Source organism: Dendrobates tinctorius, unplaced genomic scaffold (genome assembly GCF_039654945.1).
Source record: "Dendrobates tinctorius isolate UK_male_01 unplaced genomic scaffold, ASM3965494v1 ptg000205l, whole genome shotgun sequence".
Lineage (NCBI taxonomy): Eukaryota > Metazoa > Chordata > Amphibia > Anura > Dendrobatidae > Dendrobates > Dendrobates tinctorius.
The window spans coordinates 861,309-1,005,487 of NW_027361872.1; the positions used below are offsets into that span (position 1 = coordinate 861,309).

The window sequence follows — 144,179 nt, forward strand, 5'->3', positions numbered from 1 at the left end:
AAAATACAAACATGATGGGGCAGAATGCAGACATGATGGGGGCAGAATGCAGACATGATGGGGGCAGAATGCAGACATGATGGGGCAGAATGCAAGACATGGGGCATAATGCAAGACATGATGGAGGAAGAATGCAGGACATGATGGGGGGGCAGAATGCAAGAATGGGGGCAGAATTCAGACATGATGGGGGCACAATGCAGACATGATGGGGGCAGAATGCAAGACATGATGGGGGCAGAATGCAAGACATGATGGGGCAGAATGCAGACATGATGGGGCAGAATGCGAGACATCGGGGCAGAATGCAGACATGATGGGGCAAAATGCAAGACATGATGGGGGCAGAATGCAAGACATGATGGGGGCAGAATGCAGACATGATGGGGGCAGCATGCAGACATGATGGGGGCAGAATGCAGACATGATGGGGCAGAATGCGAGACATCGGGGCAGAATGCAGACATGATGGGGGCAGAATGCAGACATGATGGGGGCAGAATCCAGACATGATGGGGCAGAATGCAGACGTGATGGGGCAGAATGCAGACGTGATGGGGCAGAATGCAGACGTGATGAGGCAGAATGCAAGACATGGGGCATAATGCAAGACATGATGGGGCAGAATGCAAGACATGATGGGGCAGAATGCAGACATGATGGGGCAGAATGCAGACATGGGGCATAATGCAAGACATGATAGGGGCAGAATGCAGACATGATGGGGGCAGAATGCAGACATGGGGGCAGAATGCAGACATGATGGGGTTAGAATGCAGACATGGGGGCAAAATGCAGACAAGGGGGAAGAATGTGCCAGTAAGAAAGGATGGGGCAGAATGCGACAGTGAGACACAGGAGGGGGCAGAATGTGACAGTAATTACACAGGAGGGGGCAGAATGTGAGACATGGGGGCAGAATGGATGTGGGGCAGAATGTGACAGTAAGACACAGGAGAGGGCAGAATGTGACAGTGAGACACAGGAGGGGGCAGAATGTGACAGCAAGTCACAGGAGGGGCAGAATGTGACAGTGAGACACAGGAGGGGCAGAATGTAAGGCACGGGGGCAGAATGTGACAGTAAGACACAGGAGGAGCAGAATGTGAAAATAGGACACAGGATGGGGCAGAATATGAAAGTGAGACACAGGAGGGGCAGAATGTGAGGCACGGGGGCAGAATGTGACAGTAAGACACAGGAGGGGGCAGAATGTGAAAGTGAGACACAGGACGGGGAAGAATGTGAGACACAGGGGACAGGATGGGAGACACATGGTGCAGGATCATGGGGCATGATGGATACGATGTAGACGAGGCAGGATCGGGAGATTATATAGGGGCAGAATGGATACTCATAAGGGCAGGATGAGAGAAAATATGGCTGAAGCCAGGAATGAGACACACGGGGGCCAGGATGGGGGATATTATTACCATAGGGGCTAATTAAGGGATATTATTACTGCAGTGATGTATTTATTTTATTTTTTTGAGGACACTGTTTTAAATAGGGGGGGCGGTCCTGTTACTGTGCAGAGCGAAACTATGTCGCCTTTTTTTCTCCATCTGATGTAGTGTAGAAGTTGGGAAAAAAATAAGTACTCTGTTCTGCAAGTGGAGCTCTAGATAACTGTGTTATTTCCTGCAGACGAGCCCTGGCTGGAAGACGTGATGGCGATCTGTGCTGGATGAAAGATTAAAAACAAAGATGAAGGACTTCACCTAGAGACGTCACTGGTGAGTCAGTGTGTTACCTGTACACTGACACTATACACTATATACAGAGTGCCTTTGTACAGTGTCACCAGTGATCACTTTATTACCTGTACACTGACACTATATACAGAGCTCCTGTGTATAATGTCACCAGTGATCACTTTATTACCTGTACACTGACACTATATACAGAGCTCCTGTGTATAATGTCACCAGTGATCACTTTATTACCTGTACACTGACACTATATACAGAGCTCCTGTGTATAATGTCACCAGTGATCACTTTATTACCTGTACACTGACACTATATACAGAGCTCCTGTGTATAATGTCACCAGTGGTCACTGTATTACCTGTACACTATATACAGAGTGCCTTTGTACAATGTCACCAGTGATCACTGTATTACCTGTACACTGTATACTATATACAGAGGTCCTGTGCATAATGTCACCGGTGATCACTGTATTATCTGTACACAGACACTACATGCTAAGTACAGATCTCTTGTGTATAATAACACTTATGGTGCTAGTATTATGTATTTTTATTAATGATCAGTATTGTAGTATTCAGTCACCATGTGGTGGTAATATGTGGTCTGGGCATGGTGCCGTGGTATTTGTTCCTTGTATGTGCTATTATTCTGTCACTGGTGGCAATATGTGGTCTGGTCACGGTGTGGCTGTATTTGTTACTTGTATGTGGTATTATTGGTCACCATGTGGTGGTAATATGTGGTTGGGACACGGTGTGGTGGTATTTGTCCCTTGTATGTGCTATTATTCTGTCTCTGTGGTGGTAATATGTGGTCTGGTCATGGTGTGGCTGTATTTGTTCCATGTATGTGGTATTATAGGTCACTATGTGGTGGTAATATGTGGTCTGGACATGGTGTGGTGGTATTTGTCCCTTTGGATGTGATATTATTGGTCATATTAAAAATTGAAAAATAAATAAAAAATATCCCTAAATTGTATTGGATATTTTAGCAAATGTTTAATAGGTAAGAATAGAGTAGGGCCCGGCCAAAAAAAATATAAAATAAGCTGCAGAATCATGGTTTTTCTGGTCATTTTGCCCTCCCTCCAAAAAAGGAATAAAAGAAATCAAAGCCCCAAAATTATAAAGATAAAAACTTCAGAATGTATTGCAAAAAATAAATAAATCTGTTTTTCATAAAAGTGCTGTAGGGGGTTGTGCTGTAGTGAGGGGTCGCGGTCCCTGCTGCTGATGCCCCGCTGTGCGCGGACAGGCGCTGGCCCCCGGACATGAGGCCGCCTCAGTGTCTTCGGCCCGGGGTGCGGGCGGCTCTTTGCAGACGCTCCCTTGCTCAGCACATTAGCAGGCTGCACCCCCCACAGCCAAGCTAGGCTGAGACTGCAGCGCCGGAAAGTGCGGAGCCCTCACGAGTTGGGGGAGGGGGGACAAGTGCACACTTTGGAAGCAATAATCTTATTTTACGGGGGAAGGAAGAGGAGGACGGCTCGGTGCGCGGCCGGGAGATGCGCGCCACAAACTTCCCGGCAGCTCCATTGTGTCAGCCGTGCCGCCACCACAGCCGGGGACTGGCGCACACCTTTGGGAGCGCGCTGGCGGGCATGGCATGCGGGGCATTCTCCCTAAAATGAGGAAGACCCATGGCGAGCGGGAGTGGCAGTAGTATGCTGAAATGTGTGGTGGTGGGCGACGGGGCGGTGGGCAAAACTTGTCTGCTCATGAGCTACGCCAACGACGCCTTCCCGGAGGAGTACGTGCCCACCGTGTTTGACCACTATGCAGGTGAGTCTGGCCGGTGACACCGGACACTTTTTTTTAAATTTTCCGCTATGTATAGTTGCACTTTCCATCCGTGTGGCGCGGCGGTCGTCGTAACGTTTTGCCCATTATTTGCACTTTTTAGTCAATAAGAAGTCATGTGACCACACAATATCGGCCGCCCCTCCCCCGAGGAGCACCCACCTGGGTTTACAGCGCTCTGGTCGGGCAGACGCTGACCGCTGATGACGTGGCCTCCGGACCGGGGTACGGCTAAGCTTTTTGCTCAACTCCAAGAATTAAGAAACTGATATTCGGCCTTTATTCCAAAAGCAGATCGCTGCGGTCTGACTCCAAGACGGATGAGCGCCGTCCTCGGCGGAGCAGCAGCATTTACAATGGGGGGAGAGAAGGAAGCCGCTGCCAAAACCAAAGGAGTGGGGCACCATCCTTGTCCAGTGTCAGTCGGGAGGGCGCCATACATTTCACGCAGTCCCGCTAGTATCGCCGTGGCCGGATGACTGTATGGAGAAGGAGGGGGGCGTTAAAGGAATTTCCCGGGTTTGGGAAGCCAGTGTCCGTTATTGTCTGCAGCGCCGACATCACATCGACAGCACCGCAGCCAATCAATGTGCGTTCAGCCAATCTGGACAAGTTGATGTCAGGAGCCGCAGAGCTCAGTGTTTGGCTGCAGCGCTGTCGATGTGTCAGCGCTTCGGACAATAACCAACATCGGGAGCGTCAATGCTGGACCTGGAAAGGGAGAGTGAAGCCAACTTTTTTTTTTTTTCTTATACTGCTGCTGAGGAACAAGGGTTTTCCAAAACCAGACATCCCCTCCAGGCAAAAAGTTGGGTCAAAATAGCCTATATTTGGCCAACACTTGTTTAACAACACGTTCAGTGGCCCACTAAAGTTGCCTGTGATCTGTAAGTTTAGTTTTTTTTTTTTCCCCCACCATTGCCAGCTGAAACCACACACGTATGACCCGGTCAGACGTTTAGGGTCAGTCACTTGGTGTTTTGCACAAGTGTATTGTCCGCCATGCTGATGGTTGAACCCTTAGGCCATGTGCACACGGTGCGGATTCTGCTGCGGATCCGCAGCGTTTCTGGCCCTGCGGGTCCGCAGCAGTTTCTGCTGCATTGTTACAGTACCATTGTTTCCAATGGTAAAACCAAAAACGCTGTGCACATGCTGCGGATTTTTCCGCGGGTTACAATCTGCAGCATGTCAATTGTTTGTGCGGAATCCGCTGCGGTTTCACATCTCCTCCATTGTAGAGGTGTGAAATCGCAGGTCTTTTTGACCTGCAGTTTTTCCAAAATCCGCGCGGAAAACTACGTGTGCACATAGCCTTAGTATAAATGGTCCGGTGTATCGTTGATCAGATTATCCTAACATTGAAGGGGTTATCCGGCCTTGGGCTACAAGTCTCCAGTTTCTCTATGTGACTGAAGACTTGTGAATCCTCACAGCTAGCACAGTGCGCGCTGTCATGATGTGGCGGCACCGGACAGTCATGTGATTTGCATACTCTTAGACAATTCACTTGTATTGAGTGAAGCCACACATGTCTACTCAGCATTTGGCTGCATGTATGCAAACGCCGAGCCTGGGCTGCCCCTTTATTGTTTGGGCTACACAGTGACGTGTCATGCGATGAGATCACGGTGTCGCCCTGTGTAACTGCATCCAATGGTTGTGTATCATGATTGACCATTGCACTGTCTCAAATGTTTCCAAAAGTCTGGGACTACAAGGGTGATGCTTTTTTTTTTTTTTTTTTTTTTTTTCCTGATTGGAGAATAACAAAAAAAAAGCCAAATCACAGACAACTTGTCACACAGCAGAGTATCGATCATGTTTGTAAACATTTGCAAATCGGTGTTGCCGTCGGGTAGGGCACAGGTCGTGTTGCCACCCACGAATCATTGGATGCCAACCTAGATTTTCTGTTGCTGGTCACAAGCCTCACACAACTCGCTTGCCATAAACTTCAATGTGTGTTGCAAGCCACCTGTCTGTAACTTGGATATTTGAATTTTTTTTGGAACAGAATTGCAGCTTTAAAATAGTTGTAAACAAATTGCACCAAGTTGTGTGTGTGTGTTTGTAAGTTCCGGGCAGGAGACCCCCCGGATGGTAAGGCGTCCCGGTCCGTAAATGGACCACGTTTTTCTTTGCTAATCTGGTGTAACCTGCTTGATTTCAGAGCTATATTTCTCAATTATGTGCGTTTTCTTTGGCACCACCAGTATTAATAAATGTGCCTCCTTACAGGATAATACTAGTCTTAGTATCATACATATATCGGACATGGAGCCTGTTGATTGTCCGCCTCACTAGAAAGCTTCTGCAGCAGCCAAGACCTCTGGTTGCTCAGTTTATGATGCCATAGTGCAATGATTACAGCTCCTGAGCTGTCTGAGGCTGTCTCCTAGTTTCTCTGACATCCCATTCACACGCACAATAGTCCTGTTGTCTGCTCTCCGTCCCCACCCAGTGTTTTCCTGGAAAGCAGTGTAATAATCCATAAAGATTACTATGATGCCAGTTGTGCCATCCCTGGTCCATACTGGGGGCAGTAACAGTCTACGCTGCTGATATGTGGTGGAGTCGTCATATGTGAATGTTGTGGGATATTTGTCATCGCATCTGCCCAACTTCACTTGAGATTACATTTTAACATCTATATTAAGGCCACAAGATACGGACCCCGTGGATCTTCTGAACTGAACCTAGATCCCTATAGTTATGGTATTCATGTGAGATGCTATGGTCGTCTGCACGTTCGGTCTCCCTTTGGCTTGTTCAAAATTTGATGAGGATTTCATTGTGGATTGAACGCCGAAATCCTCTTGAAATCTTTCAGTCTAGACATCGGCCAACAGTCTGTGTATGGAGGCCTTTTGACTCTTTCCAGGCATCATCTGACATATCTGATTTTTGGGCAGATGATCTTTTCATTCTCGGCGAAATACGCCACCTCCTGAAAAGCCTGGCAGCTGCTTTCTCGTAGAGAACTCGGCTGAGCGAGCGTTCCTGTGTATGGCAGAGTCGAGAGAGAGCTGTTGGCTATTGGTAGAATGATCATTCGACTATTCATACAACTTTCCAAAAAAAATCTGATGTCAGTTTTGACTGTGCCACTGATAAAAATCTGCAAAAAGAAATGGCATTACATGTGGAAAAGATATCTGATTCCTCTTGTCTATTCATGGCACATCAAACTTTGCAGAAATCCAAGTGTCGGCCTCCGATTTTTGCTATGGATCCTCCCCTAAATGCGGAGGCTAATCCGACACTTGTGGACATAGCCTTAGGCAGAACTCAGGCATCCATGTATTACCATCTGAGTACGGACCATGATGCATGGACGGTTTGTGGGTCTTCTGACCGAACTTAACAGCATATGACAAACAAAAACCTACGGACAGTAGACATATTATAGAAAGTGGCCCTGACCCAGAAGGACTACCTCTTCACATGCACTAGCCATGGAATTACTCTCAGAATACCATATACACAAAAGAAAATTAGAGTAAGAAAGATCCACGAAAGAAATAATAAAAATAGAATACTTTTATTAATCTCATAAATGAGTCACCAATGCATATTCTTAAAAAGGTCACAATGATACAAAGTTCCGTTAGAGGAGGGATACAGCTGCAGAAAAAACACATGCAGTAGCACAATACAACCTGGCAAGGATACAATAAAGTGACAGTGCTTCAATTTATATCAAAGTAGATAAAAACGCCTAGTGTGTGGCCATATCAGAGAAAGTACTTAATCCTAGTAGGACACATGTGACTAGAAAAAACGACCACAACACGGGTCATGATAATTATATAATCTTACCCATGGTTGTCGTGTGCACCACACGTGTAGCCCCTACGCGCGTTTCACGTAGGCTTCGTCAGGGGGGCTATGATCATAGGCGTTTTTATCTACTTTGATATAAATTGAAGCACTGTCACTTTATTGTATCCTTGCCTGGTTGTATTGTGCTACTGCATGTGTGTTTTCTGCACCTTTATCCCTCCTCTAACTGAACTTTGTATCATTGTGACCTTGTTTTTAATAATATGCATTGGTGACTCATTTATGAGATTAATAAAAGTATTCTATTTTTATTATTTCTTTCGTGGATCTTTTTTGCTCTAATTTTCTTTTGTGTATATATTAACAGCATATGACGTGGTCAAGCTCATGTTAAGGGACCCGCAGCTAGTCCGTACATCGTACATACATACAGTGGGGAAAAAAAGTATTTAGTCAGTCAGCAATAGTGCAAGTTCCACCACTTAAAAAGATGAGAGGCGTCTGTAATTTACATCATAGGTAGACCTCAACTATGGGAGACAAACTGAGAAAAAAAAATCCAGAAAATCACATTGTCTGTTTTTTTTTTTCATTTTATTTGCATATTATGGTGGAAAATAAGTATTTGGTCAGAAACAAAATTTCATCTCAATACTTTGTGATATATCCTTTGTTGGCAATGACAGAGGTCAAACGTTTTCTGTAAGTCTTCACAAGGTTGCCACACACTGTTGTTGGTATGTTGGCCCATTCCTCCATGCAGATCTCCTCTAGAGCAGTGATGTTTTTGGCTTTTCGCTTGGCAACACGGACTTTCAACTCCCTCCAAAGGTTTTCTATAGGGTTGAGATCTGGAGACTGGCTAGGCCACTCCAGGACCTTGAAATGCTTCTTACGAAGCCACTCCTTCGTTGCCCTGGCGGTGTGCTTTGGATCATTGTCATGTTGAAAGACCCAGCCACATTTCATCTTCAATGCCCTTGCTGATGGAAGGAGGTTTGCACTCAAAATCTCACGATACATGGCCCCATTCATTCTTTCATGTACCCGGATCAGTCGTCCTGGCCCCTTTGCAGAGAAACAGCCCCAAAGCATGATGTTTCCACCACCATGCTTTACAGTAGGTATGGTGTTTGATGGATGCAACTCAGTATTCTTTTTCCTCCAAACACGACAAGTTGTGTTTCTACCAAACAGTTCCAGTTTGGTTTCATCAGACCATAGGACATTCTCCCAAAACTCCTCTGGATCATCCAAATGCTCTCTAGCAAACTTCAGATGGGCCCGGACATGTACAGGCTTAAGCAGTGGGACACGTCTGGCACTGCAGGATCTGAGTCCATGGTGGCGTAGTGTGTTACTTATGGTAGGCCTTGTTACATTGGTCCCAGCTCTCTGCAGTTCATTCACTAGGTCCCCCCCGCGTGGTTCTGGGATTTTTGCTCACCGTTCTTTGTGATCATTCTGACCCCACGGGGTGGGATTTTGCGTGGAGCACCAGATCGAGGGAGATTATTAGTGGTCTTGCATGTCTTCCATTTTCTAATTATTGCTCCCACAGTTGATTTCTTCACTCCAAGCTGGTTGGCTATTGCAGATTCAGTCTTCCCAGCCTGGTGCAGGGCTACAATTTTGTTTCTGGTGTCCTTTGACAGCTCTTTGGTCTTCACCATAGTGGAGTTTGGAGTCAGACTGTTTGAGGGTGTGCACAGGTGTCTTTTTATACTGATAACAAGTTTAAACAGGTGCCATTACTACAGGTAATGAGTGGAGGAAAGAGGAGACTCTTAAAGAAGAAGTTACAGGTCTGTGAGAGCCAGAAATCTTGATTGCTTGTTTCTGACCAAATACTTATTTTCCACCATAATATGCAAATAAAATGAAAAAAAAACAGATAATGTGATTTTCTGGATTTTTTTTTCTCAGTTTGTCTCCCATAGTTGAGGTCTACCTATGATGTAAATTACAGACGCCTCTCATCTTTTTAAGTGGTGGAACTTGCACTATTGCTGACTGACTAAATACTTTTTTTCCCCACTGTACATACAGTAGGGAAAATAAGTATTTGATACACTGCTGACTTTGCAAGTTTTCCCACCTGCAAAGAATGGAGAGGTCTGTAATTATCGTAGGTACACTTCAATTATCAGAGACAGAATCTAAAAATAGCCAGAAAATCACATTGTATGATTTTTATATATGGTAATTAACTTGCAGTTTATTACATAAAATAAGTATTTGATACAATAGAAAAACAACTTGCATTTTTTTTCGGACTAAAAGACGCATCGGACGATAAGACGCAATTAGGTTTTAGAGGAGTAAATTAGAAAAAAAAAAATTGAAGCAAAAAATGTGGTCAACTATGCCCATCCTGGTTTATATGGTCCCCCCATCCCTAGCCTGGTAGGCATGGTCCCCCCCTCCCCCATCCCTAGCCTGGTAGGCATGGCTCCATCATAAAAACATAAAAAACCCATAAGCCATTATACTTGCCTTCCTGCTCTCCCTCGCAGCGTCTTGTTCGGATGCAAGCAGCTGCTTTATACTTGTAAGCAGCGCATTGCAGTGACGTCATGCGCTGCTTACAAGCCGAAAGACAGCTGCTGGAATACTCACTGTTCTCCATGCCGGTACTATGTGCATGGAGAGCAGTGAATATTCATTTCTCTTTATTAACGCGCATAGTGTGAGCTGCAGCCACCGGCTTCCTGCTACTGCCAGGCGTTCATGGGTGCCGCTACTAAAGGGAATGAATATTCCCTGCATTCCACGTCCGTGGGAGTGCAGACCAATGAATATTCATTCCCTTAAGTAGCGGACACATGTGAATGTCTGGAAGCTGCAGGAAGCTGGCTGCTGAGGCTAACGGAATGGCTGCTATTATAGAGAAATGACTATTCACTGCTTTCCACTCCCATAGGTATGGAATGCAGGGAGTATTAATTTCTCTTTAGCAGCTGGAACAAGAGTTTAACCGCAGCATCCGGTTCCTGCCTCCTGTGACCTGCTGGTCCGCCGCTGCCGCATCCCCCCAATTTTACGCCACATTTTTAGAGGAAAAAGGTGCGTTTTACAGTCCAAAAAATACTATAATATTTGGTACAGAAACCCTTGCTTGAAGTTAGAGGTCGGATGTTTCCTGTAGTTATTGACCAAGTTTGCACACACTGCAGCAGGGATTTTTGGGCCCCATTCATCCATACAAACCTTCTCCAAATCTTTCAGGTTTTGGATCTGTCACTGGGTAACATTGATTTTCAGCTCCCTCCAAAGATTTTCTATTGGTTTCAGGTCTGGAGACTGGCTAGGCCACTCCAGGACCTTGAAATACTTCTTACGGAGCCACTTTTTAGTTGCCCTGGCTGTGTGTTTCTGGTCATTATTATGCTGGAAGACCCAGCAAAGACCCATCTTCAATGCCATTACTGAGGGAAGAAGGTTGTAGGCCAAAATCTTGCAATACATGACCCCATCCATCCTCTTTTTCATATGATGGAGTTGGCCTGTCCCCTTTGCAGAAAAGCATCCTGAAAATATGATGTTTCCTCCATCATGCTTCACGGTTGGGACGATCTTTTGGAGTTGTACTCACCTTGTTTAGAAGAAGGATGAGTGGAGTTGATGACAAAAAGTTCTATTTTGGTCTCATCTGACCACACAACCTTCTCCTATGCCTCCTCTGGATCATCGAGATGGTCATTGGCGAACTTCTAACAGGCCTGGACATGTGCTGGTGTGAGCAGGGGAACCTTGCATGCCCTGCAGGATTTTAATCCATGACAGTGTAGTATGTTACTAATGGTAATGTTTGAGACTGTGGTCCAATCTCTTTTCAAGTCATTGACCAGGTCCTTATGTTTAGTTCTGGGCTATTTCCTGACCTCTTTCAGAATCTTCCTTACCCCACGAGGTAAGATCCTGCATAGAGCTCCAGACAGAGGAAGATTGGCAGTCATCTTGTGTCTTTTCATTTTCTAATAATTGTGCCAGCAGTTGTTACCTTCTCACTAAGCTGCTTGGATATTGTCCTTTAGTCCATCCCAGCCTTGTGCAGGTCTACAATTTTGTTCCTGGTGTCTTCAGCAGCTCTCTGGTCTTGGCCATGTGGAGAGGTTGGAGTGTGATTGAATGTGTGGACAGGTATATTTTATAGGTAACAAGTTCAAGCAGGAGAAAGTGATACAGGTAATGAGTGCAGAGCAGGAGGGCTTCTTAGGCTGTGTGCCCACGATGCGATTTTTAAGCGTTTTTGCCGCGATTTTCGGCGCAAAAACGTTTAAAAATCGTGTACAGAACGCCCCCCATGCATTCCTATGGCATTCCGCACATGCTGTGCTAATGCTGCGCTTTTTTCCGCAGCGGAATCGCAGCGGGAAAAAATCGCAGCATGCTCATTCTTTTGTGCGGAATCGCAAAGAATTGCCGCGATTCCGCACCCATAGGAATGCATGAGAATCGCTTACTTCCCGCATGTGGCTATGCCCACCATGCGGGAAGTTAAGCGTCTCATGTGCGGTTGGTACCCACGGTGTGGAGGAGAGGAGACTGTCCTCCAGGCCCTGGGCACCATACCCCTGTAAGAAAAAGAATAAAAAATAAAAAATCGGGGTATATTTACCTTCCGACGTCCCGCGCTGCATTCCCGGCCTAAGCGTTCCCAGTAATGCCTTGCGGCAAGGTCCTGTGATGACATAGTCTCGCGTGACTCTAGCGGTCTCGCGAGATCGCTATAGTAACGCGAGACCAACGTCATCACAGGTCTCGCAAGGCATCGCGGGGAACGATGAGGCCCGGGATGGCAGCGCGGGACGTCGGAAGGTAAATATACCCCGATATTTTTTTTTTTATTTTTTTTTTTTATAAACATTTTATCTTTTACTATTGATGCCTCAATTAGTAAAAAGCTGCTCACACTTGTCAAACACTATGTTTGACGAGTGTGACCAACCTGTCAATCACTTTCCAAGCGATGCTTCAAATCGCTTGGAAAGTGCTTGAGAAAATCGCGAACAGAATCGCGGTGAAATCGCGTGGAAAAAAACGCGCGATTTCTGGGAAGGAGTCTGGTTTTTAGTGTGCATTTTAACACGCAACGTGGGCACATAGCCTTAGGGTATATGCACACGTAGATTTGTCTGCAGATCCTCAGCAGTTTTCCAAGGGATGTACAGTACCACGTTATCCTATGGAAAACAAAAACCGCTGTGCACATGCTACGGAAAAATCCGTGCGGAAACGCAGCTGTTTATTTTCCACAGCATGTCAATTCTTTGTGCCGATTCCGCAGCGTTTTTACACCTATTCCATTCTAGGAATCTTCAGGTGTAAAAACGCAGGCGAAATCCGCACTCGATTCCGCAACGTGTGCACATACCCTTAAAGTGAAACTGTCGGCAGGATTTTTCTCAGTAAACTACAGACATTGTCAGGTTGGTTCTGTTATACTGATTAAAACAATACCTATAACGGCACCAACTTGACGCTGTAGGTTAGTGTGCACAATCCTGCTGACAGGTTCCTTTTAAAGAAAAACTTAACAGGTCTGTGAGAGCCAGAATTCTTGCTGGTTGGTTGGTGATCAAATACTTATTTCATGCAATAAAATGCAATTTAATGATGTAAAAAATCATACAATGTGATTTTCTGGTTTATAGTTTTAGATTCTGTCTCTCACAGTTGAAGTGTACCTACGATAAAAATTACAGACCTCCAAATTATTTGTAGGTGGGAAAATTTGCAAAATCGGCAGTGTATCAAATACTTATTTATCCCTCTGTAGACGTTTGGATGTTGACATCTGGTTTGGTGACCCTACCACCTAGACCCTCCCGGATCTGCAAATAAGCCACAGTTCTTGCTAGCGTGCCACAGCTTTGATGCGTCTCATACGTGACTGTTGCTGGTCCTGTCGCTCTTCCTGCACTCTGCTCATTTGCTGCAGTACCAGGTGGAAGTCACCCAGTGACTTTATCTCACAATTTGAGGGAAAGCTGTGGCCATTGTTGGCAGTGTCTCTTGGGGGCGTTTTTTGTATAGAGTAATAGGACATATAAAAAAAAAAAAGTTGCTATGACAAAACCAGTTTACTTAACACTAAGGAAATGTGACCATCAAAAGTCTAGAAAAAAGTTGTAGTTGAAGAATTTCTTATCTATCGAGAAAAAGTTTGGAGACAACATTCTTAGATAATTCTCAGTTCCGTATCTTTGTCTGGAGTTGGATCTTGCTACTTGGCTTTTCTGAAACTTCCTCTTTCTAGGCTCTATTAGTATGTGATCATCTGCACTGTCTGACCCGGCCATCATGGCAAAGCTGAACAAGTGTATGACATCGAGCCAGTGTTCTCACATACTCCGCATAAGCCTCTGATGTGCCAGGAAAGCTGTCAGCTGGCGTATGGTCTTTTCTTGGAGTATATCGCAGCGTATGTTTTGGATCATGTAATAAAAAGAAAAAAACTGTTGGAACTAGATATATCTATAAAGTGGATCTCTGCTATTGGGGCAATAATGTACATTACGGTGCAGAGGTTTCTTGCTCACGTAAAGACCAAATCCAGAGGGGTATCAAGAAAGATCAAAAAGAGTTGCAGAACTGTGGGCTGCAGGTCACACTGGAAGTCCATGGCCCCTAGATCAGGGCCCTGCGAACGTCTTCCTACCTGCTAGCATTTCTGAGCATGCCAATACCACATATCTGGGGAAAAAGCACTGTTTGGGCACATGGCAGAGCTCAGAAGGGAAGGAGCCAGAGATTGCACCAAAAAGTGGGCCCAACAATTTGTTGTTTTTTTTTTGTTTTTTTTATGAGTGCGGTGATACCCCATATGTAGTCAGAGTTCTGTTTGGACAAACAGCAGTGCTCTGACAGGATGGGGCACAATGTGAATTTTGGAACACAAATTTGGCTTTATTTGAAATTCATATTTGCAGAGCCTGTGTGGTTCAAGAGCAACAGAAATCTCCCATAAAATGTGTTTTTTTTTTTTTTTTTTTTTTTTTTGTTCATTATACCCTCTAATGTATTTATCTAGGGAGGTAGTAAGTAGTTTGATACCACTATTTTTTTTTTTTTTTTTATGCAGTTGATGCAAAACAAGTTTGAACATTTACAATTTTCATTTTTTTTTCCCACTGTCTTTTATGATTCTTTTTTTTTTTTTTTTGTGTATGTTCTGAGGAACACGCCTCAAATTTGAGTGCGCTAGATTTTCAGTGTTCAAAAGTACATCCAATACGGCAGCAATGTGAGTTCTGGACACACCATTTGGTTTTTAGGGTAAAATTGAAGAAATTCCAGGACCCATTAAGAGCTGACATAGACATTGAGCAAAACAAGAAAATCCTTCTAGGATGTATTAAGGCCCTTTTACATTTAGCGATGCACCAGCGATCCCACCCGGTCAGGATCGCTGGTGCATCGCTAAATGATCGCTAGTGAGCTTTCATACAGAAAGATCTCACAGCGATGCAGCAGCGACGCAGCGCACGATACTCACCATTCACACACAGCGATCCTGACATCCTCCCGCCCGCGTCCAGCGTCGCTCGTCGTCACAGCAGGAAGTCTCAGCAGGAAGCGCCCGACGAGAAATGGAGCCGGACATTCTCGCGCGATCAGCGATGGACAGCGGGGGAGCCGGTCGCTGGTAAGTATCACACATAGCGATATCGCTAGCAATATCGCTATAACGTCACAAAACCAGTGACGTTTTAGCGATATTGCTAGCGATATCGCTTAGTGTAAAACCCCCTTTACTCACAGACAGGGCTGTGGAGTCGGTAAGCCAAACCTGCGACTCCGACTCCTCAATTTCCCTTACACCGACTCCAACACATATTGCTTATATTTAACTGAAAAATTTATTGTAGTACAATGTGAACCTCAGACATTTAATCATTTTTATGGTACAATAATCAAGATATTTAGATAGAACATAATATATATTTATTGGAATACAACTCTAGAACACAAAAAACTGTAATAAATCGTAAATATGTAACACTATATAATATTGATTACGTGTGTGTATATGTGTGTGTGTATGTGTGTGTGTGTATGTATGTGTATATATATATATATATATATATATATATATATCGTATTTTTCGCTTTAGAAGACGCTCCGGATTATAAGACGCACCCCAAATTTTGAGGAGAAAAATAGGGAAAAAACTTTTTTTAATAAAATGGTGGTGCATCTTATAATCCATGCGTATTATTGCTTACTGGGGGTGGTGCTGGAGGAGGCCGGAGTGGAACATTGCTGCTGGGATGAGGGGGTGTTTTGATGTGTAGCGTGACGCTGCCGGTGTCTGATACTGCCACTGCCCTCTGTCCCCTGATGCTTGCTGCCCCGGCGCTGTCCCTCGGTGCTTGCCACCACCGCCGTGCTCTGTCCCCCAGTGCTTGCCGCCGCGGGGCACTGTCCCTGGTGCTTGTCACCACTGCCGCGCTCTGTCCCCCGCTTCTTACCCCCACCACCGCGCTCTGTCCCGTTCAGCGTGGAGGTGTCCAGTACTTGTCGTGGTGCTGTCCCCCAGTGCTGCCGTGGCGCTGTCCCCCGGTTCTTACCGCCACCGCCGCGCTCTGTCCCCCGGTGGTTGCCGGCACCGCCGTGCTCTGTCCCGTTCAGCGTGGGGCGGTCTCTGCCGCTTCATGCCTGCTTTCCTATGGATTTCTTCCTGGAAAATGGCCGCCGCGCATGCGCAGATGGAGATCTCGGCACTGAAATCTCGGGAGTTTGTGCGGCGTTTTTCTAATCTGCTTTTGCTATTGAAAACATTATCTTTGAGCTCAAACCTTTCAGGTGATGCGGTTTTTTAAAAAGCTGATCTGCTTTTGCAGCTGAAAAACATATCCTCAAAAAGCGCAGGAAAAACGCTGTGTGTGAATGTAGCCTTAGATCAGGAATAGAACAGCCATTTATAGGACATTTCATAACTTTCCCAAATTCCTATGAAAAAATATTCAGCACATTCTGCAGTGAACTACTGTACCCAATTTATTATATATTTTAGGAGTCTGAGTCGGTCCATTTTATACCGACTCCACCAAAATGAGCACAGACTCCACGACTCCGACTCCACAGCCCTGCGCACAGAGGGAGGCATGCTCCTAAAAACACACTGACTGATTATAAAACTTTGGTCTTGTAACAAAACCCTTGTCCTCGCATTTGAGTATATTGTAGAAAGGAGAATAAACTACTGGAATGAAGGGCAAAATGTGGAGGAAAACGCTGCCAACTATGTGGCAAAGCTGAGATCCTCAAATAAAATGATCATGCCCGTATCACCAACTTAAATATATAAACAATATAAGTGGAAACAGTAAAAGTTAGATAAATGGTCGTAGGAAGGAAATTAGGGGTCTCGATTTGTTTTAGCCGATCATAGTTGGGGTCAGTTTTTGGTGGCTTGGGAATTATCAGTAAAGTGTAGGAATTTGGGCTTCTGAATGGGCTCGGGACATGACTGCAAAACACGGGTGCTGTGGGCAGATTTTGTTTCCCAGTAGGAGCGGAGTGTTTTTTTCTTTTTAAACAAACAATCCAGTGTTCAGGGTAAGTTCCAAAATTTTTTTTCACTTGTGGGACATGTGTGGGGGATCCAGGAACGGGAATGCAAGGCAGTGTGTTTTTGGGAGATCCATTGTCGGGCTTATAAATTTGTTTGATGGGCAATCAATTGTAGGACTTCGGGGCTAATGAAAATTTTGAAAAAAAAAAAGGGGGGGGGGGAATTTGAGGGGAAGATGAAGTGTCATGATGCCACAGCGGTGGGGGGACTTCGGTACTTGGTCCTGCCTCTGAAGCTTCAGCAGTGACGACCGACTCTGCTACCATCGGGCAGTGGGATCCCGTGGAAGAAGAGTCGTCGTCACTGGCTGAAAATTGCTCTACTTCAAAGGCAGATTCAGCATCGCTGCCCGGAGCAAAGCAGGGTGTATTTTCACAACTGGAGTCAGACTTTTATCTCTTATTACTTTACTCCTTTAGATTCCAGGATATTAAGCTTCTGATTGTGTTAATGTTTGTGAAAATCTGATGACACAGAGTTGAGTCAGTCTGTGACTCAGAGAAATGGTCACATAAGCAGTGTCATCTCCCGTAAAATTAGGTACAAAAATAACTCTATTCGATGCTGGAATTTCTGATGTAGTGGATAAGCGATTTTGTGGATATTAGGATTCTGACCTGATCAAATTTATATTCCAGTTTATAGATCATTATATAGTTACAAATCCTTACAGGATGTGAACAACTTCTCTGGATTTTTTTTTTTTTTTTAAATGTAGATATTTTGGGGGGTAGTTTTGTTTTACAGTTGGGTTTCATTAAAAATTTTAATTTCTTACCTTCTGCAGCCTCTGTGTACTTGGCAGAATGCAGATTGAGTTAACCAGTGAAACCCTCAGTGAGCAGAGGTTTTTTTTTTTAATAACTTTTTCTGAGTTGTAAATTCAGTTTGGTCATAAGTCAGCTTAGAGAAGTTAACAAGGTTGATAAGTCACATGCTGAACTTGATGGAGCTTTCTCCTCTGATTATGCATTTTCTATCGCTAGATTATTTATAAAGGCATCCAGCCCTTTTTTTTTTTTTTTTTTTTAAAGCTATAGTGTCTGCCATCACTTCCAGCATTCCACAGTCTGACTGCTTTAACTGTAAAGAACCCTTTCTTTTTTATCCAGAAGTGCAAGTATTTATGTAAAATAAGACTCTGGAAATGTCTAATTTTTTAACAGGTATTTTTTAAGGTTCTATAATGGTGGCCTGCACAAGCACTGAGCGTTTCTATATTTATGGTATGTGTACGTATACCGTAATTTAGCAGTGCGGGCCGTATTCTAGTGACAGTGCAGCAAAATTGTGTTCCCGCCTAAGTACAGTACAGACCAAAAGTTTGGACACACCTTCTCATTCAAATAGTTTTCTTTATTTTCATGACTATAAAAATTGTAGATTCACTCTGAAGGCATCAAAGCTGTGAATTAACACACGTGGCATTATATATTTAACAAAAAAGTGTGAAACAACTGAAAATATGTCTTGTGTTCTAGGTTCTTCAAAGTAGCCACCTTTTGCTTTGATTACTGCTTTGCACACTCTTGGCATTCTCTTGATGAGCTTCAAGAGGTAGTCACCGGAAATTGTCTTCCAATAGTCTTGAAGCAGTTCCCAGAGATGCTTAGCACTTGTTGGCCCTTTTGCCTTCACTCTGCGGTCCAGCTCACCCCAAACCATCTTGCTTGGGTTCAGGTCTGGTGACTGTGGAGGCCAGGTCATCTGGCGTAGCAACCCATCACTCTCCTTCTTGGTCAAATAACCCTTACACAGCCTGGAGATGTGTTTGGGGTCATTGTCCGTTTGAAAAATAAATGATGGTCCAACTAAACCCAAACCAAATGGAATAGCATGCCGCTGCAAGATGCTGTGGTAGCCATGCTGGTTCAGTATGCCTTCAATTTTGAATAAATCCCCAACAGTGTCACCAGCAAAGCACCCCCACACCATCACACCTCCTCCTCCATGCTTCACGGTAGGAACCAGGCATGTAGAGTCCATCCGTTCACCTTTTCTGCGTCGCACAAAGACAGTCGTTGGAACCAAAGATCTCAAATGTGGACTCATCAGACCAAAGCACAGATTTCCACTGGTCTAATGTCCATTCCTTGTGTTCTTTAGCCCAAACAAGTCTCTTCTGCTTGTTGCCTGTCCTTAGCAGTGGTTTCCTAGCAGCTATTTTACCATGAAGGCCTGCTGCACAAAGTCTCCTCTTAACAGTTGTTGTAGAGATGTGTCTGCTGCTAGAACTCTGTGTGGCATTGACCTGGTCTCTAATCTGAGCTGCTGTTAACCTGTGATTTCTGAGGCTGGTGACTCGGATGAACTTATCCTCCGCAGCAGAGGTGACTCTTGGTCTTCCTTTCCTGGGGCAGTCCTCATGTGAGCTAGTTTCTTTGCAGTGCTTGATGGTTTTTGCTACTGCACTTGGGGACGCGTTCAAAGTTTTCCCAATTTTTCGGACTGACTGACCTTCATTTCTTAAAGTAATGATGGCCACTCGTTTTTCTTTACTTAGCGGCTTTTTTCTTGCCATAATACAAATTATAACAGTCTATTCAGTAGGACTTCTGCACAACACAACTGATGGTCCCAACCCCATTTATAAGGCAAGAAATCCCACTTATTAAACCTGACAGGGCACACCTGTGAAGTGAAAACCATTTCCGGTGACTACCTCTTGAAGCTCATCAAGAGAATGCCAAGAGTGTGCAAAGCAGAAATCAGAGCAAAAGGTGGCTACTTTGAAGAACCTAGAATATAAGACATGTTTTCAGTTGTTTCACACTTTTTTGTTAATTATATAATTACACATGTGCTAATTCACAGTTTTGATGCCTTCAGAGTGAATCTACAATATTCATAGTCATGAAAATTAAACTCTTTGAATGAGAAGGTGTGTCCAAACTTTTGGTCTGTACTGTATATACTATCTTTAATCTGATGTTGTTTTTTTCCTTTCAGTCAGCGTTACAGTCGGTGGCAGACAATACCTTCTTGGACTATATGACACCGCAGGACAAGTGAGTACATGGTGCACAGTTCTGTGTTAGTTTTGGATGAATTTCTCTTGCTGCAAAAAATTTATTTGGACATAAATATACCAAATAAATATACAAAGAGGCACTTAATAAATGCAATTATATGAACCTAGTCTGAGAAACGTAACTCTCAGATCACGGGAAACGAATGTGCCAATCATAAGATTAAAAATAAATGTTTTATTATAACAGTTAAAAGTACAGAAAAAGGTGCCGTATAGACTGGGGACACGACAAAACGCTGGAAAGGAATGTGGTAATTGCATTCCCAAGGGACTGCTATATTTGTATTTTGATAGTTGAACATATTGGGAACAGTAAGGATCTATACATATCCTAAACTAAGTCAGTGGTAGTCTCCGAAGGAACTAGCAGTTGGTGATTCTGAATAACTGTAAACGCGCGTCTGGGTGGAAGGATGCAACACCGTATATGCTTGCAGCTCTGGAGGCAGATTCTCAGGAAGATCTATGCCCGGCCCATAGATCTTAACATCTCATTTACATATAGGAAAAATGTGGATTTTTCAGAAAGATATCGGATAATAGATATGAAAGTATCATTTTATTCAGCTTCCTATGATCTGCATGCCCAAATAGAGAGTTTAAGAGGGTTGTTCCCAATGACAGGTTTCCTTTTAAAACTGCTTGCTTTTGGTGAATTTCAGTTGGTTTTTCCTCTTTACCAGCATTCTGCGAGCACTATAGGTGTAAGAACTTTGTTTCCTTCACTTCCCGGTCACGGGCCCGCCGCCTCTTCCTGTAGAGGGTCACGGGCCCGCCGCCTCTTCCTGTAGAGGGTCACGGGCCCGCCGCCTCTTCCTGTAGAGGGTCACGGGCCCGCCGCCTCTTCCTGTAGAGGGTCACGGGATACTGATTTGGCTGCTGGATAAGGGTCCTGCCATTTCACTCCTCTCTATTTCCAAGCTGTAGATATTTTCGTTCTTTTACCCTGCATTACAAGATACGTAAAGTATTTCAATTTCTGATAAATCCCTTTTAATATCGGATGAATGTTTCACATACCTGTTTCGTACAGGCAGCCACATGGCTGCATAGCTGAATGTGTCATCTGTCGTTATAGTTGGAGTATAAATGAATGGGAGGAAAGCTTTGTTACCCGCTGCAGCAGAGAAAGGAATTTCAACAAATGCATACGAGCGTCTGATTTTCATAGGCGATTATACTCTCCACTAAGCAGTTGTGCCATCGGAGAGCAGATTGTTCCTGGCAGATGCGCAGGCTGTCGTCTGTATTGCTGGACTTTACATATTGTAATGTATCTGTTACTGGAGTTTTCAGGGTGGCAGCCGATTCCGTAGTAAGTGGATTTCTCCGATGATATTCCTCGAAGCACTGGCATTCATACAAGCCTGGAATATAAATTGTAGTTGCATAATGCAAGCCTGCTGGTTGTAGGAAATAAGTTTCCTCACCTTGTAAGTCTCTGCTATGACATACTTGCCAGCTGGCCCCGGAAATCCAGACTTGCAATAAAAATGGAAGACCTCAGGACTCTCAAAAGGATTCCGCCTGGAAACCACCAGAAAAGGCGATTTAAAAGAAGAAACACCAAAAAGAATGAACAGTTGTCGGAAGGAGTTGCTGCGCACATGTTCCGTCTTTGCAAGCCGTGAAGCAGCTAAAAGAAGTGACCTCTCCATTTTTTTGGCAGTTTCCGCTTGGAAAGCCTACACTATCTTTATATGTGAAAGTCAAAAAACATACGCCGGTGGCAAAGCCAATGCAAATGGCATCAGAAAATGCACAAAAAAAAGTTTTCATGAAGTATCTTCTGCTTCACAATGTGGGTACGTCCGCATCTAACAGACGTCGTGTGCACAAACCGTAATATATATTGTGCTATGAAAAAAACAAACTTTTTTTTTTTTTTTTTTTTTTTTACATGCAGTAATTTAAATTAATACTCTGTTCACAAACTGGTGCGTCTCCTCCATACTCATCTCTGCGTTCTCTGCCAATCAAAATCCAGCAGCGATGCCACATGAACGCTGCACCCAATTAATGACCTGTGATCGTCTGCAGCATTCACATGTCATCCAAGAGGAAGAAACGGGACGAGTGTAAGAAACGGTATGTAATAATGCTGCAGACAATTAGCGGCCACTGATTAGCTGCAGCGCTCACATGATGCCACTGCCGGATTCTGATGGCGAACAGGGTGGTGTTTTTTTTTTTTTTTCTTCTCCTCCCTATGCTTATTAATAAGGGATTGTCCACTAGTGAATGTTTATTATAAGGTCGGCCAAGCATGCTAAATTCAGTGTGTCTGGTCAACCATCTAATGTGTGTGGATGCCTATTAGCAACTCTTGAGGGGAAAGGGAAGCCTTGGGCGTCCTACTCCCCAACCTGACCTTGTGATCTGATTACTGTGCTGGATTTTCCCCGCTGATGATCTTGTAGTTTTTATTGTTTTTTCTTGTGTTCAGTTTGCTGAGCATTATCATTCAGTACTCTCCTGCTGTTCCTTGTCATTTTACGGGCATTATATGGGGATAGCCTAGACTTGACTAGTTTAGGGTAGTCTTCGTGGGCTGCATCCCTACACCCTAATCTGCACTAATCGCTGTCCTTTCATGGTTAAACATTGGAGTCTTGCCCAGCATTTATTTTCGGCTATACCGGTTTGTGTCGCCCGGAGAGGCAGACTAGAATTTCTCCTTAAGTCACAGATGTAGCAGATGGTTTCTGATTTAAAGATTGGAAAGTAAGTGCTGGCAGTCTGTAATGTAACTTGGATGTGACTACTTACAACTATTCTCGAGTTTTCTTCATGTACGTTCTATTCGGAACATCTCGCATTCAAAGAAGTAGAATAATAGATGGAAAATCGCTGTCTAATTCCACTTTGGCTATAAAACCTGAGGCGGTGACGGTAGTGAACCCCATGATCTTGCACCATCTACCCCCCCATCATATCCGATGTCACACTTGGGTATAGGAAACGAGATCTGGAGAATGTGGAGCTGTCAGTGACCAGCCGTATGGTTTTGATGACCCATTCTTAGGCTATGTCCTCAATATCTGGCCGATGGTGATCCAGCACCCCTCCGAACCTGAGCTGCAGTTCTCAACAACGGCTGCTGCACATTTCCAGCTCTTAGTGTCAGAATCCCACCAAACAGCCTTCCAAAACGCCACTTCCCTGAATGTGTAGATTAGGCTCAGGTGCACTTACTCCTGCCAGAATATAACGCGCTATATCCGCAGACAGTGAATAGAGGGGTCGTGCATTAGTGCTAACGGCTCTGGTGGGGTTCCAGTGGTCCGACTCAGTCGCATCAATGTGTGATACACAACTCCAAGTGGTTTGTCACAACTTGGAACATTTATTTTCTATCTATAGGATACCATATGGATGTAGATCCAACCTCCGAGATTCCCAGCAGTCAGGACTATGCAGGGACCCGCTTACACTGGGACGCGCGCAGTACATACCCTTTCAGATACCATACACAAGGGGCAGTCACCTGGAGCCCCTTAAGAGTACCTCTAGTGTTACTGCTATTCTCCTCTTCCACTGGAAATTTTTCCAAAGCAGATTTAGTGGAAAACCAGCAATTTGCATGCTTGATTGAAATTTTGTGACACATATAATCCCTTAATAATAATCTTTATATAGCGCCAACATATTCCGCAGCGCTTTACAGATGAACAGTTTGAAACACAACAGTCATAAGTAATAACGTTAACAATACAATAATTAAAGCGAAATAAGACGACCCTGCTTGTGGGAGCTTACAATCTACAATGAGGTGGGGGCGATACAAAGCACAGGTTTGTATTTACAATGATGGTCCAGCCATCTTCAGGGGGTGGGGGATAGATGGAGATAGTGAATGGGCTACATGCAAGCATAAAATGACTTTGATTACTGAATGTGATAGGCCGCTCTGAACAAATGTGTTTCGAGCAAGCGCCTAAAACTATGCAAATTGTGGATGGTCCTAATATCTTGGGGTAGAGCATTCCAGAGGATTGGCGCAGCACGGGAGAAGTCTTGGAGTCGGGAGTGGGAGGTACGGATTAGGGCAGAGGTTAGTCGAAAGTCATTTGCAGAGCGCAGTGGTCGGTTAGGCCGATAGACAGAAATGAGGGAGGAGATGTAAGGGGGTGCCGCACTGTGGATAGCTTTGTGGGTGAGAACGAGTACTTTGAATTGTATCCTGTAATGAATGGGCAGCCAGTGTAACGACTGTCGAAGAGTGGACGCGTCCGAGAAACTATTAGCCAGATGGACAACCCTGGCTGCTGCATTAAGGATGGACTGGAGAGGGGAGAGTCGAGTGAGGGGGAGGCCAATTAATAGAGCGTTACAGTAGTCCAGGCGGGAGTGGATCAGGGTGACAGTGAAGGTTTTTGTTGTTTTCATGGTGAGAAAAGGGCGGATTCTAGAGATGTTCTTTAGGTGTAAGCGCCGACGGCACGAGCGGGCAAGAGATTGTATATGGGAGGTGAAGGAGAGATCGGAGTCAAACATAACGCCCAGACAGCGCGCCTGCTGTCGGGGTGTTATTATGGTGCCACCCACGGAGAGGGAAATGTCAGATTTAGGGAGGTTAGTAGATGGCGGGAGCAGAAGTTGTTGAGCTTTGGAGAGGTTGAGTTTCAGATAGAGAGCAGACATGATGTTGGAGACTGCAGACAGTCAGTGGCGTTCTGTAGTACAGCGGGGGTAAGGTCCGGGGATGATGTGTGTAGTTGTGTGTCATCAGCATAAAGATGGTACTGAAAGCCAAATCTGCTTATGGTCGGTCCAATTGGGGCTGTGGAGAGAGAGAAGAGAAGGGGCCAAGGACTGAGCCCTGAGGTACCCCGACAGTGAGAGGAAGAGGAGATGAAGTGGAGCCAGAGAACAGAACACTGAAGGAGCGGTCAGAAAGATAGGAGAACCAGGAGAGAGCAGTGTCCTTAATGCCTAGTGACTGGAGCCTAGAGCGTAGGAGAGGGTGGTCAACAGTGTCGAAAGCTGCAGAAAGGTCGAGAAGAATGAGCAGAGAGTGGTCACCGTTACGTTTTGCTGTCAGAAGGTCATTGGTCACTTTGAGTGCAGTTTCTGTTGAAGGTAGGGGGCGGAAACCGGATCCCTTAAAATGTTTTGTGTAAATCATGTTTATTGAATTAACAATATTAAAATAAAACATTGCTTTCAACAATATCATGTCTGGTTCTTGAATGAAAAACAAATTGCATATTAATTCCATTGTTGCGTATTTAACACCAATATTATCTTCTAATTGGAATAACAACTATTAATACCATTCAGTCCAGAAAATTGTCATACACAAAACAACCTCTGTGGTGTTGTGTATTCTCATGAAAATTAAAATAGAAGTTTGATGAACAACATGAAAATAACAGGAAAAAAAATTAAGAAGTCAGAGGGAAGAAAAGAAAAAGGAAAGAGAGGAAGGAAGAGAGAGGGAGAGAAAAAAAAAAGGGGGAAGTAGAGGTAAGGAGAAAGTTATAAGTAGAGGGTCAAGTAATCCAGACCCCCCCTCGAGCACTTTTGTGTCCTCCGTCCCATATGGAGGAGATAATAAGTTGGTCAAGACCATTTTAAGCCAAAGACAAACAGGTCAAACCAAGTGAACAAGATATAAAGTGTACAGAATATTTCTGATGCTATCCTATATATGAATCAAGGTCCCGATAGCCAGATATCTAATTCTGGGGTTTCCCTGAATGCTAGCCAGGAGGCCCAAGTGTTATATAGTCTGTCAGGGTTCCCTGTGGTTTGAATCAGCAAATACTCCATTCTATAAATATCATTGAGTTCTGCAACAAATTCAGAGCGTGAAGGGTATTTCTCTTGCTTCCAAAACCGGGGGATCAGATTCCGAGTAGCCGTGAGAAAGTGCCTGAGGAGATTCTTCTTAAACCTGGAAATCGACATATCACATAAAGTTAAAAGTGCAAGTTCCACTTTAGGTTGAATTTGACATATTGATAGCCTGTTGTAGAGATCAAAAATCGACAACCACAACTTCTTTATAAGCGGGCAGTCCCACCATATGTGAACATATGTTCCTTTATCCTGTAAGCAGCTCCAACATGTGTCCGGAATCACCGGAAACATAGAATGCACCATAGAGGGACATCGGTACCACCTTGTTAAAATCTTATCGCTCCTCTCCTGTGATACCGAGTGTAACGACATTCTAAATGTAAATAGAAGCACCCTGCCCCTCTCCTCTTGAGATAGGGATCTCCCCAAGTCATGCTCCCACTGTGAGAAAAATAATGGGAAGTCATGTGTCGGAGTCTGATTTTTTTTTTTTTATAAAAGATCCTACAGAAAGGAAACCGTGTGGGCCGGAGGGTCCCCCGTGACACAGAGCTCCTCGAAAGGAGTTAAAGGTCTCCTGATATCATTTTGTAATCCCTTAAAATGTTTAATTGTTTAATTTTTTTTTTTTAAAAAGCCACCCTCTGTGTAACACCAAAATAATGTAGCGATAATAGCAATACATAAAAAATAGTTCTATAGTTACACAACCAACCGGGTGTGACCCGTAGAAGCACAACTGTGCGAAACGGCCGTCGCCTTGCACTCCACTTTGCACTGTCCGCCGTGCTTGTTTTAACAGAATTAAATAAATACTTTGATTTTTATGGACGGTAAGTGCCACCTTCTCTTCTTCATTGCTCTACATTATTTTGGTCTTACACACTGGGTGGTGTTTTAAAAAAAAAAATAATGCAATATGTAATTTTAACCCCTTAGTGACGGAGCCAATTTGGTTCTTAATGAGCAGGCCAATTTTTACAATTCTGGCCACTGTCACTTTATGAAGTTATAGCTCTGGAACGCTTCAACGTATCCCACTGATTCTCAGACTGTTTTTTTTTTCATGTACTGTTTTGTACTTCATGTTAGTGGTAACATTTCTTTGATATAATTTACATTTATTTATGAAAAAATGGAAATTTGGCAAAAATGTTGAAAATTTTGCAATTTTCAAACTTTTTAATAAGTTTTGCACCCTTAAATCAGAGAGTGGTGTCACACAAAATAGTCAATAAACATTTCCCACATTACGACTTTACATCAGCAGAATTTTGGAAACATAATTTTTGTTTGTTAGGATGTTATAAGGGTTAAAAGTTGACCAGAGATTTCTCATTTTTCTAACAAAGTCTGCAACCATTTTTTTGAGGGGCCACCTGACATTTGAAGTGAGTTTGGGGGGGGGGGGGGGGGGGGTCAATATAACAGAAAATACCCAAAAGTGACACCATTCTAAAAACTGCACCCCTCAAGATGCTCAAACCACATTCAAGAGGTTTATTAACCCTTCAGGTGCTTCATGAGACCTAAAGCATCACCAAAAATTTACTTTGGAACCATTTTTTTTTATTTTCACAAAGGTATCACGAGAAAATGTACCACAATATTTGTTGTGCAATTTCTCCTGAGTACGCCAGTACCCCGTATTTGGGGGGGGGGGGGGGGGGGAGCCATTGTTTGGGCGCAAGGCAGGGTTCAGACGGGAGGGAACACCCTTTGACTTTTTAAGTGCACAATTGGCTGGAATCAATGGTAGCGCCATGTCACGTTTGGAGCGATCACATCAGCGATGTGCGATCACATCAGAGGAGAGAGAAATTAAATGGGAAATTGGACTGTTTTTTTTTTTTTTTTTTTTTTTCCTTGCGGTTGCTGTTATTTGCAACACTGGGGTCTGTAAAAACCGAGCCAAATCATGTTCTCTGGTGTCTCGGGCGCTATACGCTTATTTCTCAGCGCCGTTAAAAAGCGGTACTGGGGCATAAGTACCCTTAATTGCCGTCGTTAAAAGGCGTATCGGCCGTCGTTAAAAGGCGTATCGGCGGTCGTTAAGGGATTGTGTCATAGAATCTATGCTTTTCCCCTAGCCTTTTTTGACACTTTTTTTTTTTTTTTTTTTTTTTGTTGTTGTTGCAAATTTTGATTGAAAATTAAAACTTTTTAATGCAAATTTCACAATATGCACAAATTCGTAGTGTGTGAAATCTGATTGAAGGCTATTAAACAAGCATCTTCAAGTTGGAGATTTTAGGAAAGGTTTTTTGTCTCGCATGCTGACTCCAGAATTGGATCGTCTGATTTGCTGGCTGTGTCTCGAAGATTTAGGGTAGGTGCTTTAAGGTGATATGGGGTAGGTGATTTAGGGTAGGTGCCTTGAAGGTTTAGGGTAGATGTCTTGAAGGTTTAGGGTAGGTGCTTCGAGGTGACTTAGGGTAGGTGTATCAAGATTAAGGATGGTTTTCGGTCAGTGGATTTTTGCACCTGAAATCCATCTGTTGCGCAGCTTATGGGTGCCAAGAATGTCTGTCTAAATCCTTAGATGGGTTTCGCCACCGCTGATGATCCGTACTTGTTAGAAAGGTCTCTTGACAATAAGCTAATTTTGAGCTACTTGGACTCCCAGTGATCAGCTGTGATCTGTGTGGAAACATGACTTTCATGCATTCAAATTTTTCTGTAGCGCCACCACAGGGGAAATAAAGAATTACACATTGCCTATTCTGATCAGTAGTTTGTGTGTGTAATGCAGGATCTGCTGACCCTTCATGTACACCTCATCGCTCGGTCATCTGCCTCCGGCAGTAATGCCAGTCATTGCATCCGTCACTGTCAATCTATAAATAGCGTTCAGCGTTCCTATCGCTTTGTCCTTGTTTATTCATTGCCCATTAGACATCGGACAGGTTCTCTTTCATAGTTGTAAACTGTAATAATGGCCATTGAAATGCGCTCTGCGTGCTGTGTGCAGACGTCTGATCGCTGAGGCAAGTAATCGTGGTTGTTCTTACGAGTACTCAGTCCGGCGGCTTTGCATGGATATTTGGTGTAGATGCCCAGAGTTGGGAAATGGTGGCACATCTGATACCGCTGCAGCTTCGTGCCCTCTGCACCCAAAAGATTGCAGGGCAGTTGTCTGTCGATTTTTCAAAGCCCCTATATAAATGAATGGAGAGAGCCACACAGCAAATTGTTTAATAGCGAAACATTGGAGACAAACTTACGTAAAACATTGTTTTTTACCTTTTAAAAAGGCTTCAGTCTGACTCCAAAACGCGTTGATGTAATAAAAACCTTCATTTTATGCCATCGAATATTCTTCATTTCCACAAGCGCAGCCAAGGTAGCATGATCTCTCCACTAAAGTGAACTGTACCGGCCTTCGGTATCTGATTAATCCTGTTGACTTCAAGGTATCGGGAGCATGGAATATTTAATGCTATGGGTCTTAGGCCTCTTTCACACATTAGTTTTTTGCCATCAGTCACAATCTGTCGATTTTTATATATATATATATATATATATATATATATATATATATATATATATATATATATATATATATATAATTTTTTTTTTTTTTTTTTAAAAAAAACCGGATCCAGCGACTGATGCCACTGCATCCGTTTTTTTTCTCATAGACTTGTACTAGCGACGGATGGCCTCACGTTTCATCCGTCGTTCGACGGATCCGTCTGAAATTCTTTGTCCATCGGCCTGACCCGACGCACAAAGCAACGTTTTTTGAATCCGTTGCTAGAATGGACGCCTATGGGCAACTGATCCATTGTTGTCCGTCAAATAACAGAATCCGGCGACGGATTTCTTTTTTTAACTGAGCATGCTCAGTTCCTCTGGTCACTGGTGACAGCTGATCCCATCATCCAACACCTACTACCACTTATTGCAGTGAGAGCAGGAGCGGTGGATGGGAGTATTCATCTGCCGCTCCTGCTCTGAATATAAATAAATAAAAATAAACGGCGTGGGTCTCCCCCTGTTCTTGATAATCAGCCAGATGAAACTCACTGCTGGGGGCTGCAACCCTCATCTGTCAGCTTCAGCAAGGCTATTTATCAAGAATAGAGGGGTTCCCACGCTTTTTTACAAATAAAAAAAAAAAAACTACGTGGGGTCCCCCCCCCCATTTTTGACAACCAGATGGGGGCTGGTATTGATCTTGGGGGCCCCCCCAGCCTAAAAATAGCAGCCCGCAGCTGCCCAGAAAAGGCACATCTTTGCCCAACTCTTCCCACTTGCCCTGTAGCAAGTGGGGTAATAAGGGGTTGTCACCTTGCTACTGTAAGGTGACATTGATCCAGGTTTAGTAATGGAGAGGTGTCAATAAGACACCTATCCATTACTAATCCTTGAGTTATTCAAGGGAAGGGTTAGACAGACACACACAAGCTGGAGTCACACATAGCGACTCACCAGCGATCCCGACAACGATATCAACGTGTCAGGATTGCTGGTAAGTCACTGTGATCGCTGGTGAGCTGTCAGACAGCTTCACCAGCGATCAGCACGGCGTCGCTGTGTACATTACACTGTGTTCCAAATTATTATGCAAAAAGAGTTTAGGAGTGATAAGGTTAGAATTTTTTTGTTTGTCATTTAAACTCATTGATGGTGATGTGTCAGGGCTCTTTATATCACTGAAAGCAATTGCAGATACCTGTGCACATTAGTTTGGCAGGTGTGTCCAAATAAAGGCAAGACTACTTAAGAAGGCTGCTCCACATTATTAAGCAGCCTACATTTTTTTGCCAAAATGGGAAAGAAAAAGGATGTGTCGGCTGCTGAGAAGCTACAAATTGTGGAGTATTTAGGTCAAGGCATGGCTACAATCAACATTGCCAAGACACTTCATCGTGATCATCGCACAACCAAGAAGTATGTAGCTGATTCCCAGCACACACGTGTGTGTGCTGATAAGGAAAGATTGAGGACTCTTTCCAACAGGCAATTGTGTCCGGTTAAAAGAGCAGCTGCAAAAATGCCTTGTCAGAGCAGCAGACAAGTTTTTGAAGCTGCTGGTGCCTCCAATGTCCCCCGAACAACAAGATGCCGGGTCCTTCAGAGGTTTGCAGCTGTGTGTAAGCCATCCTGTCGACCACCTCTATCCCCTGCACACAAGCAGAAACGGCTCCAGTGGGCCAAACGATACATGAAGACTGACTTCCAAACTGTTTTGTTCACCGATGAGTGCTGTGCAACGCTCGATGGTCCAGATGGATGGAGTGGAGGATGTCTGGTTGATGGACACCCCATGAAAACACGGCTAAGGCGCCAACAAGGAGGAGGTGGAGTAATGTTTTGGGCTGGAATCATGGGGAGAGAGATTGTCGGCCCCTTTAGGATCCCTGAAGGGGAAAGATGAGCTCCATAATCTATGTGGAGTTTCTAAAACAGCACTTCCTGCCATGGTTCAAGAGGAAGAACCGTGCTTTCCACAGCAAGATCATTTTCATGCATGATAATGCACCGTCTCATGCTGCAAATAACACATCTGCATCTCTGGCTGCTATGGGCATAAGAGGACAAACTTATGGTGTGTTTCCACCATCTTCCCCTGACCTCAACCCCATTGAGAACCTCTGGAGCATCATCAAAAGGAGTGTCTATGATGGCGGGAGGCAGTTCACGTCTAAGCAACAGCTCTGGGAGGGTATTCTGTCCACATGCAAAACAATTGAAGCACAAACCATCCAAAAACTGACAAATTCAATGGACGAGAGAGTTCAGAAGCTTCTTTCGAACAAGGGGTCCTATGTGCAAATGTAACATCACCTAGAATAAAGTTTTGACTTGAAAACTGTTTGATTTCATTTTGTAATAAGCTGATAATGCTTATAATTTCACAATTTTTTTTTGTTCAAAATAAAAAGGTTGAAAACTCTGCTGTGCATAATAATTTGGAACATGCGTTTTGAGTGTTTATTATTTTTAAAAATATACTATTTTCATAGGCAGTTTGTTCAAAAACATTGCAATTATATTAGAATATTAGATGACTGGAAAATAACAATGACTGCAATTCATATAGGTAATTTAGAGAAAATATGAGGAAATATTTTTTGCATAATAATTTGGAACACAGTGTAGTTACCAGCGCGCTGATGCAGGGAGCTGGTAACTAAGGTACACATCGGGTATCTAAGGGACGTGCGTCCCTTAGGGCCCCGTCACACATAGCGATCTCGCTAGCGAGATCGCTGCTGAGTCACATGTTTTGTGACACAACAGCAATCTCACCAGCGAGATCGCTGTGTGTGACAGCGATCAGCGACCGGCCCCCTTGCCGGTATTGCTGATCGCTCTTGGAAAGCCCTGGACATTTATTTGATTGCTGGTCTCCCGCTGGCCATCACGCATCGCAGCGTGTGACAGGCGGAAGACCAGCGATCAGCTGGTAACTAACATACACATCGGGTATCTAAGGGACGTGCGTCCCTTAGATACCCGATGCGTACCTTAGTTACCATCTCCCTCTAGTTACCAGCTCCCTGCATCAGCGCGCTGGTAACTAATGTACACAGCGACGCCGCGCGCTCCGCATCTGTGCTGATCGCTGGTGAAGCTGTCTGTCAGCTCACCAGCGATCATGTAGCGACTCACCCGCGATCCTGATCGCTGGTGAGTCGCTATGTGTGACGGGGCCTTTAGATACTCGATGTGTACGTTAGTTACCAGCTGATCGCTGATCTCTCGCCTGTCACACGCAGCGATGCGTGCTGACCAAAAAAATGTCCAGAGGTTTCTTGCAGCGATCCCGGCAGGGGGGGCCGGTCGCTGATCGCTGTCACAAACAGCGATCTCGCTGGTGAGATCACTGTTGTCACAAAACTTGTGACTCGGCAGTGATCTCGCTAGCGAGATCACTATGTGTGACGGGACCTTAAGAATAAAGTCTTTTAATGAAATAAACATGGGTTTTCCATCTTTATTGTTCTCCTAATCCAATCGAAGCCCTCAATCTCCTGAAAGAAATAAAAATTAAAAAAACAACAATATACCCATACCTGTCCAGCAAACAGTCAAGTCCCACGGCGTAATCCATATCTGGGGGGTAAATACTTTACAGCCGGGAGCGGTGCTAATGCGACCACTCCGGCTGTAAAGCACTGAGGAATGAGATGTTGGGAGCGGAGGTTCATTGACTAGCGCTGACGTCACTGAAGCTCCGCCCCTCACAGCCTGACCTGGAGTGTACTCTGAAGCGTGGGAAAATCCAAGGGAAGAGGTTACCGCAGGTAATTTATCTATTCTGTCTGTCTATCTATTCTATTCTAGTCTGTCTATCTATTCTGTCTGTCTGTCTATCTATTCTGTCTGTCTGTCTATCTATTCTGTCTGTCTGTCTATCTATTCTGTCTGTCTGTCTATCTATTCTGTCTGTCTATTTTTTCGATAGATTTGACAGATCCATCAAACGGACGAAACGGATCAAAAACAGACGCAATGGATCCGTTTTTTTGACGGATCCGTTAGTTGGATCCGTCGAAAAAACGGATCCGTCGCATCAGTTTTTCACTCTGAGATGGATCCGTCGAGCTGACGGATTGTGACTGACGCCAAAAAACTGATGTGTGAAAGAGGCATTAATGGGACCTCAATTGGATGGAACATGGATCTGACCATTTAGTTGTTAAGATTGATGCATAGAATTAATGTTTTAGATCTAATATAATAACTTGCTGACACAACAAGCTTATTTACTGTAACTACCATGTGACTTGAAAAGAGGTGGGCCTTCTTTTTCCTGAGGAAGAAGTTCTTGTAACTTAGAAATAAAGACACAATTTATTATTAAACCACATAGGGACTGGTGTTTCCTCAATCATTCAGCAGCGCAGAGGATTTCCACTAAACGTTTTTTTCTGGATAAAAGCATATGCAGTGTGACAGGAACCTGTGAGCATGTGCAGTTGGAAGCCACATTGCTGTGACCTGGAGATACTTACCGTGTCATTCAGAAAGTCAGGGCATACAGAAGTTTGAGCCACCTCTTCCTACCTCAGCCCCTCTGGTATCTCCAGTAGTATTATTAGTGGAGCACGTCTTCCTACTTATGAAAGAGGGCAAAGCTTCCTATTGCACATGCTCACAGGCTCCTGTCCTAATATTCTTGGAGACAGGTTTCTTAGTGAAACAAGGCAGGGGCCATTTTAAATCTAATCTATTCTATTATTTCTAAACACTGTCTTTCGGTAATTCCTTTGTATCCCCGTTCATACTGCACCCACACACACAATTGATACACCATTTGAAAGGTAAACGTGCCCCCTTCAGCAAGAAAATAGCCAAACAAACCACACGTCCACAATTTTATCACAAAATACAGTTTAAACATTAATTTTCATAAACCTGCAGTAAGGAAAAATGACCTGCAGGTGGCACCACACTACCAACACATTTGTGAACATGCATTGCTTTTTTGCTCATTACTTTGCCCCACACACACAAATGATACACCATTTGAAAGTTAAACTTGCTCCGTCCAGCAAAAAAAAAACAACAGCCAAACAAGCCACACATTCATGATTTTATCACTAAATACAGTTTAAACATTCATTTTCATAAACCTGCAGAAAGACACAATGACCTGCAGGTGGCACCTCAACCGAAAGACCTTTTTTGGCCTCTACTTATCAAAACAATTTATTGTATTACCAATCTACATATATAAATACCTGTCTGTGTTCATCAGCTCATGAAATACATTTACTTTTGACCAGCTTGCTTTTTCTGAAATTGCCTGCGCCCCCGACGACTAATGTGTGAAAATTTCGCACGGGCCAATCTAGCTGTTGTTGTTGTTGTTGTTGTTGTTATTGTTATTGTTATTGTTATTATTATTATTATTATTATTATTATTATTGAGATTACCTCCCTAAATAAAACAATTGTGATTTACTAGTTAAAAGTATTTAGGAATGTATTTATACTGACACTTCCTTTAGTTATTTCTATTCTGGAGAACCCCTTTAAATATTAATAATAAAGAAAAAAGAAAAAGCACATGCACGGCTACCATCATTACTGAAAGCGTGTGACGGGTGCCCCATTTTCAAGACAGATACAGGTCCCATCTCAATCAGACATTTTTTGGCATATCTTGTCGTTATGACATAAATGTACCTGATGGGAATATCGTATGCTACGCAATCACACTGAGCATTGATGCAGATAGCACAGTGTGAATGCTACCCACCACTGGTGGAAGACACTGATCTGCTAGGAATTATTTGTGTCTATCTTCTTGCTAAACAGATTAAAATCCAAACCCAAAGTGGGGTAGATTATAATAAAAAAAAAAAAATAGAATTTTTAAAGGGGGTTTCCAAACTTAATGACATATTATTGGAATTGAGCATCCAGCAACCTACAGTGTATGGAACGGGTACTCAACAGAGAAGTGAAATAAGACCCAAAAATGTTTTATTCTACTGTACATAGTGTATCCAGTTGAATAAATCTTGGAATAATAATGAGTTCAACAATTGGATGTGTTTAAATAAAATGTTCCTGTGCTGAGATAATCTTGGATGTGTAGTGTGTAATGGCTGTGTCTGACCGTACAGAGTCATGGTCTGATCATACCACAGCTTCTGGGTGGGGGAGGAAGCAAAAGAGTATACAGACAGGACAGCATGGGATTGCATACTATTTCTTTTGAAGTAAAATAGGCAGTGAAATGTTTTACCTCACACAAAAATAATCAGCTGCGATTCCTTGCTGTCCTGTCTGTATCCTCTTTTCCTCCCTCCATTCCATGCCCAGGAGCTGTGGTATGATCAGACCATGTTCCTGTACAGTCAGACTCAGCCATTACACAGTACACAGCAGGGGCACATTTATAAGATTATCTCAGCACAGGAACATTTTATTTAAACACATCCAATTGTGGAAGTTATTATTCCAACACCTATGGATTAAAATTAACTTTTGTTCTTGGGAAAACCTGTTTAAGCAATAGTGTCCTCATTCACTGACAGCAAAACAAATTCTCAAAAAATAGTGAGAAAGGAAAACACAAAGAATGTTATAAAGTTGTAGAACTTTTCATGATTACTGTAATTAAAACGTACACTGCTCAACAAAAGGGAACTCCCCAAGTCAATCACATTTCTGTGAAATCAACCTGTCCAGTTATGAAGCAACACTGATTGTGAATCCAATTCTCCTGCTGTTGTGCAAATGGACCAAACAATAGGTAGAAATTATAGGCAATTAGCAAGACAAGCCCTATAAAGGAGTGCTTCTGCAGGGAGTGACCACAGACCATTTCTCTGTTATCCTTTTTGGCTGTTGTTTTGATCACTTTTGCATTTAGTCATTGCGCTCACCCCTAGAAGTACTGCAAAGTAGCATGAGACGGTGTCTACAACCCACAGAAGTTGCTCAGGTAGTGCAGCTCATCCAGGAGGGCACATCAGTGGGAATTGTGGCAAGAAGGGTAGCTGTGTTTGTGAGCACTGTCCAAAACATGGAGCAGGTACCAGGAGACGTGGAAGGAGCTATAGGAGGGCAACAACCCAGCAGCAGGACTGCTACCTCCGCTTTTGTGCAAGGAGGAGCAGTGGCATAGCCCTGCAAAATGACCTCGAGCAGGCTAATAAACTCCATATGTCAGAAACTTAAAGCTTAACACTGAGCAGGGGGATTGGCATTTGACCGAGAGCACAAAGATTGGCAGATTCAACATTGTCACCCTGTGCTTTTCACGAATGAGAGCAGGTTCACACTGAGCACATGTGACAGAGTCTAGAGACACCGTGAAAAATGTTCTTCTGTCTGCAACATCCTCCAGCATGACAAGTTTGGCTTAGCAGTGGGTCAGTACAGCTCTCTATGTGCTAGCCTGCTTCCATTAGGTACCGGGATGAGATCCTCAGTTCCATTGTGAGACCATATTAAGGTGCTCTGGGTTCCTTCTGGTGCATGACAATGCTAGGCCTCATGTGGCTGAAGTGTGTCAGCAGTTCCTGCTTGATGAAGACATTGATGCTATGGACTGGCCTACCCTTTCTCCAGACCTGAATCCATTTCAACACATCTGGGATATCATTTCTCGTTCTATCCACCAACGTCGCGTTGCACCACAGATTGTTCAGGAGTTGACTGATGCTTTAATCAAGGTCTGGGAGGAGATCCCTCAGGAGACCATCTGCCGCCTAATCAGGAGCATGCCCGCTAGGTCATACAGGCACGTGGAGGCCACACACACTACTGAGCTTTATTTCCTTGTCTTGAGGCATTTCCACTGAAGTTGGATCAGCCTGTAACTTGATTTTCCACTTTGATTTTGAGCATCATTTCAAATACAGACCTTCTTGGGATATTAATTTTGATTTACATTGATCATTTTTATCTTTTATTGTTCTTAGCGCGTTCCACTATGTAATGTATAAAGATTTGCAATTGGAATATTTCATTGTGATATCTAGGATGTGGGATTTTAGTGTTCCCTTAATTTTTTCGAACAATGTATCTCTATCGCAGGGGTGGGAAACCTTTTTTTTGCCAGGGGCCATTTGGAATTTTATAATAGCGTTCGGGGGCCATATAAAATTATTAATAGCTGAAGAGCCCGGCGCTGCCCGGGCATAGTAACTAACTGTGGTTAGTAATAGCAAATTATAATTATCCTCCATCCCATAGTCCCGTGCCCATATACCCATCATACATATCCACGATCCCATAGGCCCGTGCCCATATACCCATCATACATATCCACGATCCCATAGGCCCGTGCCCATATACCCATCACACATCCGCCATCCCATAGTCCCGTGCCCATATACCCATCATACATATCCTCCATCCCATAGTCCAGTGCCCATATACCCATCATACATCCTCCATCCCATAGTCAACCATTATGACATCATAATGAGCGGCAGGGCTTGCAACCTATGATGACATCAGGGTCGCCATGGCAACCATTATGACATCATAATGAGGGGCGGGGCTTGAAACACACACACACACACACACACACACACACTTTTTCCCCATTATGTAGATAGGGGCAAAATTGTTTGGTGAATTGGAACGCGCGGGGTTAAAATTTCGCCTCACAACATAGCCTAGGACGCTCTCGGGGTCCAGACGTGTGACTGTGCCAAATTTTGTGGCTGTAGCTGCGACGGTGCGGATGCCAATCCCGGACATACATACATGCATACATACAGTGCCTACAAGTAGTATTCAACCCCCTGCAGATTTAGCAGGTTTACACATTCGGAATTAACTTGGCATTGTGACATTTGGACTGTAGATCAGCCTGGAAGTGTGAAACGCACTGCAGCAAAAAAGAATGTTATTTCTTTGTTTAATTTTTTTTTAAATTGTGAAAAGTTTATTCAGAGGGTCATTTATTATTCAACCCCTCAAACCACCAGAATTCTGTTTGGTTCCCCTAAAGTATTAAGAAGTATTTCAGGCACAAAGAACAGTGAGCTTCACATGTTTGGATTAATTATCTCTTTTTCCAGCCTTTTCTGACTATTTAAGACCCTCCCCAAACTTGTGAACAGCACTCATACATGGTCAACATGGGAAAGACAAAGGAGCATTCCAAGGCCATCAGAGACAAGATCGTGGAGGGTCACAAGGCTGGCAAGGGGTACAAAACCCTTTCCAAGGAGTTGGGCCTACCTGTCTCCACTGTTGGGAGCATCATCCGGAAGTGGAAGGCTTATGGAACTACTGTTAGCCTTCCACGGCCTGGACAGCCTTTGAAAGTTTCCTCCCGTGCCGAGGCCAGGCTTGTCCGAAGAGTCAAGGCTAACCCAAGGACAACAAGGAAGGAGTTCCGGGAAGATCTCATGGCAGTGGGGACATTGGTTTCAGTCAATACCATAAGTAACGTACTCCACCGCAATGGTCGCCGTTCCAGACGAGCCCGTAAGGTACCTTTACTTTCAAAGCGTCATGTCAAGGCTCGTCTACAGTTTGCTCATGATAACTTGGAGGACTCTGAGACAGACTGGTTCAAGGTTCTCTGGTCTGATGAGACCAAGATCGAGATCTTTGGTGCCAACCACACACGTGACGTTTGGAGGCTGGATGGCACTGCATGTGACCCCAAGAATACCATCCCTACAGTCAAGCATGGTGGTGGCAGCATCATGCTGTGGGGCTGTTTCTCAGCCAAGGGGCCTGGCCATCTGGTCCGCATCCATGGGAAGATGGATAGCACGGCCTACCTGGAGATTTTGGCCAAGAACCTCCGCTCCTCCATCAAGGATCTTAAGATGGGTCGTCATTTCATCTTCCAACAAGACAACGACCCAAAGCACACAGCCAAGAAAACCAAGCCCTGGTTCAAGAGGCAAAAAAATCAAGGTGTTGGAGTGGCCTAGTCAGTCTCCTGACCTTAACCCAATTGAAAACTTGTGGAAGGAGCTCAAGATTAAAGTCCACATGAGACACCCAAAGAACCTAGATAACTTGGAGAAGATCTGCATGGAGGAGTGGGCCAAGATAACTCCAGAGACCTGTGCCGGCCTGATCAGGTCTTATAAAAGACGATTATTAGCTGTAATTGCAAACAAGGGTTATTCCACAAAATATTAAACCTAGGGGTTGAATAATAATTGACCCACACTTGTATGTTTAAAATTTATTAAAATTTAACTGAGCAACATAACTTTTTGGTTTGTAAGATTTATGCATCTGTTAATAAATCCTGCTCTTGTGTGAAGTTTGAAGGCTCTAACTTATTTGCATCTTATCAAACCTGCTAAATCTGCAGGGGGTTGAATACTACTTGTAGGCACTGTACGTACATACATACACACATACACACTTGAGCTTTATATATTAGATGATGAGCGTGTATACTTGTTGCCCGGGTGTCCTCTGAGTATTTTGGCGTGCTCGGAAAGTTAGTTTCTGTCGACGCATTTGCATGATTTGCTGCTGCTGGACAGGCTGAATACATGTGGGGATTCCTTAACAAACAGGCATTCCTCACATGTATTCAGGCTGTCCAGCAGCCATAAATCATGCATCTGAGGCGACGAAAACTAAATCTCTGAGCACGCCAAAATACTCGGAGGACACCCGAGAATGCTCAGGAAAGCCCGAGCAAGGAGCATACTCGCTCATCACTCATTAATAACTGTCTTAAACATTAGTAAGCGGGTATTTATATATCTTGGATACCAGCTCCCAGCGTCGCTGATCGTTGGTCTCTCGCTGTCACACGCAGCGATGCGCACTGGCCAGCGGGAGACCAACGATCAAAAAATGGCCCAGGACATTCGAGCACGATCAGCAATACCTGGCGGGGGGGCTGGTTGCTGATGCATGTCACACACAGCGATGTCACTGGCGAGATCTCTGTGACGTCGCAAAATCAGCGATCTCGCTGTGACGGGGCCTTTAGAGTTCATTTCCTCCCAGCAGTGGGGTTTTATATGCAGGAGCCAGGCAGGTTCAGAACGCTACTAACCTGTTGATTATGGTAACCCCATTTCTGGGGCCTGAGGTATACAGAACATGGGGGGGTACATGGAGCCTGAGGTATACAGTACATGGGGGGTACATGGAGCCTGAGGTATACAGCACATGGGGGGTACATGGAGCCTGAGGTATACAGCACATGAGGGGGTACATGGAGCCTGAGGTATACAGCACATGAGGGGGTACATGGAGCCTGAGGTATACAGCACATGGGGGGGTACATGGAGCCTGAGGTATACAGCACATGGGGGGGTACATGGAGCCTGAGGTATACAGCACATGGGGGGGTACATGGAGCCTGAGGTATACAGCACAATGGGGGGTACATGGAGCCTGAGGTATACAGCACAATGGGGGGTACATGGAGCCTGAGGTATACAGCACAATGGGGGGTACATGGAGCCTGAGGTATACAGCACAATGGGGGGTACATGGAGCCTGAGGTATACAGCACAATGGGGGGTACATGGAGCCTGAGGTATACAGCACAATGGGGGGTACATGGAGCCTGAGGTATACAGCACAATGGGGGGGTACATGGAGCCTGAGGAATCGTGATTACCTTGCACACTGCAGCCGCACAGGAGGACGTGACACTTTCAGCGCTATCTCGCTCAGCAGTGGATGGAGCGGGGGAGGGCAGTGACTCCTGTCAGGGTTGGTTCCTGTGCGCGGAGTCCAGCGTCTCCCTGGTGCAGGCTCGCTGACAATGCAGCCCCCTTGTCTATTGCTGCAGCAGCATTATAACTCCCTCTCCTGGAGCTGGCACCGCAGGAGTCTCCCCACTGACTTAAGGCCCCGTCACACTAAGCGATATCGCTAGCAATATCGCTGTAACGTCACTGGTTTTTGTGACGTTATAGCGATATTGCTAGCGATATCGCTATGTCTGATACTTACCTCCGACCGGCTCCCCCGCTGGTTATCGCTGATCGCGCGAGAACGTCCTGGACCGTTTCTCGTCGTCAGCTTCCTGCTGTGCTTCCTGCTGTGGAGATGAGCGACGCGGGTGGGAGGACGTCAGGATCGCCTCGTCTGACAGGTAAGTAGCGACCGCCGAACGCTGCTACGTCGCTGGTGAGATCTGCCTGTGTGGCAGCTCACTAGCGACCACTTAGCGATGTACCAGCGATCCATATCGTTGTCGGGATCGCTGGTGCATCGCTAAGTGTGACAGTACCTTTAGTCCCTCACCTGGAGCCGCACAGCTGGAGTCTCCCGAGTCCCCACTGATGGGAAAAGCGCGGCAAGATACCACGTGCCATTCTTAAAGGGCCCGTGGCCAAAAAATAGGGAAAGTGGCTGCGGGCCGCACAAAATGATATGGCGGGCCGGACGTTCCCCACCCCTGCTCTATCGGCTATGTTAGGGCCAGCCACGGAAATGGCAATATTGGGTTTAGGCCACGTTCACACTATCAGTATTTTACCTCTGTATTTATAAGCCAAAATCCAGAGTGGGACAATCGGAGGAAAAGTATAATGGAAACACGTCACCACTTCTGCATTCATCACCCACTCCTGGCTTTGGCTTTCAAATACTGATGTAAAATACTGATGAATACTGAGTGTGAAGATGGCCTAAGGCAGATTAATAGAGGGAGGAAACAACTTTTTTTTTTTTTTTTTTTTTTTTTTTTTATGGAAGTTATAGAAATAGCTGAGCAAGGGTGCTGAGAATATACTTTCAGGTTGTTTTTCTACTTGGGGGAAAATGTAGCAGATTTTCTGCTGCATGGTTGCTTGCGGAAAATCTCCCGTGTTTTACAGTGCCAGCATAGTGCATGAGATTATAAGAAAACCAATACATGCCGTGAAATATATCCGCAACATATATTGGCAAGAGCTGCAGGTTTGAGATCTGCAAAATTGCAACATGTCCATTTATGTAGTGGATGTAGGTGCATATTATACATCTGCAATGCAAACGATGACGTGCGTGGCATATTGGTATCCGTTGCGATAAATGCTGCTGCAGGCGTCCCTGCAGGGGCTGCTCTAGGGACAGCCGCAGTAAAGACGTGAGAACATAGACCATAGACCTATGCATTTTTTTTTTTTTTTTTTTTTTTTAACTAAAGCCACAAGTGCATCCAACATGGGGGGGAAAACTCAAAGGTAGGAGTTCATAAAGCATGTTGTTTTTTTTTTTTTTTTTTTTCCTATGATTTTTTCTTATTTGTCATTTTCTGTGAATTGCTTTTAATTTCAGTGTAGGGACTCGATACCACGAGGATCCAAAATATGGGTTTCAAGCTTGCGCATTTTGGCAAAAATATCAACTAAGACATCATACATTTTTTTTTTTTTTTTTTTTCCCCCCCCATCTGTGCAGCCAGACTTTTAGTTTTGGTGCTGGGAATTGGGGTGTCTATAAGTGCACCCCGGAAGAACAGTGATGGGAAAGAATTGGCAGCACTACACTTGCTTTGGCAATGCTGTTGTGTACTAGGTCCTGGTAATAAATAAAATTTGAGAGTTACTAGAAGTGTTTTGTAATGAGACTCAACATCTGCCCCTCCCCCACCCACACTGACAGCTGGAGATAAAGGCTTGTTAATCACACTGGGCTCTGCTGTACTTAAGCACATGTCCTCACTCTAGTGGGGAGAGCAGATTGTTTGTCACTACATGGCTCCCACTGAGGCTGGTACAAGCTATTGTAGGGGCGTGCTTTTCTTTACCCCGTGTGTTATTGCCTGCTTATGATTGGCCAGGATCAAAGAGATGAAGAAGGAAACGCCCCCAGTGAAATCTCTCTGGTAACACCCACTTGAACTTAAAGGAAACTAACTGTTTAGGTGTCAAAAACTTTGATGTTTTATTCTACTGTTCGTCGTGTGCCCAGTTCAGCATGAAACAAACTGTATTCAGAAATGGTGAGGAAGGAAAGCAAAGAACGTTAGAAAATTGTAGAACTTTTCATGTATAGAGTAATTGACCCTTATATATTTATATAGAAATCTCCTTTAGTCAGGGCTAAATTTTTAGTTTTGGAAGGGGAGGCCTGCTGACAGCGCGCTGCACATGGTAAATGAGATTTCGGCATAGGTACCACATCCCATTTTTTTCTAGCACATGCAGACATTTTCTTCAGACATGTTTGTTAGCAGAGTGATTAAAATTTACACTGTCTGGTGGTTTTCTTTTCCCAATTCTGCCCGGAGTTAATTATTACGTCGTCTTCTTCCAGGAAGACTACGACCGCCTGAGACCATTGTCTTATCCCATGACCGACGTCTTCCTCATATGTTTCTCAGTGGTCAATCCGGCCTCATTTCAGAATGTGAAGGAGGAATGGGTGCCCGAACTAAAGGAATATGCACCAAATGTGCCATTTTTACTGGTGGGCACACAGGTAGGTGTCGGTGACTTCTGTTTCCACCTAGTATGTCCGCATGTCAGTCTTCACTGCAGATCTAGCATTCTGTTCGTGAACAGGATTGTGCATATGTCCAGCCTGGATCCGAGTTTTGTTTTTTCTTTCTTTTATATTGTATTGTGGAAGCACAGATTTAAAAAACAAAAAACGATTGACTTCCATAAATAAGATTATCATCAGGGAGCAAATTTGCATCCATGGCTACGATGATCGGCGCCTGTAACTGTGCGCGGAGCGGGTTTTGGTGCAGTAAGAATATTGGGTCAGGTCATACTAGTTTTGCCTGTGCCCGTTTCTTGCTTCTCATTAAATGTGTTTATTAAAAAAAGATTCACTACACAGAGGGCACCAGGGCATAGGATGTTCTCGCTGCCTGTGATATTTTTCCGCTTCACACCTTTTTATTTGCTTTTTCATGTTTTAGAATATTGGGGGAATAAAATGTGACTTCTATTCTTTTGATTTGCAGATCGACCTAAGAGATGATCCGAAGACTCTGGCAAAGCTAAATGATGTGAAGGAAAAACCCATTACTGTTGAGCAAGGGCATAAGTTGGCAAAAGAGGTAAAAATGATTGTGTTTTTTTTTTGTTTTTTTTCCCCTTTCATTTTTTTCTTAGGCTGAAAGATGGTGTCATTATGTGAAGGATGCTTTACTGCTCCTTACAGAAGTCTGTATTTGGACGCTTGCGATTTAAATCCCTTTTAATGGCATTTTTATGTATCGCCTGCTACTTTGTCTCATGGGAAGAGACGTCCTAGTAGAAATATTCCATCTCGATAACATGCACAATGATATCAGAATTTATTGAGCTTAGTTCTGGACAAACCCTTTAGCTTGGCTGTGAGAATTGAAGCAGATACAATTGTGAGATTTCTTACAATCCTTTTATGTAAATGTATTCAGAGTCGGCCCCAGTCTAAAGGCGTACACTGCACCGGTCGGTGTGGCCTAAAGGCGTACACTGCACCGGTCGGTGTGGCCTAAAGGCGTACACTGCACCGGTCGGTGTGGCCTAAAGGCGTACACTGCACCGGTCGGTGTGGCCTAAAGGCGTACACTGCACCGGTCGGTGTGGCCTAAAGGCGTACACTGCACCGGTCGGTGTGGCCTAAAGGCGTACACTGCACCGGTCGGTGTGGCCTAAAGGCGTACACTGCACCGGTCGGTGTGGCCTAAAGGCATACACTGCACCGGTCGGTGTGGCCTAAAGGCGTACACTGCACCGGTCGGTGTGGCACGTGTCTCCTCATCTGAATACTTGGCAGCTGATCGGAGTCTGTGCATTCACGACCAGATATAAAATGTAAGACCCCCTAAACCAGTAAATGTCAGGAGCATTTTGTTTTGAATACCCTCCCTGGAGCATAACTCCCCCCTGAAACAGTGGTTCACGGGCCGCATTGTGCCCTCCCACACCTGTCGTCCATCCGTTGCCACTGCTACCTGCATCCTCAGGATGCAGACAGTGGTGAATGTGTTGGTGGTGGACCCTGGCTACATCTTCCACCAATCAGCTTGTCAGACAGGAGAAGCATTATAGTCATTTCATTGTCTGCTGCTGAGACTCGTTCACCAGAGACAGGAGCAGGGGTATTTATTTTTTTTCTTTTTTCATGTGTATGGGATGTTCGTATGTATATAGGAAGCTAAATGGGGAGCTCACGCTGTAAATAGGGAGGCTATGTGGGGGGCTCACACTGAATATAGCAAGGCTATGTGGGGGCTCACACTGTATATAGCGAGGCTATGTGGGGCTCACGCAGTACATAGGGGGATGTCAGTATACTTAATTCTTAAAGGGAATCTGTCACCTATTTTTTCCTCTTCGCCACAACAGCACCCACTGAGAGGGGATCTGCCCCTAGGAACAGGAAACCTACTGAGAGATAAATGGGGCAGTCCCCCTCGCTCCCTCAGTTTGGTTTCCTGTTCCTAGAAGGAACCCGCAGAAGAGGATGCCTGGCCTGGTAGCCGCCCGCATGCATGATATGAGCAGCAGGGGCCCCAGGGCTGGAAGCAGTGTCGGCGGATCAGAGGATGGCTCCCCCACGGCTGGTAATGCAGGTGAGGCCTCGGTCAGGAGTGCCGAGGCTCACTTTTGGGCAAAGTATGTCCCTGCGAGGCAGGGGGCAGCGATCGGGAGACGCAGGGCAAGGAGGAAGCCGGCGCTCCCATGCTGAGGCATCGCGACCCGGAAGTGCAGGACAGCTTCCGGGGTCAGGTGAGGCAAAAGAACGTGGTATCGCGGGTGCAGGCGCACTAGGGGGAGGAGGGGAAAAAAAAGAAGCAAAAAAAAATGGAGAGAAAGGGGCGAAACCGGGAAGCTGCATAAAAGAACACCGGCAGAACCACAGCGGTGCGCAGCTATGTCGTCCACAAACGGCCCGGTTTCGCTCCAGCTGAACCAGCCAGGGGAATCCCCGCAGGGCAGCAGAAAAAGCGGTAGCACGAGAAGGAGCGGCAGCACCAGGAGAAGTGGCAGCTCCAGGAAAGATTCCGGCGGGCACTCTAGGCAGAGTGAGCCCACGGAAAAGAAGCAGAAAGAGAAAAAAACGTCCCATGCTTCGCCTCAGCCTGAGTCGGGAACCCCGCAGCTGGTATTTTGCTGACGAGATTCACAGGTGTGTTTTAGTCAAGCTTACAGCTGATGGCGTCCCTCTTGTTCATACCCTTTAGACCAAAAGAACGGAGAAGGCTAAAAATAGAGTGTGCCTTATGTTCCCAGCCCCTCCCAGATGGCCACCCTAAGAGACTGTGTCAGTCTTGTATCGAGACCCTACAAGAGGAATCCTCGGGAAAGACAGAGAGGATATCCGAGCAATAATTAGAGAGGAGCTACGGGCCTTAGGCAGCTCCAGTAGTCTGGGGGGTCACTCCTCGGTCAGAGGAATAGCTTCACTGGCGTCTAGATCGCCGTCAGAACTGGGGAGCTGGACTCAGATCCAGGGCTGTGGAGTCGGTAAGCCACAGTTGCGACTCCGACTCAGACTCCTGGATTTTATCAGGCTCCGACTCCGGCTCCGACTCCTTCATAAATGGCCAATTCATAACAACAAATTTACTGTTGTAAAATATTAAACATCGTGCTTATTCAGTTTCTCACCATCATATATGTAATCAGACCACTTAGAGCAAAAACTACATTTATTAGAATACAATTAGAATATAGCAAATAACTTTTATAAACTTTTCTAAACTGTAAGTAAATATGCAATAAACACTTTTATGCAGTTAATAAGAAGAAATCTATAAATTTGTCCTCAGAAAAAGTATTGCCTCTGTCAGATCCTCCTTCATGGATGCCCTCAAATCTGATCTAATTATTTTGAGAGCAGAGAACAACCTCTCTACACTAACTTGTGTTGGTGGCAAAGCAGTAACCACTCGGGCAACATCTCTGACAATGTCAGGATACAGAGGAATCGCTTGTTGCACTGTTATTTTTGATGAACGGTCAAATTTCTCAATTTCTTTTAGTGCACATGAAAAATTCTGCTGAAATGTACTGGCTGTGTTCCTTGATGGGGGATGACTCTTCTATGCGGGAACGCTTTGCACGGTCCTTGTGATCCAAATATTTTTCGAAATTAAATTCTTCATCAGTTGATGAGGGTGAAGATGTGGCAGGACGACCAAATTCTTCTTGTTCCTCCTGACTGTTCTGCAACCCTTTCATCCTTACTGCTATTTCAAACAGAGCTTCTTTTCCTTTACTTAGCTGTTGATCATCAATAAGAATCCGATGCATTGGGTCTACATAAACAGCTGCCAAAAGAATGTTATTTTGTAATAGTAGCTCCTCTCTCCATTTCATTGATGTAGCAATGCCACTTGCAATTAACCCTCCTCTTTGGGACAGGCGAAACATCAGGTTCTTCCACTCCTTTAAGAAAATACCTGGAGTTAAGTCCTCTGCTTGTAATTTTTTAGTCACTGTAAATGGGTGCTCTAGCAATTTTTCCAGCTCAGTCACCTCATTCCACTGACTTTCATTTAGTGTCAGTTGAGGGTTAGCCATGTCTACAAGAAAGGTTTTCAGTTCAACCAAGCGCTGAATCATTAAGTAAGTACTGCCCCATCGTGTGGCTTGATCAATAATTGCCCCTTTTCCAGCACATCTCTTCAAAATTGAGTCAACTTTAGGGGTTCTGGCAACAGTAGCCAATTTTCTCACCTTGCCAATCAGTGCAGCAGCATGTCCTTCTTTCAGACTGTCTCTTATAGCCAGCTGTAGCGTATGCACAACACAGCGCATGTGATGAATGAAAGAACATATTGACACAGTTTCAACAAGATCATCTAAACTATCATGTTGCTGTTCATCTGAAGCAACTTCAGTTTGCTCCTCAGTTACAATACTGTGTTCCTCTATTTCAAACATTTCTGTGTCTGTGGACCCAGAATGTTCTTCTAGCTGCTGGTCACCATCATTACTCTCATTCATTAGCTTAATAGTACTTATCATATTTGAAGCATTGTCAGTTACGACAGAAAGAACTTGCTCTTTTTTTAAGTTCATAGTCTTGCAGAACCTTTTCCACCAAGACCTGGAGAAACTCACTGGTGTGATGAGCTTTGGTGTCTTTTACTGCCAATGTCTTGGTAACTATTTCATTTTTGTCACAAACAAATCGGACATTGATGGCAAAATAGTTCACTCTGTGACGTGTGCAGGCATCCATTTTAAGAAACAGAAAGCGTCCCTTGAGAGTTTTTTTAAGTTCTTCCTTTTGTTTAAAAGCTTCTTCGATTACTAATTTTCTAATACTCTCTCTCTCTCCAGAGAAACACCAAGCTTGCTGGTCATTTCCCCATTCAGACACACAAAAGCTGGTCGTGAAAATAATGAAATAGGCACACTATCCTTTACAACAAGCTCTATGATCTGTTTCTTAAATGTATCTACTGTCATTGTCACAGTAACTTTGTCACTGACAAAATATCTTGCAACTGATGGCTGCAAAGTTCTCTGCTCCTTTGTTTGGCTGGAAGAGCTGGGCACTGGTTCATTGGTTTGGATGCAGTCTTTCTCATCCACTGCTTTCAGTACTTCTGGATGAAAGCGCTGTAAATGTCTCTTTAGATTAGAAGCTCTGGTAGGAGCATTTTTATCTTTGCCTGAATATGCACTCATCTTGGCTTCACAGCATTTGTTTTCGTCTGGATCATTTGTCATACACTCACAGACATAATGTTTTCTATCTTGAGTGATGGTGAAATGTTCAAATACAGCTGATTTAATGTGATGCTTCTTTGACATTCTCAGGTTTTTAATTCTGCATTCACAATCCAAATGACAATTGTTTTTCCTAAAAACAATTGTACAAAATTATTGCCAGGTCGTACAACTGATATAGTGGTCAGTAATACTGTTATTATTCCTCATGTACTCACAGTTAACTGATGCAAAGTTTGTTGAAAGGATAATACTTCTTACAGTCTTCCTCTTCTGAGTAGCAGGCAGCTGTGAGATGCTTGGAAGACGCACACCTAGTATGATCTAGTCTAGAGGAGGAGCTTTACTACTAAGAATTTGCAACACATTTTCATTTTCCGTTTCATACATTGTAAGTAGGGGGGTTGGGGCAGCATGAGGTTAACCAAGTATAAGATTAGATAAGGGCAGTGGAGAACGGTGACACACAAGAAGTAAGAAATGTCTCTATCTCCAGCAGAACTGCTTATCACTGTTGTTCATAGTTTGATAGAACATATATATTTGAGTAACATTTATAAAATTCATATGAAAGTTCAATTATGAAATATTAATACATTTTTTTAAAGCTGGAGTCGGTACATTTCTACCGACTCCGACTCCACAGCCCTGCTCAGATCCCAGGAGTACTTATCCTCAGATGAGGAGGAGCAGGCGTGCTTCCCCACGGACAGTGTTAATAACTTGGTGAAGTCCGTCCGAAATACCATGGGGTTACCTGAGACTAAGGACCCCAAAACTCCGCAAGAGATGTTCGCGGGTATCTCCCAGAAAAAGATCCGGGCCTTCCCAGTAGTTCCAGCAATAAAGGAGCTGGTGAGGAGGGAGTGGGAGAAGCAGGGTCAGAGAAACTTCTTCCCCTTAACTTCAAAACGGAAGTACCGCTTGACGACGTGGAATTGACGTCTTGGTCGAGAGCCCCCAAAGTAGACGTGGCAGTGGCCTCCACTTCTCGCAGATCTTCCCTGCCGGTGGAAGATTCGGGGACGCTAGCTGATTCATTAGATCGTAAGACAGATACTTTCCTCAAACGATCCTGGGAGGCATGCACGGCAGCTTTCAAGCCAGTGATAGCAGCTACATGCACAGCGAGGTCAATGCTAATATGGTTGGATGACTTAGAAGGGAAGATTAAAAGCGGAGCATCTAGAGATAAGCTCCTTTCCTCTATTCCCCTGATTAAGGGGACAGTGGCCTTCCTATCTGACTCCTCAGCTGACTCTCTACGATTATCTGCCAGAGCAGCAGGGCTAACCAATGCGGGCCTTATGGTTAAAGGGGTGGAGAGGAGATACGCAGACAAAGACCAAACTTTGCGCTATACCCTGCCAGGTTAAGTACCTGTTTGGCACAGAGCTGGACGAGCTCCTAACCAAGGCGGGTGAGAGGAAGAAGGGTTTCCCTAACCCGTATGTTCCCTTCAACAGGAGAGCCTTCAGGAAGCCTCCGTTTGGGGAAAAAGAGAGATTTCAAACCCCAGGACCGCTGGATCAATAAGAACCCCAAGCAGAGGGGCAGCCTATTTGGGGAAACGTCCCTTCAGGCCAGGGGACAGATTCCGATAGCACCAGCTCACTGGTAGGTGGTAGGCTACTAAAATTCAGCCACCAATGGGAGAAGTTTATATCCAACCCCTGGGCCGTTAATATCGTTTCATCAGGCCTAAAACTAGAATTTGTTCGGTACCCACCGAACTCCTTCCTATTGACTTCTATGAAGTCCCAAATGCAGCAGGAAGCATTGGAGATGGAGATTATAGCGCTGTTATCTAAGCGCGTTCTCATAGAGGTTCTAAGTGACGAAAGGGGGGTTCTATTCTCCCCTATTTTTAGTCCCTAAGCCAGATGGTTCCTTTAGGACAATAATAAATTTGAAAAAGCTTAATACGTTATTGAGGCTGAGGCCTTTTAAGATGGAGTCAATACGTTCAGCAATAAAACTCTTGTTCCCCACCCCAGGTGCTATATGGCAGTCTTGGACCTAAAAGATGCCTATTGCCATCTCCCCATACACCGAGGGCACCAGAAATTCCTGCGAGTGGCAGTCTGGTACAGAGGCTAGATTCAACATTTCCAATTTACGGCGATGCCATTCGGACTATCTATGGCTCCTCGCGTGATTACCAAGTTAATGCTGGAGGTGATGTCATATATGAGGCTAAATGACACCCTAGTGGTCCCCTACTTGGATGACCTGCTCATAGTAGGGAATTCTGTTTCCCAGTGTGAGAAAAGAATGGTTGATATTGTCTCATCCCTACAGACACTAGGCTGGCTGATCAACTGGGAAAAGTCCAGGCTGCAACCGGTAACCTGTCAGACGTTCCTGGGCCTTCAAGTAGACTCCGTAAGTCAGAAATACTTTCTGTCAGAAACAAAGGCACAGGCCGTAGTTAACAAGATACGGAGGGTCACTGACGAACCCACAATATCATTAAGACAGGCTATGTCCTTGTTGGGGTCCCTAATATCATGCGTTCCGGCAGTTCAATGGGCCCAACTCCACTGCAGAAAATTGCAGTGGGCCATTTTACAAGAAGCAGATAGGCTGCAGGGACGGTTGGAAGGGAGAATATCCCTATCGCCCGAAGTGATTAACTCCTTGAATTGGTGGTTGGACCCTAGAAATCTGTCAAAGGGAGTAAAATGGTGGGTTATTCCCTCTAGAGTAGTCACCACGGACGCTAGCCCCTCAGGGTGGGGGGGCCCACCTAGAGGAGGAGATGGTGCAGGGTTAATGGTTGGGGCAGGAAGCAGAAAGCTCCTCTAATATAAAGGAACTAACAGCAATTTATTATGCTATATCGGAATTTCTCCGGCAGCTAAGAGGAACCCACGTGAAAATCCAATCAGACAATACCATCGCAGTAGCATACGTAAACCGGCAAGGAGGCACGCGATCAGGACCGTTTGGCCATCTCGAAGATTTTTTCCGCGATAGACTAAGTGCATCTCCAATCCTTATCTATACTCCACATCAGAGGAGTAGACAATTCTTGGGCGGACTTCCTCAGCCGCCAAACCTTATATCAAGGCGAGTGGGTCCTCAGCCGGCACATCTTCGAGATGATAGCGGCAAGATGGGGCAGACCGGAAATAGACCTGTTCGCGACCAGAGCCAACAGGCGCGTAGAAAAGTTCGCTTCTCTATACAGAGCGGACAATCCAGACGTATTAGACGCCCTCCAAGCGTCCTGGATATTCCGGCAGGCCTACGCTTTCCCTCCAATGGTACTGTTACCTACAGTGATCAGAAAGATAAGACAGGAGGGCGTGAGGGTCATCTTGATAGCCCCGTTTTGGCCCAAGAGGCCGTGGTTCTCATGGCTGAGAGCCATGTCAATAACCGACCCATGGATTCTGCCACTACATCAGGACCTTCTCTCGCAGGGACCCTGTTACCATCCAAGGGTCAAAGCCCTGCGCCTTGCGGCTTGGAATTTGAGAGGGAGCTATTGAAACGGAGGGGCTTCTCAAAAAATTTGATTGACACCCTTCTACAAAGTAGGAAGGAATCCACAATGAGGATTTACGCTAAGGTGTAGAGAAAATTCTTGGCCTTCCACCCAACAAAACTTTCCGGAGAAATACCCATTACTGCCATTCCTCCAGAAGGGCCGAGAATTGAGGCTCTCAGTTAATACTCTAAAGGTCCCTGTGTCGGCCCTAGGGGCCCTATTTGACTACAATGTGGCAAATAACAAGTGGGTGGCCCAGTTCATTGCAGCTTGTCAGCGGTCAGATCCAGTTCACATACCTCAGTTGCCAACATGGAACCTTAGCCTCGTCTTGGATGCCTTTACTCAAGTGCCGTTCGAGCCCATTCATTCGGCATCAATAAAATGCCTTTCGTTAAAAACTGCTCTGCTAGTAGCCTAAAGGTGCTGTCACACTTAGCGATGCACCAGCGATCCCGACAACGATATGGATCGCTGGTGCATCGCTAAGTGGTCGCTAGTGAGCTGCCACACAGGCTGATCTCACCAGCGACATAGCAGCGGTCGGGGGTCGCTACTTACCTGTCAGACTAGGCGATCCTGACGTCCTATAATGCTGTAGATAAACCCCCGATGTAACCTGAAAAATAAGAAAAACGAGTTATATTATACTCACCCGGGGAGCGGTCCAGTCTGAATGGTGTCGCGGTCCGGTCCGGCGCCTCCCATCTTCATGCGATGATGTCCTCTTGCTTGCTGCCTGTCGCGGCTCCTACGCAGGCGTACTTTATCTGCCCTGTTGAGAGCAGGGCAAAGTACTGCAGTGCGCCGGCGCTGGGCCTCTCTGAGCTTTCCCGGCGCCTGCGCACTGCAGTACTTTGCCCTGCCCTCAACAGGGCAGATAAAGTACGCCTGCGCACGAGCCACGACAGGCAGCAAGCAAGAGGACGTCATCGCATGAAGATGGGAGGCACTGGACCGCTCCTTGGGTGAATATAATATAACTCGTTTTTCTTATTTTTCAGGTTACATCGGGGGCTTATCTACAGCATTACAGAATGCTGTAGATAAGCCCCTGATGGCGATGACTGCAGCTTATATACGAAAAAATAGGTGACAGATTCCCTTTAAGTGATAAGAATTAATTACCTTTTAATTATAAATAAGTGATAAAATTAATATTAATAATTATAATTAAAATGGTTGTCCACTACTTTGACAATCCCATCTTGATCAAATGTTTCTCCCCCATAAAATAAAGCTTATTCTCTCCACCCGTACCGGTGCTGTGTTTTGCGTTGTCGGCACTCGCTCTCCCTGGATTCCCATGTGGTGTTGTGATACATGACACCGGTGCCCAATCAGCGCTGGTGTCACTGTGCACCTTCGGACAAATGGAACAGGAAGAGTACGTCCGGGTTACAGGTGAGCTCAGACTTCCACTTCCTGCTCTATTAGGAGGTGGGGACAGTGACGCCAGCACTAATTGGACGCTGGCATCACGTGTCAGAACGAGCACGGGAGCCCCGGGAAAGCGAATGTCGACTCGGCGGGAATGGCGCTGGCACGGGAGGTGGGTATAGGCTTTACTATTTTATCAGGGCCAAGCGTTGGGTATGAGAAGAAGTTGTCCAAGTAGTTGTCTTTTAATATGTTCGGCCTCCATAACAGTTATGGTCTCTCATGTGGCCCCTTGGAAAAATTATTTGCCCGCCCCTGGTGTAGGGGATGACGTGCTGATTGCTGGTGGTCCACCCACTGGTACCCTCTGCGACTCCAAGAATGTTAGCTCAGAATAGCCGTTATGGAACGGCGGTAGAGTACGGTGCTCTGGTATATCCAGCAGTTTGATAGAGGATGAATGGAGTATAGGAGCGCATACTCTTCCTCTCCATTCAGGAGAGGATCACTGCAGACCCCCTTTCTTCGGATAGGTGGAGGTCTCAGCAGGTGAACTGCTAAAGATTAGTAAATTATCTCCTGTGGATAGAGGATTGTTTGTTTGATTTGAGACCTACAACACTTTGCTAATTGGGTAAAACACAGCTTCCCTTAAGGGGGCTTCACACATAGCAATATCGCTAAAGCGTCACCGATTTTGTAACGCAGCAGCGATATTGCAAGCGATATCCGCTACATGTGATACTTGCCTCCGACCGGCTCCCCCGCTGGCTATCGCTGATAGCGCGAGATCGGCCTGGTCCATTTCTCGTCGTCTGCTTCCTGCTGGCGCCGACGAGTGAGCCATGGACGCGGGCGGAAGACTGACACCCTCGCCGCGTCTGAAAGGTAACTACGACCGCTGCTGCATCGCTGGGGAGATCTGCCTGTTTGGCAGCTCACTAGCGACCATTTAGCAATGCACCAGCGATCCTGACCGGGTCATATCGTGGTCGGGATCGCTGGTGCATCGCTAAATGTACAGGGGCCTTTACACTGTCTGCACAATGAGTAATATTATAAAAGCGAGGGTAGAGGAATGTCGCCTGTTCCCCACTTCCCCCCCCCCCCCAGACTTCCAGTAAGATCCCCGGCAGTGAGCTTAACTACAATCATATCATTAATGACAACCTCTCATGCAGGTTTATCAGCCCTGGAAAATTATGTCATTACTCTGCCAGGACTATATTAGGATGAAATCTGAGCTCGGCACAGTTCCTTATTATACAAGAATCTACATAAAACAGCAACTGTCAGTATATTACATGATATTTCATGTAGGTGCGGTATACACAGTTCTACAAGTGTTGCTTATTGATACTTAAATAGGGTTTTCCTATTGTAGTCCTCAATAGCCGTTACACACAGTCCCAGCCTACATTCTGCTGATCTCGGGGGACGAGATTCAAATCTCGGCAACGAGATCTCGTCCCCCGAGATCTCGGGACAAGATCTGAACCTACGCATGCGCCGGCGGCCATGTTTCCGGCGTCCATGTTCCCGGAGGCCACCGCAACATGGCGGCGGCCAGCAAGGGATGTGCGGGGGCCTCCGGGCTTGGAGGAAATGCCGGCGGAGCTGCCGCCCCTGCACCGGAGCACAGAGAGATGCCACCCTCACCCCACAGAGCCCAGCTGCCACAGCCCGGCTGCTCCAGCCCCAGCCCAGCTGCCACAGCCCAGCTGCCCCAGTACAGCCCAGCTGCTCCAGCACAACCAACCTGCCGCTACCGCACGAGCCTGGACCACTGAATGACCCCTGTGACCACTCCTCCACCTGTGCCGGATCCCTTCCCAGGTAAGCTGAATTCGGACTGTAAGACGGACCCCCATTTGACACATTATTATTTTTTCCCCTATTTTCCTTCTGAAAATTGGGGTGCGTCTTATGGTCCGGTGCGTGTTATAGTCCGAAAAATACGGTACTTTTTTTTTAATGTTCTGCTGCTACAGATTACCGATCTGACATGTTCACAGTCTACAGTTATCGTGACATTTGCATATAGAGATAACAGTGCCATTTGAACAAGCACACTGCTCAAGAAAGTGAGAGCCATGACTAGGAGAACTGCTCTGATTAGCATAATTAATAAACTGTGTGTTTTTATTTGTAATATTTCTTTCTGTGAGCTTTATTACTTTTGTGTACTACTGTATCTTATTTTCTTGATGATACTCTAGAAACTGCTAATGCTCGAATCGGGGGATCGTGATTATGCAGGAACGAAAAGAGCCCTGTCAGGAGCTGAGGGGGGAGGGAGGTGAGCTGCTAACTGATGTATGTAAATGAATAGGCTGGAGATGGGTGACTGGGATGTTAAGAGTTAACTCCTCACCTGGAATGTTACCACTGCATACACATGGCCAGTCTCTTGTAGTCAAGCTCTATGGAAACCAACTGTACACTATGGACAATAAAGGCTATCATTGCAAGCAAATAACAGCTAGAAAAAAAATCAAGTCAATTGCACACTTATTTTCCAGCAACCCAAGAGAATGAGTTGAGCGTCGGTTGAGCATGTGCACGGCTGGTCCATTCTATCAGACTAAAGTACCCCATCCTGCCAATTTGTGCTTCGTTCCAGCAGTCTGACCCCCACCGATCAGTAGGTTATCGCCTATCCTACGGATAGACGAAAACTTGTTTTCGCCACAAAATCCCTTTAATGTAATATATGACCAGTTTAAGAAGAGGCAAGGCACATGAGGGGTCATATGCTGAGGGACTCGAGGTGGGATTAGATCCTGGCAAAGGAAAATGCTTTCTATTGGCTATCTCGAAGGGGGTCTATACTTCGAGTTTCGATGCCAGCTGACCGACCATCCAGCCCTATTTCCTTACTAATATTACATGGCAGATTATTAGTCTGAAGTTCCTGGTGGTATTTCCGCTGTATGCTGGATCAGCTTCCAGTTTTGTCTGACATTTCTATTCTGCGTGTATCCCTCAACGAAGGCAGATGAGAACCGGCGCTTGCAATTTTCGCTGCCTACTGAACAGGAAGATAAATTGTCTTTTAGAAAAGTGGTCTTATTTCAAGGACAATGTATTATCTTCTATCTTTTCCAGGTAATTTAGCTTTTACCTTCCTCAGACAGCTATCCTGCACTCGTGCCTGTGTCACATTCATCAGACTGGTTCGGATATTCTCATTTAGCGTCAGTATCGCTGCTGCAGTGTGTCAGGGGTAAGAGTGCGAGGCCATGGGTGCAGTGTGTCGGGGGTAAGGGTGCGGGGCCACGGGGGGTTCACTATGATTTTATCATAACTTGCAATAGACATAAAATGTTGAATAATTTTATGAATACTTTAATGAACGAAGTTTTATTGTGGCATACAGTAGGAACCGCACTGAATGTGGTCCCGAAGGGTGAATGAAACACCATTAGTTTCCCTGGAATAGAATAAAATAACTAAAGGAAATGTCATTAAAAATACATTCAATTAGCAAATCACTATGGTTCTCTGTAGAGATGTAAGATCACTGTACAATTAAGATGGCCGTCGTCTTGTTACACTTGCTGAAGCCTCTCCTAGAATGTTAGGACCGGAACCTGTGAGTATGTGCAGTAGGAAGCTGGGGTCTAGAGATACGTTGTACCGTGTTTTGTTGTTCAGATACACTGGGGTGGACAGCAGTATGAGCAGTCTCTTCTTTCCTCAGGACTAGTGATGAGCGCAAGTGCTCAAGAGAAACGTTCGTGTCCCTGCGGCCACGTTTTGTTTCTCATACCCACGAAACATGCAGCCTCGGGGATGTGAACATCTTCACTCAAGCGCCCGCACTACTCAGTGCATACACGAGCATCCTAGGCAAAGTCGAGTTATGAGCTTTTGCACTCATCACTACTCAGGACCCCTGGTATCTCCATTATTAGATTAGACAGGGTGGACAGCAGTGAGCAGTCTCTTCTTACCACTGTACCCCTCGTATCTCCAGTATTAGATCAGACAGGGTGGACAGCAGTATGAGCAGCCTCTTCTTGCCCCAGCACTGCTGGTATCTCCAGTGTTAGATCAGATGGGTAGAGTGGACAGCAGTGTGAGCAGCCTCTTCTTACCTACTAGTGATGAGCGAACGTGCTGGGATAACGTTTTATCTGAGCATGCTCAGAAGTTATCAGAGTTTCTTGGGAGTGCTCGAATAATAGAGTGCCTGCGGCTGCATGTTTTGCGGCTGTAGACATCCGCAACACATGCGATAGCCTGTTTGTATACTGCCGAAAAACATGCAGCCACAGGTTCTCTAATATATTATCCAAGCATGTGTAAGATATTCAGATAACATGTTTTCCAAGCATGTTCGCTCATCACTACTCAGCACCCCTGGTATATTCAGTATAAGATCAGATACACCGCAGTGTGAACAGCCTCTTCTTACCCCAGCAGGATATCTTAAAAATAAAAAAAAACAAAAAAAAAAAAAAAACTTCGCCAATAGGCCTAATATTAGGCTTTTACTTCCTGGTCTTCTCATGGGCATTAGCAGCAATAGACTTAGACCCTTTATTTTATAAAAATGTTATCTGAGCATTCTAGAAACGGTAATTAGAAAAGAGGGTGATGAGGTGGATCCTTTCCCTACTGTATACAGATGTCAGCAGGCATTGTACAGTTGTGTGACGTGAGCGGTGACATCCTTATTGGGATCGGTGGTTCGTGTCATTTGCTGTGAGTAGGATGTCTTACCTGTCTGTCATTGTAATCCTGTCTGTGATGATAATGACGCTGCTAAGGCTTCTTTACAGAACAAGAAGTATGAGTGTAGTATTAGTGCTAATGTCAAAACTGCAAGATTAGATTTTTTTTTTTTCTTTTTTAATCTGGTGATATGAAAACTTAGAATATAAATTGTTTTAGTATGAAAACCCAATTTAAACGGGTCATTTTCTGATAAAACATTCCTAAATAATCCCAAAAATGAAACCAAATCCCAAAAGTTTTCTTGCTGGTAAACTATAGGACTTGCTCTTGTATTTTTTGCTAAAAACAAACCAAAAAAAAAAAAAAAAAACATGTCGGCACGTCTAAGTGAATGGGCCCTGACTTTGGTTATTTTTCAGCGTATGCGTATTGAGTGATGTCTTCTGCCATAAATGAGGGCACTTGTAGTATATGAAATGTGCAGGCTTCGGCATTGGTTTCTTACAACTTACGCCAGAAGGACAGTTTTACTGGAATTGGATAAAGATTGGATTGGCTGGGATCCCTTGGACCAGATCAATTCTTATTTTTCAGCAAACTTTGGTTTCGGTATCCAGAAGTTTATGATTCCGTTACATGGCAGAGATACAATTGAAGATGATGATGATGATGATTAAATGGTTCAGCTTCCCTTGTGTAACATAGGAACACTATCGGGTAATGTAAACTGTTACACATAAAGCGAACACGTCTTGTGTTGTGGCCATTTTTTTTTTTTTTGGCAAATTACCAATACCTAAATTTCAATAATAGTTTCTAGTAACCACGGCTGGTTTTAGATGCACTTTGGGGGGTCACTTTGCAAGTTATTCAAAGTAGAAATTCCTTTAACATAAGCACTGACTTGTGTTTTGCATGATCTTTAGTTTGTGGTTATGTGTCGCGAGACACCACATCTGATTTCCTATGGTGTCGGACAACGCTCTGCGACCTCCTCCGAAACAGATTTGCAAACGATTACAAATACCTTGGGACTTTGTCACTTGCCGATTCAATGCAAGTTGCACGGAGCACAGCTCGTGCTTGTTTTATGAGAAATGCTGTTGCTCTATACTTGTTGCCCTTTAGCCATATCTTTAATGAAAAGTGTGCTGGAGTAAGAGGCGCCTTCTTATAAATGTTGGTCCTCTTTTGGCCACTGCAATAAATGTACTTTTAGGTTGTAATTTACACCAATTTTGTGTTGCAAATTACACATTTGACAGCCGTTCTCTTATCACATCTCCCTCCTAGCAAAGTCCTGTCTACTTCTCAAAAAGTTGCCAGAACTGGCCGTAAAAAGTGTCAAAAGTTGCGTAAATTTTGCGACATTTCAAACAGTTTTATCACAAAATTTTCATTGGGGCCTAGAGAGATTGTTGAGGGCATTGTTTTTCTTTTTTTTGTTTGTTTTAAATGCTTTTAGCCAAAAATATACAACTTTTATCTGCATCTTCCAAGCTTATTGATCACCATATCAGAGTTCAGCTTGTCATAAGTTGGCAGAGAACGTGCTTCAGAAGTGAGATTAGGAATATCGGGTTGGCACGGTGGCTCAGTCGTTAGCACTGTTGATTTGTGGCGCCGGGGCTGTGGGTTTATATCTCACCAAGGAGAACATGTACAAGAAGTTTGTATCTTCTCCCCTTATTTGTGTGTGTTTTCTCCCACCCTCCAATTTAGATTGAAAGCCTCACTGTCTGTAGACGGCTGCTGAATACGATGGTGCTATATAAGTAAAGCATAATAATAGAGCCTGACATCAGCTGAGGGTACATTAGTAACTTTCTGTAGTTTATGAACTGTCATACACTGAGGCTGAAGAAGCCAGAATTTCCAACATTTTTAATGAAACTTGTAGTCGGAATGCATGCAGGCAAAAAGATAAAAGCCCTCCAGCGATAGAGCATGCTGACACTGAGTGTGCGCCTGCACTGCTGGGCTCCACCGGTGTCGTTGCACAAATACCGGACCAGGGATTTGAGTTTATGATGGCTCTTGATTGCCACAAGTGAGCACTGCAATCAGGATCAGTGCTAGACATGTAAATTAGAGGGTGTAAGTGCATCGAAGTGCAATCATTTGCATACAAAAACACTTGTGTATATAATTTTTTTTGATAGAGGCTGTGTCACCTCTATAAATGTCTTAGTAGCTGACTTTGCATTTTGGGGCCGATAGCTTTAAAGGGAAGCTATCCTTTAATATGCAAGTAATAAATATATGTCCACTGCCCTGCAGAGCGGTGAGCAGGATTCTGGACTCCAGCTTATACTTAATATAGTCAAGGCTAGTAAGGAATTTTATATGCATTTACCAGCACGCTTTTTTTTTTTTTTTTTCTTCTTACACTAAGCGGTTTTTCCATTTGCCTGCAAAATGATGTAAGCGTAGCTATCGCTGCTTCCCTCCTCCCGTCTTTCATAGTGACTCACGAGCTGCAGTCTGTCCCAGGATCACAGGGAATAGAGCCAAGGAGCAGCCGTTCTACAGCAAATACAGAAGATCAGGGGGCTTATGCAAAAACGGATTGTGCTGCCAAATACCAAAGACCCATAGTGCAACCACCACTGACATCTTCCTTTACACACAGAAGCTGAGGTGATGTCACAGCACCGACTGCCTAATATATTCTCATTACTTTACCAGACACTGAAAACATCAATGTAGCAGACATAATATTCTATAATCTTCATGGTCATGAAAGGTTTCTGCGGCTGGGACCTCCAGCGATTGCACATATAAGAGGCGCAGCTGTTTCGATCATTGGGGTCCATATGGAGACCTAGTGAACATGCTTTATCCCCCTCTATCCATACAGCCAGCTCTTTGTGATTGGGATGGTGAGATCATTGTGGTATGGGTTAAGTGATGAGTGAGCGTGCTCCGATAAGGTGTTATCCGAGCACGCTCATGTCCTAATCAAGTATTTTCGGCAAGCACGAAAAAAATGCTTGAGATGCCATGGCTAGTCGACATCCACAACTGATTCAGGGACTGCCTAACAAACAGGCAATACCTGCATGTGTTGTGGCTCTCGAAACAGCTGTGAGATCTGGATCATTTTTTTTTTTTTTCTCGAGCGCTCCAAAAATACTCTTAGGACACGAGTGTGCGCGCTCATCACTAATTGGTATACATTAGATACTAGCAAAAATATTCACACTACTTTAGTACAACAAAGCAGCTGTCCTCATGGGCATCTCTTGTAATTACTAACCTCCTCAACTTCATGAATAGTCGCTTGGCTAACATCATCTAAGCCCAGGATGCCAGCACTTATCTGCTAGCGAGGAAGTTAGGAGCATGGAAATGGACTCTGCTAGTGGTATATTTTTTGCTTATGTTTAGTCCATACGTTTTTTTTTTTTTATTCTGCATTCTAAAGAGTTTAACTATACATATTTCAATACAAAGGTATCAACACACAAAAAAGTACACCACGCTATATACTTTATTTTTGCAATGGCTACCATCCCAACTACATAAATTAATGCTTTTGACATTGTAAATTGAAGTTTTACCAATGGCTTTTTTCTCCCTGACAGATTGGGGCGTGCTGCTATGTGGAGTGTTCGGCGTTGACGCAGAAAGGACTGAAAGCAGTCTTTGACGAGTCCATCATCGCTATTTTAACTCCAAAGAAGAACGCCATGAAGAAAAGAATAGGCTCGAGATGTATAAACTGCTGTCTGATCACGTGATACGGGCGCCCTGCGCCTCCGATCCGAGTTCTCTGCACAAAAGACCTTTTATTGACCTGATTTACAGACTTGTGGTCATGGAGGACATGATGGGTCACAAACCTCCTGAAGGAAAGATGTGGTTTCTCAGGGTCTCGTTCATAGTGACACTAGATGTGTGCAGTGCGGTAACGCTGTCTGGTCTAGTTTCGCACAAACAGGAGCTCATGTCCTCGCCATCCTCCAGTTTTCACTATCTGCTTTTGTATGTGAGCCTTTTCCTGTTCCAATAAATCCAGAATGGAGCCAGTAGAAGACCGGAAACATAGCCGAAAGTAGTGCCTAGTGAGCACGAGATCGGCCATACCTGCGGGAAGAAAGAAAGAAGTTATTTTTTAGCACAAAAGGTAGAAACGCAGATAAAAGCAGTACCAGATTTAATGAACTCTAAGAAAGCATTAAGATTCCTAGGTTAGTTTTACCTTGGTGGTTCTCAAACGGTATGTCCTCTATAGCAAGGCCCACCAAAAGGTCATGTTTTCAGGATTTCCTTAGTATTTCTCAGGTGATAATTGCATCACCTGTGCAATACAAACGAAATCCTGAAAACATGATCTGTTGGTGGGCCTTGAGGACTGGAGTTAGGGAACCCTGCTCTGTAGCAACATGATATTGTGTCTATTAAAGGGCCAGGTGGGTGGACAATGTGCCCCTGTCTGATCTTTTCTAGCAGGGGCGATGCATATACAACACCAGGATCGCTTGTTCCAGGCCCAACGGGAACGGGGGATATTTACTACATTTGTGCCCAGTCTTATAAGAGTAAACCATAATACACAATGAGCGAGAGTCTATGGGGGACAGATGGCACATGTCCTGTGATAGATGTATCTCACTTAAGGTCTCCATACATATTAGATGAAAGCCAGCAATCGCAGCTGACGTGTATGGGGACCACCGCATTAGTGATGTCTAGGGTACAAAAGCTCAGGCTGCTGAAATTTCTGCTTCTTGTCAGGACTCAAGAAGATGAACGTACGCTAAGACTGTGAGCTTCAGGGTAGATATCGGACGTTAAACCAGCATTAAATGAGTTACAAAGGTTACCAAACACTATTTTTGACCTCTTTAAAAGATTATCTGTTACCTCTTCTGACAAGTCTTTTACCCACGAAATAAAAATTCTGAACAATGTTCGTCTTGTAATTGTGTGGTTGTTCCTCTGTTATTCCTCCTAGAAAGGAATAGCTAAATTGACATCAAGGTGTTACCATTCCCTGTCAAAGGGACATGTCCATACGGTCTAAGGATATAGTCCAGACGGCCATATAACTGACAAGGATCAAAACGCAATGCTCGGACTGGCCGTCGGCTCTCCCGACCTGAGCGTGACAGTCGCTTAGAAATACATGCGGTCACGCTCAGGTGGGGAAGGCCGATGGCCAGTCCAAGCGTTGAGATTCTCGTCCGAGTTATGACACTGTGGACTAGAAATGGACCCCCCACCACAAAGCTAACTCTCAAATGACTATTTAATTTTCCAAGAGGAATAATAAAGGAGCGGCACATAAACAGATGCTCCAGTATTGTTATTTCATGGGGATTAGAAGCATTTACTACACTTGTTTGTACAGGTCTTCTTTCAGTCATTAAAAATCCTAATTTTAACACCCAAATTGTCCATGTGACATCATCCACAGTAGTCACAGACACACTCTGGGGTGCATGAAGGATAACTGGTAGGCTTTTTGATCATCCCTGTGGAGCTGTAATAGGAAGCCATATTATATAGAGATGACACAAGGGGCTTATATTCATCTCTCTCCGTTTACTAGGAGATAATTGCCCTTTATCAAGAACTTTTCTTACAAATATATCCACAGTTGTGGCTCCAAACATTATCATTTAAAGGGATTGTCTCATCAGAGAAATAGTTGGTATAGAAGATTTCTAATCATCAGGGGTCCTTTTCCCTGAACTGGGTCAATGAGCTGATCGCGTAACCTGTAAGGCTATATGCACACGCTGCAGATTCTTTCCGCAGCAGTTCCACAGACATGGTACAGTACCATGTTACCCTATGGCATTACAAATCCGCTGTGCTCACGCTGCGTTTCTTTCTGCGTGGTTTTCAAACCGCAGCATGTCAATTCTTTGAGCAGATTCCACAGCGGTTTCACACCTTTTAATATAGTAGAGGTGCAAAACCGCAGGTCACTTTACCTGCGTATCCGTGCGGAAAAACCCGCAGGTGAATCCGCGGCGTGTGCACATAGTCTAACAGTTGTGGCCTTACATATAACCTGTCCCACACCACAGATCTAAAGTACAGTGCCTACAAGTAGTATTCAACCCCCTGCAGATTTAGCAGGTTTACACATTCGGAATTAACTTGGCATTGTGACATTTGGACTGTAGATCAGCCTGGAAGTGTGAAATGCACTGCAGCAAAAAAGAATGTTCTTTGTTTAATTTTTTTTTTAAATTGTGAAAAGTTTATTCAGAGGGTCATTTATTATTCAACCCCTCAAACCACCAGAATTCTGTTTGGTTCCCCTAAAGTATTAAGAAGTATTTCAGGCACAAAGAACAATGAGCTTCACCTGTTTGGATTAATTCTCTTTTTCCAGCCTTTTCTGACTATTTAAGACCCTCCCCAAACTTGTGAACAGCACTCATACATGGTCAACATGGGAAAGACAAAGGAGCATTCCAAGGCCATCAGAGACAAGATCGTGGAGGGTCACAAGGCTGGCAAGGGGTACAAAACCCTTTCCAAGGAGTTGGCCCTACCTGTCTCCACTGTTGGGAGCATCATCCGGAAGTGGAAGGCTTATGGAACTGCTGTTAGCCTTCCACGGCCTGGACAGCCTTTGAAAGTTTCCTCCCATGCCGAGGCCAGGCTTGTCCGAAGAGTCAAGGCTAACCCAAGGACAACAAGGAAGGAGCTCCGGGAAGATCTCATGGCAGTGGGGACATTGGTTTCAGTCAATACCATAAGTAACGTACTCCACCGCAATGGTCTCCGTTCCAGACGAGCCCGTAAGGTACCTTTACTTTCAAAGCGTCATGTCAAGGCTCGTCAACAGTTTGCTCATGATCACTTGGAGGACTCTGAGACAGACTGGTTCAAGGTACTCTGGTCTGATGAGACCAAGATCGAGATCTTTGGTGCCAACCACACACGTGACGTTTGGAGACTGGATGGCACTGCATATGACCCCAAGAATACCATCCCTACAGTCAAGCATGGTGGTGGCAGCATCATGCTGTGGGGCTGTTTCTCAGCCAAGGGGCCTGGCCATCTGGTCCGCATCCATGGGAAGATGGATAGCACGGCCTACCTGGAGATTTTGGCCAAGAACCTCCGCTCCTCCATCAAGGATCTTAAGATGGGTCGTCATTTCATCTTCCAACAAGACAACGACCCAAAGCACACAGCCAAGAAAACCAAGGCCTGGTTCAAGAGGCAAAAAATCAAGGTGTTGGAGTGGCCTAGTCAGTCTCCTGACCTTAACCCAATTGAAAACTTGTGGAAGGAGCTCAAGATTAAAGTCCTCATGAGACACTCAAAGAACCTAGATAACTTGGAGAAGATCTGCATGGAGGAGTGGGCCAAGATAACTCCAGAGACCTGTGCCGGCCTGATCAGGTCTTATAAAAGACGATTATTAGCTGTAATTGCAAACAAGGGTTATTCCACAAAATATTAAACCTAGCGGTTGAATAATAATTGACCCACACGTGTATGTTTAAAATGTATTAAAATTTAACTGAGCAACATAACTTTTTGGTTTGTAAGATTTATGCATCTGTTAATAAATCCTGCTCTTGTTTGAAGGCTCTAACTTATTTGCATCTTATCAAACCTGCTAAATCTGCAGGGGGTTGAATACTACTTGTAGGCACTGTACATAATGCTGACATATGGACAGACAAGGTATATGAAAATACCCCCTTTAGAAGGGTTGTTTAGAATTAGGAAAACCATAGTTGCTTGGCTGGAAACAGCACCATCACTGACCAATGTTTGTGTCTGGTACTGCAACTTATCTCCATTGTGTGTGGTATTGCAGCTCCACTCTATTTACTTCAATCTGTGGTGTGGTTTCCAAAATAGGGCTACCATTTTTTTTTTCCTAATAGGGGAGAACACTACCCCTTAGCTTTTTTTTTTTTAAACTTCAAATTTAGAGGTTATCCAGTACTTTCATTGATAGCCTATCCTTAACGACCTATGTCTGATTCCAACACTCTGCACCCCTGGTGATCAGCTATTTTCGGTGTCGGCGGCTGGAAATGCTCAGTCTTCTGCACATCCACCTATTGATTTGAATAAGAGGCAGATGTGCAGTACTGGCTGCGGCCACTAGCAGAAGACTGAGCATTTCTAGCTGCAGACACCAAAAACGGCTAATCGGCGGGGGCGCCGGACCCCGATCTATCCAAGGGATACGGTCAATAGTAAAGTAGTAGACCACCTCACTAACGAACATGAAATAATGAAAATCTACTATATCTGACACAGAACACAATGAACGTCCACATCTTGATTTATATCCAAAGCTGAAGTGAATGGAAACAAATAGAAAACATGGTTGTTATATACGAGAGTTCTCTACGGTGAATCCCGTGTGACTATTTTTTTTAGATTGCTGCATGTTGTATAGTTTACATTAAGCCTCTACATAGATGGTGTCTAGGTCTTTTCTATTAGTCTATGACTACCTACAAGGCACTGTTTTGTTTTTTTTCTACATTGAAGCGGTACAGAATGATTGGGTTAAGGACTACGTATGAGACATACAAGGACTAGGAGAAAACGTCTTGCTATTTTTTTTTTCATTGAAGGCTCTCTTAAGCCGCACTTGTTGACAAGGAAACCGCATTGCCTAGAGCCGAGGTATTGTCCATGTCTTGTGAAAATGCCCATCACTTCTTCACTTGCAGGCAAGCTTGGAAAACAAAGAACTTTAATGGGAGCCTCTGCACAACTTGATCACGCCGATGTGCCTCAGTCTGTCTTTGGAGCAACTATCTTGGGACGAGCGGAGTCCATTTCTCATTGCCTAATAAATCCATGCAGTGTTTACTACTCGCGTCTCTGTGTGATCACTGATTTTCTAGTAAGAGATGGCCAAGGCGTACCCAACATGCCAGTAGAGGCCGCCTGGGCCTCATTCACACGTCTGTTCTTACCTGGATCACTTCATAATTGCATAGGTTTGAAATATGAAATTAAAGGTGGTCTTCCAAATTCATGTCCACGAGAGGCAATTATTTTATAAATCTGTCAAGGTCTGCAGAATTGCCTGCTGATTACTAAGCGCAAAAAGACCACACCACAGATTCGGATTGTTTTTCCCCTGCACAGTGCCACGCCGGCCTCTGGCTGTGCAGGGAACTGCAACAGGTCATAGTAACTTGAACAGAGCTGTGCCGTCAGCCTCCTATTGTAAGGATAAAGGTAAAGTGACTGCAATGCTGAATTGACAGTGTAGCTGCTTCTGTCTCATTATGGACTCATTCAAGACATCTGTTCAAATCAGTCTGAAAACGTACCGCAATGCCCAGACTGGCGGTGGCTCCCCGACCCAAGCGTCACAGCCTCATAGAAATACAAGAAGCGGTTATGCTCAGGTTGGAAGATCCCCAACCAGTCCAGGCATTTGCTCAGACTAATTTGCACGGACGTCTGCATGAGCCCATGTGCAGACTTATGAGGTCACAAACCAATTTCATACAAAGTTATACATTTTTTTTCGCCAGACCGTACTGGACGAGGCGGCCGAAAATAATATTCTAGGGCTAATTAAAGTTATGACCAGTGGAAAGCTTTCCAATAAAGAAGCTGCACTTAAGTCTCTATCGGACCTGATGTGATCTCATTTCTGATGCCACCAATTGGCTGCAGAGTCAGATGACTGGAGGTTCGGACATCATCACTTACAGTTAGTGCAGAGTCCAGTGGTAATTATGACTTTTTTTCTCAGTGCTTCCTACTTATAATTAATAAAAAAGAAAAAATGCCAGCTTACCCGGTTGGTTCAAAAGATAAGCTGCTATATTGTATAGGCTCTCAGCAACGTGGCAATGACAAAGGTCTAGCCGAAACGCGTCTTGCCGTGCGCTTTACAGCAGTAATTTTTCCTATCTCTGCCTATATTTATAATATGCTGCTATGGATAAATATTTTTAATCTACGTTTGAAATAAAGAAATAGATTTTTTATGTACTTCAAACTTGGCTCGCTGGATTCATTTACTTATAATTAAGATCCACAGAAAAATAAAAAAAAAAAACACCCCTTTCAGCGCAGCTTCACTGTAGTGATGTTGTAAATTGCTTTTTCTGGTACAGAACCCTGGAGCAGATGTTAAACACATGTAACAGCGCTCACCTCCTGAGCCTCTTCTCGTACACAGCACTGATCGACCGGTAGCACATCTAATAGACACGGCCCCCCATAAGAGTTCTGCTCCATACAATACACAGCGGGGCAGCAGCTATTACAGTGTGCCACGTGTCAGTGAAGAACTCACCTGCCAAGACCGATCCCAGTCTAATGGTAAAGGAAATGCTCCTAGCCAGGCTCCAATTATACTGCAGATTGTGGTTATCTGTAGGCTGTGGTCCCACACAGACATTGCCCTAAAAATACATAAATAAAAATAATCGAACATGCACAATTAAAGTTGGTGCAGATCGATTCACAGGACCCGGTCCATTGGTCAAAACTGTAATTTGTGGCCGTTGGACAGGAGCGGTGAGATCCACCTCAGATCTACCAGCAGCTAGAGCTCTTTTTTTTGATTACCTGGTCTGGCACACACAACGTCACATCTGTCACACCTCCTAATAAAAGAGCCGCGGGTGCCGTCAAGGCTTCTGTCCGGTGGCCCAGATGACTGATAAACTGGGTCCACTCAATACATAATTCTGTATACAGTCATATGTTAAAGTTTGGGCACCCCTATTAATGTTAACCTTTTTTCTTTATAATAATTTTGGTTTTTGCAACAGCTATTTCAGTTTCATATATCTAATAACTGATGGACTCAGTTATATTTCTGGATTCAAATGAGGTTTATTGTACTAACAGAAAATGTGCAATCTGCATTTAAACAAAATTTGACCGATGCAAAAGTTGAACACTCCTAACTACTTTTTACTGACTTCCTGAAGCACTAAATTGGTTTTGTAACCTCATTGAGCTTTGAACTTCATAGTCAGGTGTATCAAATCATGAGAAAAGGTATTTAAGGTGGCACTTGCAAGTAGTTCTATTTGATTCTCCTATGAAGAGTGGCATCATGGGCTCCTCAGAACAACACTCAAATGATCTGAAAACAAAGATTATTCAACATAGCTTTTCAGGGGAAGGATACAAAAAGTTGTCTCAGAGATTTAACCAGTCAGTTTCCACTGTGAGGAACATAGTAAGGAAATGGAAGAACACAGGTACAGTTCTTGTTAAGCCCAGAAGTGGCAGGCCAAGAAAAATATCAGAAAGGCAGAGAAGAAGAATGCTGAGAACAGTCAAGGACAATCCACAGACCACCTCCAAAGACCTGCAGCATCATCTTGCTGCAGATGGTGTCACTGTGCATCGGTCAACAATACAGCGCGATTTGCACAAGGAGAAGCTGTATGGGAGAGTGATGCGAAAGAAGCCGTTTCTGCAAGCACGCCACAAACCAAGTCGCCTGAGGTATGCAAAAGCACATTTGGACAAGCCAGTTACATTTTGGAAGAAGGTCCTGTGGACTGATGAAACAAAGATTGAGTTGTTTGGTCACACAAAAAGGCGTTATGCATGGAGGCTAAAAAACCCAGCATTCCAAGAAAAACACTTGCTACCCACAGTAAAATTTGGTGGAGGTACCATCATGCTTTGGGGCTGTGTGGCCAATGCCGGCACCGGGAATCTTGTTAAAGTTGAGGGTCACATGGATTCAACTCAGTATCAGCAGATTCTTGACAATAATGTGTAAGAATCAGTGACGAAGTTGAAGTTACGCAGGGGATGGATATTTCAGCAAGACAATGATCCAAAACACTGCTCCAAATCTACTCAGGCATTCATGCAGAGGACCAATTACAATGTTCTGGAATGGCCATCCCAGTCCCCAGACCTGAATATCATTGAACATCTGTGGGATGATTTGAAGCGGGCTGTCCATGCTCGGCGACCATCAAACTTAACTGAACTGGAATTGTTTTGTAAACAGGAATGGTCACAAATACCTTCATCCAGGATCTCATTAATAACTACAGGAAGCGACTAGATGCTGTTATTTTGGCAAAAGGAGGATCTACGAAATATTAATGTCACTTTTATGTTGAGGTGCCCATACTTTTGCACGGTCAAATTTTGTTTAAATGCAGATTGCACATTTTCTGTTAGTACAATAAACCTCATTTGAATCCAGAAATATAACTGAGTCCATCAGTTATTAGATATATGAAACTGAAATAGCTGTTGCAAAAACCAAAATTGTTATAAAGAAAAAAGGTTAACATTAATAGGGGTGCCCAAACTTTAACATATGACTGTACATTCTGTAACAGATATCTGACCAGTAAAACTTCCTAAGACATTGGCTGTATTATGGCTTCTTTTACATGACGACTTGTAATTTTCAATGGTGTCATTTTGATGTGCATAGAACATTAGCATCCCAGTTTTTTGGGAGGGGGTGAACAGCTTTTGTGGCATTGCGATTTTATTTTTTTGTTTTTTTGCATTGCTGGATGAATTTTTTTCACCTTACAATAGAACATAGTTAGTGAGGAGTGAACGTTCTCAGATAAGGTGCTAGCCGAGCATGCTCGGGTCCTAACCGAGGGTCTTCGGCGTGCTCAAAAAATATGTTCGAGTCCCACATGCAGGGATTGCTTGTTTGTTAGGAAATCCCTGCATGTGTTGCAGTTGTCGAACAGCACGAGACATGCAACCGTGGGGACTTGAACAAACATATTATTCGAGCACGCCGCAGACACTCTTTTAGCACCTGAGCATGCTCGGATAACACCTTATCCCAGCACATTACGTCATCACTAAATTTAACCCTTTCTTTTGATTTTTTTTTTAGCTAATATACTGTAATACTGCTGTATTGTCATTGCATCTGAAAAGATCTTGCCTTACGCAGGACCTACTCGGCTGCAATACATGGTAGACTGAAGTCTAGGCGGGTGCCAGATGCAGGTGCCGCCGGCCACAGCTACCGAGATTGTGCTGTAATTGCACAGAATAGTGTGATTCCTACCAGCTCCCTACACTGTGCTATTACAACGCTGTGCGAGAAGACGTTAAATGTATACAATCACATATTATATAAAATATCAGGATAGGTCTTACCCATCTTTACTGAACACCCTGATCCAAGCATGGAAGTTTGGTCCTAGTATACAGAGACAGCGAGATGTGGTGAAAGACGAGAGCAGGACAGCCAACAAAAAGGTTTCTCCCACTGATCTGTATAGAAAGCAGAAAAAGACTAAAATACATTGTAGTTAAAATCTAGAGATCCAATACAGAAAGAAAATGTGCATCTGGTATCGCTCTCAGTTCACCCTATTCATACCAAGCCGGCACCCATCTACGACATCAGGCACTTGATAACAGCAACACTGCTCAGGCAATGCTCATCAGCGAAAAAACCCACTTAAAAAGTAATGGGTAGTAAACAGAGAACCCTTTACTTGGCATTAAAAAGTTTGTTTTTTTGTAACAAACTTGACAAAGCCTTTCTGCATGATAACGCTTCCTCTGAGCAATCCGATGGCTCAGAGGAAGTGTAATCACCAAGCGAAACCACTGTAAAAGTTTGTTTCAGTATTCCCTCTTACCTACCGTTTGTGCAATCACAATTAAGAAACTTTTTGATGCTAAGATAGTCCCATTCACTACGCTTTACTAAAATTTATGTAACTTAACGCTAACCTGCCAGTCACTTGATTACTCTAAGACGTCCTATAGATAAAAGTGGTGAAATCTGGGTAAAAAATATTTTCTTTTATTCAAATATGACTCTTAAGTGTTTGTTCTTTTTTTTTTTACTATCCCGTATAAATATGGATTCTCAATTCACACGTGGCTCTGCAAAAGATAGTTGCACATGAGTTTTACTGAAAATGTCACCTGTATGACAGAACAGCTACAGCGTGAATACCAACAAACCCTAATGCACCCAACTAACTTCCTTTAATATATTCTCATGCCGAGTCTCTTTACATAAATCCTGGAGCAGAGAATTCCCTAACTCTACAACGAAAAACTATTTTTCAGCGTGAAAAATCCATATAAAAAAAACCTGTGTGCAAATACCCTTAGGACACCTGCACACAACATTTGTAAAATGCTGGCAGAGTTGCCAAGGTCTTTCTAGGTGACGCAGCTTCAGGAAGAGGAGTCTGTGCTTTCTTGGCTTTTTTTTTTTTTTTTTTTAGTTGCCGGCATCATTTTTTTTTTCTATAGTTTAAACAATAACTAGCAGGCAGCTTCTGCTAGAAAGACATACTACTTTTCACTGCTTCACCCTCTCTTAACCCTGAGGTGGTTTAAAAAAAAAAAAAAGTAATAGAAAGACTGAACATATACGCCACAAAGTTAATTTGACATTCCTGTACAGTGTTAATTTTTTCTGCAACTTTTTCAGGTGGGTTCCAGTTGGAATCCACCTGAAAAAAAAAAAAAAAAAAAAAAGACGTGTGCACAGAGCCTGAGAGTTTCGGAACAGATTCAGCCCCCAAATCCACATAAGAAAAATCACTTCAAATACTATTACTATTCTTTACAATGAGAAAACCCTCCTAAAGGGATCATGGTGGTGTTTTTTTTTGCTATATGCTTTTTTTTTTCAGCATGCGAAAAAGCAGCAACATGTCAATTCTTAAATTGCTCGTTTAAAAAAAAAAGCTCCAAATTTCACAACTGAATGAAAAACAACACTTGTCAAATTCCACATGAAAAAAAAAAAAAACCTTGTCTGAAAAATTCACGTCAAAGAACACAGTGTGAACATACCCATAGGGCTTTTGCTAGAAATTCAAAGGCTTGGATATTGTATAATTTCCTCCATCCTCCCGTAAGGCCTGGATCACACTTCCGTTTTTTTAAAATCCGCCTAAATCCGTCGTTTTCCGTTAAAAAACGGATCCGTCATTTTTTTTGAGGATCCGTTTTATTGTCCCATAGACTTCCATTAGCGGCTACGTCTGCATTCGTTTGCGGCAAAACGGAAACGGATCCGTTTTTTCACACTTTGACGGATGCATGCGGATGCCAAAAAACGGATGTGTGAAACAGGGCTAAGACGTGGCGTTACATAAAACATACTTACTCTACAAGAGGCGCTCCGTACAAGACTATAATCCCATGGAACAGCAGGCAGGAGACAGAGAAGTACAGGCAGGATCTGTACAGTTTGCTGATCTGAAATAAATAGAAAATATTAGAAATCGGTTCTGAAATGATAAAATGGCGATGGAGTTTGGTTGGGCTCTCTATTTGTACATTAGAAGGCGCCTAAAGGTACTGTCACACTTAGCGATGTACCAGCGATCCCGACCAGCGATATGACGCGGTCAGGATCGCTGGTACATCGCTAAGTGGTCGCTAGTGAGCTGCCACACAGGCAGATCTCACCAGCGACATAGCAGGGGACGGGGGTCGCTACTTACCTGTCACACCAGGCGATCCTGCGTCCTCCCGCCCGGCTCCACGCTCGTCTCTCCACAGGAAGCTGACGACGAGAAACAGTCCTGGACGTTCTCGCGCGATCAGCGATAACCAGCGGGGGAGCCGGTCGTAGGTAAGTATCAGACAGCGATGTCGCTAGCAATATCGCTATAACGTCACAAGTTATAGCGATATCGCTTAGTGTGACAGGCCCTTTAGTTTCTTTTTTTACTCTTATCCACAGGTTGTGTTTGATATTACAACTCCATCCCAATATGCTGCACTACCATTCACAGCCAGCGGACAAAAGGGGCGCTGTTTCTAGGAAGAAAAAAAAAAAAAAAAGACACCTTGGCTTCTAATCTCAGACACAACCCCCTTAAAGATAAAACTTTAATACCTTGTGTGTTAACGAGCTTCTTTTGGTTGAAGGATTGGGTTTCAGGATCAGTAGTAATAAAACATTAACAGTAACCACACAAATGGAGCAGAGGCAAAGCCAGGTGAGGTGCGTTCCCAAAAGTGAGAAATAGTCTAGGAAGAGTGGCGGGACACAAAGAGAGAGGAGAACGGCCAACCCGCACAGGACGTGTCCTACCGAGAGCCTCCTGATCTCCGTTTCATCCATGACCCTACAATAAAAAAGAAAAAAAAAAAAAAAGATACATACAGATGATAAAAATGCAAAACATAAATGGCACAGAGTTTACAAAACTTGTAAAAATTATTTGGCCGTCTGGTGCGTTTATTTTTAGAATTTGCCCCTTTTTATCTGCCCCAGATATGAGACCCTGGCAAGCTCCTGTCTGCACCGAACTCCTTATGTCATTCCAGGCTACATCTGGCTGCAGCAATCCTCGGCGCTTCGGGGCCTAGTTGCTTCCCCTAAGCAGGGTATACCTTGCACCCATTTACATTTTGATGTCTTTCCCTTTATTATTATTATATCATTTTTTCCCTTATAGAGGACCTTACACTCGTTTGAGCATATTAAATTGGCCACATGATGAACAGGATTTTGCAAAAGTATTCACCCCCTTGGCTTTGTACCTATTTTAAGCCTTTGTCTCATCCTCTAGGTCTCTGACCACGCACCGCACGGTCCAGGAGACAACCCTGCAGGCGGCCATAGTGACTTATCCCTAGGTAACAGACATTATAGGTGTAACTACACAGTGTGCACCTATATACTCGCACATTAGGGCCTGTGCTATATACACACGTCAGTAGCATCTAGAACTCTCCTCAGAGGGCTCCAGCACAGTGTACGAGGCAGGAGACACTGCACTTTACACGGCCGGTGATAATTCCCCCTCCCCGGTCACCGTGACCACTACTCACCTGCCCCTCACCACTCCTCCCTCCAACACCTGAGCCTGGCTCCGCCCACAACCGGCGAGGACGCGCAGCCAATCCGAGCGAACAGGCAACACCACGTGATCCAGCGGAAGTGACGACACCGGAAGTGTCCTGCTGTTTACAGTCCTCCGCTGCTGAGAGCAGAGAGGAAGTCGGGAAGAAGATGGTGTGCGACAAATGTAAGTAGTCACCTGACTCCACAGCTGCCCGGGGGCTGTACATAGAGGTGTGATGTGACCCTGGAGGAGCGCTGTACCGGGGAGCTGCAACTCCCCAGTGAGTCAGAGCGTGTTGAGGGTTGTAGTGTTGCAACAGTTGAAGCGCTCATTTTTTTTTCTCAGGAAACGGAGAACTTGTGGCTTCTAACACCGATGTGATTGTGGCCCTATGACAACTCTGACGGTCAGGGTCACATTCCCAGTCTTAGGTAGTGTTCCCTTCTGTGTCGGAGGCTTCATAGCAAATTATGGCACATTTGACGGTGCAGCTAGCGCTAATGTAAGTCAGAGGGGTCGGCCGGGCGTCATCGGCTACATGATGGGGGCGGTTTTTCTGGTTTTTTTTTTTCTTTATTCCACAGAAGAGAAAAAGATCCTGAGACTTGTTTATCTGCTAAATTTAAATATATATATATATATATAAAGATTCTGAGCTGCTTCATCTCTAATGTCAGGGGGTCAGAGGGGACCCGTCGCCTCTCCTGACATTTTGGACGATTCTGAAGCTTCTTTTCGGAGAGCTCCACGTTGTTCCTCTGTTATTCCTTAAGGAATTGTATATAGACATTGACAAATGGGAGGGTCGGGTGCGGAGGTCCCTACACCGATGCACTGTGTTTTTACTATTCAGTGTTCTAAGAAATGATTCTCCAGAGTTGTCATATTATGGGGAATGTAATTATGTATTAATGCCCCCCCTCCATACACCTTACATGGCGGACGAGCGGACGAGCAGTGGTTTGACTGTCTCTCCCGTACTCGATAGCGCTCCTGTGTCCTCTTGAGACATCTCTGTCGGTGGCTCGTCTTGAGAACAAAATTATCGCTAATTCGAAATCAGACGTGCTGGATCCCTTTGTCCTGTGACATCTGTCAGGAGGGACCGCTCCATGCATATTAGACTGTCGGCGGAAACCATCGATATTTGCAGTTTCAGACGGCATTAGTGTATGAGGGGGTGTACTACAGACATCCATAAATGTGACAGATCCTTTTTAATGAAGCTTTCTTTTCTTACTGATTGAACCTGAAAACGACCAGTTGCAGTTAATTTGCGGATTACTTGTAGTGATGAGCGAACGTGCTGGGATAAGGTGTTATCCCTGCATGCTCAGGTGCTAACTGAGAGTCTTCGGCGTGCTCGAATAATATGTTCGGGTCCCCGCGGCTGCATGTCTCCCGGCTGTTCAACTTCAACACATGCGGGGATTGCTTGTTTCTTAGACAATCCCTGCATGTGTTGCGGCTGTTGAACAGCCGGGAGACATGCAGCAGCGGGGACTTGAACATATTATTCAAGCACGCAGAAGACACTCGGTTAGCACCTGAGCATGCTCAGATAACACCTTATCCGAGCACCTTCGCTCTTCACTAGTTACTTGGCTTTAGCACTGCTTGTTGTGAGGTTAAAGCTCTAGCAGGCTATCAGGAGTAGGTTCAGTTTCTTGCTGTCAGACCCAGCCGGTGACTCTGAGGAAAAGACAAAAGGTTTCTCTTTTTACCATTTCTGTCTACTGTTTTCCTAGATACTTAGCACTCACTGAGTGCCGTGTACTGAATAGAAGCATTGGCAATGATCACTCTGCTCGGCATAGCAGAGCTGCTGGTTCTAGTGGACCAGATAAGCTCTGCCATTAACTTTTGTCTCTGTAGGGAACTTTTCCCCCCATAACTGGGGCACCTGAGGAAGACTGTTAGGCCTCATACTCACTGGAGATAAAATCGGACGTTTGCAATCCGATTTAAAATCGGATTGCACTCTGACCAATGTTAGTCAATGAGTGACATCTCACTTGCGATTTTTTTTTTTTTTTTTTTTTTTTTTTTTTTCCCCATCCAAAATCGGACTGAGAAAAAAATCACAGCATGCAAGTTAATGGGTGCGATTAAAAAAAAAAAAAAAGGAGCAAAAACGGGCCATCCGTTTTAAACGGATACATTACCATTCTGTGGCATAGAACACTGTAAATGGTCCTGTAAATGACTGTAGAAAAATAGTTGCTGCGAAAAAAAACGGATAGAAAACGGATGGAAAGATTAAAAATCGCATGACACTCGCGTAGCACTCCACCCTTTTTTACAGTCCAGAAATCGGACCGTTTTTTTGATCTCCAGTGAGTATGAGGCCTTAGCATCCAAAACGTCTTGTGTTTTACTCTGTTTTTAAACTAAAAAAACATTTTTCACATCTGAGATACTTTTAGTTAAGACTCCAGTTTTCTTCTCCATTGTGGGAGCGCCACACCTCTGGATCCTTGGTCAAGAATATTATATGTATTGCACTGTAAGTTATGTGCACGCTAAAACAATTTCACAAAAAAATTATTGTTTGTTCTGCATAAAACAAAGTCTCATTAAGCGGTGTGGGTGATAAAGAAAGTTATGACTGCTGAAAAGTGGAAAACCAGAATTGGGAGGGGGGGGGAACAAAATAAAACTGGTTAACTCCCCTTTCAGGCCTGCTGATAAGGGGTTAATTAGGGAAATATAATGATTGAGAACATTAATTTTTTAGTATTAAATATGTAATAAAAACAGCACAAAATAGAAAAAGGATTCGGGTGCAGGCCCTCCAGCTACATACCAAACCTCCAAATAGTCCATCAAAAAAGAAAGCAGCACACCATGTTAGTTTTTAATAAAGTGCTTTTTTAATAGCCCATATGGCGATGTGCCCATGCAGCAACGTTTCGGTTCAATGGGTGTGAACTTTAAGCAAGCAAGCACTTTATTAAAAACTAACATGGTGTGCTGCTTTCTTTTTTGATGGACTAGTATTAAATCTGGAAATAAATAAAGTAAAATGTCCGTTATCTGGCATTTGTGGACTGGAAACCAGCCATCCTGTATGTACAGGGTGTACCGTAGTTCTTGGATGATCATCACACACAGTAATATGAATTATGCCTGCCAGTGCCTTGTTTCCTGATGCTTTTTACTTAAATCCTCTGAATCATGACATATTGTGGACTTAATGCCCTGATTCATCAAGACTGGCATTGTTCTCGTCAGTCTTAATGAGGTGGCGTACTGGAGTTGGGGGGCGCCTGATTTATTAAGAGGCGCACAACTCTTAAGGAAACTGGAGCGTCTGACACGTGGCATGTGACTCCATGCACCTCGCGGAAAATCTTACTCCAAGCTGGGACCAGAGTAAGATTTCTTGCTTAAGGCTCATCATGAATTAGACAGATTGTTTTTTCACTAGTTTGGAACATGTTGGTGGTTATCATAAGAGATGGGAATCCCATTTGGGAGCACTGACTACTGTTATTATATAATGTTGTATGTCGTTATCACAATTATTGCAGATGTGATATCTGTTTTACAGGTGAGAAGAAGCTGGGCACAGTTATCACCCCTGACACATGGAAGGCAGGAGCCAGGAATACCACCGGTAAATCACATTTTATTGTCTTTTTTCCTCACTTTTCTGCCTTTTTTTTGTGTGTGAACAAACTGAATGAAATGTGCTGATGTCAAACAGTGTGAATAAGTAGTAAGCTAAAAGGGAGTAAATGACACCTCTGCCGTCATCTTCCCATCCTTTATAGTGTCATTTGTGACTGCAGACTTGTTAATGCTCACATCACATTCTGTGGGGATTCTCTAGTGCCACGACCAGTGGTCTCTTGACCCCAAGTATGTGTTTTGCATACATGCAGTCTTGTGTTGAATAGATGTGTGCAGCCTCGCTTAATGTAAGTGTATTGAGTGAGGCCGGACACATCTATATAAATCCCTAAAGCAATACTTTATTATTTAAAAACCACAGATGTGGTACACACCGGAAAAATGTGACAGTAATAGAAAAAATGAAAAATAGGTGTTCAAAATTAAACCCACACTAGGGTAACCCCTACGAGTCCCTATTAGGTAACTATGCTGTACCCTGCCTGGCTGCGGAGGTTGGCACCCTAAGGGGGGAACGTTGTGGCGCCCCCGCTCACGATGGCTATCCCTGGGGGCCCTGATAAACCCTACAGCCACTAGTGGTCCCTTCTACCCAATGTAAGGGAACCCCTCGTTCTAGACAGAGATCAGACCTGCTCTATAGAGGACCCTGTGTCCCAAAAAGAGAGGTTAAAAACAAATTAGAACACACATGGCATAGAGTGGCATATTTGAAGTCCCACAGAAAGATACAGGCAAACTTCAAGGCAGACCAGTGGGGTATCTCAGTTCAGATCATGCCTAATTCTTATATACACAATAAGGAGATGCCATCAATAGTCTCCCACTAATGAAAATATATGGGAAACGCAGAGCTGCAACAGCGGTACTTATCTGCGTTTTTCGCCACCTGCCATCAATTTATGAATGCCTCAAACAAATTAGAACACACATGGCATCGAGTGGCATATTGAAGTCCCACAAAAAGATACAGACAAACTTCAAAGCAGCCCAGTGGGGTATCTCAGTTCAGATCATGCCTAATTCTTATATACAAAATAAGGAGAGGCATCTTTTACAAAAATCGATGTAGAAATAGTAGCTATTTGCACCTATATTGGACACGAAATATCGTAGCATCGGGCCTCCTGATGAGCCCTGGAAGGCGAAACGCGTTGAGGCATTCATAAATTGATGGCAGGTGGCGAAAAACGCAGATAAGTACCGCTGTTGCAGCTCTGCGTTTCCCATATATTTTCATTAGTGGGAGACTATTGATGGCATCTTTCAGCTATTTCTACATCGATTTTTGTAAAAGATGCCTCTCCTTATTTTGTATATAAGAATTAGGCATGATCTGAACTGAGATACCCCACTGGGCTGCTTTGAAGTTTGTCTGTATCTTTTTGTGGGACTTCAATATGCCACTCGATGCCATGTGTGTTCTAATTTGTTTGAGGCATTCATAAATTGATGGCAGGTGGCGAAAAACGCAGATAAGTACCGCTGTTGCAGCTCTGCGTTTCCCATATATTTTCATTAGTGGGAGACTATTGATGGCATCTCCTTATTGTGTATATAAGAATTAGGCATGATCTGAACTGAGATACCCCACTGGTCTGCCTTGAAGTTTGCCTGTATCTTTCTGTGGGACTTCAAATATGCCACTCTATGCCATGTGTGTTCTAATTTGTTTTTAACCTCTCTTTTTGGGACACAGGGTCCTCTATAGAGCAGGTCTGATCTCTGTCTAGAACGAGGGGTTCCCTTACATTGGGTAGAAGGGACCACTAGTGGCTGTAGGGTTTATCAGGGCCCCCAGGGATAGCCATCGTGAGCGGGGGCGCCACAACGTTCCCCCCTTAGGGTGCCAACCTCCGCAGCCAGGCAGGGTACAGCATAGTTACCTAATAGGGACTCGTAGGGGTTACCCTAGTGTGGGTTTAATTTTGAACACCTATTTTTCATTTTTTCTATTACTGTCACATTTTTCCGGTGTGTACCACATCTGTGGTTTTTAAATAATAAAGTATTGCTTTAGGGATTTATATATGAGTTTGATTTGAGAACCCTTAAGGATTATAATTTTCATATTGCCGGACACATCTAGTCAGAATGTGGCCAGAAGTATGCAAATTGCATGCCAGCAATCTCACAGCATCGGAGAATCTTCACAGTGTGCGTGATGTGAGGATTCACCAGTCTGCAGTCACAGAGCAGGGCTAATACAATACAAGCATCAGTAAAGAAGGTATTCCCGACGACATGTTCCCTTTAATGGTACCAGGACATCATGTATATGTAGATACATCATGATACTGAAGCGTACCTAGTTGACAGTCATACTGGAGCATATTTCTTTAAGTTTCCCTCTCATTTTCAAAGCCTAAAGGTAGCAGAGAGTCTTCTTTCCTGTTTCAAAAAAAAGGAAAATCTGAAAGACACATTTGAGAGTGGTGGGATCTTTTCACATTCGTTCAGTTATAACTGTTGTGACTCCAGTACTAATGGAATATAGGAGAATTAACTGTATATGAAGTGTTCTTCTTTATAGGCATATTGTACTGGTACATAGAAATTAGATATTCCTATATACCTGTACTGTACACCTCTTTATACCTGCATATTGGGAGCAAGGTAAAAGTCAGGGAGTTTTGTTTTTCATTATATTTTAGTAATTTTTATAGAAAAACAGTCATAATAATCACATTTTTTATATACACTTTCTAATCATGAATGCCACAAACCAGTAACTAATTTGCACATATTTGGTAATTGGCATAAATAACTATGTGAATTTTTTTTTTACATTTTTTTTCTCTCTTCTCGCTAAAAAAAAAAACCTTTTTAAAGCAATATTTTTGTAAAAAATAGTTATGGCTGTTACAACTATGAATAAATGGGTAAAAAAAAATTGTCTGGACATCTGACCGCTTGCATCACAAAAATGTCAGTGTATTTGTTGTATATATATATGTGTGTGTGTGTGTTTTCTATATGCTTGTGTGTTCTATGTATATGTGTGTCGTGTGTATATGCATGTAATGTATTAGCAGGTGCATATTTTATATACAGTATGTATGCCTAATGTAAACCTGCATGTCTATGTGTGTGTGACTATGTCCTGCACAGTTTTCATATCTGCCCTGGTTCCCCCACTTATGCTTGTAGGTTAGTATGGAGGCTGAAGAACACAATAAAAGAGTGCATGCAGAACATCGGCTCCCTTAGTTATGCCTATGGTCTAATGCTCCATATTAAAACCTTAATAGGCTGCAGATACATAGTGAATGTAGTCAGGGTTTTTTGTGATTTTATTGCATTGTTTTTTGTTGTTGTTGTGTTGTGTTTTTTTTTTAAAGGACGTTTGAAAACTATAATTTATTTTATCAATTAACTTGCAGAAAGCGGCGGCCGAAAACTGAATGAAAACAAAGCCCTGACATCAAAGAGGGCGAGGTTAGTGTCTACAGAGCCCACCACCACTGTCCATGTCCTCCGCTGTATTCTCCCAGGATATTGCACAACTTGGTAGTTTGCCTTCGTGTTGTGTTTGGATGCCAATGTACACAGATCTGCAGATGGAGTCTAATGTACTATCCTCATACCTGCACCGCCTATACACTTTACCCACCAGGCACTACAGTTATTTAGGGAAAAGTGGGACCCAAATCATTTGCAATGAATGGTGAACAACCAGTTTTAGTTTTATCATTTAAAAAAAATAAATAAATAATGGGGAGATGGAAAGGAAACCCAACCTTCCCCTTTCCTCCAAGAAAACTAAATAAAAATAAAATAAATGGAGGAAAAAAATCAAAAGCCTTAAAATCCTATTGAGTTCAATGGATGACGCCCCTTTAGTTGCTAACTTACTGTGTAGTGGAAGTCTGCTCGCCGTATATAAATCCCATCTATCGCAGGACGGCGCGGTGTTCCGGGAAGATCTTACCGAGATGTGACCATGGCAACACGTAATTATTTGTCAGCCAGGAAATTTTCCGGTAAAGGTTACTGCTATTTCCATCCTATAGAATAGGACAATTCTTCCTTCCTTCCATCGATTTACGTGAAATCACTATTTAGGGACCGAGCAGGAACAAGAAATGTCATGTCTGTCACCAACAATTAAAGGGATTGTCTGGCCACTTTTTTTTCTCAAAATGCAGGTAACATTTTTACTGGCTGTTACCCACGATCACCCCAGCACAGGTCACTTTAGTGTGCAATGATATTCTGGACCACTGCAGCCAGTCATGTGATTGAAGAATGGGACATCTTTGATTCCTGTCCCTGCAGAGGCCACCGTAAGGGGCTGTGCTGGGTTATACCTGTTGAGCATATATTCTTTTATGTTATAACATTTCCTGCATGTTTAAAATATATTTTTTTTAAGATGGAAAACCCTTATTTGACAGGAAGACTTTGGTTGATTGTTTTTACAACCCAAGATACCAGATTCTCTGAGGGGGTCTGTATATAATCAGTACACCTTGCTACTGTGTCGCAAAGGCAAAGCAGGAGGATGGTTTAAGGCCGCGTTCACACGTTCAGTATTTGGTCAGTTTTTTACATCAGTATTTATAAGCCAAAACCAGGAGCGGGTGATAAATGCAGAATGGTGACGTGTTTCTATTATACTTTTCTTCTGATTGTTCCACTCCTGGTTTTGACTTTCAAATACTGACCAAATAGTGAACGTGGCCTTAGGTGTTCTTTCCTATTTTTAAAAGGTCCCCTTTGTGGGCCCAGGATGGTGGAAGACATAAAAAAAGACCGACACTCATCTTGTGGACCGGTGCTACTTTTTTTTTTTTTTTTGCAATGTGCTGTACCCCTTGCCAGTCTTCTGACTTCCACATCTGCCAGGGAGCATCATGTGACCGCTGCAGCCAATCATCAGCCGCTGCAGCCTTCTCATTTCGTCTATCTTCCCATTTGGATGAAGTGTGACTGCTGCAGCCGCTGCCAGATGATGATACTAGGACATCGGCAGTGGCCACAGTATTCAGGGCAGAGGAGCAGTGCCAGGTCAGGAGGTGAATATAGGTGTTTTTTTGTTATTTATTTCTTACACCACCATCCTGGGCCCTTTAAGTTTTAGTATATGCTTTAGGCTATGTGCCCACGTTGCGTTTAAATCCGGACACTGAAAACCGGACTCCTTCCCAGAAATCGTGCGTTTTTTTCAGCGCGATTTTCGCATGCGATTTTCAAGCACTTTCCAAGCGATTTGAAGCATCGCTTGGAATGTGATTGACAGGTTGGTCACACTCGTCAAACATAGTGTTTGACAAGTGTGACCAGGTTTTTACTATTAAGGCCGCCTATGTGGCATCAATAGTAAAAGAATGTAAAAAATAATTTAAAAAAATAAAAAATCTGGGTATATTTACCTTCCGACATCCCGCGCAGTCTCAGCGACTCTCCCGTTCCCAGCGATGCCTTGAGAGACCTGTGATGATGTTGATCTCGCGTTGCTATAGCGATCTCACGAGACCACGTCATCACAGGACCTTGCCGCAAGGCATTACTGGGAATGCTGTGGCCCGGGAAGGCAGCGCGGGACGTCGAAAGGTAAATATACCCAGATTTTTTTTTTTTTTTTTTTTATTCATTTTTTTTTTTACAGGGGTATGGTACCCAGGGCCTGGAGGACAGTCTCCTCTCCTCCACACCGTGGGTACCAACCGCACATGAGACGCTTAACTTCGCGCATGTTGGGCATAGCCACATAATAATAATAATAATTTTTATATAGCGCCAACATATTTTACAGCACTTTACAATTAAGCTGGGACATGTACAGACAATAAATTCAATACAAGTTAAGACAATTCAGACAGTGACATTAGGAGTGAGGTCCCTGCTCGCAAGCTTACAATCTACAAGGAAATGGGGGGACACAGTAGGTGAGAAGTGCTTGTTAATTCAGGTCTGGCAATTATAATAAATAGGGATTTTCATATAAAGCTGCACGGGTCATCAGCCCGTGTGTTTAAGTGCAATAGACAAGTATCAAGTGCAGTTATCGTGTGCATGGAGGGTGTGGAGACAGATGAATAGTAGGGTGCAGATTCAGAATAATATTTGGAAGGAGGGAACAGGGCAAAGTTAGTTTGCTCAGTAGTTGATGTGGTAGGCTTGTTTGAAGCCACATGCGGGAAGTAAGCGATTCCCAAGCATTCCTATGGGTGCGGAATCGCGGCAATTCTTTGCAATTCTGCACAAAAGAATGAGCATGCTGCGATTCCGCCGCGGAAAAAAGCGCAGCAATAGTACAGCATGTGCGGAATGCATGGGGTGCGTTCTGTACAAGATTTTTAAGCATTTTCGTGCCAAAAATCGCGGCAAAAACGCTTAAAAATCGCATCGTGGGCACACAGCCTTAATCTTATCATCCTGGAGACAAGTTCCCTCCATCTGTCCCTTTATTTGCAAATATGTTTGTGATTAGTGTTTAAATCTTCATTCTCATACACACAGCTATTAATGTCTTTTCTGATAGTTTTAGCTCCCACCTATTTTCTAATAAATCTTGCAGAATAATTAATGCAATATTGTCATATTTTTATTTATTCTTTGTGTCTTAGGTTTGACCCATATGGAAAAAATCGATTTGCAATATGTCGTATCTGCAAAAGTTCTGTTCATCAGCCAGGATCACACTATTGCCAAGGATGTGCCTATAAGAAGGGTAAGCAGTGGGAAAGAAAACCATAGAGCTGCAGAAGAATAATTGCAAGGATGTAGTAGCCAAAATCCTTGGCCATGAGCTGTGGCCATTAGTTACGACCGCTAGGAAAATGTATTAATATATGACGCCCATTCAAATAAAGGATGATGAAAGATATCCCCGACTGGGATACCCATGTTGTAAAAGGGTTTACCCCGACACTTCCTTTTGAGGTCTAATTCTGAGACCCATTTTAGTCCTACAGTTTACTGCAGGACATAGGCAGGACGTTGATGCCCACTTTAAAGCGTTCGTACTTTCTGTTACGGTCGAGCACCTCTGGCCTCAAGGTAAGATTTAGCACTGTGGGTTTCACTACAAGGTGTAGCCCTGGCAATCTAAAACTGCCAGGATAAGTGCCCTATGGTGCCATCCACAAGGCTATACCAAACAGGATAACCAACCTCTCGTATAGGCATTTACCTCTAAAGCAACCCGTGTTACCTATTTATATAAGTTTTCGGGTTCAGCTGTTGCAGGGCTGTTACTGACGGGCTGTCACCCAGCTTATCTGAGATCCTGAATGGCCAATCTCCTGCTTTGCACATTTATAAATGCGAAAGGGATATATTAGATTTCCTATTTAGGAGTCTTGGAAAGTGGGGTGACAGTAAGGCAGTGTCACTACATGGCAGATACAAGTGCTTCTTAATAAACTAGAATATCATCAAAAAGTTAATTTATTTCAGCTCTTTAATACAAAAAAGTGAAACTCATATATACAGAGTGATCTATTTCACTTGTTTATTTCTGCTAATGTTGATGATTATGGCTTACAGACAATGAAAACCCAAAAGTCATATCACAGTAAATTAGAATACTTTATAACACCAGCATGAAAAATGACTTTAAAATCTGAAATGTTGGCCTACTGAAATGTATATTCAGTAAATGCACTCAATACTTGGTCAGGGCTCCTTTGGTATCAATTACTGCATCAATGCGGCGATCAGCCTGTGGCACTGCTTAGGTGTTATGGAAGCCCAGGCTGTTTTGATAGCAGCCTTCAGCTCATCTGCATTGTTGGGTCTGGTGTCTCTCATCTTCCTCTTGACAATACTCCATAGATTCTCTATGGGGTTAAGGTCAGGCGAGTTTGCTGCCAATCAAGCACAGTGATACTGTTTGTAAACCAGGTATTGGTACTTTTGGCAGTGTGGACAGAGGCCAAGTCCTGCTGGAGAATGAAATTTCCATCTCCAAAAAGCTTGTCGGCAGAGGGAGGCATGAAGTGCGCTAAAATTTCCTGGTAGACTGCTGTGCTGACTTTGGTCTTGATAAAACACAGTGGACCTACACCAGCAGATGACATGGCTCCCCAAACCATCAGTAATTGTGGAAACTTCACACTGGACCTCCAGCAGCTTGGATTGTGACCTCTCCACTCTTCCTCCAGACTCTGGGACCTTGATTTCCAATTGAAATACTAATTTTACTTTAATCTGAAAACAACACCTTGGACCACTGAGCAATAGTCCAGCTCTTTTTCTCCTTGGCCCAGGTAAGACGCTTCTGTCGTTGTCTATTGGTCATGAGTGGCTTGACACAAGGAATGTGACACTTGTAGCCCATGTCCTGGATACGTCTGTGTGTGGTGGCTCTTGAAGCAATGACTCCAGCAGGAGTCCACTCCTTGTGAATCTCCCCCCAAATTTTTGAATGGTGTTTTCTTAACAATCCTTTCAAGGCTGTGGTTATCCCGGTTGCTTGTGCACCTTTTTCTACCACACTTTTTCCTTCCACTCAACTCTCCATTAATAAGCTTGGATACAGCACTCTGTGAACAGCCAGCTTCTTTAGCAATGACCTCTTGTGGCTTACGCTCCTTGTGGAGTGTCAGTGACTGCCTTCTGGACATCTGTCAAGTCAGCAGTCTTCCCCCATGATTGTGGATCTACTGAAACAGACTAAAGGCCCTTTTACATTTAGCGATGCACCAGCGATCCGACCGACGATCCGACCCGGTCAGGATCGCAGGTGCATCGCTAAATGATTGCTAGTGAGCTTTCACACAGAAAGATCTCACAGCGACGCAGAGCACGATACTCGCCTTTCACACACAGCGATCCTGACGTCCTCCCGCCCGCCTCCACGCGACGCTCGTCGGCGCCAGCAGGAAGCTGACGAAGAGAAATGGAGCCGCCCAATCTTGCGCGATCAGCGATAACCAGCGGGGGAGCCGGTTGGAGGTAAGTATCACACATAGCGATATCGCTAGCAATATCGCTATAACGTCACAAAACCAGTGACGTTTTAGCGATATTGCTAGCGATATCGCTATGTGTAAAACCCCCTTAAGGGACCTTTTCAAACACTTAGGAGCCTGTACAGGTCTGTTTTGTTAATCTAATTTTCTGATGTTTTTTGTTAATCTAATTTACTGAGATAATGACTTTTGGGTTTTCATTGGCTGTAAGCCATAATCATCAGCATTAACAGAACTGAAATAGATCACTCTGTAATGGCTCTATATAATGAGTTTCACTTTTTGTACTGAAGAACTGAAATACTTTAACTTTTTTTTTTTTTTTCAAAATTCAAGTTTTATTGAAAGATTTAATAATTTTCAATCTCAGAATACAACAAAAAGAAAAGAATAACTAGGACAATATCAGTATATCATAGAATATAAGTATATTGTCCAACAAAACATCAAGTTATAAGAAGAAAAAGGAGGGAAGGGAACATTTTAGGCCATCAGTATTACAATTATGAAGTTAATAAAATCCAATGGAAACCATACATAGAGTAACCAGGCACGGAGCACAATGCGGACAGAGAAGAAACACACAGTAGAAAGGGGTGGATCCCATCAGTCTGATGTAAGACGGTAGGCATCGGATTCTTAGGATTCAATCCAGTCTCTCCAAGTCTCACAGTATCTATCACAGTCAGTGGGGGATTGGGCAATCATGTGTTCCATCCTATTTAGAATACATTTACTTTTTGATATTCTAATTTATTGAGAAGCACGTGTATTTTCCATCTCTGATTTTGCTGCAGATTTCGCTAAATACATTGTAAAGATTTTCTGCATCACAGTCGTTTTATTTTTACAGATATTTTTTGTGTATATGGGTGTGAAAACCCTGCAAGAGGGAAATCTGTGCAGCACATCTGCAGCAATTCTGCCATGTGTGAATGTCGTCTAGACCTTGATTGGTTGCAGATCAGATTACCCATAGATTTTCTAGCAAAACATTTTGAGAAAAGTCTGGGGGCAGTATGCACATTTTTGTTACTAGAGCTTTATGGGAGTAGACGGGGGTCCCCCATTCCAGACCCTGTTTTTTTTTTTTTTTTTTTTTGTTTGCTTGAAGAGAATATTTTGCTCTATAGGGCCCAACATGTGCGTCTATCAACTCTTGAACGGTTTGTAATGTTTTGTTTCCCCTGTGGTTGTGCTGCATGAAATCTGAACACTTACTGCTGGATTCTCCTTCAGGTTACAGCTGATTTCTGGAAGTCCCCAACTTGTGATCATAACGGAGAACCATTGTAATAAAAAGGGATTGTCCACAGGGTACGATCCTTTTAACCCCTTGTCAACATCCGCAGTACATTTCTGGCTGGAAGCGGCGACAAAAATCTCTCTCATAGAAACATTGTTTTTTTAAAAAATTGTTTAAATAAAAAACGCCCCCCCCATTTTTGACAACCAACCTTGCTAAAGCTGACAACTGGGGTCTGGTATTCTAAGGCTGGTAAGGGGCTATATATATTGACCCACCCCTCCAGCCTAAAAATAGCAGCTCGCAGCTGCCCAGAAAAGGCACATCTATTAGATGCGCCAATTCCGGTGCTTTTCCCGACTCTTCCCACTTGTCCTGCAGCGTTGGCAAGTGGGTTCATATTTATGGGGTTGATGTCACCTTTGTATTGTCAGGTGACATCAAGCCCACGGATTACTAATGGAGATGCGTCTATAAGACACCCATCCATTACTAATCCTATAGTTGTATGATAAAGACACAGCCAGAATAAGGCTGAGTTCACACGTAGCGTTTTTTTTTTTGCGTTTCCGTGGCGGTTTTAAACGCGCGATTTTGCCGTGAAAAATAAGCACCCCATACATTCCTATGGGATTCCGCAATGCTGTGCTAGTGCTGCGTTTTTTTCCGCGATGGAATCTCTTTGCGGTAAAAAACGCAGCATGCTCATTAATTTAGCGGAATCACGGCGATCCCTCACCCATAGGAATGCATTGTTCTGCTTACTTTCCGCATGTGGCTGGGCACACCATGCGAAAAGTAAGCCGAGCATTTGCGGATGGTACCCACGGTCCGGAGGAGAGGAGACTGTCCTCCGGGCTCTGGGTACCATATCCCTGTAAAAAATAGAATGGATTACTGGGACCGGGAGCGTGGAGAGAGGCAGGAAGGCTGCATTCTGCAAGCTAATTACGCTTGCAAAACGCTAGTTTTTCCGCGGGAATTTAAAATGCGATTTTTATTTTTTTTTTTTCTTCCCCCCCCCCCCCGCAGAATGGAATCTGGAATTCTCGCGGTAACTTCCGCGAGAGTTTCGCTACGTGTGCACATAGCCTTAAGTATTTTATTTAAAATTAAAACAAAGCACACTTTTACATTTTTGTTTAAAAATAATACACATTTATACTCGCTTAACGCCCATTCTATTGTAGCCAATGTCTTCTGTAATAAAGCAAAATAAAAATAAACGATATCCCTCACCTGTCCTTCGTTCTGTCCCACGCCATAATCCATGTCTGGGGATAAATAGTTTTCAACCTTGACTGTGCCAAGATGCGACCGTCCATGCTCAGAACCAGTGATGAATGAGCTGCTATGAGCTCGGCATCAGTAAGCAGCGTAGACATCAACGAGGTTACTGCCAGTCACCGAGGCTGCATTTCCAGTTGGGCTGAAATGCGGTGAGCTCAGCACCATGAGAAAAAGACACCGAGTTCACCTCTGTTCAGCTTAGTGAGTTCACCGCAGATCTTTGATGCATTTTTCTCATGGTGGTGAGGTCACCGCGGTTCAGCCCGGCTGGAAACGCAGCCTCGGTGACCGGTAGTAACCGCGTTGACGTCGCCACTGATGCTGCGCGCGCATCAGCTCATTCATCAGTGGTTCTCAGCCTGGGCGCTCGCATCTTGGCACCATCCAGGTTGAAAACTATTTATATCCAGACATTTAAATAATGATGCTGATTTAAAGTAGACATGTGAGAAATGATATTTATAAATTATTTTCTACAGCATGGCGAACTGGTTAAAAAAATTGAAAGTTTGAAAATTGGGAAATTATCACCAAAATTGCAATATTTTCACAAATAAACACATAAAATTTCAACCTAAATTTGTAACTAACATAAAATACTTGTCATGAAAAAAAATATCCCATACGATAAATGCCAAAGCGTGGAAAAAATGGAATTGGCAGAATTTCTTTTTTTTGTTACATCACCTCCTAAAAGTAGAATACAAATAGATAAGAAAGTCATATGGATCCAAAAATGGTATTGATAAAAAAAACACTATCGTACAACTAAAAAGCCATCATACAACTCTATCAATGGGAAAAGTAACTGTAGTGTTCAGAATACGGTCAACTGAAGCCAAGTTTTTAGTAAAAGAAATATATAAAACTATATAAATTATTATCACCATAATAGTACTGAACCATAGAACAAAGTCACGTGAACACCGTAAAAACAAATCTCAAAAAATAACAGCTCAATTTCTGGTTTTATTTTATTTTTATTTTTTTTTAATTCAACTTTTTTCCACATTTTTTTAGTATGATAAAATGAGTGGTGTTATTAAAACTACAGCTTGTCCTGCAAAAAAAAGATAATGTTGATAGAAAAATAAAGTTCTGACTCTTGGAACAAGCAGAGGAAAAGACAATGGCTGCGTCTCCTAGGGGTAACACACTGTATAAAACATTGTAAGGTGATGGCAACCTCTTCACTCCTTCATACTTTTTATTTTTCTTGTTCTAGGGATCTGCGCCATGTGTGGGAAGAAAGTCCTGGACACAAAGAATTATAAGCAAACCTCCGTGTAAAGAGCTGTAAGACTATAGCATAATCCCATGGACGAAGAATTTACTTCTGTATTATCCATGTAAATATTTCATGTCCTGCTTTTATATTTCTAAGCAGACACATTCTCTGAGATTTCCATGTCTGACATTAGTGGACGTTTTCTCTGTCTGTTTTTTTTTTTTTTGGGGTGGGGAGGTGAATTTAGAATTTTTTCCCGTTTTATCTTTACTATGTTATTTTATTGTCAGAAAACAACCTACTGTTTAAATACATTTTTTGTCTATTTTTTTTTGCCAAATTTTTATTTTCAGGTCACATTCTGTTTTGAAAATAAGAACTTTTGCAATTTTCACACGAACCACTGGGGCTTTATTTAGGCTTTAACTTTCTTACTGTTTCTGGAAAGAACACCTGCACATTAGCAACAATGGTCGGATCCTAACCCTATCTTATGTATTGAAGCATCTAATGAGCGTGTGCTAAGGTTATTGTGAAAGGAGAGGGAGCTGTGACATCATGTATTATGATTGGTGGATCCTGTGTTATCAGCTGTGTATAGAGGTGTTACCTGTCATTTTAATCCTGCCTCTGCTGATAAAGAGCCTGCTGTAAACTTTCCCTGAAAAGGCAGAAAACAAGTCTAAAAAGTGGCCAGTGTGAGAATTGCAAGATTACTAATTTTAATTTTTACAAATATCGTAATATTAAAAACAAAACCTTTTTCAAAAATACATGTAACACAAACATTTGATTTAAGTAATACAGTAGGTAATCTTTTGCTGATCCATTCCTCTTGAAAAAGCTTATTCTAACAATTTTCAGCCTATGTAAATAGGTCTTTAAATAGTTGTTTTTTTTTTTTTTTCCCAATAATTTTATTTTTATTTTTTAAATTTCTTTTGAGTAGAATAATAGAAATCTGGCACAACAGACGCCAGATGTCAGTGTGAACAGATCCCGGTCCACACTGAATATCTTCTACGTGATCCAGAGTTATGAGTTTTGTAAATTAAAGAAACTGAATGTTTTAAAATGTTATGTCGTGTGATGTTTGTTGTGTATAGAAGCTGTGTTTGGATAGACTTTAGCTTTAAGATATCCCTGTATTATTTACAGAAAAGTAAAAGGTTGTCTAACAGACAACATATCCTATCCACAGGAAAGGTGATGAATGTATGACTCCTCCTACGGTGTCCGACCACTTGGAGTGCCACCGATCATAAGAGTGGGAGATCCAAAGTTCCTTGACCTACAACCCCGTTCACTGCTCATTGGTGGGGTGGCCTCCCATGCTCACCACTGCTTTTTTTTATTTTTTACAAGGAGACAATGGCATCCCTATTTTCAGGATCTGTCGGGCTCTGCAGCCTGATCCCCAGTGATCATACAATTTTTGCCTGTCATACAGATGATTGATCAAATTGAGAACTGTGGAACTTGGAGGTTAAAGGGGTATTCCCATCTCCCAAGATCCTATACAAAAAAGTAATAATATTAGCAAATACCTCCAATTTAGAAATGTAGCATAGTTCTTCTGATAACCTATGTCGCTTACCTCATGTGCAGGGCATTGCAGTCGCTTAGGTTTCCATGGTTATGGCTAGTCATACAATGACCGTGGCTATTGGTCGCAACCATGGATAGCTTAACTACTCCAATGTCCTGCGCATGGGCTAAGCAACATGTTATCAGGTAAAATATGCTACTATTCTCATTGGCGGTATTTGCTATTTTTGTTGTTATTATTATTATTCCTACTACATGTTAGGATCTTGGAGTTGGGAATACCCCTTTAAGTCATTACCTAAAAGAGAAGACAACGCTTAAGGACATTATATTTTTCTTACTTGAATACTAAAAAATATTTATATCTGTACAGATATTCATTATGTAAACTAGGGGGCAGGTCAGTGAGGGATCAGTGACCTGTCAGCAGTCTGCATTATGAATATATAATCAGAGCATCACCTGAAGATCCCCACAGACCGCCCCGGGGAACGTGTATTTGTGGCTAAAAATCATAATTTGCAATTGGGTTGTATTAAAAATGTTGCAGCGTTTGTCTTCTATAGCCTTTGTGTGTTGCACTGGTTTTTTGCTGGCTGTAGAATGAATTATTGAGATTCTGTCGGTCAACTCACTGATCTGACAGGAGGTTTATATCTCTTAAAAAAAGACATAAGCTCCTCTCAGCTGAAACATTCATGGCCGAAAGTGTTGGCACCTTTGAAATTGTTCCAGAAAATGAAGTTTTGTTTTTTCCAGAAAATAATTGCAATTATACATGTTTTGTTACACGAGAAACTTTATCTCCTTTGTGTGTCTTGGAGCAACACAAAAGAAAAAGAGAAAAAAAAAAAAAGGCGAATTGAACATAATTTCATATAGAATCCCCAAAAATGGGCCAGGTAAAATTGTAGTTTTTCTAAAATTGTCGATAAACCACTTTGTTTCAGGTATGTGATGCTCCTCAAACTCACCTGTGGCAAGTAACAGGTGTGGGCAATGTGAAAATCACACTTGAACCCAGATAAAAAGGGAGAAGTTGATTCAATCTTTGCATGGTGTGTCTGTGTGCCACACTAAGCATGGAGAACAGAAAGAGGAGAAGAGAACTGTCTGAGGACTTTAGAACCAAAATTCTTGAAAAATATGCTGGTGCCACAGACAGAAAAAAAGCTAAACTGCAGTTTGCCAAAAAGTACATGAGTAAGCCAAAATCCTTCTGGCAACGCGTCTTGTGGGCAGATGAGACCAAGATAGAGCTTTTTAGTAAAGCACATCATTCTTCTGTTTACTGAAAACGAAATGAGGCCTACAAAGAAAAGAACACAGTACCTATAACAATAGCGTTCGTTCTCATCGGTTCACTGTGAATCTATCAATAGTGAAATTTGTTTTATTTTTTTTCAGATAAACAAAAGAAATCTATAACGTTGAGCACCCTCGATGAATTAATCACAAATATTACAGTTTCATTGTGTGAATATACTTTGCATATTTTACATGAGTGCCGGTAGATCATTATTTGATCAGTGAGAGGAATTCTTCTCTGGTCTTAGGATCGTCTCTGAAGACGCCGTGCATTGTGCTGGTGACCGTTCTGCTGTTCATTTTCTGTACTCCTCGCATTGCCATACACATGTGCCTGTAATGAAGAACACAAACCTTCCTCAATATATGAGCCCTGGAAGTGGTGCCATTAAAATATTCAACCCCTCGTAATGGTACAGATTTCCCTTACAATTCATGCTGATTTCTGGTTGTAAATTATAGGAAATCTCTTGGGCCTTTTCTTTTTTTATTTACTTATTCATTAATTTTTTGCTAAATCTCATTTTTGCGAATGGGTTTCATTAAAAAAACCTTTCACTGGTTGCTTTCTATAGCCGATGTGTTGCACTGTCTTGTTGGCTGAAGAAAAAGTTAACTAGATAATCTGTCAGTGAGCGTTTATAACTCTTATTTTCTTTCTTCTGAGCTTTTCTCACCTGATTTTTTTAATCATAAAGTTCAGCTCAACTTTTATGTGGTCATAAAGCACACGAATTTTCAGTGACCTGCTGACACTCTACAGGTCACCATGTATCCCCAACCTAAGTCGACTGAGAGGATCTCAGAAGAAGGAAGTTAAGAATGAGCTTTCTAATGGATTCTTAGTTAACTCATTCTGCAGCCAGCAATAGTAAGTGCAACACAGAAGCTACAGAAGACAAACGGTGCAACAGTTTTACTAAAAACCCAATTGCACAAATTATTTTTAGCCAGAAATACACACATTTTAGTAAAAAAAAAATCTTATCCATAATAGCCTAAAGATTAATTTTTAGAAAAAAAAAAAAATACAAGAAAGATGCTACTTACAAAGCCTCTATAACAACTGCCACTCCCATCGGTTGGAGCGCCTCATTGATTGCAAGGGCAATTTGCTTCGTAAGTCGTTCTTGAACTGTAAAATATGCAACAGTATTATAATTGTAGATCACAGATGATTGCTAGACCGGTAATAAGAAGTCTGAATGTTTCACAAAGTTGTTTCATTTCTTCTGTGAATTTTATTATTTTAAAATAATAAAAAATTGTAAGCCTATATATAATCTTACCTTGTAATCTCCAGCTGAAGATTTCAACAATTCTGAAAGAAGGAAAAAAAAGTTATCAAATGTCTAATTCTAGGGGGACAGCAGCAAATAAAATGGCCATAGATCATTAGTTATTTGTATATATATTGACTCTGAGCTGAAGAGAGCAGCTGCTATGGTGTTTCCAATACATGGCACAGAGAGAAGGTTTCCTGTTCTTCATTGCTTACTTTGCACACAGAAAGAAGCAGTAGCTTGGAGAATAATAATCTGCAGTACTGAGCAGTGTAGATGTGAATCTGGCTCTGGGTGAGGTAAAAGACTTGATAGAAAGCTCAGCACAATCTTTGTATGCCTCCCTCAGCCTGTTTTCTCATTCTTCCTCTGTAACCTGACATCTCACTGAGCTGGCTGTCAGTCTGGTCTCGAGCAAGGAGAAGCTAGTTTTTTCAAAGTGGATGATGATTCATGAGGCAGCGAAGAGAGGAGAAATGTCTCAAAGCAGGAAGCAGAATTCTCTAATAAGGGCAGCTTAGTTGTCACAGCACTTTAAGCCTCTGTCCTCTGATGATGCCAGATTCCTGGTGAAACATGTTTGGGGAGGCTTTAGGTTTTACTAGCTTCAGTCACTCTGTGTTATTGGCAACAATATTAGAGAGCAGTTGGTAACGGCTGTAGCCCGATGTCCCCTTATACACACGGACTGTCCTATTTTTTAATCTTATTCTTTAGATAATGAAAAGTTAATTTTTAACCGGCTTTCGTTAGGGTTCAGTTGCCTTCATTGGCAAATTGTAATTAAAGCACTGACAATCTGACAGGCCCCTGCTATCCATAGGGTTCCTGAGCTGTCACAGCACTGACAGCCTGACACGCCCCTGCTATCCATAGGGCAGCTGAGCTGTCACTCACAGCCTGACACGTCCCTACAATCCATAGGGCGGCTGAGCTGTCAATGACAGCCTGACATGCCCCTACTATCCATAGGGTGACTGAACTGTCACGCACATCAATAATAACCTGACACGCCCCTGCTATCGTTAGGGCAGCTGAGCTGTGACTCGGCACTGACGGCCTGATCCGTCCCTGCCATCCATAGGGCAGCTGAGCTGTCACAGCCTGACACGCCCCTCCTATCCATAGGGCGGCTGAGCTGTCACAGCCTGACACGCCCCTGCCATCCATAGGGCGGCTGAGCTGTCACAACCTGACACGCCCCTGCCATCCATAGGGCGGCTGAGCTGTCACAGCCTGACACGCCCCTGCCATCCATAGGGCGGCTGAGCTGTCACAGCCTGACACGCCCCTGCCATCCATAGGGCGGCTGAGCTGTCACAGCCTGACACGCCCCTGCCATCCATAGGGCGGCTGAGCTGTCACAGCCTGACACGCCCCTGCCATCCATAGGGCGGCTGAGCTGTCACAGCCTGACACGCCCATGCCATCCATAGGGCGGCTGTGCTGTCACAGCCTGACACGCCCCTGCCATCCATAGGGCGGCTGAGCTGTCACAGCCTGACACACCCCTGCCATCCATAGGGCGGCTGAGCTGTCACAGCCTGACACACCCCTGCTATCCATAGGGCGGCTGAGCTGTCATTCACAGCGTCTGTAATAAACTGTGGTGGAAACTTGACAGTATGTTTGTTTTGCTTTCTGGGAAGCCCAGTCGCTGCGAGAAGAATCTTACCTCGCCAGTTTGCTCAGGCCAACAACTTTTTTATTTGGTAAATAGCCGATGTGCACCTAGAAATGAAAAAAACTCATTACACTGAGAGCCGCACGACCGTACATGCACCGTCTCACAGTGAACAAGTACATAGCCATGAAGATCTGAGACTACTAGGGGATGTAACAAGGAACAATCAGGCAAAACATTTTTATTAAAAAAAAAAAATCTATAACTTGACTCATTTTAAATGATTAGTAGCTGACAGTGTTAGTGTATATTGTGCTTGCTGGTTTTGGTACATACCCTGCCGAAGAATGGCACCAAGTGATGTTCGCAGAGCGAAAAAACATCAATGTCCTTCACAATGACAATTTCATCATGGTCTTCATCAAATATGGCATTATTGAGAATATCTGCAATACACAAATGCAGAAATCAATTGTTCAGTGTCCTGGCAATTATAACAAATGTATCCAGGTATCGTTACCGTAAATGTTTATGGATTGTTTTGTTTTTTTTATTCCAAATTTACCTAGAAATTACACCTTATCACACTTTCCCCTTAAATTGCTTATCTATAAAAGTGGATGGGATAATAGTGTCTTATGCCATAGATGCCCAACCCTCTCACCTGGGAGAATGTTCACCACCTTACCCCTTTCTTTGCAGGACAACCAGCAGTCACATGTGGAAGGTAGGAGTAAATGGAGGACTGGTTGTGACTTTCTGCTGTGACAGGTGTACACATCTCTAACATGTTTGTTTGTCTGTAAATACCTTCATTCCTCATAAAATCTTATTTCTGGGACATCATTTTGTTTTTCAACTGTTCCTGTGTTTTTGTTTTTTTTTATGGCAATACATGAATAATTGAAATCTAGTCGCTTCTTTTTCCTCTATAAATTGGCAAATGTCACTGCCCAGTCTTACCCTGAAATCACACATTCGTATTAACAGTGCTCGGAGAGAAATTCCTGGCCTGACTGCAGGTCTTCTCATCTCTACCAACATCCTCATTGTGTAAGACTGGATAACCTTTTTTCATGTGGATTAATCAGCAATGTGTCACTGTTTGAGATGTACTTTCTCCTAAATTTCCCTCTTCCTTCACCCGCATCCTGCTCTGCAGTCCATTCCCTTCCGGTAGGTAGCATTGCGTAACCAACACTTGTGCCTGTGGATTCAGTCTCTAGTACTGAAGTGGGTGTGTGCCCTTTGGAAATACCTGTTTTGTGGGTTCTTCAGAAAATTGATTTTTGTATCTGGTTTTAGCCTCAAGGAGTTGTCTGGTGAAAACAAATAATCGCTTATCCAGTGGATACCTTGCTGATCATTGGGCATCCAACACCGATCTGCAGTACAGGGCCCTTTTATTCCCATCAGAATGGAACTTCAGTGCACATGTTTGACCTGAGCTCCAATTATTGCATGTGGCGCTGCCGAGAACTGCACTCACTTTTTTCCAACAAGCCCAGAGTATAAACAGACCTGCTGATCCGACCTGCTGATCCATTTTAGATAAAAATTCCTAGTTCTGCAAATTAATGTGGATCCCAGCAGTGAGACATCCACCGATCAGTAAGTTATGATCCATCCTGTCCATACGTGATGGCGTGTTTTCACTGGAGAACCCCTTTAGCCATTCATTTCACCTCTTATCCAAATCTTCCTGGGGATCCCACCTTCTGGCAATGACCTGTTCTCGCATTAAGGCTAAGTGCCCATGTTGCAGAAATGCTGCGGAAATGTCCGCAGCATTACCGCAACTCCTATCCGCGGGTAAAAACGGCATGCGGACTTCGCATGCGTTTTTCCGCGAAATACAAGCATTTTGCAAGCATTTTTAGCTTGCAGAATGCTTGCGCTTTCCATGCGATTTGAAGCATCTCTTGGAAAAGTGATTGACAGGTTGGTCACACTTGTCAAGCTTAGTGCTTGACAAGTGTGACCAACTTTTTACTATTGATGCTGCCTATGCAGCATCAGTAGTAAATGATAGGATATTAAAAATAAATTAAAAAAAAACCAGAATATACTCACCTTTTGGCGGCCCCCGAAGCGATCCCGCCTTTCAGCCACGCTGCCGGCATCTTCCGCTCCCAGGGATGCCTTGCGACAATGACCTCTGATGACGTAGCATCTCGTGAGACCGCTACGTCATGTCATCAGAGGTCATTCGCGCAATGCATCCCAGGGAACGGCAGATGCCATGGCTGAGGGCGGGAAAGACTCCGGGGGCCATCAGAAGGTGAGTATATTCCAATTTTTTATTTTAATTCTATTTTTTACAGGTATATGGTACCCAGGGCCTGGGTACCATCCGCACATGAAGCCCTCACTTTACGCATGTGGCTATGCCCACCATGCGTAAAGTGAGCATTTCAATGCAATCCTATGGCAGCGGAATCGCCGCGATTCCGCAGTAAGAATGGACATGCTGCGGATTTTACCGCTATGCGATTCCGCAGCGGTTAGATCCTCAGCATGGGCACAGCAATTGCGGAATCCCATAGGATTGCATGGGGATGCATTTTTGAAGCGTTTAAGCGTTTCCGCGGCTGCAAAAATGCGTTGAAAACGCATAAAAACGCAACGTGGGCACATAGCCTTAGGCTACGTTTACAATTACCGGTGTTTTTGCGGTCCATTATTGCGACCTGCTTTTGCGGGCTGTATCAAAGCAATTTTTATCGTCTGCCGTAATAATGGACCTCAAAAAAGCTTGCAGATCGCCATTTTTCATTTTTCCAATACTATGGAAATAGTATTGTAAAAAAAAAAAAAAAAGGCGTTCCGCAAAACCGGAATTCACGGTGCACCGCAATGCTTTTCAATGGGGGCCGTGTCCGTACGCCGTATAAAAGTTCGATCTTTTATCACGGCCGCAAATACGGCCATACGGCGCACCGTGGAATTTTTGCGGGCCGATTATACCGCCCCACAGGAATCTATTGGAGTCGCAAAATCGTCCCGCAAAGACACGGTAAGTGTAAAAGCAGCCTTATACGAATGAGCTCAACATTGTTCTTAGTGGCATTAATTGAGCAATGACCCCAAAGAAGGGGGATAGGAGAGTGACCCACTATTGTCAGGACATCAGGTAAGTAATATTTTGGGTCAGAGATTACTCCTTACTTTTTGGATATAAGCATTTTGAAGGCACAATCAACGCCCATAGTTCAGGACTGATCATGGAGGCCAATCTTTCCTGGTGCAGTGTTTCATTTTCTGTTTATTTTGGATGTTAATGTTACGGGTGGAGAACTGAATTTTGGTTGACAGATAAAAGTCACACAACTGCAAGGTGCACACAAGCTAGATTCACGTTTGCTTTGGGTGTGAAGTGAGAACAAAACAAAATCTAGCTCATAATTGGTGCAAAATTAAAGGAAAGTATCTACAAGTTACTCAACTTTTCATATCGCTATTAAAACCACAAGGAAAGGGGATAACTGGCTGATCACAGAGGGTCTGACCGCTGGAACATCCCCAGTGATCTTGAGTAGCGGGGTCGACATCTGGTGCGCATGCTTGACCTCCTCTCCGTTCATGGTCAGTGGGACTTTCAGGAATAGGCAAGCGCTTAGGTTTCATTTTACCATGTTTTAATCTATTTTTCAATAACAATAGATTTTACTTCTATCCTAGATGGATGTGCCGACACACTTTCTTTTGCTCCACTAGACAAGCGCTGAACTCTGCTTACTCCAGGAGACAAAAAATGGAGCGGAGATTTGAACATGCACACATCCACTCCATCCATGGTCCTAGCAGTCGGACCTCCAACAATCAGCAAGTTATCCCCTTTTCTGTAGATAGGGAATAATCTACGATGGTGATGGTCACTCAGGTGCACAGCTGGTTACAGGGCCATAATTAAAGCTGTGCTTGGTAACGAGCACCGCACTGGCGTGATCATCACACGGCCAGGACAGATTTCCATCCTCTGCATAGAATGATCGTTCCCATTCATCAGTGATACAGAAATATTAGAAAATTGCATGTCTTTTTGTTCAGCAAAATTCCGGCTTCATTTGCTAGAACCAGAATCCCCCGTTATGCATTGTTACCCCGCAGCACAATAATACATGCTCACCTGTTCAAGCCCTTGCAGATCAAACATTGAGTTTTTGACTGCAATAATCATGTACTGCCTCATGACCACTGCAGCCAATCACTGGCCTCAGTAGTGATGCTAGAATATATGCCCTGTGATTGGCTGCAGCTGTCACATGGACGTATGCGATGTCATTGCTCCGGCCAAGTAAACAATGACTGACACAGCCAAGTAAACAATGACTGACACAGCCAAGTAAACAATGACTGACACTGCAGAGGATTGAACGTGGTTTTATGTGCGATTTTGTTACTGGGCTCAAATCACGATCTCTATCTGGGCCCCCGACCTACTGCCCACCCCTGCGATGTGCAGGAGAACTCACCATGGATGTCCTCTTGATATCCCTTAGTGAAGTACTGCATGGCTTTGGCAGCTCTAAGAGGGGTCTTCTGTAAGCCTTCCCTTTCGGGGTTCTCCCCCAGTTCTTTTAGGATGGCAGTGTAGGCACTTGCTATAGCCGGCAGCTTCTCTTCTTGGTGCTCCTTATTGCACTGGTTCACGCTTTGCTGCGCCAAAGTCTTTTTCACGTCCATGGGTCCATTGTAACTGGTGAGATAGTTGCAGTTGACTTCTCCGTTCATGTGGCTGTTCATGGTGGGATGGTTGTGGTCACAGGGACGGTGCAATGGCAGCTCTGATGGATCAGTCAGACTCATTCAGGGAATCCTCCGTATTTATACATCACCAGAGCACCAAGGCCAATCTCCGATGACAATCTATGACGCTCTGACTTTCCAGTGGCATGGCCTCTTCTCCCTCAGGCTCAATTGCATATGACTGTCTGATGCACATGAATGGAAGTAAGGGGGGGCGTCTGATAAACAGGTTAGCTATGCCGCTCTTCCAGACGAGCTGGCCATTTGCCCTCTCATTCATTACGCTTTCACACATTTTACAGTTGCCACACTAGTAATGTAACCTGCAGCAGAACACATGGTCAAGTTGTAATACTGGGTGTAGACACAAATAGTTCCATGTATGAAACGCGGAAGGCGATAAAGATAAATATCAAATGTGGCGTTTAAGGGGTTAATTTTCCTTGTTGATTCATTTTAGGATATATGTTTGCAGCATTTAGGTCTCGTTTCTCTGATCTAGAGCCCGAATCCCTAGTGAGACATAGTATACTAACTGCCTAATGTGGCACTTAGAAGCTTAAAGGGATATTTCCATCTCCAAGATCCTATCCCAATATGTAGTAATGATAATATTAGCAAATAGAAAAATTAACAATTAGAAATGTAGTATAGTTCTTCTGATTAGCTAGGTCCCTTACCCCATTTATAGGGCATTGCAGTACCTTACGTATCCATGGTTACGACCACTCATATAGTGATAGTTAGCTGTTAGTGGTCATAGCCATGGATACCTAAGCTACTGCAACGCGCTGCACATGGGGTAAGTGACACAGCGAATCAGAAGAACTATACATTTCTTATTGGAGGTATTTGCTAATATTATTATTATTACACCTACTACATGTGGGGATAGGATCTTGGAGATGGGAATATCCCTTTAATGTTTTATTATTACTATTTCAATAATTTCAGCTCCTGTGTTCCCCCTAGTGGTGGCTACAGGCAGAATCAAGTTTATGATTAAGAAAAAGGCACAACTACAGGACATGTTTTTTTAGAAAATCCCTTTATTCCCCATGAAGTAAGACTTTTCATTTTTAAATGTTCCTCTCTTACTCCTCCTGGAAATGTATGAGTGGATTGAAAACTGGTTATTTCCAGCTAGGGGTGTGTCCTTAACCAATCACATACAGTTCAGTGTTCACAATGTCAAAGTGTAGGGTCAAGGCCATTTTACAAGGGCAGTGGTAACACCCAGTTGTCAATTTTAATTAAATGTTTAGGAGAAATAACGGGAACAATGCAGCCTTCCAATAAGAGATGTTCTCTAGTTATTTCCTACAACAGAAATTTCTTGTTGGGGTCCTCTAGTCTTAAACTCTATGGCTATGTGTAGAATTTGGAGGTCTGACTGCTATCTGACTGCTATCACCGTCGCACCACGCACACACACTGTATACGCCATACGCAGCCTCTTGCATGGTACCATCAGCGGATCACCGTCGCGAACACGCCACTGCTGGGATCAGCCGAATGATTCACTGACCGCCGCCATCTTTTTACAGGAGGAGCGCATGTGCAGTTTTAACCCCTTCCCAACCTGTGACATAGCGTATGCGTCACGAAAGTCGATGCCAATCCAACCTGTGACATGGGGGGATTGCGTTCCTGCTGGTCGGGTTACCGGGGTTACCTGACAGGCAGGTCCAGGACCCTTTGTACTTCACCCCGGGGGGGTGGCTTTGCCCCCCGTGGCTACGATCGGTCTGATTGGCTGTTAAAAGTGAAACAGCCAATCAGAGCAATTGTAATATTTCACCAATGAAATTTGGTGAAATATTACAATCCAGCCATGGCCGATGCTGCAATATCATCGGCCATGGCTGGAGACCGAGATCTGACCATTGACCACCCCCCACCGACTGACAGCAGCGATCGGTTGCCGCTGTCAGCATCTGCTCCCCCTCCCCTTCCTTCCGCTCCCCCCCGCCGCCCTCCCGGTACCTCCTGAGTCCCGGCGTCCCTCCCAGTGTCCCTGCTGAATCCTGCATGGGCGCCGCCTTCCAAAATGGCGGGCACATGCGCAGTGCGCCCGTCGAATCTGCCGGCTTGCAGATGCATTCATTCAGGTACATTTTGATCACTGTGATAGACCCTATCATAGCGATCAAAATAAAAAAAAAGTAAATTAACCCCCCCCCCCGTTTGTCACCCCCGTAGGTAGGGACAAATAATAAAATAAAGAATTTTTTTCCCGTTAGGGTTAGAATTAGGGTTGGAATTAGGGTTAGGGTTGGGATTAGGGTTAGGGGGGGTGTCCAAACGCGACATGGCGCCACCATTGATTCCAGCCAATTTTGCGTTCAAAAAGTCAAACGGTGCTCCCTCCCTTCCGAGCCCCGGCGTGTGCCCGAACAGTGGTTCCCCCTCACATATGGGGTACCAGTGTACTCAGGACAAACTGGACAGCAAATTTTGTGGTCCAATTTCTCCTGCTACCCTTGTGAAAATAAAAAATTGCAGGCTAAAAAATCATTTTTTGAGGAAAAAAATGATTTTTTATTTTCACAGCTTTGCATTATAAACTGTGAAGCACTTGGGGGTTCAAAGTGCTCACCACACATCTAGATAAGTTCCTTGGGGGGTCTAGTTTCCAAATTGAGGTCACATGTGGGGGTTTCCACAGTTTAGATACATCAGGGGCTCTCCAAATGTAACATGACGCCCGCAGACCATTACATCAAGTCGGCATTTCAAAACGTCATTACTTCCGTTCCGAGCCCCGACATGTGCCCAAACAGTGGTTCCCCACACATATGGGGTACCAGCGTACTCAGGACAAACTGGACAACAACTTTTGTGGTCCAATTTCTCCTGTTACCATTGTGAAAATAAAAAATTGCCGGCTAAAAAATAATTTTTTGAGGGAAAAAAATGATTTTTTTCACGGCTCTGCGTTATAAACTTCTGTGAAGCATTTGGGGTTTGAGTGCTCGGGACACATCTAAATAATCCTCTGTGATCCCCTCCTGTAATGTCAGTATTGTCTTTTGCTTCCTCCCCTGCCCAGGAGCTGTGGTATGTTCTGTTCACGGTCAGACACAATTTTTAAAATGAACTTTCGTTTGTGGGAAAACCCCTTTAAAAAGCAAATATCAACGCCAACATAAAAAAAATACCAAAAATATACCATCAAAGAAAAGGACGGCTTTCCAAGTTACTGCAGAAACATGACAAGGGGGATAGCACATGGGGTAGACAGGTCAAAGGGGGGAGCAGACGGGAGAAGTCAGCACATGGGGAAAGAGAGTGGATAGGTGGGTGAGCGCATGGGAGAAGAGACTCTAAATGCTGCAAAGCCTGCCCCCATCGTGACATTACCGCCCTCCCGATGCGATAGCATCCGGCCTCCATCTAGTCTTTTATAATTAGTACTAAATGTACATTCCTGTGAATTTCATGCAGATCTCCGTTGGCCGGAGTGCAGTATCACATGGGTGAGTTGGTAATGCACCTTTACATCACATGAATATCATCAGGCATTCACTTTAATACATTTTTTTCTGCATTCAGAATTTTAACAAAATCAAAAGCTTCATCTGATACTTGTACTTGTCCCTAAAGAGGTTTTCTCAGAGTCGTTCGGATATTTCTCTGAAATGGCAAGAAAAACCCCAAACAAAAGCTGGAAAATGTCATTCTAAAATATATCAATTAAAATTCTCCTACTGGCCCGTGTCAGCGCTCCTCAGACCCCAGGGACATTGGTCACTACTGGAGCAGCTTCACGTGTCATCGCTGGTCACTGTTGGAGGTTGACCTGTGACCATGTCCCCTCGGAGCTCGCGCTGTTTACACTTTGGATAAATTTATAAGGACTGGCGTTTGATGTCTAGTATTGATGAGCGAGTATGACCGGATAAGGTGATATCTGAGCATGCTGGTGTCCTAATCGAGTATTTCGGCATGCTCGAAAAATGTGTTTGAGTTCCCCAGCTGTATGTCTCATGGCTGTTCGACAGCCGCAACACATGGAGGGATTGCCTGTATGAGTTGTGGCTGTCGAAAAGCGACATGCCAAAATACTCCATCAGTACATGAGCATGCTCAGATAACACCTTATCCGATCATACTCTCTCATCACTAATATCTAGCTAACCTGATCATGATACGCCTAATTTAGGAAGAGGTCTAAGCGTAAGAAAGTGAAATGTACTCCGGCCCGATGGATCCTAAGTGTCCAAAACCTCGGCACCTTGGCAGACAGCTTTCTCTCCAAAATCCCCCCTATAATTGAGCGCTCAGCTAGGAGAGAGGAGGAGGAAGCTCCAGCACTGGCTTATCTCTGCCCATGGCCCCTCAGATCCGCCTGTCCAGCTGAAATCGATGGGTCCAGTAGACTTTCACGTAATGTGTATGGGGGAACATTAGGCTGTCTTATTTAGGAACCTGTCTGGCATTGTTATTTGGATGCAGTAGGACTAAGCTTTGGGCACAATATGGTATACCATACGGGGCGCTCTGAAGAAATAGAATTGCGCCACGTACCAGCCAATTGAATGCCTTTCCTGGCTATTTTCAAGATAGTTGCAGCGTGACATCATGCATGTGTCACATTATTATTACCGTATATGTGCTGCTGATATAGCGCCATCATATTGCACCAAGCTTTACAGACATTATCATCTCTGTCCCCACTGGGGCTCACAATCTAAATTCCCCATTAGTTTGTCTTTGGCATGTAGAAAGAAAATCGGAGACCCTGGAGCCAGCGTGTCACATAGCAATAATGACAGTTTTGAAGGGCTGAAATCCAATGACCGTGGACTACCGACATGATCGATGGACCTGCGGATCTTTTTGCTCAAATATCATGTTCTTCACCTGCCATTGGTGTTAATGTTATGGCTGACAGGTGTATATTAATCTATCGGAAATATTGATGTATCTTTCCTTATCTACAATGACAATTACACAGAAAAGAGATGGGAAATCTGAAGGGGCACCTGTCAGCCCCCGTCACGGTTCCCAACCACTACTATAAGGTATAATTCAGATCCTCTCTTATATTCTGCCATAGGAGCGTTGGGAACAGTGAGGGGGGCTGACAGGTTCCCTTTAATGTGAGCAGCACAAGAGCTTTTTTTCACATTGATAATACATATTAATGGCAGGGAGCGTGCAGAAGATATCTGTCACGTCGGCGCTAACGCAATTAATGGCTGCGTACGTTACGGAAGCGGCACAGTCACCGACACTGACTCACCGAGAAGCAGAAAGCACATTAGCTAAATGGTAGCTCGGAGGCAATGAATTATCTGACTGCGTCTCCATTTGTGCGGGATAACTCTCTCCTTCATATATTGGCCGTTCACACGATGGTTGTATGTGAGAGATCTCAGGGAGCCTCGCGTCTCCGATCACTGCTGTGCCTCTGATGGGCGGTGTCATCATATGCTTTTACAGTATCAGGCCATGTGGATGGGACTATCTTTCGTCACTGGCATGCTATTTTTTCCCCTTCGACGTCAAGTCTGTGATACTGATAGGTCATCGATATAAGACTGGTGGAGGTCCAACCCCAAGGGACCCCCACTGATCAGCTGTTATCGGTGGCGGCCAGATGAACACTTTGCAAAGTAAATGAACAGAATTTTTAACCCCCCATTCTATATAGTTACCAACATGGGTGCTGGCAATTTAGTCTCTCCCCAGTCTGACATGGAAAGCCTATTTGTGGAAGGAGCATGCATAAATTCCATCCAATATTCAGATCACACTCAGCCATACAAGTCAGTGAGTCTGTGGAAAATATTGGCCTGCACTCGGATGACATCTTAGTGCAGTCCAATTTTCACGGACTGATGGAATGGAGAAATTATGCTTTCCGTCTTCTTCTGTTCCGGAAAAAATCGTATCACACTCTGATTACATCAGTAAGAAATGTATCTAAACCTGTAGTGTATGGCTAATCCTGGATCGGCTCTTTCATATACTATAAATGCCCATTTGCACGGGCCGATATTCAGCAATAATTGCCCAGTGTCAATATGTTGTCAATGAGCTGACGAATGAGCAAAATTAGTTTTTCGATGGCTGATTGGATTGTTCACACGGGCTATTACATTATCATTGTCAGCAGCACATTTCCCGTTTAAGTAGAGGAAGTGCAGCCGACAACATCTATATTGTTCTGTTTTGTTAGCCTGTGCGAATGGGGCCATAAACACTGATCAACCTGTATATAGTCAATCAGTGGAAGTGTCCACATTTTTTGTATGGTCACTCCACCTTTGCATGAAGACAATGTGAAAAAAGATATCGCCACAACATCGTACATAAAACCAATGTCCAAAAAATTACTTAAAAAAGCAGCCAAAGGTGGATAACCCTTTTAAAGTGGATGTCTAGAATCGTGTTGTTTTCAGGTTCAATATTCTGTACTCTCCAATCCTTTAGATGTAATTCACATATGGAAGAAGCATGAGCTGCATTCTCACTTCTTCCGGAAGTCTTGATTTGTGCAAAGGAGAGGAAAGTGAGGCCAGCGCTGATTGGCCACAGGGATCACATGACATAATGTCACACAATCCCTGGGAGAACCAGTGCTGACACTACTGGAACCGCACCAGTGGTAAGTATAGGTGTTATTATTTTTATTTGGGGGAAACATAGAGGTTTATTTATTATGCTTTATTTATATAACACCATCATATTCTGCAGCACTCTACAGACATCATCATCACTGTCCCTCACAATCTAGAATCCCTATCAGTATGTCTTTGGAGTATGGTAGGAAACCTGGGGAGAACATACAAACCCCTTACAGATATTGTCCTTGTGCTGCAAAGCAACAGTACTGCTAACCATTGAGCCAGCATGCTGCCCAGTTGTCTGAGTATTGGACAACCGTTTTACAGATCATCATTCTCAGAACATCTTCATGTATATGTAAAGTCAATAGTACTTTCAGTAGTTGTTTTTATACAGAGCTCCAAATCCCCTGCATACACACTTTGCCTCTGTGCACACGTCTTTTTCAGGCAGATTCGCACCGTGCAAACCACCAGAAAATGCACAAAAAATGGACATACACATATCTATGTAAAATGAACTTCCTGTTCATATGATCAAGTTTTTGGACATCTTTTAACCGCTTCAGGTTTCTGAAAATGCCAAGTGGTTGAAAAAAGTGGCCTGACCATTCTTCTGGCGTTTTACGATCAGAAGGCTCTCTGTACTTTACAATGCAAGTCAATGGTAGCGCTCACAAGAAGGCCGGTTTGCCATTGTTTTTGCTTAAAAAAAAAGTTAGCGATTTCTTCATTATTCAATGGAGTGAAAAAAATTACCTGAAAATGACAGTAAAAAAAGATGTCACGAAAACCCTTAAAAAAACGCTGTGGCCAATAGGGAAAATGCTCAGGAAGTGACAGAGAAAAAAAAAGACACAAAAGACGCTTTACGAAGAAAAATGCCAGAGGACTCTGAAACATCTTATGATTGAAAAACTCGGCAGGTTCAACTGAGTGTAAATGAGGCCGTGTGCACATAGGAGAACAAGACCTTAATTTCCCAAAGGCCATTTTTGATCTGCCATCTGATTGAGCAGGTTCAAGATTTCTGGTACCTGAAATCAGTGAAACAGCCAGTTGTCAATCAAAATAGGGAGGCAGGAGTTAGGAATGTAAATAAAACGGGTGTGATGCTGAGAAACTTCTCACAGACAAACCATGAGTCAGGGTAGTCCAAGGTCAAGAGCCAAAAGGGTATGTCATAAACAGGGAAGAGACAAAGGCATTGTCATGCACCCTGCATAGTACAGACTGGTCCGTGCAGGTGTCCTGAGCTGGAGTGACAGAACACAGGGCAAGCAATCAGGGATCCCAGAGGAGTGGTGTGGTCGTGGCAAAGAGAAGTATTTCAAACATACAGGACCTTAAACATGTGACTACCGGGGAACTGTCCGGGGGCGGAGCCAAACCTCGGAGTCCCGGATGGCTATGCACTGCTGGCAAAAGCAGGATAAGAGACAGACAAACGAGAGTCACAACCAGAGGTCGGCACAGGTAACAGAAGGGGCAGGCAGGAACGAAGTCAGGGAGAACGCTGAGGTCAGAACCAGATGTATAACGCAGTATCAGAGGGGTCAGACAAAGCGGGTAGTCAAGAGGCAATGCAAGAGTCAAAACCAAGCAAGCAAATACACAGTACCAAGACAGAAACATAGAAAAACACAATAAAACGTGTAAAAATACTCTATTGTAAAAAAGTAACAGTAAACAGCAAGTGCTAGTAAAAAGATGATAAAAAAACAGGGTATTTGGTTGATATGTTTTTTGCAAAAAATGTACACTAAACCGCTCTACCAAACATCAAGGTAAGGCTGGTTTCACATTAGCGTTTTTTAGCGCAGCGCATCGTGCGCATCCATGCGCCATACGCCCCTATGTTTAACATGGCGGGCGCATGGTCTAGCGTTTGCACGTGTTCGTATGCGTTTTTGTGCTCATGCTTTTTTTGTAGTGTGCGCCTAGGCGCACCAGACGCAACCTGCTGCATTTTTGGGTCCATCCAACGGCGTCAAAAAAACGCATACACACAGTATGTGCCAAAATAACATTACAGTCTTTGGGAACGCAGGCGTTTTAAGAGTTAACATGGCTAGAAAATGGTTAAAACGCATGCACCTAAAAACGCAAACACATGCAAAACGCATGATGCGGTTTTTGCATGCGTTTCTATTGTGCACGAAGCGCAGCGCTAAAAAACGCTAATGTGAAAGTAGCCTTACCCATGTCAGAGCAGTCCCTAACTGATGAATTTAAAAACCTGATCACGTGTATAGTGTTAGGCGCCAGATTCCTGCAGCTACACAACAGGAATCCAGAGCCTCACATGCTGCTCTACAGCAACTCATTCCTGAGGCTAAGTTCCTCTGCTGCTCTAGTGAGTATGCTCACGAGACGATTTCCCATTGGAGGTCGGGAGTCACATACTCCGGTCCTTTTCCAGATCTGATTGGTCCTATCAGGATCCTGTAAGCGCCGGCGGGCTGCCGCGGCTGAACAGGGTAACTCACCCAGACTTCGGGAGGACCCGGGGTCCGATACTGCAGGGAAAGTTCAGACAACAGGACCTGCGACACTGAAAGTAGTTTAGCAGTACAAGGACCTACGATCATGTGACCACAGGGGGCGTGGCTTAGCATCCTGCTGCAGGACAGGGTTCTATTACAGGAATCCTCGAGCAAAGGCTAGGGAAACTCAGGTCAGACAAGCGGGGGTCATACACGGGAAGGACGGCGCGGTACCAGAGGGACAAGCAGAGAATAGTCAAAACGTAAGCAAAAAATCATACACAGAGATAGCAACGCAGTACAAGGGAGGCAGTCAGAGAGTAGTCAGGTCCAAGGCAAAAGAGTCATACACGGGAATAGCAGAGCAGTACAAAAGGAACAGGCAGAATTCGTAACAGGGACAGAATCGGATCAAAACCAAGCAAGCATAAAGTATCACAGTCAAAGCACACAAGGGTCACACACTCGGCCAAGGGTCTTAGTATAAGCGACAAGGAGTAAGCCCACAATGAGGCTATAAAAAGCCTCCCAGAATCTCAGAGTGAGGCTGTCAGATTAAACTCTAAACTACCTGATCCCACGAACTCAGCAGATCATGACAGGTCCATCTCAGAGATCTGGAAGGTCTTGGCAGCGCACGGCTATAGTATAGACTCTTCTTGCTAGATGTGTGAATGGTGATGAATGTATGATTCTGGTGACTGATTTATTAAGATTCCCCTCCCTCTGATATTACGCATGTGGATAGGGAACTATAGAAAGAGTCAGCGCCAGTCAGTGGCAAGTCATAGGCCACTGTGCACACCGCACCTCTACACTAACGTCCGGTGGTGTCTCGTCTCTCACGGCACTATCGCATAGCGGCTGTGTCTGCCGCCGCGCTGCATTCAGCAGCACTTAGGCTAGTTTCACACCAGCGTATCCTCACGCAGCGCGCGGCGCCGCTAAGCCCCGCCCCCTGCCGCACCCCCTCCGGTCATCTCCTCCCTACTATCGCACAGCGCTGCATGCGATCTGCGCACCCTATTTTAGCAGGATTTTGCACCGAGCGCACCAAAATGCAACATGGTGCGTTCGGCACACCTTCAAAAGTGCGCAGCGCACGCAAAAATCCTACTATTGCATGGTCAGCGCACGGTATGCTAAAGATAGGGTGCGCAGATCACATGCAGCGCTGTGCGATAGTAGGGAGGAGATGACCGGAGGGGGCGCGACAGGTGGTGGGGCTTAGCGGCGCCGTGCGTTGCGTGAAAATACGCCAGTGTGAAACTAGCCTAAGTGCTGCTGAATGCAGTAGCGACTCCGCACACACGGTAGGTCTAGACGAAAAGACTGAAACACAGAAAAAACACAATAAAATGTGTAAAAATACTCTGTTGTGAAAAAGTAACAATAAACAGCAAGTGCTAGTAAAAAGATGATAAAAAAACAGGGTATTTGGTTGATACGTTTTTTGCAAAAAATGTATACTAAGCATCTCTACCAAACGTCAAGGTAGCCCGTGTCAGAGCAGTTCCTAACTGATGTATTTATATATATATTTTTTTTTACTTTTTAATTTTCTTCTCCTGATTCTTTATGCTGTGACCTTAGTGCGCATACCTGCGCTCACCCGTTGCTCCGATATGGGTTTGGGCGTCTGCCCGCCTCAGGTTATACACAGGGTTAATTTCCCTCTGTGTTTTCCCTGACGCGTGACGCCTGCCACATTTCCTGGAGGACTGAGGTGTTGCACTGAGTATGCGCCGCTATTATGGTCTGATTACATTTTTATCATTCATTGAGCTCTGACACTTTTTGTCAACGCAATACACTGCGCAGGCGTCTAGGGTAACGATGCTATCTAGTTTTTCATATGAGTGCGGTTTTGTCCCGCCTTTTTTTTTTTTGTGACCATACTATTGATCACTTCCTGGTTTGAGTGAGCTGCACTGCGCATGCTCTGTCCGCTGCCTTTGGTTGGTAGACCTGCCCCATGTGACCGCTTTCAAGTGGGAGGTCTTTCTGCATAAAAACATGGTGGTTCACCTCAGTCAACACTCCCTTGATAAAGCGCCTGTGGGGGGCGCGAAACGTACGTCGGGGGTTGTTGCATGGGCCTTCACCTCCTCTGCTCCCCGGTAAGCAGCCTGCCTTTACTTGTTTCCACACTTCGGTCATTTGGACCGCTGGGCGGGTCGTCTCCCGGGTTCTCTCTGGCACAATTGCGCAGTTTTGATATGCTGATACATATGTTATTAACTATTTAAGAATCCTTTCACATGTCATTGATTCATTTATGTTCAGTGTCCATTGGACTTGCACATTGACCCCTCTGGATGTTTTTTTTTTTTTTTTTTTTTTTTGGCGCTCTAGACATGTACAACTATGTACAATACACATTTAATTGAGTATGCCATATTTGACTATCTTTTACCATTAGACATATGTCTGTTATGCGCAATGCCCATGGGCTGACTGAACGTTGTGCCATGTAGATTTCGAGCACTGGTATCATTTTATTTACCCTGTCCTTGTCTGTCCTGATTGTTGTATCATTGGGGCTTAGGCTGGTTTCACATTTGCGTTTTTTAGCGCTGGAAAAAAACGCATACGTGCGCATGCGATTTTTCCCCTATATTTAACATGGGTGCGCATACATGCGCGCTTGTAAGCGCATGTATGCGATTTTCATGCGCTGCGTTTTTTTGGGGTGTGCGTTGGTATTTTCCAGACGCTGCATGTTGCATTTTTTGGCCCTGGAAAAAAGCGCATGCGCACGTATGCGCACGTTTTGCGCTAAAAATGGCCATTATAGCCTATGGATGCGCATACGTGCGCACTGGCATGCGCAGGTATGCGATTTTTTAGCGCTGCGTTTCTTGGGTGGTGTCCACTTTTTATCCTAGTTAGAATCTTCTAAAGTCAAAAAAAAAAAGTCTATATAAAGGAGGTGCCTGCCAAAACTCTGCCACTACTACACTGAGAGATTGAAGAGCAGACATTCAACCAAGAACCCATTATATCAGCGAAGAATGTGAGTATATTACATTATATGCCTGTCCTTTTAAATTATGTATGTACTAATGATTTTTATTATTTTTACATGCAGTATGTCTTCAGAATCAGAGTATTCCCCATCGCGGCAGGAATTGGCGCAAGCAGACCGTGAGGTGATTATTTTCGTGCATCTGGTAAGTATATCTGCTGCTTCTCCAAATCTCTTACGTTTTTTTCAACTTTCTTAAGACATCGTCATCATCATCTGCGGATGGCACTAGTGAGGGCGAAGAGCAGGAGCAGCGAAGCCAAGTCCCGGTGGTGATACGGAATGTAAGTATCAAATGATTTGTAATGTTCTTTATTTTTTATCTTCTATTTTTACTCATTTTTTTTGTTTCTTTTTTTGTAACTTTTTATTCAATTTAAATTTGATTATTCTAATGAATGTGTTTTGTCTAGGTTCCACAACGGGATGAAGACGTCTACCTGGATAATGAGCAGCTCATCAGCCTGGTCCAGGAGCGTTCGCCGTTGTGGGACAGCCGTGACCGGCTGTACAAGGACAATGTGGTGACCCGGCGGCTATGGAATGAGGTGGCCGCAGCGTTGATGGATGGCTGGGACAGCGCCACAGCATCCTCCAAAAAGGCGTTTAGTGAGTATTTCCCTGCTCTGTATTGTGCCGCAGTGACTGTTGTCCTTGACGGCACTGTTGGGTTTCGTGCTAGGCGTATTCTAGCAGGAAACCCAACAGTGTCATCGGGGTCTACAGTGACTGCTTTGAGTATTGTATTGCTAGATTGTGCCGCAGTGACTGTTGTCCTTGACGGCACTGTTGGGTTTCGTGCTAGGCGTATTCTAGCAGGAAACCCAACAGTGTCATCGGGGTCTACAGTGACTGCTTTGAGTATTGTATTGATACATTGTGCCGCAGTGACTGTTGTCCTTGACGGCACTGTTGTGTTTCGTGCTTGGCGTATTCTAGCAGGAAACCCAACAGTTTCATCGGGGTCTACAGTGACTGCTTTGAGTATTGTATTGCTACATTGTGCCGCAGTGACTGTTGTCCTTGACGGCACTGTTGGGTTTCGTGCTAGGCGTATTCTAGCAGGAAACCCAACAGTGTCATCGGTGTCTACAGTGACTGCTTTGAGTATTGTATTGCTACATTGTGCCGCAGTGACTGTTGTCCTTGACGGCACTGTTGGGTTTCGTGCTTGGCGTATTCTAGCAGGAAACCCAACAGTGTCATCGGGGTCTACAGTGACTGCTTTGAGTATTGTATTGCTACATTGTGCCGCAGTGACTGTTGTCCTTGACGGCACTGTTGGGTTTCGTGCTAGGCGTATTCTAGCATGAAACCCAACAGTTTCATCGGGGTCTACAGTGACTGCTTTGAGTATTGTATTGCTAGATTGTGCCGCAGTGACTGTTGTCCTTGACGGCACTGTTGGGTTTCGTGCTAGGCGTATTCTAGCAGGAAACCCAACAGTGTCATCGGGGTCTACAGTGACTGCTTTGAGTATTGTATTGCTACATTGTGCCGCAGTGACTGTTGTCCTTGACGGCACTGTTGTGTTTCGTGCTAGGCGTATTCTAGCAGGAAACCCAACAGTTTCATCGGGGTCTACAGTGACTGCTTTGAGTATTGTATTGCTACATTGTGCCGCAGTGACTGTTGTCCTTGACGGCACTGTTGGGTTTCGTGCTAGGCGTATTCTAGCAGGAAACCCAACAGTGTCATCGGTGTCTACAGTGACTGCTTTGAGTATTGTATTGCTACATTGTGCCGCAGTGACTGTTGTCCTTGACGGCACTGTTGGGTTTCGTGCTTGGCGTATTCTAGCAGGAAACCCAACAGTGTCATCGGGGTCTACAGTGACTGCTTTGAGTATTGTATTGCTACATTGTGCCGCAGTGACTGTTGTCCTTGACGGCACTGTTGGGTTTCGTGCTAGGCGTATTCTAGCATGAAACCCAACAGTTTCATCGGGGTCTACAGTGACTGCTTTGAGTATTGTATTGCTAGATTGTGCCGCAGTGACTGTTGTCCTTGACGGCACTGTTGGGTTTCGTGCTAGGCGTATTCTAGCAGGAAACCCAACAGTGTCATCGGGGTCTACAGTGACTGCTTTGAGTATTGTATTGCTACATTGTGCCGCAGTGACTGTTGTCCTTGACGGCACTGTTGTGTTTCGTGCTAGGCGTATTCTAGCAGGAAACCCAACAGTTTCATCGGGGTCTACAGTGACTGCTTTGAGTATTGTATTGCTACATTGTGCCGCAGTGACTGTTGTCCTTGACGGCACTGTTGGGTTTCGTGCTAGGCGTATTCTAGCAGGAAACCCAACAGTGTCATCGGTGTCTACAGTGACTGCTTTGAGTATTGTATTGCTACATTGTGCCGCAGTGACTGTTGTCCTTGACGGCACTGTTGGGTTTCGTGCTTGGCGTATTCTAGCAGGAAACCCAACAGTGTCATCGGGGTCTACAGTGACTGCTTTGAGTATTGTATTGCTACATTGTGCCGCAGTGACTGTTGTCCTTGACGGCACTGTTTTTTTTTATCAACAGTGGACAAAGTCCGAACACGTTGGCGTTCGATCAAGGACCGCTTCAACAGTGATGTTCGTGCTGAGGGCCAGGTTCGCAGTGGATCTGCGTCAAGGACCAGAACTAGATACCGTCACTATCACGCGTTGCAGTTCCTAAGACCGGTCCTTGCCACAAGATCGTAAGTATTATACATTTTGGGTTTTTATTTTTATTAATCTGTGTTTTTCTAATCCACAGCTGATACTTCTTGTAAAGGCATGGTAGTAATGATTTTCCTTTCTTCCACAGCACCTGGAGCAGCACCCTGCAACCTGGCCCTGGAGCGGTCCTTCCTCGGACGTCCTCTGACCCGTCCCAGCCATCCGACAGCCAGGAAGCACCTTGCAGGTCAGCCACACACACAGCTGGTGACCAGGAAGCTGGGCCATCAGGTGTTCCCCTGTCCCAGGTCTCTGCCACTGGTTATGCGGGCACTACCCGCCAGCGGCAGAGGGCCTTGGACAGGAATGTCTTGCCCGAGTTTATGCATTTGAGCGAGACATTTAATTCCAGCCTCAAGTCACTGTCCGACAGAGTTGAAAGCGGTTTTGCACTCATGGAACGTGGTTTTAACCACTTTGAACACCGCTTCAATTCTGTAGAACAGCGCCTTGACCGTCTGGAGGCCGACCTCAACAGACCAGCACACCATTTTTTTAGTAAGATTGAAAAGGGCATGGCGGAACACCTTAGTCCTGATCAACAGCTGAATGTGCTGCAGGCCTGCAACAATGCTTTCTTGCAGGCTATGCAGCATAATCGGTACGGTCAGCAGTCAGTGGTGTCCTTTCCACCTGTGCCACCATTGACTCGCTTCACCTCACTACCGACTTGTGCTGCATACCACTGCACGGACACCTCTATTCAAAGCCAGGACACCCACCGTTACACCACCACAAGTCTGAGTGCAGCTGGTCACTTCACCGACACCACCATGGCAAGCGCTGCTCCTGTCTGGAGCACCACCGCCACTCCCATGCATGCGTGGAGCTCAGCCACCACTAGGCAAACATGGAACAGCCCTGCCGCTACAACAACATGTAGTAGCCCTGCCACCACCACTCTGCAAACCTGGGCCATCACTGCCGCCACCAGTCCTCCTGCAAGGACGAGCACTGACAACGAAGAGCAGCATCAGCCACCTCAGCAGCAGCAGCCAACTCAGCAGCAGCAGCCACCTCAGCAGCAGCCGCCACCTCAGCAGCAGCAGCCATCTCAGCAGCAGCAGCAGCCATCTCAGCAGCAGCAGCCGCCATCTCAGCAGCAGCAGCCGCCACCTCAGCAGCAGCCGCCACCTCAGCAGCAGCCGCCACCTCAGCAGCAGCCGCCACCTCTGCAGCAGCAGCCGCCACCTCTGCAGCAGCAGCCGCCACCTCAGCAGCAGCAGCCATACCAGCAGACGGGGGACCTACATTCCATATTTGCCCCTACTTCAAGGCGAAATCAATCAAGGCGGGCATTGGGCCAAAGTCGGTCCAGGCACACAAGCCTACGGCGACATGCCATTACAACTAATGTAACTGAACAGATTTCCTCTCCTACAAGTGTTCCAAGTTTAATTCCCTTAACTGGACTACCTTCCCCCACAAGTTTTGTTGCCCCTTCCCCTCAAACACCATCTTCAACTGCAAGTGTTGCATATTCCCTGCACACCCCCAAATTGAAACCATCTGCCCCCAAACGCCGTAAAAAATAATTTTTAGTTTTTTTTTTGTGATAAAAAATAAATTTAAATTTGTGGTTCACCATTAATAAGTTTCATTAATGTTGTTTGCGCCGCTCACACACACTGATGGGTAAATACATGTTAAAAACCAACCCAAGGGCTAGTATAGTCATATGTGAAATAACATGGACTAGTATAGTCATTCCAAGGCCTAGTGTAATAACTCTAGTTTTACCAAATAGAATCTGGTTTCATGAAAAACAAACTGTTGAAACTTGTCTAAAAAATAAGTTTCTTTCTAGTTTCACCAGTTTGTTTTTTGTGAAACAAGATGCTAGTTGTTAAAAATCGAGTTATTACAGTAGGCCTTGGTATGACTATACTAGGCCGTGGTATTTCACATATTACTATACTACTAGCCCCAAGGCCTACTATACTCATATTTGAAATACCACGGCCTAGTATAGTCATTCCAAGGCCTAGTGTAATAACTCTAGTTTTACCAAATAGAATCTGGTTTCATGAAAAACAAACTGTTGAAACTTGTCTAAAAAATAATTTTCTTTCTAGTTTCACCAGTTTGTTTTTTGTGAAACAAGATGCTAGTTGTTAAAAATGCTAGTTGTTAAAAATCGAGTTATTACAGTAGGCCTTGGTATGACTATACTAGGCCGTGGTATTTCACATAATACTATACTACTAGCCCCAAGGCCTACTATACTCATATTTGAAATACCACGGCCTAGTATAGTCATTCCAAGGCCTAGTGTAATAACTCTAGTTTTACCAAATAGAATCTGGTTTCATGAAAAACAAACTGTTGAAACTTGTCTAAAAAATAAGTTTCTTTCTAGTTTCACCAGTTTGTTTTTTGTGAAACAAGATGCTAGTTGTTAAAAATGCTAGTTGTTAAAAATCGAGTTATTACAGTAGGCCTTGGTATGACTATACTAGGCCGTGGTATTTCACATATTACTATACTACTAGCCCCAAGGCCTACTATACTCATATTTGAAATACCACGGCCTAGTATAGTCATTCCAAGGCCTAGTGTAATAACTTGTAATGGAGCAGATTACATGAGCAGATTACATTCATCCACTCAATGCTGACTTGTATTCCCCATGGACTTTCATTGGGGTTGGGTTTTGAGGGTTGTGTTTTGAGAAAATCACATACTTTGTTTTAAACTAGTTGCACAATTTTCTCTTGAAAAAAAATGGTTTCCTGATTCATGGCCTGCAGCTTTGCTCATTCCAATATATTTCACGCAGACTAGCAATGCTGCATTTTAACTCGTATGTGTATTTACCTGCCCAGGTGTGTGAACATAACAAAATTCAGTTATACATGGGAAGTTTTTTAATTAATTGGAGTTTAAAAAATATAGTGCACTCAGTAATGGTATCAAATAAGGATTTTTATTACCATAAACAACAACATTACACCATTTCATCTTGCCAGTGCACCCGTCCTACATCAGAAATAAAGTAGGCCGCAAATTTGTCCCTCATTTGGCCAACTTCAACGGATGACCTGAGAGTGTGCTGAGTGAATTCAGGCAATGGGTTAGGAGCATCATCGTCCAGTTCAAAGGTCGGGTGCTCTTTAGCCATCACAAAGTTATGTAGAACCACACAGGCCTTCACCACCTCATCGACTGTTTCAAGTTTAAGATTAATGGCCGTGCCCAGAATTCGCCATCTGGAAACAAGAATCCCAAAAGCACACTCGACAGTTCTTCTGGCCCTGGTCAGCCTGTAATTAAAATTTTTTTTGGTGTGGTCCAAGTCCCGGCTGGAGTAGGGTTTCAGTAAGTTTCCGCACATTTGAAAAGCCTCATCGCCAACCATTACAAAGGGCAGTGGCGGAGCTTCGGTGTGAGGAAGAGGCCGTGGCATAGGGAAATTAAATTGGTTGCCATACAACCTCCGGCCCATGTCTGAGTTTTTAAAAGCCTGCGAGTCATTACCACGGCCAAATGCTCCAATGTCCACTGCTACAAACATACATCCGGCATCCGCAATTGCAATGAGTACTATTGAAAAGTACTTTTTGTAATTATAGTACTCAGATCCCGTTCTTTGGGGTTTGATGATCCGTATGTGTTTCCCATCAACAGCTCCCAAACAGTTGGGAAAATTGCATACTGTCCAGAATTTGTCAGCAATTTCCATCCACTTTTCAGCGGTGGGCAGGGGCATAAATTCGGGGCAAAGAACATTCCAGAGAGCCCGGCAGGTGTCAGCAACAATTCCAGACAAGGTAGAGATTCCAATACGGTACTGGAAGTGTAGTGAGGATAGGGTTTCTCCAGTCGCCAGGAATCTGTGAACAGACAAAGAAGTAAAATTAATATTTATATTATTTTTAAAAACTATAAAAAAAAATATTAGTACATTCACGAAAACTAATTACCCAAGGTTTTGAATACTAAATTTACAAAAAAAAACATCAGACCACACCCCTTTGTTTTTAAAACATACCGTAATGTCACCAGTAGCCGTTCCTCAGGAGGAATCGCACGACGGAGCTGTGTGTCCTGTCTCCGGATGGATTGTTGGACACGAGCAAGCAAATCCATGAAACTTTCGTGGGACATCCGGATATAATCAGTAAATTTCTCCGAGTTTGCCTGTAGCTCGCTGTAGAGGGTGTGGTATGCCCCACGGCTCTCCCGGAGTTCAACAATCGGATGTATCCACATACGCCGCCGTCTTCGCTGCCTCTCTCTCTTCCTTTGTTCATGGCAAGCAACTGCATACGCCTGAGCCATCGCGATGTCCAAATCCAAGTTGAAGTGAAAACTCTTCCAGCGCAGATCCATGGTCACGAGAAGAATCAAGCAAATGTGAAGAATACTGTAGACAGGGTCTATATATATTAACATACCACACCCACAATGAAGTCCCATTGGTCTTGTGTGTTGTTGAATGGTTGTTTTTTCTTTTTTGTGGGGTTTTTCCAAAATCTGTAAAAAAACGCAAACGCACAAAAAACGCATACAAACGCGCAAAAACGCTGCGTTTTTTTCCTGCATGCGCATTAAAATGCTGGAAAAAAACGCAGCGTTTGTATGCATTTGTATGCGTTTTTTTAATGCGTTTTTTTGCGGGAAAAACGCGCTGCAAAAAAAAGCAAGTGTGAAACTAGCCTTATCCCCCCTATTTTAGTCAACTTGTATACTTGTCAGCACTTGATGTGAGTACTAATAAAATTTATACTTTTGCATATATTTTGGATCCGTTACTCCGTTTTCTCCTTTTTAAGATTAGCATATGGAGTGGTAATCCATGCACAAGGCGTTTTTGGACCATGGTCACCGCCTTGTCTCGTTCTCTGATACTGGGCATTATCATATATGTATTGATGTATTTAAAAACCTGATCATGTGTATAGTACCTATATGAGCAGGATTCAGACAGGTGATGTCCGATGTGGACACACTGCAGGGAACGGCTTATATGTGCATGGCCCACAAGGAAGGGGTGGAAACCTCCCAAATCTTGTGCCGCTCCACCGAAGTCAAGGTAACCCGTGTCAGAGCAGAAGGGGCAGACAGGAACGAAGTCATGGAGAACGCGAAGGTCAGAACCAGATATATAACTCAGTATCAGAGGGGTCAGACAAAGCGGGTAGTCAAGAGGCAATGCAAGAGTCAAAAACCAAGCAAGCAAATACACAGTACCAAGAGAATAGACAAACTCACAACGACAACGAAGAGACGGACTGGGTCAAAACCAAGCAAGCAACAAGATATCAGGCACAAGGCACAGGCACGCAAGGGGTCAACTAACTCAGCCGAGGGCAGGAGTATAACTGACCTAGGTCGATTGGCAACTAAATAGCCGCCCTCTGCCAGAGAGAGGCAGAAACAATTAACCCCTGACTGACCAGGTTGGGACAAAGACAAAAACCCATCCTGGATCATGACAGGCGTAGTCAGGTCATAGTTCAGAGTTAGAATTCCAAGGTCAGAGTGCATGAAGGCAAAAGGGATAATACAATAGTCAATAGGCAAATCCAGGGTCTGGCAACAGAAGATCAGAATGTCTGAATTCAGAGCACGGAGCACACATCACACTGAGCTGAAAGCTACGAGTGGCAGCTATCTGGGACTTAAGGTACTGCCACACTTAGCGATGCACCAGCGATCCCGACCAGCGATATGACGCTGGTGCATCTCTAAGTGGTCGCTAGTGAGCTGCCACACAGGCAGATCTCACCAGCGACATAGCAGGGGTCGGGGGTCGCTACTTACCTGTCAGACGAGGCGATCCTGAGGTCCTCCCGCCCGCGTCTATGCGTTGCTCGTCGGCGCCACAGGAAGCCCAGCAGGAAGCTGACGACAAGAAACGGTCCAGGACGTTCTCGCGCGATCAGCGATATCCAGCGGGGGAGCGGTCGGAGGTAAGTATCAGACATAGCGATATCGCTAGCAATATCGGTGCTGCGTCACAAAAACCAGTGATGTTATAGCGATATTGCTAGCGATATCACTTAGTGTGACAGGCCCTTTACAGCTTAGTTAAGTTGCTGGGTAATCACTTAGAACAGGTGAAACCTGAAGAAAGCTCAGCACCTCCCAGTCTCAGATTGGACTGCTGAGCTGTCAATTAAAACACAGCAACTCAGCACACCCCTGCACTAGATTGAATTAATGAGCTGTCAGTCACTACCTCCAAGACACAGTGAGCAGAGGAATCATGACACCACAAAGGCAGGCTTCTCAGTAGGTATCAATGCATCTATCCTTCAATGACCTACATGAGCATATAAATGGGTAAGAGGAATTAAACTTGCTGACCGATTTCCCTAAATAAACGTTTATCAGGAGTATGGAGAGTTTGTACCTCATGTGACGGAGGCATGTGCTTTCCACAAGCCACGATATGGAGATGCAGACTTATTATTCTTGTAGTAAAGTTTTATTCTGTAAAATAGACATATTGTCTTCAAAGAGAGACGCTTCATTTGTTCTGCAGTGACTTCTAAGTAAATGGAGTTCTCCGCTCATAATCAATGTTCCGTTCATCTTCTATTATCTTTTTAGCAATACTTGCAACCAATCACACATAAACGATGCAAGGAAGCCGAGAACTGAATGACAGAAGGATGGTGACCCAGATTGGAGATCATGTGGAGATCACAGTCTGCCTAAGATGGGTGAGAAGGCACCACCAAATAGTGGTAGAGAAGCTTATGAAGTCCTATGTCTGTGCAGGGAGTGAAGGATGGGGTCACTGATCTAGTCTCATAAGCCCTAAAGCCAGAATTTTCTTATTCACTCCTTGTATGAAATTCTTAAATTGTGTTTATTTTAGGGTTTTGGTTATATATAAGGTGACAGCGAGAGCATAATGAATCGCAAGGGTTTAAAAAACAAAACAGCATTTGCATGAGCTTTCAGCTCCGGTCCTGAGTGCCGGCTGCGGGTGTTGATGCGAGAGACTCGTGCGAGTTTCTCGCATCACACACGGTAGTATAATCCCGGCCTTAAGGGCATAAAAATTAAAAGTTTGTCAATTCAGGCTCCCCAACTGAAGGGCTACATATTGTCAATGGTCTCTCATTTGTTCCCTGACATCAATGGGAAGTGTCTGACTGAATGGGTTTTTAGGATTCGCAGGCCGTCCGCTCTTCCTCATGATTTAGCAAGAGACACTATAGTATCTTTTTACCCCAATTGGCTGAGAAACACTTTGCTGGGTATCTCCAAAGATCCAAGATTCCTGTCTTCAAAATATAGTCATCTGATTTTCCTCAAGGATCTGTCAAAGGACACTTTACAGAAAAGGAAAGCATTTTCCCATACTACTTGTGAACTCCGACGCGCAGAGATTCCTTACACCTGGACTCAGTCCTCCACTCTTCAGGTGAAATACGCATCGAGATTGGTTCCTATCTCTACCCCGGATGAGGGGAATGAATTTCTTGAATGCATTGGAATATTGTCCTCCAAGGCTTCTCCCGGACCTTCTTCCACTTTGAAATCGGATCTTCGTCTCGGCTGAAGGAACCATTTAACTGTTGCTGTTAGTTACTCTTTTTTTTTATATCAAACGGCTGAAAAGAAATTTTTCCCATCCATTTATTTTTTTTTTTTTTATATGTAAGGAACCGAATTTCAAATTTGATTAATTTGTCGTTGAGTAATCTAGATTATATATAAAACGGTCTGAAGAAATATTTCCACTTTACAGTTTTTGATTGAACCAATTTTTTTGGCCTCCACTCAGTCTTAGGGACATCACAGTATGTTCGGGACAGGACAGACTTTCATATTTTTATAACTTACTTGGGTACTTCAAATTTTTTTTTAAGTATTAGGAGCATAATAAGTGCACTGATCTTTTGTTTTTGATTTTTTTATTTACGCTATCACAATTGTGCGAACCTTACAGCACAATATGTGCACTGATTTATATAAGTATAATGATCTTTGCATTTGTCATTGTCTTTTAACTTTTTTCTTCCTACAGGTTTCTATTTAAGCAATAATTGATTTGTGCATTATTGATATTATATAATATTTTGCTTTGGAACTATTGCATTGTATGTACAGTTTGTATGTTTTCCTGTCTATTTCCCCACTTTGTGGGGATATTCCTGTCTTTACAGGGATTAATAAAAAAATATTGGAACAGAATAAAAAAAAAAAAAATAAAAGTTTGAAAATTGCTAAATTTTCAAGATTTTCACCAAATTTCTGTTTTTTTCCACAAATAATATCAGAATCACCAGGATCCGTTGAAGTGTTCCAGAGTTATGACCTCATAAAGTGACAGTGGTCAGAATTGTAAAAATTGGCCCGGTCATTAAGGTGAAAACAGCCTTCGTCTCAAAGGGGATAAAGCTCCACTCCAGCGTGTTTTATTGCACCGCTGGAGTGGTGCTTTAAATGTAATTTCCCTGTCTCATACTCACCTGCCACCGCCTTCATCCTTTTCCAGCGTTGCTCCCTTCAGAGTGACCAATGGCAGCTCCAGTGTTTCATGGTGTTTCCACTAGCACTGAGCTCCATAAGAATAAGAACAGGGGGCTTGTAATTAAAGCGCCACTCCGGGGCTGGAAAAAAAAAAGCTGGAGTGATGCTTTAAGTAAAAAAAATGCCTGCAAAAGTGGACAACTCCTTTAATGTAACTTCCAACTTGTAATGGATTGTATCATTCTCCATTGGGAAGCATATTTGGTTTCCAGTACCATCTCTATGCTGATGACACCCAATTATACACTTCTAATGAGATCATGCCTGCATTATTACAAAACACCAGTGATTGTCTTACTGCTGTCTCCAACATCCTGTCCTCCCTCTATCTGAAACTGAACCTGTCAAAAACTGAACTCTTTATGTTTCATCCCTCCACTAACCTACCTATACCCGACATTGCCATTTCCGTGTGTGGTTCTACCATTACTCCCCAGCAACATACCTGCTGTCTTGGGGTCATACTTGATTCCGAGCTTTCATTCGCCCCCCACATCCGATCACTGGCTCACTCTTGTTATCTGCATATCAAAAACATTTCTAGAATTCGACCATTTCTTACTTTCAATTCTGCAAAAACTCTTACTGTTTCTCTTATTCATTCTCATCTGGACTATTGCAACTCTCTACTAATCGGTCTCCTTCTGACCAAACTCTCCCCCCTCCAATCTGTCTTGAATGCTGCAGCCAGGATCATATTTCTCACCAATCATTACACCGATGCCTCTACCTTGTGCCAGTCATTACACCGGTTACCCATCCACTCCAGAATTCAGTATAAACTTATTACCCTCACCCACAAAGCTCTCCATGGCTCAGCACCACCCTACATCTCCTTCATTTTAGTCTACCACCTGTCACGGGGGCTTAGTTCAACTAAGGCTGAAATACCCGGGGCCCCTGTGGTGTCCCTTTTACTAGGGGAAACCCTGTCTGACCCTCAACCCAGGGTTTTTGCTGAAGGTGCAAATGCCTGAGCCTCCGACCTTTCCTTATCTCCTGCTCAGCCCTGCACTTAACCCTCCACCCTCCACCCAGTGAGGAGTCACACCACCAAAGCTCCCACACAAATAATGACAGACAGGGAGAACTTAAACTGCACTGCGCCGCACACACACAGGAATAAACAGTAATGTGAACAGGGCACAACTAAACACAAATATGGGAAGGAGAAAGGATAACGACGGATCATACGACACCAGATATGAATCTCTCTCTCTTGAACACCTCCACTCCAGACCGGAACCACTTGGTATGAAACACAAGCTATAATCGGCGACGCCCATATGCCAGTATGACTATTTAAAGACCGTGGGCGTGACTAACCTTCCAACCTGGTCTCCAGCAGGATTAACCCCCGAGAGCCTGAAGATCAAACCGGCGCCACTGAGGCTATAGTGGCTGGAGGTGGAACTACCTCTGCCTGCCGGATGCTGTGGTGTGAACAGCGTCCGACATGACAGTACCCCGTCTTCTACGAGGGACCCCAGGGCCCTCAAGACTCATAGGACCCGGCTTGTCCGGATGACGACGGTGAAAAGAACTGACCAGCCGATCCGCATGTATGTCTGAGGCTGGAACCCAAGACCTCTCCTCTGGACCATACCCCTGCCAGTGCACCAAATACTGAAGAGTACGGCGTACTACTCGAGAGTCCACCACCTTGGCGACCTCGAACTCCAACTCGCCATCCACCATGACTGGAGGTGGCATCGGCGTCGTGTCCACCAAGCCTACCACCTTTTTCAATAAAGCCCTGTGAAAAACGTTATGTATTCTGTACACCGCAGGAAGTTCCAACCGATAAGCCACTGGGTTAATGATGGCAGAAATCCTAAAAGGCCCAATAAACCTTGGACCCAGTTTTAAAGATGGGATTTTGAGTTTTATGTTCTTCGTAGCTAACCACACCCATTCACCCACACACAGGTCCGGACCTGGCACGCGTCTACTGTCAGCCACCCGTTTGTACCTGGCACTCATGCTCAACAAACGCTGTTTCACCCGCCTCCAGACTGATGACAATTGGGCTCCTAGCTGATCCTCCTCCGGGACACCCCCGGAGTCACCCTGACGTAAGGTACAAAACTGAGGATGTTGACCGTACACACAAAAGAATGGAGACTCTCCTGATGACTCTTGGCGGTGATTATTTAATGCGAATTCGGCCAGAGGAAGGAAAGTAGACCACTCCTCCTGGTTGTCGGACACAAAGCATCGTAAATACTGTTCTAGATTTTGGTTCATGCGCTCAGTTTGTCCATTAGACTGTGGATGAAACGCCGATGAATGTGACAACTTGATCCCCAACCTAGAGCAAAAAGCTTTCCAAAACCTCGCCACAAATTGCGTACCCCTATCAGATACTATGTCAGACGGTACTCCGTGGAGTCTGACCACCTCCTTCACAAATACCTGAGCCAACGTCTTAGCATTGGGCAAAGAGGACAACGCCACAAAATGCGCCATCTTTGAAAAACGGTCAACCACCACCAGGATGACCGTGTTCCCTGCCGAGGCTGGCAAGTCAGTGATAAAATCCATGGAGATTTCTGTCCATGGCCTATTGGGTACCCCCAGAGGCTGTAGCGTGCCAGCAGGACGGGTTCGGGGTGACTTAGCCCTAGCGCACGTGATGCAAGCTGCCACGTACGAGACCACGTCCTGCCGGATTTTGGGCCACCAGAAACGACGCGATACCAGCTCTAAGGTGCCCTTCACCCCTGGGTGACCAGCCAGTACCGAATCGTGGTGTTCCTTCAACACCTTAGGCCGAACATGCAGGGGTACAAATGATTTGTTGGCGGGAAGTCCTGGTGGTACCTCCTCTTGGGCCTCGGCAATCTCCGCCTCTACCTCAGTCGTGAGAGCCGAGACCACTACCCCTTTCTGGAGGATGGGTACCGGCTCTTCCCGAGGTTCTCCCCCCGGAAAACACCTAGACAAAGCATCCGCCTTGGTGTTTTTAGCCCCGGGACGGTACGTCACAAGAAAATTGAAACGAGTAAAAAACAATGCCCAGCGAGCCTGCCTAGGAGACAGACGCTTGGCCGACTCCAGGTAGAGCAGATTCTTATGGTCGGTGATAACTGTGACCTGGTGAGCCGCCCCCTCCAAGAAGTGTCGCCATTCCTCAAAAGCCAGTTTGATGGCCAACAACTCCCTGTTGCCGATATCATAATTCCGTTCGGCCGGCGACAGCTTCTTGGAGAAGTAGGCGCATGGATGCATCTCGCTCAAGGACGAGCCTTGAGACAGTACTGCCCCCACTCCCACCTCCGACGCATCAACCTCTACCACAAAAGGTTTAGACACGTCTGGTTGCACCAGAATGGGGGCTGAAGCAAAACTATTCTTCAGACGCTCAAATGCACGTATAGCCACCTCAGGCCAGTTAGCCAGATCGGCACCCTTCTTTGTCATGTCCGTGAGCGGTTTGGCGACAGTCGAAAAGTGTTTTATAAATTTCCTATAATAATTCGCAAACCCAAGGAACCGCTGGAGTGCTTTCAGACTCTCCGGCCTCTCCCATTGCAACACCGCTTGCACCTTAGCGGTGTCCATTTTAAAACCGGCTGCGGACACAATATATCCCAAAAAGGGCAACTCCTGGACAAAAAATAAACATTTTTCCAGCTTAGCATAGAGCTGGTTCTCCCGGAGCAACTGTAACACCTGCCTAACATGCTCCAAATGAGTGTCCCGATCGCTAGAATAAATGAGGATATCATCCAGGTATACAATCACAAATCTCCCCAGGACATGAGCAAATACATCATTAATAAAATGTTGGAAAACGGCAGGCGCGGTGGTCAACCCAAACGGCATAACCAGACTCTCAAAATGACCCTCAGGAGTGTTAAACGCCGTCTTCCACTCATCCCCCTGACGGACCCTTATGAGGTTATACGCCCCCCTGAGGTCCAGCTTGGAAAACCATTTCGCCCCCGCTACCTGGTTGAACAAATCCGGGATCAACGGCATTGGGTAGGGATCACGGATAGTAATCTGGTTTAACTCTCGGAAATCCAGACACGGGCGTAACCCCCCATCTTTCTTCTTAATGAAGAAAAACCCCGCGGCTACAGGCGAGGACGAAGGCCGGATGTGACCTTTGCTCAGACTCTCCGCGATGTAGTCTTTCAGAGCTTGTCTCTCAGGACCAGAAATATTAAACATCCTGGCCTTAGGTAATTTGGCCCCAGGTTTTAACCTAATAGCACAGTCATAGGCTCTATGTGGAGGCAGTTCTGAGCAACCCTTCTCAGAGAAAACATCCGCGAAATCCTGCAAAGCCTCCGGCAGGCTGGGCGTCACGGCGGACACACATGTGGCCAAGCAATTGTCTTGGCAGAAACCACTCCATTGTACTATGTCCTGAGTTTTCCAATCAATTACCGGGTTGTGCCTGGACAACCATGGAAAACCCAGGACCATTTGTGCTGGGAGATTACGGAGGACCCTACATGTAACCGACTCAGAATGTAGGACCCCAATGTGGAGTTTCACCTCTGCCACAAACTCAGTAATCTCCCCTTGAGGGAGGGGAACAGCATTAATGGTCACCACCTGTATGGGGTGAGGAAGTTTTTCGATCTTAAACCCGGCGGTGTGTGCAAACTCCTCATCTATGAGATTGGTGGCGGAACCGCTATCCACAAACACTGATATAGGTAGCTCTCTGCCGGCGATAATAACCTTGGCAGGGAGCATACATTGAGATACCATCATGGAGGATATGCATACGCTCAGTTGGGTCTCCTCCATACCCTCTGAGCTTAACAGTTTTCCGCCGGTGTGACCCTCTTAGGTAGTACCGGGCAAACGTTAACATAATGACCTCCTTTACCACAGTAGAAACATGCTCCGGGCTTCCGGAACCCCGGAGCGCGAGGCTGAACCTGTGCCACGCCAGCAATCTGCATAGGTTCAGGGGACTCATCTACTTCAACCACACCTGCACCTCTGTTTTCCCCCAGAGGTAGCATCTCCTGTGCCCCCTGACGAAAACGGCGATCAATACGTATCACCAAACTCATGGCAGACTCCAATGATGCCGGAGTCTCATACATCAGGAGGGCTTGTTTCACCCTCCCTGATACCCCATGAATAAACTGGCTCCGCAGTGCTGGGTCATTCCACTGTGTGTCTACAGCCCAGCGGCGAAATTCCGAACAATAGTCTTCTGCCAAGCGCTCCCCCTGGCGGAGGGCGCGGATTTTAGATTCCGCTAGAGCCAGTCGGTCAGGGTCATCGTAAATGAGTCTGAGGGCAGAAAAAACATTATCGACCGAAAGAAATGTAGCAGAGTCAGCTGGTAAGGAAAATGCCCATGCTTGGGGGTCACCACTCAGTAATGACAACACCAGCCCTACTCGCTGGGCCTCATTACCTGAGGATATTGGCCGCATGCGGAAGTATAATTTGCAGGCCTCCCGAAATACGACAAATTTGCTGCGATCGCCTGAAAATCGTTCTGGCAGCGGAAACTTCGGCTCTGCACCGATACCTGCAGATGCCGTTTGCACCTTTGCTACTACCAGGCCCTGCTGCTGAACTGCCCCTTTCAACTCGGAGACCTGTATGGACAGCGCCGCCAACTGGCGGGTTATGGAATCTAATGGATCCATGGACTCCTGAAAAAATGTGGGCCGATTATAATGTCACGGGGGCTTAGTTCAACTAAGGCTGAAATACCCGGGGCCCCTGTGGTGTCCCTTTTACTAGGGGAAACCCTGTCTGACCCTCAACCCAGGGTTTTTGCTGAAGGTGCAAATGCCTGAGCCTCCGACCTTTCCTTATCTCCTGCTCAGCCCTGCACTTAACCCTCCACCCTCCACCCAGTGAGGAGTCACACCACCAAAGCTCCCACACAAATAATGACAGACAGGGAGAACTTAAACTGCACTGCGCCGCACACACACAGGAATAAACAGTAATGTGAACAGGGCACAACTAAACACAAATATGGGAAGGAGAAAGGATAACGACGGATCATACGACACCAGATATGAATCTCTCTCTCTTGAACACCTCCACTCCAGACCGGAACCACTTGGTATGAAACACAAGCTATAATCGGCGACGCCCATATGCCAGTATGACTATTTAAAGACCGTGGGCGTGACTAACCTTCCAACCTGGTCTCCAGCAGGATTAACCCCCGAGAGCCTGAAGATCAAACCGGCGCCACTGAGGCTATAGTGGCTGGAGGTGGAACTACCTCTGCCTGCCGGATGCTGTGGTGTGAACAGCGTCCGACATGACACCACCCCTACCCGTGCCCTCCGTTCTGCTGATGATCTGAGGTTAACATCCTCCATAATCATAACCTCCCACTCCCGTCTCCAAGACTTCTCACGTGCTGCACCAGTTTTTTGGAATGCACTACCCAGGATAATCTGATTAATCCCCAATACCCACAGTTTTAAGCGTGCCCTAAAAACACATTTCTTCAGATTGGCCTACCTCCTCAACACATTTACCTAACTATCCCTGTGTTGCCCATTCAATATTTTTACCACAACCAGGTTCCTCGTATCATGTAATCACACGATTTATGCATGTAATAGCCCTCTGCGTCTGTACTGTTACATATTCAGGCTGATAACCGGTTCATGCAGCGTTACATGAACACCCGATTTCTTACATTATGGCTGGTCCGAGCAATGAAATCAATTGTTACCATCCACCTTTCATGTCTCCCCTATTTCCTCATAGATTGTAATCTTGCGAGCAGGATCCTCATTCCTGTTGGCATCTGTTGATTTATGTGGTTATTGTTATGCTGTAATCTCTTTTGTCTGTACAATTTCGTCTGTAAAGTGTAAAGTGCTGCGGAATATGTAGGCACTATAGAAATAAAATTATTATTATTATTATTGTATTACAGAGGCTCTCTCCTCTAGAAGCACAGCTTGGAGTAAGGGCCATGCGAACATCAGAGCCGAGTCTCTGCGGCTCTGTATTATACACTCCGTTCGCTATTCTCTTATGGAAGCGGTCTCTATGGGAGAAAACCTCTGCTCATATGGCGGCCAGGCACGTCTCCATATTATAGCTAAGACTCCGTAGGGTCCCGTTGAAGTCTTTGTGTGCCGTAATTTGACTTGTTACAACTCAGAGAGAAAATAAAGTGCAATCGTTGCAAAAGGGAATTTAGATTTCAGATGAGAGCAGGCAATGCAAGGCCTGGGGGGACATTTATGTGGCGCCCCCAGGGGTATGGCCGCAACAGTGGCTTTGCCTTCCTCCAGGGGAGGGTAATGCCAGGCTTGGAGGCAATGATGGGTCTCTTTCGCAGTCAATCCATACATGCAACACAGTTCCACTCCAGGCCAGCAGGGGGAGCTCTGAACCGGGATTAAGGGGAGGAGTTCTCTCTGAGGGCCAAGAGGAAGGCGTGGTCAGTTAGTCTGCGGAGGGTGAAGTGTGCAGACGTGTAGAGAGAAGCTGGAGGTTGAACTAGGAAAGGAGAGCTCCCTCACAGTGAGAGCGCATGAACTGGAGCCTGGTCTCCACAGTTGTACGGATACTAACGGTCCTACAACGGATACCAGAGGAGTAGGAGGCTGTAAATGCCTTACTCCCATCTAAGACTTGAGGGCACAACAGCAGCTTGGATAGAGAGCCAGGACTCAGGAGAAAGGAGCCCCCGAGATAGGCTACAGCTGTCTGCCATGCAAGTAAGGTTCTTGGGAACATCTGACAGGAGGAACTTCAGTGTAACTCAGTGCTTGGAGTACTTCATTCAAATAGGCGCTAGTAAGGAGACTGCACAGCCCGTCTGCTGAGAGAGAATCCCTGAATTGCTTCCAGGCTAGCCTGCTCCAATACCATCTGTAATCAGGACCCTGGACTGCAGTTATCAAGTAAAGGTACAGAAATTGTACCCCGCTGTGTCTTGTCTGCTCCCTACCTTTCCGGCACTGCTACATCCCCGTGCCAACCACTTCTACACTGGGACAACAGCCCTGCCTGTGGAGGGCTATACCATCATTGCTGCACCGCACCATCTGTCCCGGAGGATCTGTTTGCAGCATCGGCTTAACACCTCCATTGCCGAACACCACAGGTGGCGTCACAAACTATTCCATTCCATTAACTACATTCCCCCATTACTTGGGCGCCCAGGGCCATGATCCGGGTCACCGCTGCTGTGACACATCCCACTGACACCGGCCCGGTACCGAGTACCCCACGGCCCTGGGAGGGCGACCCATTTACCTGGACAGACCTGTGTCTCCTCTTGGCACCTGAAGACTTAACTTTCTGAGAACTAGTCCAACCCAGCAATCTACATTCCAGCACAGAATAATACAGGGTATACAGATGTGCGGGCATGGTGGTGATATCGCCAGGCTTGTGGTCAGTACCAGCCTCTGTCACTTAACGAGAACCTGGTAATGGAGGTTTAATTAAGTGTTATATTATATTATATTATATTATATGGCAGATTTTGTGCAAGAATTTGAGAAACATAGATACAAATTGGAGTAGCTACCCTTATCACCCCCATGCTCTGTACATGTCCTTCTTTTTCCTTTAGACATACTATGAGTTATGAAATAAAATATGATCCTCTCTACTCCACTTTTAATATTTTACGGCTTCTTTGCCTGAAACTATAATTTTATGTAATTGTAATTAGAGTTGAGCGATACCAGCCGATACTTGAAAATATCGGATCGGAATGGATCGGCCGATCTTAAAAAAAAGTATCGGTATCGCCGATTCCGATACCGGGAACCAATGCAAGTCAATGGGGCCAAAATATCAGAATTAAAAAAAAACCTTTCTTTCCTTGTAGGTTAATTCTACATGAAGAAAAACAACTAAGAATAATGTAGAATGTAATGTGGGAGGTGGAGGAGACATTAAGGCTGTGTGCAAACGCTGCGGATTTTGCTGCGGTGTACAGTACCATGATTCCCTATGGGAATCAAAAACCGCAATGCAGACGGTGCGGAATTTTCCGCGCGGATTATCTGCGGTTTTCAATCCGCAGAAAGAATTGACATGTCAATTCTTTCTGCGGATTCTGCTGCGGTTTGCCATCTCCTCCATTGAGGAGATGAAAAACCGCAGGGCAAAACCGCAGAGCAATCCGCAGGTAAAACCGCAGGTCTTTTCACCTGCGGTTTCACCTGCGGATTTTACAAAATCCACGCGGATGAATCCGCACCTAATCCGCAGCGTGTGCACACAGCCTAAAGCCATAGAGGTTTAGCCCAATCAAATGGAATAGCAGGAATTAAACTTTTTTTTTAAAGACGTTAGGAGTTACAAAGATATTGACTATGTTAGCCTCATTTATATTTTGCCAGACATGTATGTCTTCTTCTTCTTTCTTCTTCTTTCTTATTCTTCTTCCTTTTTTTACTTTCTTCTTCTTCTTCTTATTCCTTTTTTTACATTCTTCTTCTTCTTCCTTTTTTTACATTCTTCTACTTCCTTTTTTTACATTCTTCTTCTTATTCCTTTTTTTACATTCTTCTTCTTATTCCTTTTTTTAAATTCTTCTACTTCCTTTTTTTACATTCTTCTTCTTCTTCCTTTTCTTACATTCTTCATATTCTTCTTATTCAACAATTATTATTCTACATATTCAACTTCTTCATCTTCTTCCTATTCTTCTTCATCATATTCTTATTTGTGTCAGGCATTCCTGTAGTTGTTATCTAGAAAAATTAGAAGTTTACACCTTCCGTTCTGCCTGTCACAAAAGATTTACAACAGGATTTGTCCGCGTTCAGTTTGGCCTGCAGCAGCAGGCCTTTTCCAGGGGCACCACGAGGAGGAACGGACTCACCCCCATACACTGCTTAGTCTTCTTCTGCTTATAAATAAGATAATATCATTTGCTCAGAGTATTAGTCTTATGCTTAATGTTCTTCTGCTTTGTTTTTTTATGCTTCTTTGTCTTCTCTCTCTTGTTGTTCTGCATCTTGGTGGTTGTCTTCCTGTTCTTTGTCCTCTTGAACCAGCTGACGGTACTGGCACCCGGAGGGGCAGCAGAAGGAATAAGAGCCAATGGCACTACCGAGGACCAGCTGACGGTGCTGGAACCCGGTTACTAAGCAGGAGGTACCTGTGCTACAAAGCACTACCAAGGACCAGCAGACGTTGCCGGAACTCGGATACCGAGATGGAGGCACCTAGGCCAAAGGCTCTGCCGAGAACCAGCTGACGGTGCTGGAACCCGGATGGGTAGCATAAGCTGCAAGAGCAAATGGAAATAGCGAGGACCAGCTGACAGTGCTGGCACCCGGAGGGGCAGCAGAAGGAATAAGAGCCAATGGCACAACCGAGGACCAGCTGATGGTGCTGGAACCCGGTTACTAAGCAGGAGGTACCTGTGCTACAAAGCACTACCAAGGACCAGCAGACGTTGCCGGAACTCGGATACCGAGATGGAGGCACCTAGGCCAAAGGCTCTGCCGAGAACCAGCTGACGGTGCTGGAACTCGGAGGGGCAGCTGAAGTTACCCCTGAAAAGCAAAGTTGGCATGCCGCAAGCTGGCCGCAGTTACCGAATCACACAGTCCTACAGGGGGGTGCTTGTCCTACTGGCACTACGGAACAAGCCTTTCTTACCAGAACCCGCAGTCCACATAGGAAGCACCTAAACTGCTGGCACCCTAGCCTCGGCTAACCCAACCGCAACACGACATGGCAACTTGGGGTGGCAAACTGACATTGACACTTCCCGGAAACAGCAGGCAGGGCTGGAACCAAGCTGGGCAGGAGGGAGTACCCGTGCCAAAGTCAGTTATGAGCAGCAACTGGCGATGTTGGAGCCCAGGGACAAGCACTTAGCAGGCTGAGGCCTGATGTGCTGTCAATTGGGAGGCAGCAGGACAGATTGCCATCAAAACAGCAGGGGAACAGCTGACGTTACTGAACCCCACAAACACAGGAGCTAGTGTTTTACTCTGTGAAGACGGCACTTCCGAGCAACAACTGGCTGTGTTGAAGCCCAGGGACAAGCACGGAGCAGGCTGAGGCTGCATTGAAGAAATTTTAAGATCGGTTGTAGACTTCTACTAATTTTAACCAAGCTCCACTTAGGCCTGTGGCTTCACTGATTTTCGTATTTCCCCTGTCCTCCAACCCCGCGAGTTACAGCTCCGAAGTGGCGTCTGCACAATCCACACTTGTTCCTGTGTTACAGGTGTTCAGTCCGGTCAGTTAATCCCCTGATGTGTGTCCGGCAATGTCGCCTGCTCTGTCCACATTCCCATAACTAGTTATGGGAATGTGGACAGAGCAGGCGACATTGCCGGACACACATCAGGGGATTAACTGACCGGACTGAACACCTGTAACACAGGAACAAGTGTGGATTGTGCAGACGCCACTTCGGAGCTGTAACTGGCAGGGTTGGAGGACAGGGGAAATACGAGAGACAGTGGAGCCACAGGCCTAATTGGAGCATGGTTAAAAATCAGTAGTAGTAGGACTGTGTAGGCAGCAGGAGACTTTGCCATCCACACAGCAGGGGATCAGCTAGCGTTACTGAACCCCACTGAGACACGGGAGCAAGTGTCTCTTTCCGTGTGGACGGCACTTCCGAGCAACAACTGGCTGTGTTGAACCCCAGGAAATAGGAGGGTGTAGGCAGAGGCCTACTGTCTTTGGAATGCGGAGACAGCAGGAGAGACTGCCATCCACACAGCAGGGGAACAGCTGGCGTTACTGAACCCCACTGAGACACGGGAGCAAGTGTCTCTTTCCGTGTGGATGGCACTTCCGAGCTACAACTGGCTGTGTTGAAGCCCAGGAAATAGGAGGGTGTAGGCAGAGGCCTACTGTCTTTGGAATGCGGAGACAGCAGGAGAGACTGCCATCCACACAGCAGGGGAACAGCTGGCGTTACTGAACCCCACTGAGACACGGGAGCAAGTGTCTCTTTCCGCGTGGACGGCACTTCCGAGCTACAACTGGCTGTGTTGAAGCCCAGGAAATAGGAGGGTGTAGGCAGAGGCCTACTGTCTTTGGAATGCGGAGACAGCAGGAGAGACTGCCATCCACACAGCAGGGGAACAGCTGGCGTTACTGAACCCCACTGAGACACGGGAGCAAGTGTCTCTTTCCGTGTGGACGGCACTTCCGAGCTACAACTGGCTGTGTTGAAGCCCAGGCAAAATCTGGGTGTAGGCTGAGGCCTACTGTCTTTGGAATGCGGAGACAGCAGGAGAGACTGCCATCTCCACAGCAGGGGAACAGCTGGCATTGCTGAACCCCACTAACACTTGAACAAATGTGTTTGGCTCTGTGGAGACGACACTTCTGAACACCAACTGATGCTGTTGGAGCCCAGGATCAGGCGAGGAGCAGGCTGGGGCCTACTGGATTTTGGCAGGTGTAGGCAGTAGGAGACTTGCCATCTCCACAGCAGGGGAACAGCTGGCAGTGCTGAACCCCACTAACATTTGAACGAATGTGTTTGGCTCTGTGGAGACGACACTTCTGAACACCAACTGACGCTGTTGGAGCCCAGGATTAGGCGAGGAGCAGGCTGGGGCCTGTTGCTTTTGGCAGGTGAAGGCAGCAGGAGACTTGCCATCTCCACAGCAGGGGAACAGCTGGCAGTGCTGAACCCCACTAACACTTGAACGAATGTGTTTGGCTCTGTGGAGACGACACTTCTGAACACCAACTGACGCTGTTGGAGCCCAGGATCAGGCGAGGAGCAGGCTGGGGCCTACTGGATTTTGGCAGGTGTAGGCAGCAGGAGACTTGCCATCTCCACAGCAGGGGAACAGCTGGCAGTGCTGAACCCCACTAACATTTGAACGAATGTGTTTGGCTCTGTGGAGACGACACTTCTGAACACCAACTGACGCTGTTGGAGCCCAGGATTAGGCGAGGAGCAGGCTGGGGCCTGTTGCTTTTGGCAGGTGAAGGCAGCAGGAGACTTGCCATCTCCACAGCAGGGGAACAGCTGGCAGTGCTGAACCCCACTAACACTTGAACGAATGTGTTTGGCTCTGTGGAGACGACACTTCTGAACACCAACTGACGCTGTTGGAGCCCAGGATTAGGCGAGGAGCAGGCTGGGGCCTGTTGCTTTTGGCAGATGAAGGCAGCAGGAGACTTGCCATCTCCACAGCAGGGGAACAGCTGGCAGTGCTGAACCCCACTAACACTTGAACGAATGTGTTTGGCTCTGTGGAGACGACACTTCTGAACACCAACTGACGCTGTTGGAGCCCAGGATTACGCATGCCGCATGCAGAGGCCAATGGGCAGCGGTTTTTATGGAGGTTGTTGACTACTACTGATTCTAACCATGCTCCACTTAGGCCTCTGGCTCCACTGTCTCTACTATTTACCCTGGCCTCCAACCCCGCCAGCTACATCTCTGAAGTGGCGTCAGCACAATCTACACTTGTTCCTGTGTTACTGGTGCTCAGTCCCGTCAGTTGATCCCCTGATGTTTGTCCGGCAAGTTCGCCAGCTCTGTCCTCATTCCCACTACTGGTTATGGGAATGTGGACAGAGCAGGAGACCTTGCCGGACACACATCAGGGGATAAACTGATGGGACTGAGCCACAGGAACACAGGAACAAGTGTAGATTGTGCTGACGCCACTTCAGAGATGTAGATGGCGGGGTTGGAGGCCAGGGGAAATAGTAGAGACAGTGGAGCCAGAGACCTAAGTTGGGCACGGTTAAAAATCAGTAGTGGTTTGAATGTTGATGGAGCTGGTGACTTTGCCGTCCACACAGCAGGGGATCAGCTGGCGTTACTGAACCCCACTAACACAGGAGCTAGTGTGTTTCTCTGTGCAGACAACACATCTGAGCGACAACTGGCTGTGTTGAAGCACAGGGATTATAGTTCAGGTGGTAGAAAAATGAACACACCAGCAGACCTGGATACAGTTGCCAACCACTAATTTAGTCTGTAAGAGGAATGGCAAAGTCTTTGGAGATCCAGGCCTTGTTCATTTTCAGAAAAGTCAGCCGGTCAACATTATCGGAAGATAGTCGCGTGCGACGGTCTGTTAGTACACCACCTGCGGCACTAAAGACGCGTTCCGATAATACACTGGCAGCAGGGCAAGCCAGCACCTCCAATGCATACTGGCTAAGCTCTGACCATGTATCCAGCTTAGAGACCCAAAACTTGAAGGGGGAAGAGCCATCTGGGAGTACAGTGACAGGGCAAGACATGTAGTCTGACACCATCTGACGGAAGCGTTGCCTCCTGCTGACTCGAGGCGTCGCTGATGGTGTAGACAATTGTGGTGGACACACAAAACTTTGCCACATTTGGGCCATAGTGGTCTTGCCTTGTGCTGCGGCGCTGCCTCTGCTCCCTCTTTGTGCAGAGTTTCCTCCACTGCCTCGACGCACAGAGCTGCTCTGTAAAGCACTAGCAACAATGCTGTCGGGTGGAATGGAAAACATTATGGCCTGCACCAGTGACTCTTCATACTCCCGCAGTTTACGCTCCCGGTTCAACGTTGGTATGAGCCTTTGTACGCTGTCCCGGTAGCGTGGATCTAGGAGGGTGTACACCCAATAATCAGCCGAGACGAGAATGTGGGCGATGCGGCGGTCGTTTCTCAGGCACTGCAGCATGAAATCAACCATGTGCTGCAGACTCCCAACTGCCAAAGAACCGCTGTCCCCTGTTTGAGGCGTGACCTCGGCCTGCTCTGCATTACCCCACCCTCGCTGTACATACTGAGTAGAGGTTTGTGTACCTCCCTCCTCTGGAGAGATGTCTTCCTCCTCCATCGACTCCTCCTCATCCTCCTCACAAAGTGTCCCCTGCCTAGGCCTTTGTGAGGAAACACGTAGCGCAGACTGTCCAGAAGCAGATGGCATTTGGGACTCCTCATCCTCCACCTCTTCCGAAACCTCATCCCTTAGTGCTTGCAGTGTTTGTTGAAGCAGGCAGATAAGGGGGACAGTCATGCTGACTAGTGCATCATCTGCACTCGCCATCCGCGTGGATTCATCGAAGGCACGCAAAACGAGGCAGATGTCCTTCATAGAGGCCCACTCAATGGTGCTGAAGTGTGAACGGCGCACAGTGCGACTTGTTTGCGCCTGATGCAGCTGGTACTCCATGACTGCTGCCTGCTGCTCACACAACCGCTCCAACATATGTAACGTTGAATTCCACCGGGTGGGTAGGTCACATATGATGCGATGTTCCGGAAGGCCAAATCGTCGCTGCAGAGCAGCGAGGCGCGATCTTGCCGTGCTGGAACGCCGCAAGTGAGCGCACTCTATGCGGACCTTGTGCAACAGTGCATCAAGATCCGGATAGTCCCTCAGAAAGCTCTGCACGACCAAATTAAGCACATGTGCCAGACATGGGATGTGTGTGAGGTTGCCTAGGCCAAGAGCTGCCACCAGATTTCGGCCATTGTCACACACTACCAAGCCCGGCTGGAGATTCGCTGGCCCAAACCACACATCGCTCTCCTGCTTGATAGCATTCCAGAGCTCCTGCGCTGTGTGGCTTCGATTCCCCAAAGAAATTAATTTGAGTACAGCCTGTTGACGTTTGGCCACGGCTGTGCTCATATCGGTCGTAACAGGCTCCTGCTCTGCTGTTTCTGAGGAACTTGAGTAGGAGGAGGAGTCTATGTGTACAGACTGGAGTCCTGCAATCCGTGGCGTTGGAAGAACACGTACAGCGCCACTCTCCAGATCTGTACCCGGCTCCACAACATTGACCCAGTGGGCAGTGAGGGAAAGGTATCGTCCCTGTCCATGGTTACTGGTCCACGCATCGGTGGTCAGGTGGACCTTGCTACTAACGGCGTTTAGTAGCGCATGTTTTATTTTGCCCTCAACATGTTTCTGCAGGGCAGGGACGGCTCGCCTGCTGAAATAAAAGCGGCTGGGCACGTTGTATTGGGGGACTGCCAATGCCATTAAGTCCCGGAAGGTGTCAGTGTCCACCAGCCTGAATGACAGCATTTCAACTGCCAGAAGTTTGGCAATGCCAGCATTCAAAGACTGTGCTCGGGGATGGTTTGCCGAGTAAGGGCGCCTTTTATCCCATGCCTGTGCTACCGATGGCTGTGATGGATGGGAACGTGCTGCTATGGGTGGAATCTGACAGGGTCTCCGGACAACAGTGGCAGAGGTTCTTCCTTGGCGATCCTGTGAGGAAGCCGAACCAGCAGTGTGTGAGCTGGAGGAAGAGGCCCCAACACGAACTGAAGAGGTGGTAGGTGGTGCTGTACGTTGGCCTAAGTCTTCAGGGTGTCTCTGCAACTCCAACTCGTGCTTGGTGCGCACATGTTTCCACATATTTGTGGTATTGAGGTTGCTGACATTTCTCCCTCTTTTGACTTTCTGATGACACAGCTTGCATTTGACAAAGCAAATGTCATCTGCAACTGTGTCAAAAAAGGACCACGCACTGCAAGTCTTGGGAGCGCCCGTTTTGCCTTTGGAATGAGGAATGCTCCTAACGGGTGCCGAAGTGGAGAGTACAGGCAACCAAGTCTTCCCCCTCCCTCTGCCTCCTGTTTTGGCCGGTAGGGGAATCTCTTCCTCCGAGCTGCTCCCACCACCTTCCTGTTCCTCACGCCATGATGGGTCAAGGACCTCATCATCTTCCCTCCCCTCTTCAAACAGCTGCTTCTCCGGGGTTGTCTCGCCAGCACCGTACGCACCAGAAAGTGGCAACTGAGTCTCGTCATCATCTGATGTGTACTGAGGTGTGCTGACCATAGGCACTGGCCCACTCGCCTCTTCAAATTCAGAGGGACAAAGAAGTTGCGCATCACTGCATACTCCCTCTTCTTCACATTCAGGAATGCTGCTTGGCTGGCCCCCTCTTTCCAAACCAACAGATTCCGAGAACAGAAGTAGAGACTGTGATGGCTCCTGTCCATGTCTCTCTGACTGCCTGGGCACTTTGGCAGGTGGTGAAGAGACAGATGGTTGCTCTTCGGTGCTCTGGTCCTGAGAGGCTGTGGAAGTAATTGAAGTCGATGCGTTAGCTGCCATCCATCCGACAACGGCTTCAATTTGTTCCTCCCGCAGCAGTGGTTGAGGTCCTACAAAGCTGCGCATAAAGGACTGTTGCCTGCTAAAACTGGGGGATGCTGATCCACTGGTGCCCGCAGCAGGCCCAGAATCCCCACGTCCTCTACCTGCAGAATCCCCACGTCCTCTCCCTGCAGAATCCCCACGTCCTCTCCCTGCTGAAACTCCACGCCCACGCCCACGCGCCTTACTCCCTGCCTTCTTCATCTTGCCAGACTGCTTAAGATAGGCAGAAAAGTACAAAGGGGGGCCTTAGTGTGCTTATTCCTGAACAGCTGGTTACAGGTACAAGAAACACTAATTTTATGAAGTGTGTGTGTGTGGACTAGACTTTAATAGGAGCTGATGTGGCCTACACAAGTTTCAAATGTAGTGTTTGGTGAACTTTTTTGTGGTTTCTTTGTTGGAAACAAACTCAAAGTATGTGAACAAAGAATTGAAACTGATAGTATCACCAACTTTTTGGAGCTATTACAATGCAGGCAGGTAACCTACAATGCAAAGATGAGGCTCCAAAAAAATTGGGTAATACTAATCTGGCTGCGCAGGCAGGGCACAAGCCAGAAAAAAAGGCTCCTCTATCTACTCCTATATAGTGTTTGCAACCAACCAATGTTGATGGATACGGATGGATGCACACTAATAGGAGAAGAAAAAATGAGCTGCACTCAAAGACAAATATGTGTGAGGCAGTGACGCACGTTGAGCGTCCTACAACCAAACGTAGCTGCAGGACACACTACTCAGCGTGAGCTGCACTCACACACAGTCAAGAGACCTCTCAGACAGCCGTGAACAGTGCAGCTAAGTGGGCACTGGCACTGACAGGCTGCAGAAAGGCTCCGCTGTGTACTCCTATATAGTGTTTGCAACCACCGTAGATGGAGACGGATGGATGCACACTAATAGAAGAAAAAATGAGCTGCACTCAAATAAAAATATGTGTGAGGCACTGACGCACGCTGAGCGTCCTACAACCAGACGTAGCTGCAGGACACACTACTCAGCGTGAGCTGCACTCACACACAGTCAGAGACCTCTCAGACAGCCGTGAACAGTGCAGCAAAGTGGACACTAGCACTGAAAGGCTGCAGAAAGGCTCCGCTGTCTACTACTAGTGTTTGCAACCAGCGTATATGGATACGGATGGAAGCACACTAGATTGAAATTATGTAAAAAATGCAGCTCAAAAATTAAAAGATGTATGAGGCAGCAGTGAGGCACGCTGGGCAGCCTACAACCAGACGTGGCTGCAGGACCCACTCCACAGCGTGAGCTGCACTCACACAGCCCTTGCAGACAGCTGTGAACACTGCTGCTAGGGCAAAGAAGGCTACAGTGGTGGTTTATGTAGCCTGGGTAAAGCACTAGATGTTTGGTGGAATCGCTATTTCTAACTGTCCCTCACAGTCTTCTACAGCAGACTGTCCCTAACTGAATTCACAGCAGAGTGAACCAGAAATGGCGGCTGCGGTGGGTTTTATAGTGCATCATGACATCATTTCGGCAGCCAATCACAGCCATGCCAATAGTTAACATGCCTACATGCCTAACAGGATGTGCCCACACTTCGGAGGATTCCCATTGGCTTAATCAAAGCAAGCAGGCTCATAGCATGATGGGAACTTCCGATTCCGGTATCCGATATGACAAAAGTATAGGAAGTCAGTATCGGAATTCCGATACCGCTAATATCGGCCGATACCCGATACTTGCGGTATCGGAATGCTCAACACTAATTGTAATATAAAATTTATCATAAAATGTAGGAATTTGTCCTACTGGTAATTGTATTTCCAAGAGTCAATCATGAAAGCACACCAGGAGGTAGTCCTTCTCATCCTCGAGGGACAGGAAACACAGGAGAGCAAGCCCTTCCTCCACCTCACTCTCAGTGTTTTACCAATTAGCCCACCAGGATGGATGCAACCTAATTTTGTTG

At 44.8% G+C, this 144,179-nt stretch overlaps 4 protein-coding genes across 7 annotated transcripts; 2 read left to right on the top strand and 2 right to left on the bottom strand.

The window, feature by feature from the left end:
* The first annotated feature begins 3,026 nt into the window (after nucleotides 1-3,026).
* Nucleotides 3,027-63,237, top strand: RHOQ (ras homolog family member Q). Its single transcript, XM_073553996.1, has 5 exons — nucleotides 3,027-3,499; nucleotides 19,837-19,895; nucleotides 43,394-43,558; nucleotides 44,052-44,147; nucleotides 61,909-63,237. The coding sequence occupies exons 1-5, from the start codon at nucleotides 3,358-3,360 to the stop codon at nucleotides 62,062-62,064; spliced, it is 618 nt and encodes a 205-aa protein (XP_073410097.1). The 5' UTR covers nucleotides 3,027-3,357; the 3' UTR covers nucleotides 62,065-63,237.
* On the bottom strand, nucleotides 61,797-75,202 carry PIGF (phosphatidylinositol glycan anchor biosynthesis class F). Of its 4 annotated transcripts, none has more exons than XM_073553993.1 (6): nucleotides 75,071-75,202; nucleotides 74,130-74,361; nucleotides 73,392-73,483; nucleotides 71,408-71,524; nucleotides 68,586-68,694; nucleotides 61,797-62,410 (listed from the first exon to the last, which is right to left on the bottom strand). In XM_073553993.1, the coding sequence occupies exons 2-6, from the start codon at nucleotides 74,355-74,357 to the stop codon at nucleotides 62,297-62,299; spliced, it is 660 nt and encodes a 219-aa protein (XP_073410094.1). In that variant the 5' UTR covers nucleotides 74,358-74,361; nucleotides 75,071-75,202; the 3' UTR covers nucleotides 61,797-62,296. The 4 variants fall into 4 exon arrangements, with proteins under 4 accessions (XP_073410094.1, XP_073410096.1, XP_073410093.1 ...); XM_073553995.1 differs by lacking the exon at nucleotides 75,071-75,202 and adding an exon at nucleotides 74,952-75,047 and having other exon boundaries at nucleotides 61,797-67,493; XM_073553992.1 differs by lacking the exon at nucleotides 75,071-75,202 and adding an exon at nucleotides 74,952-75,039.
* On the top strand, nucleotides 75,137-92,485 carry CRIPT (CXXC repeat containing interactor of PDZ3 domain). Its single transcript, XM_073553997.1, has 5 exons — nucleotides 75,137-75,267; nucleotides 78,638-78,703; nucleotides 82,104-82,158; nucleotides 85,293-85,396; nucleotides 91,403-92,485. Exons 1-5 carry the CDS (start codon nucleotides 75,252-75,254, stop codon nucleotides 91,465-91,467), a joined length of 306 nt encoding a protein of 101 aa, XP_073410098.1. The 5' UTR covers nucleotides 75,137-75,251; the 3' UTR covers nucleotides 91,468-92,485.
* Nucleotides 92,295-102,227, bottom strand: LOC141057897 (GTP cyclohydrolase 1-like). The gene is made up of 6 exons (XM_073553998.1): nucleotides 101,644-102,227; nucleotides 97,505-97,614; nucleotides 97,220-97,275; nucleotides 95,551-95,582; nucleotides 95,312-95,396; nucleotides 92,295-94,595 (listed from the first exon to the last, which is right to left on the bottom strand). The coding sequence occupies exons 1-6, from the start codon at nucleotides 101,975-101,977 to the stop codon at nucleotides 94,472-94,474; spliced, it is 741 nt and encodes a 246-aa protein (XP_073410099.1). The 5' UTR covers nucleotides 101,978-102,227; the 3' UTR covers nucleotides 92,295-94,471.
* Nucleotides 102,228-144,179: the final 41,952 nt, after the last annotated feature.

Excerpts from the sequence above, each read along its gene's own strand:
- RHOQ (XM_073553996.1), top strand. The coding sequence starts at position 3,358 with ATGGCGAGCGGGAGTGGCAGTAGTATGCTGAAATGTGTGGTGGTGGGC. Across the intron at positions 3,500-19,836 it reads CGTGTTTGACCACTATGCAG|TCAGCGTTACAGTCGGTGGC; the intron begins GTGAGTCTGGCC and ends TTTTCCTTTCAG. Across the intron at positions 43,559-44,051 it reads TTTTACTGGTGGGCACACAG|ATCGACCTAAGAGATGATCC; the intron begins GTAGGTGTCGGT and ends TTTGATTTGCAG.
- PIGF (XM_073553992.1), bottom strand. Across the intron at positions 73,484-74,129 it reads GAAGCTCGTTAACACACAAG|ATCAGCAAACTGTACAGATC; the intron begins GTATTAAAGTTT and ends TATTTATTTCAG. Across the intron at positions 62,411-68,585 it reads ACTGGGATCGGTCTTGGCAG|GTATGGCCGATCTCGTGCTC; the intron begins GTGAGTTCTTCA and ends TTCTTCCCGCAG.
- LOC141057897 (XM_073553998.1), bottom strand. The coding sequence starts at position 101,977 with ATGAGTCTGACTGATCCATCAGAGCTGCCATTGCACCGTCCCTGTGAC. Across the intron at positions 97,615-101,643 it reads ATATCAAGAGGACATCCATG|ATATTCTCAATAATGCCATA; the intron begins GTGAGTTCTCCT and ends TGTGTATTGCAG. Across the intron at positions 95,397-95,550 it reads CTTCAGCTGGAGATTACAAG|TTCAAGAACGACTTACGAAG; the intron begins GTAAGATTATAT and ends CATATTTTACAG.
- CRIPT (XM_073553997.1), top strand. Across the intron at positions 82,159-85,292 it reads CTGACATCAAAGAGGGCGAG|GTTTGACCCATATGGAAAAA; the intron begins GTTAGTGTCTAC and ends TTTGTGTCTTAG. Across the intron at positions 85,397-91,402 it reads AGGATGTGCCTATAAGAAGG|GGATCTGCGCCATGTGTGGG; the intron begins GTAAGCAGTGGG and ends TTCTTGTTCTAG.